The 142,049-nt window shown below is 47.4% G+C and overlaps 3 protein-coding genes and 1 long non-coding RNA gene across 5 annotated transcripts in view; 1 reads left to right on the top strand and 3 right to left on the bottom strand.

Annotated features, from left to right (window-relative positions):
• The first annotated feature begins 24,905 nt into the window (after nt 1–24,905).
• SYNDIG1 (synapse differentiation inducing 1) lies at nt 24,906–105,772 on the top strand. 2 transcript variants are annotated; one of them, XM_074820601.1, is made up of 5 exons: nt 24,906–25,102; nt 38,340–38,909; nt 52,486–52,623; nt 104,047–104,318; nt 104,877–105,772. In XM_074820601.1, exons 2-4 carry the CDS (start codon nt 38,430–38,432, stop codon nt 104,203–104,205), a joined length of 777 nt encoding a protein of 258 aa, XP_074676702.1. In that variant the 5' UTR covers nt 24,906–25,102; nt 38,340–38,429; the 3' UTR covers nt 104,206–104,318; nt 104,877–105,772. The 2 variants fall into 2 exon arrangements, with proteins under 2 accessions (XP_074676702.1, XP_074676703.1); XM_074820602.1 differs by lacking the exons at nt 104,047–104,318; nt 104,877–105,772 and adding an exon at nt 103,429–103,535.
• A 13,119-nt stretch (nt 105,773–118,891) lies between these two features.
• LOC141921582 (uncharacterized) lies at nt 118,892–127,388 on the bottom strand. The gene is made up of 14 exons (XM_074820503.1): nt 127,044–127,388; nt 125,524–125,700; nt 125,118–125,159; nt 124,864–124,948; nt 124,323–124,469; nt 123,498–123,589; nt 123,107–123,268; nt 122,913–123,022; nt 122,357–122,552; nt 122,050–122,149; nt 121,777–121,922; nt 121,078–121,169; nt 120,833–120,991; nt 118,892–120,472 (listed from the first exon to the last, which is right to left on the bottom strand). Exons 1-14 carry the CDS (start codon nt 127,227–127,229, stop codon nt 120,466–120,468), a joined length of 1,701 nt encoding a protein of 566 aa, XP_074676604.1. The 5' UTR covers nt 127,230–127,388; the 3' UTR covers nt 118,892–120,465.
• Nucleotides 127,389–129,627: 2,239 nt separating this feature from the next.
• Nucleotides 129,628–138,372, bottom strand: LOC141921581 (uncharacterized). Its single transcript, XM_074820502.1, has 14 exons — nt 137,771–138,372; nt 136,250–136,426; nt 135,844–135,885; nt 135,590–135,674; nt 135,049–135,115; nt 134,224–134,315; nt 133,833–133,994; nt 133,639–133,748; nt 133,083–133,278; nt 132,776–132,875; nt 132,503–132,648; nt 131,814–131,905; nt 131,569–131,727; nt 129,628–131,208 (listed from the first exon to the last, which is right to left on the bottom strand). The coding sequence occupies exons 1-14, from the start codon at nt 138,262–138,264 to the stop codon at nt 131,202–131,204; spliced, it is 1,929 nt and encodes a 642-aa protein (XP_074676603.1). The 5' UTR covers nt 138,265–138,372; the 3' UTR covers nt 129,628–131,201.
• A 1,986-nt stretch (nt 138,373–140,358) lies between these two features.
• The window catches only part of LOC141921683 (uncharacterized), a 2,279-nt gene continuing 588 nt past the window's right edge, over nt 140,359–142,049 (bottom strand). The window contains exon 3 of the long non-coding RNA XR_012622735.1: nt 140,359–141,939. This is a non-coding gene — a long non-coding RNA (uncharacterized LOC141921683). The remainder of the gene's footprint in view (nt 141,940–142,049) is intronic.

Genomic DNA, 142,049 nt, shown 5'->3' with positions numbered 1-142,049 from the left:
GTCTAGCAGAGAACAAAGCTAGAAAAATGAGAACCCTGCTTCAAATCATGAACAAACATGTGAATTACAGATTCCCTGATTGTCTTTATCTGCCCATTCATCCATCCATCCCCTCCTCAAGGAGTTCTGTACTGCGATACAAGTCTACAGATGTGTCAGGAATACCAGGTGACAACTGAGAGTTGCATTAATATTCTGCCCTATCACCAAGCGAGTTGCAGGAGTTTGGAGGGGAGGGAGCAAAGTTTTTAGCCTTTCAATATGCAGCTAGTGTGCGCTACCACATGCAGAACGAAGCTCAGCCACAGAGATTCACACCATGATTAATTCATATGCAGGCAATCCTGCTTCACATAGCTCCTTCAGCAGAGAGCATGCGAGGTGGGAGGCTCCTCTATAAGTCAGCCCACGTATAATTATTAATGGTATTGTTAAAACTTTTGTGGTGTTGTCTGTCTGATTAAGACAGTCAGGTCATTCATGCAAGTGCTAACAGCTTTCATTACCAACACTGTAATTCTGCAACGCTAAGATGAACATGAAGAGAAGAACCTCACACCCCCAAACCTCCTTTATCTCAGGACTTGCCCAAAGCTGTTTGGCAGTTTCAAGTCAGGAGGCGCTTGCTGTAGTAAATATGGGAGAGGTTGTCTCAAATGCTGCAGTAAAGACTGTCTTCCAAGTCTTACCATCTTTATGTTCCTGGGAGCCCCTAGGGCTACGTCTTCACTGTAAATAAGCAGGGGCCATGACCAAAGGGTAAGTGGCACCACACAGTCCCTGTCCATACTGCTAAATTCTCTTTTCCTCCCTCACGCTGCCGCTTGGGAATACATCAAAGCCGTGACAGGAGAAGTGCTAATGCTGATGACTAGTGTACAGTACTTGAGCCTCTGTTCTAGCCTTATTCATTTAGACTGAGCTGATATCTCCACCCCATCATGCTGGACTTGCCTCCCCAGCTAGAGAAGGGGAGTCAGGCCACACATTCAGCTTCCTAAATTTCAAGCTCGTTACCTTAAGATCAAGCCTGTTAGTGACACTGGCAGTGTTAGCAGGGTGCTAGGTGTGCCCCATACCTGCAGCCTATCTGGGGAGAAGTGACATGGAAATAAGGCTGGCAGGAGGAGGAGATATTCCTCCTGCTCCACCTGCTCCTGTTTCTGTTCTTCCTCTTCCTTGTGTTCCTAATCTCTCGTTTCCTCCTTCTCACGCCCTGTTTCCCAAACACCTCCTCTCCCACTGCAACCTTTTATACACAGATCTTCAGAAATGTTTTATATAAAATTACTGTCTTGGGCTCTATATTTGCTTCACCTATACCCTCTCACGAACACCAAATGTCGGCATTGTTGGAGGCAGGATACAGGGCTTGAAGTTTTGTGTTAACCCCCTACAGCTGGTTGTTGTCATATTTCGTGGAGGAGTACTTGGAGGTCGAGTTTCCTCAGTCCACTCCTTGCCTGCCTCCATACAGCCTTTCCATCAGCCACACCAGTATGGGAACCTGTGAAGGTGGGCATCTGGAGGTTTGGGGGCACAGAGCTCAGCGCACTTTTTCAACCCCAGAGTTGCTTCAATAGAAAGCCAAAACAGTTTAAGAACTGTGGTCCAAATTGATAGTATTAAAAAGCTGTGAAAACTATCTCAGAAAGCCTGTGCCTTTCTTTATGGTGGGGATCCTAGAGCTCTGCCTTGCCACAGTCATAAAAAGTTCATTTCCCAGACAGCCCTTGTGCTAATTATAGTACAGATAGCTTTCAGCTGGGATCTTTTAGCTGTTTCCATGCCAGGTTGCAAGTGAGAGTGTGTCTGTCACTACATTTGTGCCTCTTCTCCACCAGACAGGCATATGTATTGTGATAGGGGATAGGAAAATGGACTCCTGTTGACCTGTATTCAGTATGACTATAGGCAGGTCAGTTCCCCTCCCCTGCCTCCATCCAGAATATTGAGGGCAGGGTCTCTTCCCTCTATATCTGTAGTGCTCCTCACATCAAGAAACCTTCATCTCATTTGGTGACTGAATGATTAGTGGCTGCCTACAGAGTACCAAAACCTGGACCCGGTAATGAAATGAAAAATGAAAATGTTAATTAGGATTTCCTAACAAGGAAAAAGATAGACTCAAAGGAATTGAACACAAAAAGAAAATAACAAAAGCTCTGTCAAAATGTACTACACTATTTTTAGCCTTTCTTTATTTTCCAGGGATGATAACATTGCATTAATATAATGTCTTCCATATATTAATCAATTAAGCCTTCCACTACCAGCCGGGAGTATTATCACCATTCTACAGATGTGAAAAGCAGTGTCTTGGCCAGAGAATACCTCCCCAAACAGGGACAGAGCCCAGGTTTTGGAAACGCCACATCCTAAGGTTTCCCCACCCTGGTGTCCTTCCCTTTCTTCCACCTTCAGTCAAAGAAATGTTACGATGCAAGACATTAAACCCAAACAGCATTACTGCAGTAACCTCCCAGAAGAGTTACCAGGGGGCAGAACAGGCTGGGGAACTTCCTGTATGTCCATTATCATAGAATCATAGAACCATTTAGGTTGGAAAAGACCCTAAAGATCACCAAGTCCAACTGTAAAACTAACACTGCCAAGTCCACCACTAAACCATGCCCCCAAGCACCATGTCTACACGTCTTTTAAATACCTCCAACCAGTGACTCAACCATGTCCCTGGGATGCCTGTTTCAATACCTGACAACCCTTTCAGTGAAGAAATTTTTCCTAATATCCAGTCTAAGCTCATCAGTCTCACAAGCATGCCTTGTGTGCTGTCCATACAGGTCTCCAGCCCTACTGTCAGGATGAGATGGTGTCCTGCTTCCCTCCTGACTGTTTGTAGCTCAGTGCCTTTTCTCCTGCTCCTACAACATAAAGACTTCCTTGGCCTGCTCTGTAGGTGGGTGATGCGTTGCAGAGGGAGAATGAGACCAGGATGTGGGAAGGCATGGAGGTACTAAACTCTTGCTGACAGAAGGACCAGGAAATCCTGGTCTGGTGCCTGTCCCTCTGAGAGCCAGGGAGCTCTCACCTGCACTTCTGCCCTCTAACCCACAAGCTTAGAAATCATGCTCCATCCATATTTCATGTTTTATTGCTTACACTGTAGTAGGCCTGTTGATGCTGCTTTCACGTCTGTCCTGGGTGCCAGCCCAATGTTATATTACCATCTAAGGCTCAAAAGCATGTTTCTCTATGCCACAGTGGCCCATCCACACTTCTATAGAATGACTCAATATAGACAATTTTGCAAATGAATTAAGCAGAAAGAAAACAATGTAATCAATCAGTATTACGTTATGATTGTTTACAAGCTGTTTCCATGTTTCAGCTGCTGTCTTTGATCTCCTGTGCAGATGAGTGCTGGCGCTATGTCAAAATGCAAACTATATCCTGATCACTGGGGCTCAGTGTTATGTACCTCTGCTGACAGTGGATTGAGCAAAACGAGTGCACGACTTCAACTTGCTGATTTATTGCGCAGCACTGGCCAGTGGTAGCTGGCTGGGAGTAAACGCATGTCCAAGGCGAAGATCTGAGCTCAAGACCAAAACACTGATAAAACAAAAGCCAATCCATCAGGGCTATTTTTTTGCACAAGGCGGGACAAGGGGGACAGATGACTGTACAACTATGAAATGAAGGGTAGGTTTCTCAAAAAACTGGGAACCCATATGTTTTTACTGCAGTACTTAATACATGGCTGGGTTCCCCAGAGCACATAGGAAATCTCTGGCAAGTGAAATCTTGTAGGGATTCACCTGCTGCAGCTGCAATGTGGTCAATAAAACTAAGTGGAAAGTGAGGTGGTGAGGAAGAGCTAATGCAAAATAGTCAACACTGTCAAAAAACTGCAGGGCTGAACACATCGCATTTGGTAGTAGCTTTCCGATGGGTAAAGATGAATAAAGGGAGAGTAGGATACTCACAGGAATGATTTCAGAATTATTCTGAACAACGCTAGAGCTTTTTCTTTGTGTCAGGGATTGTCTGTATTTGTACAATGCCTAAAGCTGCTTCTCTCTTCTGGCCCCAGCCATTATGGTAATAATGAGAATAACAGCAGCAGCCGTGCTGTGTATGTTAATGACCATGTACTCAAGCGAGAGCAGGTTACATATTGCTAGGAAAGATGAAGAGAAAAAAACAGCAAGGTTAAGATATGACAGGAACATTTAATGATAACTGTATAAACAGGAGAGAACTGACAGGCTAAAACTTTGGTGAAGAAGCATAATACTGCTGGAGGGATGTATTAGAAAGACAACAAATGAGGTACGTAATGAAGAACTGTTGGAAAGGAGAAGGAAAATTTGTAAGGAGAATTTGTATTTTTTTTCCTTGTCTTGTTTTCTTTAATTCTTAAGAAGAAGGTGGAAAACAATGAATAACTTCTCAAAGGAACGATGGAGAGGGTTTTTTTTTGTATTGGTACCACAAGAAACAGGCTGTGAACATGAGATTCTTGAGGGCAAAGATTATTGGCAGAGTGTGAGATATGTGAGCAGGCCATACTGATGAGACTGATGTACTCAGGGTGCTCTGCAAGAAATAAGGTCCAGAAATAAAAGAGAAGCTGTAGTATCACAAGTAATTTAAATGAAAATAAAAGCCAAACTGTAAGATGGAATGTTTCATTTGTCACTGTTCATGAGATGTATATGAGCCCCCCACATAAAAGAAAGGTTTGATAAAAGGCAGGATGCTGCCTCACCCTGTTTTTTTTTTTTTTTTTTGCCTTTTAAAGAACCTATTTCATGGGGCACATGGGATTGTAAGAAATGATGGCCAAATCTGAACAATTTTAGCAGGTGCAAAGATGTCCATAAAGGCAAGACTGCAGTGTCCTGGGATTTTGTGCTGGGGAGCCAAAACATTGTGTAAATTAGAATATCGCTTTATTGTAAGACCACGGGTCTTTCAAAATACAAGACTGATTGACAGGGAGGATGTCTGATGTTGAGGAAGGAAGTAGCACTTTCGGGTCAGTGTTGTCTTGGTGTAAGTTAGCTGTGTCTTAGCCATTGCATTTCCTCTGAGGCTTTGGATGCTGAAGAGAAAGAAGTCAGCAGAAGACATCAGAGCAGCAGGAGAAAGCAAAGGAATTTCTTAATTAAGTTTTGATCTTTCTTTCTCATGCTCAAACTTTATCTTTTCTTGGCTGAACTTGTCAAAACCAAGTGTCATTCAGTGTGCAGCATTACAGACAAAACATGCTTTTCATGCTGGGTACCTCTGTGGTTTGGAAGGCTTCTTCCTTCATAACATAACAAAGATCAAGCCAAGAACTTGCAGAACCAAAACATATGGGGTGACAGCTCAGGCTGAAGAGGTCAAGTCTCAGCATTGGGAGGATGAGATAGCTTATATTCTCTGCAGATTAGTGCAGAAGAGGGGTGCAGGGGGCCCTTGCTAGTGAATAGCACAGGAACAGGACAGCTGATAAAATCCCTGCTGAAAGTGGAGAGGTAGAAAGAAGCAAGGCAGCAAAGCAGAGATGTGCAGTCTGATTCACTGTTCTCAATATCTTCTCCCACAATAGACTGAGTAGGTTCATTATCTGTGGAAAAAAAAAAAAGCCAAACACCCAAGCAATAACTTGTGCACCTCTCTCCCCAGCTAGAGCAGAGTGTGCAAGTCGGAGCGTACCGCACTGCTCCCAGACCCTGGTACAGAGCCCACCACCCATACTTGAGACTGAAGCAGACTGAAGTACAAGAATCCAGGTCATGGACAAAGCAATGCAGAGGTATCCACGTACCTCTCCTGTATTTTCAGATAACCATACTATTCAGAGTAACTACAAACTTGCATTGTGAGCCCTAATAGCTGGTGCACCATTAGTACCAGCAAGGATGTATTGAAAGGATTCATTTCCCATGTAATAATTTCTTTCCAGTTGACACTGAATTTCCTTTGCCATTTCCCAAGCCACTTACCCAAAAGACCCTTCTGCACTCTTCACTTAATCGCAATCACCATCCTAGGAAATTCTCTATCATCTGCAGTCTTGGCAATTCCCCTACTTGTGTTCTTCCTTATGTCCCTTATGAATATGATGGGTAAGCACAGGTCAGTGAGGAGGAGGGGAGACACCTTCAGGAATCTCCTTGCACTGTGAAAGCAGATCCTTACTCCCTACCTTGAGCTGGTGGTGAATCTGTAACATGCTTGACCAGTTTCTCCTTGACAGGTTTTATGAGGGATCTTTGTTGAGGGACCTTGCCTACTACATTTTTAAAGAAACATAGACTAGGTAAGACTCCCTGTTATCCAGAGTCCTCCCAAGAACATTAATAGATTTGACAACATGATGTTTTGTCAACTTTCTCTGACATACCCCACTTGTTCTTGTGTTTACTACTTCTACTCTGCTCTATAGCAAACACATTTTACCCCTTCCATTCTTCTGAGATGAGGCTGGTTCATGCAGCTGGAGTACATTAGAGTGAATAGTTCAGCACTTTCAGTGCTTTTAGAACTTTTGGGTGGATTTCAGGTGGTTCCGGTGATATAATAAATAAATAATAAAAATAGAGTAATAAAATTATGTTTTCAATGTATTCAGAAATATTCTGTACTGAATTTGGCCTGGTTCTTTCTTGGTTCTGGGTTTTCTTATTGTCTCAGATGATGCCAGTGACCAGCTCAGCAGGGCTGATAGGGTCAGTTTATTCATGCGCGCAGCCTCTCAGTCGCATCCCTCCAGAGCGGGTCACGTCACTCAGCCGAGATAACCCTTGGTTCTCTCCCCATGACTCAGGTCAGGCAGAGGAATCAATCAGATGCCACAGCCACTGCATGAGTGAGTTGCCTCCATCAGGGACCTCAGGGTTTTGTTCCAGCTGGGCACGTCTGTTTTCTCCTTCCATCAGTCATGTCGAGCACTTGCCCCACTTGTGTGCGCCAGTGGCCTGTTGATGCACAGAGTGGACCGGGCGCATACCAGGAGTGTAGCACACAGGCTACTTTCCCTTGCAGAGCTTTTGTTTAAAATATGAAAAAAAAACCCAACCAAGAAGTAAATGACCTCTTCATATCCAATGAAAATAGTTAATCTATAAAAAAGGGCAGGGACTATTTCAGAGGACACTGCTTCTCCCAGGGCACTGCTCACTTCACTTTGTTCTCATGGGCTCCCCGCTCAGCTGAAGATCTTCAGTGGGCAGCTGCCACTCAGGTTGGACACTCAGTCATTCACGTCAGCCTCACCCACCACCTCTGTGCCTGACCTGCCAGCCACACCAGTGCCTGCTGCTGTCTCGGCCAGTGGCGGGGCTGAGCTCGCTGTGCCAGGCGGGTGCTGCAGCCAGCCAGCGCTGGCAGTCACAGCACCCTCCAGCTCCCCTGGTTGCTCCTGTCAGTCAGGTAGCTCTTGCTCCAGGCATGTACCTGGGGTTGTCACTGATGGAGGTGATGCCAGACAGGTCCTGCAGCTAAGTATGAACTCTGCTGTCTTTGTGGAATGCCTGCAAAAGGCATCCTTTGCAGACATTTTTATTCCAGATGCTTTCTTTAGTCTGAATAGCTTTTCAAAATACTGTTAAACCTTAATACTAAAGTAACTGATAATGTCTGTCTAAAAAAACTGAATGTAAAGGGAACAGTTCATAGGTATAAGCTAATGGTTTTCCTCCTCCAAGTCTCTCCAGAGGTTGGGAGGACCAGGAGTCAGAGCACAGCTGGAAGATCCTTCCTAGGCTGGCACTGAGGCAGCCAAGCCAAGCCCACCTTGGTGCCTGGAGAATAATTCACAGCAGGCTTTGGGCTGCAAAGAAGTTGCCGTCCCCAGGCCTGCAGGGCCTGAAGAGACATTCTGGTTTCTCCTCAGTGAACTACTGCAAAGAGACAGACTTAGCCAGATCTCTAACACAGTCCCTGGGGAGCAGAAGGCATCACCAGATCTTCCAGTCAGTACAACCCAGATGTTTTAAATATTAACCCTTTTTATGCTGGGGTCTCTGTTGCTTTTAAGCAACACTTTTTTGCACAGGGGTAATCATGTCCCAGAGAAATGCTGAAGACTCTGCTGTCCCTTGACCCTCAGCCATGAGCTGGAGACCAAGAAAGCTGAAAGAATGAGCCTCACTAAGAGCAAATGTTACAAGGAACTGACTTAGAAATAACTTCACTCAAAATACTGATTGCTGAATACAGCATGTAATTAAAAAAAAAAAGAAAAAGAAAAAGAAACACAAATGTGGGGGAGAGGTTTTATCTTGTCAAAAAATTACTTTTCTGCCTAGTAAAAAGTTTCAACAGATACGTTTTGTCCAGCCCTCCTTCCCATAGTGAGACAACTCAGAAAATACTGCCTGAAATGGATAAGACTCCCTCCCAGTGCTCCTTATTTAGAGTATTGCTTCTTAACCAGATTTATAACTGCAGTCCCATGAAGCTAACCCTTAATCTAATGATGCACTGGAGAAAGAAACTCTTCAGTGCTTAAAGAAGACAGAGTGGGGATAAAAAAGAAGAAATAACTGTTCCAACCTTGATCTTGCTCCTTTTTAGACCCTGAAGGGACCCATGTGGGTAAGGTATGATTTTTAAACAATTGTCTTTTCTGCTCTTGTGACTGCTTCCACTGCTCCGTTAGGCTTCCTGATAACAACCCAAGTGGTAATGGGATTGTGCAGGAGGGAGTTTCTCTTGTTTTCCTGGAGACAGTAAGGCAAAACAGGCTCATCATCTGCCTCAAACCCTAACAGAGATAGGCTGAAAAGGGGCCCAGAAGAACTCTTCAGCTAGCTGCACTATTCGTAAGAGGGTTGGGGAGTTCACATCAACGTACCTAGATCACGTCAAGTCAGCAAGTCTTCCCATTGCACTCACAAGCCATGCCTCAGTATATGCAAGAAGCAGAAGCTCCCATTTTTGTTTCTAGGCAGATTAACTATTCTAGCCTAGCCCATCTTCTCTCCCCTTTTGTAAGAGATTTGGTGGCATACAGAGGTGAGATTGATGGTCTGCTTAAGCATGCAGCCAGCACCAGTCTCAATGACTGACATGAGCTAATGAGAAAAGTTTAAGAAGCCTCCTTGTGTTTCACAGCATCTCCCAATCAGCCACACCTCTCTCACCAGGAGAAAATGAGTTGGCCCTTCCTCTTCTCCCTGTAGATAGTGTAATCAGATTGCAACTTCCCAGTTAGGCTCCCCTCAGAGATAACAGCCAACTACAAATGGAAGGTGTGCCAGGGAACTTCAAGCTCCAGCCCTGATACATGGCACAAATTAAAGGCAATCTCACATCACCAGCAGGACACACGTGTTCTTTGAAGTGACCCTCAGCTTACAGACAGACTAGTAATGGCAAAGGGTAGATGGGCAGGTCAGCAGCAAAATTTCCTCTACCTTCAGTAGCTCCATGCTTCTACCTACCACAAATGTGACTTCCCAGAGATAAAAACATGAAAGAATCTCACAGACAGTGCTGTAGGCTGCAGGGGCTGGGGAAGGTGGGGCTGTTTCTTCCTTGCAGCTCTGCAAAGGGCTGAAGTCTGGCAGCACCTCTGTCCGGCCGGGGCACTTCTCCAGGCAGGATGCTGAGAAGAGCAAGCATCTGTTCCCCAAGGCCTGACTGACAGACTCTGCCATCCATCACAGCTGAGATGCTGGACACACGGTTGGGTGCTATGGTTGGTCCTTCCCAATTTGAATGGACCGTGAAGAAGCACAATAAAAAGCACATTATTTTCTGAGCTCTCCCCATCTCACACAACAAAGCTGCTGTTTGCAACTCAGTCATGTTTGCTATGCCATCCTTTCTCCTTTCTGAGCCTCCTCAGAGGTTACTTCTGAAAATCTGGCAAGACATCAACCAATCTCATCATGGTTACATAGTTTTATTTCTCTTCTTCCCTTTTTAATTGAAAAATATGTCTAACCATTGTAGATAACTCAGCAAAATGTACTGCCAGTTGGGTGGTATTACAAGGGATGGTTGTTTTTTCTTCTCCACCTGGACTTTTTTCCCAGCTGAACACCATTCTGACTTCACACAGGTTTGAAACACTCCTCAGCACATGTGAAGGTGATTTTGAAGACTCTTGCAACAGCGGGTCTCTTCCATCCCAAGAGGAATCCTGAAATGCTTTTTCCTACCCAGTAATGGTCCTAGTGGACTAAAGTACCTGCCACTTAAAAAACAAGCAAGCACCAGCTCTCTGAAGTGGGGAAATACCTGACAAGACATTAAGAGGCCACTAATGTAAACACACGTAACACGGATGTCCCTTCCCCATATTTGCTCAAGCCAGTCTTGGAGGGGAAGGACAGCAGCTGAACAGCTGAGACTTGGCCGCTGCACACTGCGGTGATTTACTGTTGTGACAGTGTGTGCCACACCACCGTTCCATCAAGGGCCACAGGGATGGAGAGGCAGAGCTGGCAGCGTACAGGGCAAACGCTGCTGCAGCTCCGGTTTTAAATACAGGCTCTTAAGTTGTTACCAGCGCACAACGGGTTTACAAGCCACAGTGCCGCATTAGGAAAAAACATCTCTAATCTTATGTAACAAGTCCTGAGAGGCGTGTTGCCAAGTAAGCACAGTTTAAAATCAATCAGGCAATAGCATAAAACATTTAGCACTTGGCTGCATGTTTCCGCTTGCCCCTGCTCAGCAGCCATCCTGGGACAGACACGGGACCTGTGGGCAGGGCAGGAAGAGCAAGTCACCACTTTGACACAGCCTCCCATCCTCAGCCAGGACTGTCCCAACTCCAGGGACCAACTAGACTCTCAACCTTGGCATTCAGCTTGACTTCGTCCAGCAGTGAGGACAAGTCCATACCCATGCCAATCTGCTGTGAGCACAGTTACAATGCTGTAACTGCTACTTCTCTGTGCTCCTGTATGCTTGCTGTACCCAAATACAGGGTCCTCTGGGAGCTACAGCTCTCTGTCTCAGTGGAAACCATCTCTCAGTCTGGAGCAGACTGGTGCCAGCATCCTACAGTCTGCTCATGGGCCAAACCGATTCCTGGAGTAATACCTTCCCTCCTGCTGTCTGTTGGCAGCATGCAGCAGCATCTCAGCTGGACCTGGGGCTCCTGCAAAGCCTACCTGCACGCATCAGGTCTGCGTTAGCGGTGAGGTGATTTTTACACTTCCTTCCTGAGGAAATATAAAGCTTTGCATAAATCTACCCTAAAAGAGGGTAGATTCAGACTAGATACAAGGAAGAAATTTTTTATGATGAGGGTGGTAAAACACTAGAACGGGCCCAGAGAGTGAGATGGTAGATGCCCCATCCCTGGAAACATTCAAGGTCAGGTTGGACGGGGCTCTGACCAACCTGATCTAGTTGAAGATGTCTCTGTGTATTGCAGGGCTGTTGGACTAGATGACTTTAAAGGTCCCTTCCAACCCAAACCCAAGCCATTGCTCCATGGCTGAGGTCTGGGGGGAATCATAGAGGAGCCATGGAAGAGGCAAAGCACCTGGCAGCAGCAGGGTTGGCGGCATGGGATATTGCCTCTTACTTACACACTTATTCACTGTTACCTTCAGTGCCTAATGCACGTTTTCCTCACAGATGGTGGAAGCAAGTACAGCTTTTATAACATAACTGAAGCCATGGCTCATTGTGGACATCCCTCCTCTGAGCTGCTACCCAGGGGGTGGAATTTCTGGCCCATGTTTGCCCTGCTGTAAAAGCACTGGGCAACAGCTTGATGAAGAAACACCAACCGCATAGAGCATCTGCTCTCCTGCATAGGTTTCTTACCACATCTTCCTGGCTCAGAAAGGTAGACTTGCCCTGGTGGAGATAGCTGCTGAATTACAGCCCAATGGAGAAGGATCATGTGGGTCAGTGATCACCAGTGGGAGAACAACAAAACTTGTATCTTTCATGACCCCAGCATTTTAGATAGATCTTCTTGAAGCAAACACTGATATAAATTCCCGATCACCCTGGGGGCTCAGAAGACGTAAGAACTATCCCATTTAGGGAGTGCGTACCAGCCCTTCTACTTCATGCTGTGATGTTCAAGAATGAAATCCTGTGTCCTAATGTTAACTTCTGCAGATGAACTTGCAAAGCTCCAAAAGCCCATGAAATATCTACAGTTGACCAGTGCATTAGAACAAAACCCCACAATGACAAAGATAGGGCTCAAATCAAGTTTCCACAAAGACTATAAAGCAAAAGCTAAGTGAAGCACAGAAGTTTTCTACAAAAGGCTGCTTCATAGCATTCATGTTCATCATGTCTTTGAGCTGACTTGTAGACAATAGCTACCTCTGTCACTTCTTGGCAGTGGCTCCATATCAGTCCAGAGGCCAGATAGTTATCACCACTTCTGTGTTGAAGTGGCACCTGAAGATGGACTGAGTGTATCTTGCACATAACAAATCTCCTTCACTGCAGAAGTGACAGAGATGTATCCACTGGTGGGAAAGGTTATGTTACAGAAACTTCGGTTTTGTTGAACAACGGAGTGTGACACTGTTTCAGCAGAGCTACAAGCCTACGCTGTTGAATCAGCCACAGTCACACTTTGTGAGCTGCTTTGGAGAGGCGAGGGATCTGGCAAGACCCCAGCAGAGTGGAAGGGGGGTGCTCTGAGATCACTGCCAAAGGCAAAGGTCTGCTCTTAGACTGCAGCAGCTGTCCTCCAATCACAGCTGTGTCTGCTCTGGGAAAGCAATGCCCAGTTTCTCCTGGCCAAAATTCAGCTGCTGCTGACTCGTAAACACCACCCAGAACAATCCAGTTTCACTGCTGGTTGATCAGCCATGCGTGCTGTATGTCCTACAGCTATTGGCAGAGAGACGCCAACAACTCAGCTGCCCTTTATATGCTGCTTTCACAGATAGGAAACTTGCTTTCAATTCCACAGGCAGAGAGGCAGCACACAAGGCAGCAGCAGCTTAAATAACCTACTGAGTGTGATGCATGAGCTTCACAGGGATACAACAGCAAGACAGGAAGAACCCTTTGGGTTCATCATCACAACAAGAGCACAGGCAGGGTGCATCTTTGAATTGGGGTTACTCTTTACAGCCTGTGGCCTGGGTTTTAGAACAGGTATCAAGTAGCCCAAGAACCATCAGTGTCAGTATGATCTCACAAAAGATGTAAATAACGTAGATTTTTCTGGAAAGTTGGCACAGCATCTGGAATCCACACACAAATGCTTTGTGACCACAGCTGTGTCTCACTTGGTCTCTTTCTTGAACTCAGACCAAGGTTCAAAAGTTGGTGTATAAGAACAATTCATGCAGAACTTGCTGAGGTTCCTTTTGGGAAAATACTTACATTAGCCCTAAGCAATGTTTCCTGGGCAAACGTCTGCCAGACAGCCTCTGAACAATTACTATGGCCAGACTCCCAGTGAAAGGTATATAGAGCATACATTGCAGCTAGGTATCACACATGAAGATCTATCAGATGTTATCCTCCCAATGTGATTATGTGGATCCAAGACACTGAAATGCCAGAGGAGCAACTGGATTAGGCTGGAGACACATCACAGAAGTGCCAGCTATAAAGCAGCACAACTGTACTTAACCCAGATTGCAAACCAGACAGCAAGACTTAAGGAGTTTGAAGTGTTGATCAGAGAGCAGCTCATGTTTCTGGATGATGCACACTTAGGCACATTCAGTCCTGCTTTCAAATCTCTGAAGCTCACCAGCAGCACCAGCCCAAAGAGATGTTCCAACCAATGGCAGAGGCCTTGGGGTTACTTCTCTCTAGCTTGGTTATATCAAGCAGCCAACAATTCGTCTTCCCCAGTGATTACATTTAGAACAAAACTATACTCAAGGGTCATTGTGGACCATACTGCAGACCCCCAGGTCCAAGCGAATGAAACAAATTAATGATCCTGCTCTACCATTGCCCTCAATGGGAGAAGGGTTTTTTTCCTTGCAAGCAAGGAGTGCTAGCAAGTGATTTTTGGAGACTACTCCAGCTGATACACGAGACACTTGGAAAATCTGTGTTTGAAGAAGCCAAGGCGTGACATTCTCTAGCAGCAAAGCAGTAGTGGGAGGAGAAAGGCCCTCTCACACATACCAAAGGCACACACTCCATCACAGTGTGAATGCCTCAGTGTTTTTTAAGTTTGCCTTTTCAGTGAACATTTTTCTTGAAGCTTCAGATATTCACAGGGATGAAAGATAAGGATTTCCTCAGGATTTCTGCAAGATGTTTGAGTACCTTCTCATCCCACCTTTTTAACTGGACCTAAAAATGAGCCAGTTTGGTTTACAGTGCATCCCAGAGAATTATCCCACTGAAATTCCTCGGGTGCCTCCAGAAAGATATGAAGTCATCATAATGATGGGAGCGGAGGTGTTCAGACAGAGAAGAAAGGTGGACAAAACATAAACCCCTTACTAAACCACCTGAAATCACAGTCTCTGCAGTCTGAATCCAAGTCTTCTGGCATATGGAACAATGAGAATATAGTCATACATCTGATTTCTGTGTAAATGTAAAGTCAGTTGTTCTTATATTTTATGCTTTTCAAAAAAGTAGGGTTAGGATGAAGTCATGTGCCATAGGATCTTTAGGATATTGCCTGATGAAAGTCCGTCTAATCTCATCTGCCATGCCAATTCAACCCCAGCTGAAGCTGTTTTACAAGAAGTGCAAATGTCTTCTTCCTTGACTTACCTGTAGGTGTGTTGTAGTTGGAAATTACAAGAGCTTGAAGCTATTGAATAGCACTAGCAGGCCCAGGAAGCTTCGACTGACCAGATCTGAGGTTAGAGCTGTGGTTGTACATACCAATTTGGATTCAGTAACTCTGCTTTGTCAACTGCCTTGAGCAGACTGTGCTGATTTCTGCATTTTGTATGCTCAGCATAGGCTGCTGTAAGTTTTCCTCTTGCTGATCAGTAGAAAATTTCCCTATGGGACCCTGCTCTGCATTTCCCTGGAGTAAAGGAGATTTTTGGACTCAAAAAGAAAAAAAGCCAGTGTTTGTATATTATTAGAATTCATTATTTATGAAGCAATGACTGCTACAAATCCCAAAGCTTAAACTCTCTCTGCCTCCCTTTTGGTAAGTGTTACACAAAAATGTAAGAAGGAGGAGTGTTACTGTCCCAGTGATTCCAGTAATTTGTAGAACAGGTAGATTACAAGAGGTGGATAAAGCTGGCAGACTAACTCCTTGTAGGCAAGAGGCATTTAATGGAGACACATTATTTTGTAAGAAAGAATCTGCACTAATCAAGCACAGGATAATTTACAAGTCACCCATAAAAACTGGTATAACGTATCAGTATTTTGTCAGTAGAAGAGAAAGAGAAAGAGAAAGAGAAAGAGAAAGAGAAAGAGAAAGAGAAAGAGAAAGAGAAAGAGAAAGAGAAAGAGAAAGAGAAAGAGAAAGAGAAAGAGAAAGAGAAAGAGAAAGAGAAAGAGAAGAAAGATCGTCAGTGTCTAGTACCAAAAAGCCAGACATTTGGAGTTCAGAAGTATTGGGTTATCCATCCAAAGCATCTTTAATTGGCTAGGCCCACAAATGCGGGAAGAAGCAGCTATTTTGAAGTGGACGCATGTAAGACAAATCCAGGGCAAATTTTTCCTATTACATTACGAAGCAGTAAGATTAAGAGGCTTCTGTTGTTTTATTTAGGCCAAAATGCCTGGGAATGAATTTCAAAGCTGTCTAAGAGCTTTGGGCACCAGTGCCACTCAGATCAACAGGAAACCTTGTATAAACATCCAAGGCAGCTTCTTTTTTTTTGTTTTTAATAAGGAAAAAACCTACCTGGAACATCTTTAAGTTGAATAAAGATTTTTTCATTTGCATCAGTATCTCACTGTACACAATATTTAGAAGAGCTTTGAAATATGGAAGGGTTCTTAATCAGAGGCTGTGATATTTCTTCTAAAAAAATGCCCCAAACCTTGAACGCTGCAGTTTTCCATTAATGATGTGAAAAGTTGGAACACCTAAACATTGTGGAGAGAGGTTCAATTTTCCTTTTAAAAGCAAAAGTTCTCAAGGAAAACAAACACCTGCTGAAAAGACAAAAACCCCAAACCACAAAAAACCACTTTGCAGATCCAGGCTTTTCCAAACCAGACATAATCTTTATCCCTCACTGAACCTCTTCAATAAACCTATCCTATCGCCTCCTGCACCCATGTAATCTGTCTCATCCACAGTGTCTTTCAGCAAGATGCTCCACAGATCTGCAACCTGTTGTACAGAGAAACCCTTCCCTCTGTTTGGAAACTTGGCACTTCTTATCTTCATTTGATGTCAGCTGTGGTAGTTAGAAATCAGCCTAATTATATGCCAAAAGCCACCTTCTTCTGCTCCCCTCTTGCCTGGAGGCTTAATCAGCGTATCTCCCCTTTTCTTCCACATGCCCACATAAAGGCATATTTCATTCCCTTCATATACAAGAAGGGCAGGCACAGTTTACATACTAGAAATGTGGTCCATTTCCCAGTAAGCTCCTTCCTTCAGCTTCAGTGGATTTTTCAAACAGGCCTTAGATTGCCCAGGTGAGATTCTGGCTTTCCTCAAAACTCTTGTGCTCTGCAAGGTGTCACTGAATAATGATGTGACTGGCATCAGGACACCCACAGTTTGAAAGGGCCATGCTATCAGGGCAGTCATCCACTTCTCCTGTCCATGGGCCAGACCTGCCATTTGGGGTCATGATGTGAAAGGTGCTGTGGATGCAGGTGGAGTCATCCTGCTGCTGCAGAGGTATGAGCACGTTGGGAACCAGGCTGGAAGATGGGCAAAAGGCAGCTGTGGCTAGAGGGCTTGAAAGGGGAGGACAGGGTGACGAAGTCTACATCAGCTCATTTCCTGCACACATAATATAGCATTTCTGTCAAAATAGATCTGTGAGTATTTCTGATGACTTTGGTTATAAAAGGAATAGGATATAGCAGCGACTAAGTGTGCCCATTTGGAAGAAATCACTAGCATGTTATTAAATATTTAACCTTCCAAATTTAATTTGTTAAATCTGCTGGGAGGAGTTTCCAGATTGCTTGCAGTGTGCTTTGGGAGCAGTTCCAGGTCAGCAGGGACTTTAGCCCTGCTTACCCTTACGCTGGGGCAGAAGGAACTACATGTAGTGACGATTTTGATTTCGTTTTCAGCTCTCCCTTTTTAGAAACAATGGTTCAGCTCCCCAGCCAGTTGTAAATCCAAGGCTCTGCAGTGGAGCTATTCTGATTTACACCAGCTGAAGGCCTGGCCTCTAGTTCAGAAGAAATGGGCTGCCAGTTTAATTACTTCATTCCAGGTATGGCATTAATAATATGGGGATAAATTTAATGCTGCTAAGTAACAGCAATACAGAGGATTTTGTCACATGCATGACAATTAATGTGTGGTGCATGATATTTCTGCTTCTCCTGAGTTCCCTTTTAAATGATGCTCCTTGTGATTTGAATTTCAAAGAGTACTTCCCCTAGTATTTCTCATTATTGGTGGTGACTGTTTGCAGGAACAGCTCAGTGCTGCTTTGTTGGCTCATCACTTTTGATTCCATGCCCAGATGCTAAGGACAGAAGCATGCAATTAATTTGGAAGCACAACTCTTCACTGATTTCAGTTGGGAGATTTTCCTTGAACACCAAAGGCCTGATCTGTCCCTTACTACTTTTAATATTGTCTTTACATGGAAAACGCCTTCCTTTTTCACTATAGATCTCTTGTGAGAAAGGATCTCAAAACTCTGCTTGCCTATAAGAGAATACAAAGAGACCAGCAGAGAACCATAAGCTATAGATGAACCCTTCACTGTCATGGGGAGAAAGAGATCTGATTTTGGGGACACTGATGAGCAAGGTGAAAAGGACAAGCAGTTTGGGATCCAGACCTTTTCCCATGGACAGGAAGGACAAGAGAAAAAGTTGCCTTTTTTTCGAAGATCATGCCTTTTTTCCCTGGAATGATAGAGGTCTTTGTGGGTCCAGACTTCCTGAAGAGCTTCCCTACCCATCCCCAGGTGCTGTGAGCCTGAAAGCTCTGGCTAGGTTAGGACAAGTGGAGTATTCCCACCTCAAAAGCATCTCCATAGTCATGCCGTGAGCTATGGCACTCTGAACACAGCATGCAAACGAGCCTAGGCTTCCTGCATCGCACAGGGCAAGCAGGGAACTGCCACAGCACCTCTAGGGTATTTGTTAGGACATCCTCTTTGTGAAAAACCTGTCCTTTCTCTTTAGCAGATACTCCAGGGGAGAGAACCCCCTCAACATATATAAAAGGCAGGTAAGCACATGGAAATTAATAAGAAAGATAAATTTATGTTCCCCTCTGCATTTTAAGGTGGGATCAGCTCATTCAATGAGCATTTCTGGCAACTAGGTATTTATCAGCTAGACAGAAGAATTCCTTTAGTGAATCTAGTGAAATGTTTGTGGGACAATTCATTAAAGAGGATTCAAGCCATGTCTTCTCAACCACACTACTTACTAACCATAATGTCCTATCATTTTGGCCTGTCTTCTCAAGTTTGCCCTTCCACAAGTTTTCATATCAGTCATTCTCCTCCCCACCTGTGAAACCTGATCATTTCTCATGGAGCTATCTGTAACTTTCATCAGGTTCTCACTCTGTTATTACTCATGTTCAGCATCTTCTCTCGTCATGTCCAGCAGTTTCCCATGGTCTGCCCAGGTAGCCAAACCTGAGGCGAGGTCCCGTCACCTGCCTGCATGCCTTAACAGGTCTTGTCCTCTGCAAGCTCTTGGCAGACATCCTGAGGAGCAGTGGGACTGCATCCTTGCCACAGGAGCTGCAGCAGGAAACTGGAGGTGGGAATTGGAACTTCTCTTTATTTTCATGGCCTGTCAGTGCAGAAAGGAAAAGGCTTTTATGTTTGTTTCTTGTCAACCCCAAAGCACGTTCCTAATGTTACAGGACGGGCACTGACTAGTTTAAATCTGCAGGATGATGGAGAATTTGGAAACCATCATGTCCTTCATGCACAGCTGTTGTTGAGACTTCTAAGCTGTGAGGTTTCACCCACACTATTGTAGGGTGCAGGCAGCAAGAAAAAGGCTTGGCGCTCTCCTTAAATCACAATTGCCAAGGTGGAAATGAGACCCACAGGTCTCAGCTCAGCTATACCGTTGGGGTATCCTCCTGCCTCCAGCTACTCCTTCAGAGAGGTACAGCTCTCCCAGATGTCTTGTGACAAGTCCACTGACACTGCCTGGATGACACAGGGCTTCTCCACAGGCCTGGGCATGGGCACCTCTCTTTAAGGGACTGAACCAACCCAATGTGACAATCTGCAATTCATTTAATTTAACTTAATGTCTGCCCAGTTAGGCATCAACATGCCCATATAAATCTAGGTCCAAGACCTCCAGTGGGACTAGGTGCTCCCTGCACTCCCTGCTTTTCCTGTCCTGGCTACTTAAAGTATCATACCGTTATGATATGAAGGAAAAAGGCTGTCTCTTACCATGTTTATATACATGCCCCTACATACTGGGAGCCTGAGCAATACCGTAAGACAAATAGTAGGTCAATTTTCATGGCACTCAGCTCCAGAGAAGTACCTGACTTAAACAAAGCAGTTATGCTGAGGTTTCACAGTGGATGAAAAGGTATTTAATGGGAGATGCTGAACAACTCAGGAGATCCCTAGTCATATCCAAGGGGACCCTTTATCATCTCAGATATCTCTCTGACTCTGTTCAAGGTCTGTAGCACCTAAATATGACTACCAATGACTGGTTCCTTCCCTTAGAAAAAATCACAAGGTGGCCTTGGCATGTTTCCTGTCTGACAGATGGCCACATCTCAATTAGCACTAACCTATGCCTTTCCTGGCTACCTCGGAAGGCCAGAAACGTAAGGCAGCACAGAAACGATACAGTTCCCTCTCCCTTGGAGCCATCCGTACTGGTCAAGGAGCTGCCTTATGAATAGGGAAGCATTGGTGCCAGCGCTTGCTATGAGGCTTCCTGGAAGAATCCCAAAAAGTTCAAACATGAGAACTGCATGCAGTGAGACGACGCACAGATGGCAAAATAAAAGCAATGCAATTTTTTTTCCCAAGCTTCTGAGTCTCTCAGCTCCTGGACATATGAGAAACTAGGCCACTTTAGCTGAATTCATACAACTTGTCTGGAGCAAAGGAGATATAGACAATCCCTTCCAGAGACTGGGCTAAGGACTTCTGTATGTGAAAAGATGGTCCTGTCTCACTTTTACTAACAGGTCCTTCCAAATTAATTTAGTACCAGATGTAAAGTGCTACACCTTGTTTACTTCATCCTCCTAGCAGATGATATCTAGCAGACACACTTTCTTGGTGCATGTTAGTCAAGGAGTGGCAGTGATTGCATTTAGATTCTTCCTCTGTTGCAAGTCAGCATGCATGTCCAGTTTGTAAGAGTAAAGAAGAGTTCAGAGCAATGAAACATTTGATTTTGAGCTAAGTTACATGGTTCACTCAGCCAAAAAATTATATATTTTACTTTTCCATTTGCCATAAATACAGAATAAGAAAAAAAATGCTCAGCTTGGGTTAACCCAAGCTTTCATTTTTATTCTGGTTTCAGAACTACCAGCAAAGAAATCAACACAAACTTCAGCCCCCACACAGATCAGCCATCTCAGCTAACCCTTTTTTTCTTTCTCAGAAAGTTAAAAGCACTCCTGGCTACACCTCTGGGGTCTGATCCAATTAAATGGAAAGATTCTTCTTGCCTTTGGCAGGAAGAGATTACAGATTTGGGGCCACTTCCCGATTGCTCTGTACCATCACACATAATCAAGCAAAATGTAGTTCAGACCACACCAGTACCTATGGTGCCAGGATTTTCGACAGACAGAACCCTTATGTGCTGACCTGCCAGCCAAAAGCCCTGCACACTTTGGAACACAGGGTCCTAGAGCCCAGCCGTGTCCTCTAAAGAATGAAGAATTCTTGTGGTCTTGTAGATCTGTTTGGTTTGGGGTTTTTTTGCCAGCTCATTGTCACTGTAAATACCAGCTCTCAGCCCTTCTCTCCCCAAACCTTCTCCTTTCCATCCCCTCCATTTCCCTCTGCTAGCTCTGCACCACAGCAAGATCACTCCACAGCCACACCCCCAAGTTGTTAAGGCTGCGTGCATCGGCTGGGTTACCTCCCTTGAACTGACAAGCATTGCCATGTTAACTGGGGTCTGTTCCTGTTGAGCTTGAGATGACCTCACGGGATAGTCTACTACCCAGCTATTGCTTTAGAGGCATTACATGACATTTCGTTTCTATGCAATGAAGGATGCTAGATCCTGGACAAATAAGGAGCCATCCACAGAGCCAGCAGGAGCCTTTAGGAGAAAGCTTGCAAGGAAAGATTTAAGCCATGTTCTTCTGCTGGAAGAAGGGAGTTTCTCTTTGGTCATCTAGAAGGTCTGGGCTCCAATCTTGTACTGGAAACAGTGAGAAGGAGCAGCACTTTGTCCTCTCTCCTTCCTTCTCTGGTGATAGGTGGTGCTGCTGCTCTTCCTAGAGCCCAGGGATGCTTGCAGGACACAGTCTTTCCACTTTCCTACTCGGGGTGTCCTGGCCTGTGAGAGCATACACCACACCAGAGACCCTCAGACTTTGTTTGGACACTGAGGACCACAGCCTCCCACCAGCTCCCATAAGCATTTTAGCACATCAACAGATCTACCAGCTAACGATGTTCCCCAAATCCTCATGGCTACCAACAAAGCTCACCCTCACTTCCCACAGCATTCGACATGTGGTTTCCAAACACGGACTCTTTCCTGCTCAGAGCAGCTCTGTGTCCAAGGGCTCTCACAGATTGACTCTGCAACTCTGATCAGGTGCTGTTACTTAGGGTGCTTCCACTGAAGACAGTGGTCAACTCCTTGTAAGTCCTTGTAACAGCCCTGATCAGAGCAACCAGCAGTGAAATTATTTCCCTGGAGCTATAATGATATATGCCTGCGAAGTCCCATCCCTTTCTTAACTTCTGCAAAACCCGTGTTCCAATAAAAGCTGGAAGCACATCTCTGGTAATTCCTGCTTCCAGGTGGCATTTCCTCTTTACATCCTGCCTGGATGGCTCCCAGATACCTAGTTCCTCACAGACAGCAGGAGATCACAGGAGCTATGGAGGCTCCCAGGCCAACCTGGGCTGCCCCACATCCCTCCCATCTCTCTCTCTTCTTTTGGCAGCCTTGCCTTCCACTCTTCCTCTTTGCAAGGATTATTCTTGTTCTCACTATTCACCAGGTCTTTGAATGGTAGGTTCTCAGGAGCTGGGGAGCAATTACTCAGATACCTGTTCTCAAAGCAAGAAGGGGTCCCTGGCTGCTATGTAGTTTGTCCTAGCAGGTTTCTGGTGTAAACTTAGAATAGCAAGCAGCCGCAGTGAGCCTCTAACGCTCATCAGACCCCAGCAAGGTGGACTTTTCTTCCTCCCCTGCCTTGTCCCTTTCAAACATCTCTTCATGCAGTGCTCTGTCACTGCAGTGCTTTGCACTTCTGTCTACACAGAAGCTTTCCTACTGAGGTGCATCTGCATCAGACCTGGAGGGATGAAAAGTGCCTTTAGAAACAGAAATGAAGCGGTAGTTACCACTGCTAGACACATAGCATGAATCTCCCCAATTTCTTCCCACCCACACCTCTTACCAAGAAGCTGTGAAATGTGTTTACCTGGTGTTGAAGAGAGCTCTCAGTGATGCCCCTAGACCTGAAGAGAAACCCCGTATCACAGACTAGTCTTCTGCAATTCACCTCACCATAAGCCCCGTTCTTTGGAAACCTTTCTCCAAATATCAGCAGAGTACCAGGTGGAAACTAAGAGCTGCAAATATCAAAATCGAATCAGACATAGTCATTAGCTTCCCAGCATCAGGAACAGGCCAATTCATGGTAAGCTTAGTGCAAATAGGGAAATGGCATGATTAACACTAGTTAGAGCACTGGTAAGCTCCTTCTTGGGTAGTTTTTGGCAAGAGAAGAGAAAAAAAGGGCAAAGTATGTCCTAGTGTGTAGCAACAGTTAAAACCACTGTGGCTGTTGGATTGTGATTGCTCCACTACTTACATTGTCTTGGTTCTGCTGCAAAAATCAACTAAACCAAATGAGGCCTGATTTCCTCATGGACACAAAGGCCCCTGGTCTTCCCGGACTGAATGAAGAACGTGCTTAGTTTGGTGCAGGGAGAATGGGAAAGGTGGAGGAAAAGTGTTAGAGAAAATGATTACTTCCCTGAGGTCACTGAACCTCACCTTGATAACAACATGGAAAACACTTCATTTTAGAAGTGTCAGAAGGAAACAAACAGGCTCACAGGATGTGGCTGCGTGGAAGCCAGAAAATTTGACTTAATGACCCAGAAATCCCTTCCCCGTTCCATTCTGTATAAGCACCATATTTTCTTCTAAGGAAAAACCAACAAATCCATTTGGAAATCTTGCCACATTTCCTCCTATTTCACAAATACTTGCGGTCACTGAGGAACTGTTTTTTGCCAGGAATTCACCAGCCATCCAGGCCAGCTGATCTCTCCAATCAGTAGCAGTAATGCCTGACGAGAAGAATTTGCACTGTAGCAGCTAGAAGCCATTTGGTTGCAAGCCAGCCCCCCTACAGTTTTGTTCCTGTACAAGCAGAATAGAAAGACAGTCTTTTTCCTAAAAGTCTTGCTCAGTAAAGCCATAATGAATGTGGTTTACAGGCTTCTATTCCCAAGAAAGGAGAAGTTAAAAGCACTTTGGAGAATCAGGGTGATCATAATTTGGGGCTATTTTTTCTGCTGATTATGTATTTATTCTCTCCCAGTGCCTATTACATTAAGGAAGAAACTGTTTTCTGTAAGACACAAAACCTCTGTGAAGTCCAGAGCCAGTCAGGAATGAACAAGGGACCAGATATTTAGATGGAGAGAAAAATCTTCTGTGAGTACCGCTAGAAAACACTGAAAACAGAGTTTGGAAAAGAACTAAAATGTTGTGAAAGGGGGAAAAATGGGGCTGGAGGGATTTTCTGCTGAAAATCCTCAAGACAGGCTCAAGTTAGTTAATGTGTGTTTTAAATCTTGAACATTCTCCTTCAGCAAAGATTGGGCATGGGTTATTTTGGGAGCATGAATAACAAATAATCAGCAAGCAGGGAGAGAAAACAGCCTTAACCCAGGGAGAGAGGTGAAGGCAACAAAAATGCACCAGGGCTATAAGGCCTCGTGTCTCTCTCTCCCTGCAGTGGCAAAGGAAAGCAGTGATCTAAACTGGGCATGTGATCTTCCAACAGCATTTTGAGCCATTTGAAGCATCTAGAAAGAAGCTTTTAGGCAAATGAGTTGGCTAGCAGGCCTGCTGGGGATGGGAAGAGGAATGAATGAACCCTGCTTACCCATATTATGTAGTTATTAGGAAAGCAGGGAACACCCCCTCAACGCTGCAGCATGCAGCCCGGCGTGCTCGTCACTACGCTAAAAAATAAACCACACAAAGAAAGTTCTTCGGACCTGCTGGAGCTTCCCCATCACCGTGGGGAGCTGGCGCCCCAGGGTCCGTGCTCGCAGGTGCCGGTGTGCGGCTGGGGAGCGGTCCCGGGGTGGCCCTGCGGCAAGGCGAGGGGTGGGGGGGCAGCCTGGGGGGGCGCCGAGCTCCGGCGGCTGGGGAGCAGCGGAGACCGCCCGGCTGGGAGGAAGGCCCTGGGAGGAGGAGGAGGAGGAGGAGATGGGGGGCAGATTTGGGAGGATTTGGCCGTGCCGTACCCTCCCCGGAGAGGGGGGGAGCACACCAGGAGATGTGAGACTGCTCCTGCTGCAGGAGGAAAGTTGGCCGCGCTGCCACGCAAGGCTGGTTCTCCTGCCTCCCTCCGCCTGCCTCCCTCCCTCTCTCTCTCTCTCCCTCCTCCTCTTCTTCCTCTTCCTCCTCCTCCCCGCGAGTTGAGCGCACAGTGCAGCCAGGCGGTGCAGGCGGCGCAGCCCCGCCGGCCGCTCGCCCTGCCCGGCCCCAGCCCCGGCCCCGGCCCCGGCCCCGGCCCCGGTCCCCCGCCGCCGGGATGCTGCAGGTCTCCGCGCCCGGGCGCTGAGCCGCCGCCGGCCCGGGAGCACCGCCGCCCCTCCTGCCGCCCCTGGCGGGAGCATCGCGCTGCGGGTCACCTTGCAGGGAGGTAAGTGACAGCCCCCCATCCCATCCCATCCCATCCCATCCCATCCCATCCCATCCCATCCCATCCCATCCCATCCCATCCCATCCCATCCCCTCCGGGGAGCGATGCAGCAAATTCCGCCCCCATCCTCCGGAGGGGGCCGCCGGGCACGGAGCGGGGGCGGGGGGCAGCGCGGCTCCCGCAGCCGCGGCGGCGGCGAGTCTCCGGGGGGAGCCCCGGGCCGTGGGGCCGCCCCCGGGCCGGGGCGGGGGGATCCTGCCCCCGCCGAGCAGCGGGGGGGGCCGCCCGCAGCCGTGCTTCCCCGGTGCCCTGCCGAGAGCCGAAATCAGCATGCCCGGTCTCGCACGGCGCTCCCGGCGGGGGTCAGGGGAGGGATCGGGCTTTCCCAGTGCCGGGCAAGCTTTGGGTTGGGAACACTGGAAGGGAAACTGTGCGGCGTTGCTCCCTTTCCCTTCCCTCCCCAGGAGGAATCCCCTCCAGCTCACTGTGCCAGAGCATCTTCCCCTCGCAGCGCCCGGCCGCCCTGCCGGTCCGGGCAGCCCGGGAAGGGGCAGAGGGGCTGTCCAGGGGTGCGCGGCCCTGGGCAGGCTCCGGGGCAGGTTCTGAGCCGGGGGGCAGGCAGCAGGGAGGCTGGGCTCCTTGCAGCCACAGCCGCCCTCTCCCCTCACCATCCTGCTCAAGAGGCGCCGGATTGAATTTGTCTTCCTTCCCATCCTTTAGTTTGCGGGCAGTGACAGCTAAGTTGGGGAGAGGGATGGTTTAGGCGAGGAGGCAGGAGTGGCCCCTGCTATTCAGTGGCAGAGAAGGGTGACCTTGGGTAAGTCCTCCATGCCTGCCCCGTCCTTCTGGGTCAGGTATCACTACAGCATCCCTCAAGGGGTCAAGGATCCCTTCCGTAGGAAGAGGCTGGTAAATGCATTGAGACCTTTCTGGAATTGGCAGTGCAGGAGCACCAGCCTTCCTGGAACAGGACCGGCAGCGCTCGACAGTCCAGAGCGTGCTGCAGGAGGAGAGGTGCAAGGGACTGGCGGCGGTGGTGGGTTTTGTCCCCCCATTAGAACATGGAGCTACCTAGTGGCAGGAGTTGCTCTGGAGAGCAATCTGTTGAACTGTGTCTTCAAAATAACTGGAGAGGAAGCTACAGCCTCAGTGTGTAATGAGAGAGAAAGACGCCAGAAGAAGATCTAAACTTTCCAGGGAGATTAAATATTCAAATCACAAATAATTAGTCATTAATCCCTCATAAACAGAGCATTAACAACAATTAAAAGATGCTTTGATATTCTTAAACCCAAGAAGATGAGTTAACTGGTACTTTCAGGGGGATTATTGTGTATTATAAAATGCAGTCAGAGCAGAGAATGTACTTTTCTACATTCATGTATTTAAATGACTTGCTCTTAATTATAGTTAATGAGCTATCGTTTCAAAGTAGCTGCATTTAGATGCTCTCCATATTAGTTTCAAATTACCTCACTCCAAAGAATAAGCCACTTAGGGTTTTACTGGCCAAGGTGACATTTTATTGGCAGTTTGGTAACTACAGGTCATGCCAGCATGTACATAGGATAAATGCATTTGTAGGAATTAAATGAAGTTTCCTTTTATTAAGTGGGCAAACAGACATCTCACACCACTGGTGCCATACGCTCTGGAATAAATCTCACATGCACAGGAAGGCTCTTCGTTATACAAATGCAGATGTAATGCAGTATTAGTGTATATAGGCACCACCACAATACATTTAACTTGATGAAGGTTGTTTTCTGGGTTTAAAATGCTTTTGCTTCTGAGGATAGTATTAAAGAAAAGATGCAACATAGTGGGTTAAAGTTTTTCGTCTTTCTACTGTAAATTCATATCTGCAGACGGCTGTAAATGCTTCTGTCCAGGAGAGTTTTTAATACTGCCTATGTGGTTATTAAAATTGCAGATTACTTATGGGACTTCCAAATTTTGTTTTTTTCACTTTGAAGACTGGACTTTTACAGGTTATTGTTTGTACAGTGCCATTAGGAAAAAATGGAGAAGAATTGCGGAGGTTCAAACAGGAGGAAAATACTCTGTGTTCAGTTTGACAGATGTGAATTCAAATGTGAATGTGCGTGTGTGAGTGTGTATCTGCTCATGTCTGAATACACATCCTCTGGCTATCAGATCAAATGTTTCTGAATACTCTTTCTCTAGTAGAACTTGGAAACTACTTTGAGGAATGAGATCACACCAAAATGCTCCTCTTCAGATGTAAATGTCTGTGACCCTGAGGATTCAGGTGGAGCTGGTCCAACTTGTAGCACCTAAGGATCAAAAGATTTTGTGCTTTGAATTTGCTGTCATAATATCAGAAGAGTGGCAAACTCTGGTTATTTTCATTACACCAGTAAAGACTGCATTTTAAAATGATGGTGCAGTACGTGAGAAGTATGAGCCCATGCGTGCCTTCAGCACTCTTATACATGTCATCCCTGTACACGTGTACCTGTGTATATGTATCTATATAAAATCTGAATGTGTGAAGTTCCCTCATTAACCGTCCACCCAAATCCGTGCAGTAAAGTATTTCTGTCCTTAAGCTCTAAGATTTTCATTCACTGGGGCACCAGAGGAATGAACTGACTGATCATATCAATTTGGCATAATTTGAGCAGAGGTTTAATGGGGTTTATGTGCTTTGATTGAGTGCTCAGACCCCTTAAAAATCCCCAGGGAGAATGAAGATCTCTGAAATGGTGCTTGCAAATGGATAATTTGCTTGGAAGACAATCATAGCAAAATCAGAGTTCATCTCCTTGATGGGGGACCCGCCCATTCTAGGTCCCACGAGACATCCAGCCGGGTGTCAGGTCCTGCAGGACAGATGTGCTCAGCGTGCTTCTTCAGGACATCTCCCACAGGATCTGCCTGCTACGTGCAGTGGCTGATCCAGCCCTCTCCCAGTGCATGGTGCCCCACGCCATCCACCCACCTTCCAGCTCCTATTCTGGTGCTCTCTGCAACAAAATCATCTCCCTTCTCCCCACTGCATGTGGCTTGCGAGATCACAGAGGCAATGTTGAGTTTATATGCTGCCAGCCAAATGCCTCTGCCTCCCATACAGAAATCTCTGAGGTCCTATGTTCCTTCTCCTCCCAGAGGGAAAAGGTTATAGGATTTTTCTTCAGGCTCTGGCAATGCCCTAAGTCTAATGGGCCTCATTATTCATTTCAGCTCTGATTTCTGCAGGGAAGGATGAGTATGGGGTTAAGAAAGGTCTGTAAAGGTCAATGTACACCCACTGATGCTACTTTTCAGTGTTTTGCCTGCCCTGTGTGCCTCCAGCTACCAGTATCACTATGTCTGAATCACTTGTTCTGTAAAGCTTTTGTCCCACAGCGTATTCCTGGCTCTGCAATTCTTCTAGAGCCTGATGAAGCAAGGCTGATTTTATTGCCCCAGCAGTGGCTGCTTAATCTAATCATCCTCGCCCTGATGAACTGGCATTAGCAATTTTACAGTATCACAGAAGTGTTTTTCTAACAAAGTGACTTACAACCCTGGGGTGCCTTGCTTGGGGCAGAAGGTACGGAAACCTTCATTTTGCACTAAATCTGCACCACCAAGCTGTCCTCCTGTTTTGTCCTCTCTTTATTTATCATTCCTGCTTCAGGAATATCTCAAATGCTAGCCTCGAGCATAGCGCTGTTGTGTTACACACAGAACACTTGTGAGGCAGATGTCTCGTCCTGCTTTGCTTCCTGCAGGCAATGTGGAAACAGTAGAGCCACATGAGCAGGGTGTACACAAGAACCAGGTTCTGTGGGGGCTTGGCTGCCCATCAGGAATGAGACTTGAGGGAGTTAGTAGGGCCAGTCCTGGAGCCACATCTGGGTGTTTCTGTCTGTCGGCCAGCCTGGTAACAAGCACAGTTAAACAGGGATTTTAGGTCAAAGGGGGGCAACTGGAGTTAGCATGCAGGCAGACCAAGAGGGCCAGGTGATGCTGTGATGTTGATATTCCTGGGTGAGCCTGTCAGTGTTCATTTAGATGCTCTGTTGTGTGCGGCAGGGACTTTGCCTTGCTGCAGGTTTCTACAGGGCAGAGCATCAGGTAGCTTCTTCTAAGGTGGAGAATTTTAATTCTGTTGTAACACAAGGCAGAGGGTTTTCGTGGTAACCTAGTTCTTCCCAGACCTTTAAATCTAGATTGACTCTCAGAAACTATCCAGACTCTGTGGCATAGTGACGAAGAAGACCGAAGCATTGCATCTTTTCATCTGAGAATGCGGCTTGTCTATCACGTAAACAGGGAGCAAAGCAAGCAGTTCAGCTGTGCATAAGTTTTCACTCTGCAAAACATGAGTCATGGTTAAATCCACAAAAGCAGTAGTTCTGGCCCCAAACTTGGCATGGTAAGTGTGGGTTTGAGTCAAGTTTTCCCCAGAAGCTGGAGCAGCTCTTGGGCAGAGCCTAAGAGTGCTCTCCACTCTTTGTAAGAGAGTTGTAGGACTCACTTTAGAAGAAGTTTTTCTCAGTGAGGGCACTCTGAACAATTAAGGATGCAATTATACACCCCAGAGAACAGCTGTATTCACTTCTTTGCAGGTGAAAGGCAGCACAATTTTCTGCTCTTCGAGTTGGCAAACGGATCCTTCAGCCTGACCACACTGCTGAAGGTAGTGACCTGAGCTGTTTCATTATGTGTCTCTCTATTTAGCATGTTATGAATGTTAGTTTTATTGCGCTGGACATAATCAGAGAGTTTTACAGAACAGCTTTTGGGGATGGATGGAGGAAGAAGAAATGTCAGCTTAGCCTTCTGTTGGGAGAGATACGTCTTTTGAAGAAAGAATCACTCCTCGTGACTCGATGTCCCCAGTTTGAAATGAGGGGCAGGGGACTCAGAGGGTTATGATGAGGCTGGATACATTTGGGGTTGTCAAATGGTCCTATTCTCTGGTATTGGAGACCCTCTGAACAGCAGTGCTGCAAAGGCCCCGGTGATACAAGCTGGTGTGAAGGCATCCTTTGCTGTGCGTGTTACTGGATAGCCAGGCTCAGAGCGGAGGGTACATATTTGCAGCCAGAAGAGAAGGAGAAGGCATGAGAGAAGCATGTGTCGGGCATGTGCACAAAAGGCTTTGCTCATGTGGAGATGCAGAGTTAGGACAGGATCCAGCTGTTTTATAGGTTCGCACTGAGCTCACCGGCCCCTTGGTCAAGGCTGACGCATAGCATTCATGTGTCCAGATGCAGTTAGGTAGCTGATAATAGCTTTCCAACACCAAGCTCTCCCCAATTGCTTTGGTGAAATGAATTTCTCACTTAAAAAGGCACGGAGCCTGATTTTTGACTGGTTTCACTTTGCAAAGTAATTGCTGTCGGTTGTGCAGATGGCAAGGTGTTTTTATACTGCTGCCTTCCACAACAGGTAGGGTTATTTACATTATGGCCAGGTGCTGTAATTCAGGTCAGTTATTTATTAGCTGGAAGGTGCAGTTTTGTTGTCAAATGAAAAAAGTTGTGAATTTGGACTGAACTCAACAAATAGTTGAGGCTGTCAAAATTAGTTGGGAAGGAGGATTGCTAGAAAAGCCTGAATGTGTAATTTTTTTATTGGAGGCAAATTGAGGCAGATTGAACTAAAAGCCAGTTCATTCAATTAAAAATAAATAAATGAAACATCACACTTCATTTTGGCTCAGGCAAGATGCTTCCATCTGCTCAGAAGGAAATATTTTGTTGCAGGGATAACATTTTATGTTTTAGGTCAACACAAGGTAGTTCCTCCTTTCTCCCCCCCCCCGCCCTGTTCTTTGGTTCAGCTACTGAATCAGGCAATCAGTTATTCAGGCAGATCTAATATGCATATGGTAATTGTTTCCACATTTAAATATACCTCTGGACAGGCAATCAAGAGACCTGGATTTTATTTTCAGCTCTGGTACCATGTCTGATGTGACCTTGGGCATTTCACTGTATTCTGAGTCCCTCCTTTTCAGGCCAGGCCAGGCCCATGTCTCACAGTGGATTTGCTGCATATTGGTAATACTAAAATATCATGAAGGTCTTCTATTTCCACTGTTAGCAATTAAACATTTAGCTATCACTAAAGCATGCATTCCTAATTTTCCCAGTGCGAGTTAGTTGCATTGCATTATGAAACTCCCTGTAGTTTACTTAATAGGTCAAAAGGAATTTCAGCTGCTGAAATAGCAGCATTCCCTTAAAACAAAACCTATTTTAATGAGTCCAGCTAAACCAAAGGAAAATACAAGTGGGAAAGGCTTTTTCCTTCCTTTCCTTAAGTATTTCACTTTGTAATTAGCTCTCCAGATCCATACATTGCCTGTGATTTCTCTCAAGCAAAAGGTCCCTATGTGTTGTTGAAATTTCTAGATGTTTGAAATACCTTAAACCATGTTGAAGCCTATTGCATTATGCATTAAAAATTCCATCATACCTGAAAGCTTGCACCAGGAAACCTGCAGCCTCCAAACCTGTCACAATAAGCCTCCACCACCTCTCTTTTACCAGGCTGCATCCCTCACCATTTGGCTCGCCTGCTTTTCCAGACAGCTTTCTCCCCTCTGCCTTCTGTGTGCTGGCAGTGTAGGAACCAGCATCAAACCCAGCAGCACTTTGTTGAATCTGGTAGTCATGAGGCTGCATCAGTTTCTGCTGGTGACACAGCCCTGCAAGGGGTGGCTATTGTCCCTTCTTGCCATGCTGGCGTTAGGTTTATAGTCATTGAGGAGTTGGCAGAAGGATGTGGGAGCAGTGAATATCTTGTTGGGAGCATGGGAGACAGGTGGGAATCTGTTAGAAGCAGAGAGGTTTGGATCATAGGGTAACTCAAGTTGAAGGAACCTCAGGAGGTCTCTAGTCCCATCTCATGCTCAAAGCAGGGTCAACTATGGGGTCACAGCAGATTGCTCAGAGCTTCATCCAGTTGGGTCTTAACAACCTCTGAGGATGGAGACTGCACAGCCTCCCTGCACAACCTTTTCCAATGCTTGACTGTCTTCATGGGGAGAAGATTTCTCCTTGTATCCAAGACCTCCATGCTGAGGCACACGAGCTCTTCGAGCCCTTTCTCCTGGCTTGTGCTCTGCAAGATCTGCAGGGAATGGCAGCAGGTACAGCCATAAGCCAGATAGCTGTTGGGCACTCTGCCTTCAGCCTCACCATGGCTTGCCTTCATCTCCGAGTTTTCCTGCCAATAAACCAGGCCCTTTGGGATTGTGATCTTAGTCTGCCTGCATGAATGTCTTTCTGACCTGTTGTGAGAAAAGGGCTGGGGCTTTTCAACTGTAGTCTGGTATTTCAGACGTAACTGAATTGCTTGTTCACACAGGAGTTTTGGTAGCTGGCAGGGGTCTCCAGAAGGCTGAAACACCCTGAGGGTGTGCTAGAGCTGTGCAAAGGGGAGAGCCCCACGGAGGCTGGAGGACAACAGCATCCTGCTGGGTCACAGAAGAGCGAAGGAGTGTTGGGATGGTGGGCAGTAGCAGAGCTGGCTTCTGTTCCTTGTTTGCAAGAGCCCAGGGCACAGCGTTTAGCTGTTCTCTCCTTGCCCTCTCTACAGCTTGCATTTCTCTGTCTCACACCCTTTGCTTAATTAGTTTGTCAGCCACTGTCATCATAGCAGGAGTCTGCAGAACACCCAGCGGAGCGTAGCTCTCATTGCAGCTACCATAGCTGGGCTCTGCTGTAACATAAGTGATAGCTTAATAAACCACAGCATTGCAGACTAAATATCTTGGCACTAGTTGCAGCTTCTTATTTTAATAAGAAAGAGAGAGAAAAAAAGAAATGCAAGAAATTGGAAAGAATGAAGGTTATAATAATTAATGGCTTCACTCTAATACCAGAGACCTGGGTAAAAATGTCTTAATCCCCAAGGTAGAAATTACTATTGAAGTTTGATCTACTATTTGTCAATAGCTTGAACTTGGTTTTCCCTTCTGGTTCCAGCCTCAAGTCTGAAAATGTAGAATTATTTCTGGTCAGCCTGAGTACCAGTGAGTGATTTGTGGGGAGAAATTCAAACTGTGCAAAGACAAATGAAACCTGAATCAAACCAGTTAAATTAACTCTGCATCTTGGAGCAGGCTGAACAGCTCTCTTATTTAAAGGGCTCCGATGAGTTTCATTTTCCTGTCAGCATCATTCTGAAACCTCACTGCGGTCCTAGGTAATGAGAGTGGCTCTTTTTTGCTTTGAGTGTTGGCTCCCTGCAGAGAAGGCATCCTGCAGTTGCCTCTGGTAGTCTATCAGAGGTTATCTGCTCAGTCATGCTGCCATCCAGGATCCTCTGGGCTGCAGTTTGACCTGGAAACTGGGGCAATCTTAATTTTAGGACCTGCCTGTGAGTCGCAGACATGTGAGCCTGGCCCAGGTCTGGTCAGTGAAAGCCCTTAATGAAAGGATGGTGAATGAATCCACCTCCAAGCTGTCCTTGCAGGCAGGATACAGGCTCTGAGCCATTGCATAAGCATTTGCTGCTTTTGCCCCTAAGTATCACTCTTGGCCACGTGCCACTGTCCATTGATCCTACGTCTGAACCCGGGGGACTTATTTCACCTGCTTCACTCATCTGAAGGTTAGTATTAAACTGAGAGGGTCTCACCTGTATTTTACAGGGGTATTGTTACTCCAAAGGGAGACTGAGCCCGCTGGTCCTGTGCACCTTGCATAATTGTAGTTAATTTCTCCCAAGAAACATCCTCAAGTGTCTGCAGTAGGTGAAATGAAGTCCAGCCTTTGAGTCTAATTCTCCCACCAACTCCGAGGTAGCAGCACATTACAAAGGCCTTAGAAATCTGATTTAACTCACTTCAGCCAGTGGTTGGGAAGAGAAAAGCCCAGGGGAGGTTCTGTTTTATCCATGAAGACATGAAATTTCATTTCTGGCTGACAGTGCTCTTAATCCTGCCTTTTTATTGATGAAGAATCTCTGGGAACCTCAACTGTTTCTCAGTTTCCCTAGACAGCAATTGACCTTGTTTCAGCTATGCATCAAAATGCACTGGCAATCAAGGTGCTATTGATTTAAACCTAATGGCCAGCCACTCAGGAATTTCACCCAGAAAAGAAAAATCAATGCCACCTTATCATTATTATTATTATTAATTTTATTTTCTGTTAAGATATTATAATAAAAAGGCATAAGAGTCTTGCCAGCTCCTTACCATTAAGCAAGGCCGAGAACATTGGGTCAGGCTCTGGTAAGGTAGCCAGCCAGCTATGGATTGAAATGACTCTAGGGTTAAACAGTTTTCCTTGATTGCATGCTGCCATCCATGTCCCTCTCTGATGACCTTCCCCGAGGCATGTGAGTTGCACTGCTGTGTGGAACTCCGGAGAGGATGTCTTGAGCAATGCATTAACCCTATTACAGGAGGAGTTCTGTGTGGGAAGGATGCTCCCTGTCTTGCCCTTGCCTCATTTTGGATGTTTTCTTGCCCCCTTCCCACATCCCAAGGGGAAAGTGTTACTCAGAATCTGCAAGACTGGTTTACAACACTGGTTTAAATGCACAGCAGGTAGGCGCTGGCCAGATAGATGCTTAGATCCATGGTAGGACTGAGCAACACCACAGTCTCCCTCCTGTCTAGTAGGTGAGACATGCCAGGATTCATCCTGTCGCCCACAGGCTGAATGGTCCAACATCGACTGTGTACATTCTGCTAAACTCTTACCTGCCAAAAAAAGGTGATTTTCCCATTTGGGCTTCTCAGGAGCATGCAAGGCACTTATCCACTGCAGAGTAGGTATTGTCTGGAAGAGGGCATAGGCTGAAGCCAGGCTATGGGGTGTGACAATACTTTACTGGTGTGGGTGATTAGGGAGGATGCTTGAGCCTTGAGCCAATGTAGTTGTTCCCAGTTCTTGGGATGGTAGAGATATCAGCCATAGAGTACCAAAGCCATTGTGAGCAGTCCTGGTTTAGGTCTTTTGCAGAATGTTATCTGTCAGCACTCCAAATGCTTTGGAGCCAAACCACCTTTTGAAATGATGTTGAGTCTCAGGCCTCCTTTTAATCAGCCAAAAGGACTTGGCTCCTTCATCACATAAACTGGTGAACATTGAGGAGCAAGGGATGGTGTGGGACAGTCCTGACTCCTGATAACACTGACATTCCAATGACGTTCTGAAGTGCTCCTGGGTCTCAGGTCACTTAGGCATACTAAAGCATTTTCCCCTGTGGCCTCTGCTTACTTTTCTCCTCTTGTTGCTGGGCAGCGTGAGAAGAACTGAAGGCTGTTTTTCATTTCTCATGAATCTGGAGTGTCCCCATGAAAGTCAACTTTGAAGAGATGGGAGTGACCCTTTCTCATAATCCATCCCTTTCAAGACGACCACCTAAAGCTGCATGAAGAACATGTACCAGTCTGCATAGCAGCTACGTCTGGTGCCGCTGTGCCTGTGGAGCCTCACTTGCACCCATTCAAAGTGAGAATTTTCCGTGAAGACAGTACAGCTGTCAGAGGAACACCTGGAGTGAGACCTGTGTTTCCAGAGCCAAGCCTTGTTTGTATAGGCAAGTGCAGAGACAACATGAAGGGAATCTGACAGCGTAGCTCGGAAGCACGCAGTAAAGCTGCCTTAAAGTGGCATTTTCCCGAGAGCTGCTCAAGCCAGACAATACCCATTTGTTGAAATTATGTGACCGCATTGAGTTGCAAGGCCTGACCCAAGCTTTGCTGCAGCCATTGATGCGGTGACCAACTATTGACCTCTTCATCCATTTTTCTGGGAGGGGACCTGTTTGATTTGTGCATCTTCTTCCAATTTCTACTACTTCTGTGGCATATTTCTGCTGACCATTTCAGTTTGTTTGGACAAACAGCAGGGCTAAGAATGTTTGCGAGATGGTTTACAGTTTTGGGTGAAGTCTCTGGCTTCAGTGAGGTTTATGGTTGCTGTCACATGTCAGGGAGCCTTGCACATTTTTCAAGCCAGCTCAATGGGAACTGAGCAAAATCTCCTGACAACTTACTTTTCAATTACTGAGTTTTTCTCAGCTTCTGCCTGTGGTGATGCACTTTCATTTTGTTTCTTTAGGAGGGGCAGGAGGAAGAAGGGGAACGTTTGCAGGCAAGCTGTTGGAGGCACAGCAGAATGGTCTCCTAGGCAGGTGGTCCCACCCAACCTGGGTGTTCCTCAACTGAAGTTGTGACTGGGTCCCACCCAGCCTCTGAAGCCTCCTAAACAGCAAAATTGTGACAGCTTAGCAGCCCACAGGATGCCTTGCAGGTTGCCAGCGCTCAGTGGGGAGAGGTGGATGAAAGATTGTTGTTCTGCAAGCACCAGTCCTGAGGCAAATGTCAACATGTTGGCCTGCCCACCCACTCTCCTCTGCTGAATGTCGCTTGCTTTCTCCAAAAGCAGCTCCACCTCACACCAGTACATCTGTGCTGACACAGGCTGATGTTACCCCACCGGGAGCGGGAGGAGGGCATGGTCCTCTGTTCATTTATCACAGGCATGGTTGCATAAGGAAATGAGTTTTCCTTGGAAAGGCAGGGCACCTGCTCTCCCTCTTATCTGCTGCAAAGAGATTGAGGGCTTTGGAACTAATCCTGTTGTGAAACTGAGTCCAAACTTCCAAGCTAATCTGCAAATTGGTTTAATTTTGCCAGCGGGTTCCCCAGGTTTGGGACTGAGAGCCACGTAGTGTAAATTCCATGGGATCCCACTGTGGTGTATTTTCACTTGTGTAGCTTCCTGCCAGTTCACAGAGGACAAACACTGAACTATTTGACAACACAGTAAAATGGGTTTTATATGTGTTAAACTAAGTGCTGTGAATGAAAACATTGCAGCATACTTCGTTAAGCTCTCTTGTATGTTAAACAAGTTTCTTGCTTCATTTGTAGTGTAAGAACAGAAGACCAGCTCTTACCAATGGTTTAAGTATCTCTTGCAAGCCAAAAGGGAGACTGCAGATGTTTGAAGTCTGGTGTTACTTAGAGGGAGTAAAATTAGGCTTTTACTAGCCATTGGTCTGTTAGAGGATCTCTGATATAAAAGGGGAAAGAGAGAGAAAGCATCAAGTAAAAATAATATGTATGTATGTATGTTTGTATGTGTAATTCTTGTTTTCCTTCAGGCAGCACACTGGGGACAGGTAATCCTACCTTAAGAATTTGTCCTTAGAGGATCTAATATATTTGAAGCCAAGAGCATTTTTGTGTTTTCTGTGGTCAGGCCCAGAAACAAAACCCTGAGCTCATTGTTGTTGTTGTGGCAGATACATCCGTATTTCAAAAAGCATTTTCCTTTGACTGCACCGGAGCAAAACTTGCGTCCTGGTGAGAACGTGTTTGGGCTGGAAAAAAAGTACTTTTAGCCTTCTGAACTATCCCTTGTTTTCTCATATCCTAGTGCAAACCACACGAAACAGAGCCAGGCTGGTGCTCTGGTGAGACAGAGGATGGCTGTTGTTCCTGCGCAAAAGCAGACAGCCAGCTCCTGGGGCTCAAGCGCTGTGCCTCCAAGTCTTCCAGGTGAATCTGGATGGGGATGGCCATGCTGACAAGCCCCATCATAGCCCTTCAATCTGTTGCCCTGGAGCAGCCTCAGAGGCATTGGAAGAAGTAGGGCACCCAGAGCAACACAGGGGATTCGAGACCCTGTCCAGAGGAGTTTTAATTCCTCTGGATTAGATCTGATCTCGCCTTCAGGTAGTGTTTTCTCAGTTGATTTGAAGAGCACTTGCCTGCTTCTTTTCCTTCAGCTGGGTTTTCAAAGGGTAGTAGAGCACTTGCCAAGGGTGAAGGGTGGCTGCATAGACTGACAGCTGAACACACCAGCTGCCTGTCCTTCTCAGTTGCAGTTTTCTGAGAACTGAAAATGGTTCTTTTATCTTCTATCTTTGTTTTTTCCCCCCATATCTCTTACCAAGAGTGTTTAAAGGCAAGGAACATTGTCCCCAGAATGACAGTGGTGTACCTGTGGGAAGATGGAGGAGGCATCATAGCCCTTCTCTGATGGGGTCTGCCATTACCAGGACATCTCAGGAGGTCCTCTGTCACCACACATTGTCATCCGCTCCTGTTCACCCCATGGATTTGGGGTGAGTTTGTTTTGCCTCTCCAAGTGGGGATATATTTGGAGAGCTAGGGCAGGGTGTCCGCATATGTGGGGCTGTATTTCCTTGTGAGGTGATACCAATGACAAACTGATTTGGGTGCCTTGATATGTTATTCATTGCCTTTGTCCTCACCTTGTTATCTGTTTCCTTTCTTCATCAGGAAAATGGGAGCTACTGCCCCAGTGTGATGTGTCTCTAAGGTACAACAAAATAAAGACCACCTGTCCCACTCCTTCAGACACCTCCCAGTATGGATGGCTTGGTTGAGCAGAACAGCGTGATAATGCACAATAAGATTGCTGAAGCCGGGAAAAGGAATGGTTTAATTAATACAAGGAACTTAGTGGCAGAGAGCCGAGATGGTCTGGTCTCTGTGTACCCGACCCCCCAGTACCAGAGCCACCGAGCAGGCAGCCTTTCCTCTCCGAGCTGCCTGGAAAACGGCAGGAATGACCCTGTGCAGCAGCTCCTGGACCCCAACATGCTGCAGCAGACGGTGGAGTCTCACTACCGACCCAACATCATCCTCTACTCGGAGAATGTGCTGCGCTCATGGGGCGAGAGCATTGGCTCAGAGTGCTGCGAAACTACCTTCATCGAGGATCGCTCTCCCACCAAAGACAGCCTGGAGTACCCGGACAGCAAGTTCATCGATCTCTCAGCGGATGACATCAAGATTCACACCCTCTCCTATGATGTGGAGGAAGAGGAGGATTTCCAGGAGCTAGAGGTCAGATGTCATTTGGGATATGGGGGGAAGGCTGAGGGGAGGAGGGCGTATTTAGGGTTAAGTATACAGCTTCCAAGAGCTGGTCTGCATGGCATCAGCTGTATCACCCTCTCCTCCAGCCAGGACAGTGAGCAATTGCTTATTTTTATTAGTTAAGTAAAGTCCCAACTCTGTGGAGACTAATGGCAAAATTCCCACTGGCCCTGACAGAGATCAGCATTTCCCTCCTGCCTCTGAATACGCTGGTCAGAAACTGAAGAAGACCTGTGTGCTTAAATGCTGTGTAAGGTCAAGGCCAGGAACATTTGTCCACGTACATGGAGCTTGTCTTACTCAGCAGGCCAACTTCTTACTTTCTTCTGACTTGAGCTGGGCATGAAGCAGATTGTTCTGCATACTGGCTCAAACATAAAACATTTCTGTCTCTGAATGAACACAAAATCAGAAGTCTCTGGATTTCAAGCTGCAATGAATCCCATGTCTCTGAAATAAAAGATTTTTTTCTGATGGAGTGAAACACCTCATTACATCCCAAATGCAATGTTTTCTTTTAGGTTCCTGTGCTTCATTGATTGCTCACAGTAAAGTAAGATGCATTTTGTTCTCCAAATGGGGCAGACTGTGGAAATCAACTTCATTCTCTCTTAAATGATGCATTTTTTAGTTTAAAAAATCTTTTTGGTTTGGCTGAAACCAGCTGTCCAAGTGTGGTGCAGATTTGTGTTTGCCAGTGTGTGTGGGAATGGAGGGCATGTATAATGCTGCTGATCCCAAAACTTTCTCAGGCATTGGTCACAGACTCCTAGCCTAGGAAAGACCACTTGGCTGTCTGGAGCAAAGCCATAGCATCAATTCAAATGTCCAAGCTGAGATTGAGAGACTATTTGCTCGTGTTTCTCTGTTGCAGGAATTTTCTCCACCGAGACATAACAAGTCCTAAAACTTCTATTTTCACCTCCTGTAATACCAGTGTCTCACCCTGTGATCAGCACAGGGGCAACCCAACAACAGCCTGACTTCTCTTTTATTCTCTTTTTTCTCTGTATTGATAAGGTAGGAACAGAGAGGTGTTTTTCCCAGTGTGTGCCAGTAATGCAGTATTCAGTGCCTCCACGGGGAGACAAAAAGTTTCTCTCTGAGGCATGTGAGGGTGTTAGCTCAAATCACACCCTTCTACAGCATTTCAAAATTGGCTGTGGGAAGTCTCGTTTGCTTAATCAAAACAAAATCCCTAGCTGCTGCCTTTTTGCCCTAGTTTTTCTTATGTAGTAGTGATGCAAGTGACTGCAGCAGGCATGTAATTGCTTAATGGTGTTATTGACACATCTGGCCTGACATTTAGGCAGCAAAGAAAAATGTCTCCCTCTTGTCAATCCAAATCCAGCAAGACCTTCTTTAGCCAACTGTTGGAAAATAGGCTGAAAAAGGCTGGGAGTATAAGCAGAACAAGAAAAAATGTTTTATACCAAAAATATTTTCCCTTTTCTTGGTGTGATTTTTTTTTTTAAGATGCCTTTGCAATGTAGGACCCTCGATCTGGGTGTCTCTTTGAAGTGGTCCTGTAGGAGCTTATCAGCTTTTCATAAAGAACATTTGTTTCTAGAAAACCAACTGTAAAACAAGGTCTGAGGAAAGCAGCTTCATCCTTCCCCTCCCCAGATCTCAAGAGGAGAAAGGAGAGAGTCTTTAACAAATTTTGGCACCATGCTGTGACAGTGTGTGCATCATTTTCCATGGATCCTCCATCTTTCTGACCTATTTCTCTGGACTGTAGACTCCTGAGGTCACACGTGTCCCTTCTCAAATGGGTGTACTGCATCTGGCACCGCAGATTCCCAGCCTCACTTAACCCTGTGGGATGTCACTGTGCTAATAAACCGAGAGGTGTATGGACAGCCATCCTGACCTGCACGTACAAAGCGCTCAGAAGAGGATGATATTCATAAAGTACACAGGCACGCGTCTTCCTCTCTTCTGTATCAGGTTTTCTCCTCCACCATAAGAATGGAGCGAGGGAGGAGAAAATGAGGCAAGCTCTGGAGAAGGACCTGCCTGTCTGGAAACGTGCATTGCTAGAATTGCTAGAAGTCTCTGTTTCTGGCCCAGAATCAGTCTCCATTGCTGTGCTACTTGGCCAACCCAGTGCAGTGCTGCAGTTTTCACGCTTCTCCGTGAACCAGACCCAAATGACCAACCCGCTGAGCAGCTGCACTCAGCACGAGGGCTCTCAGCATGGGGAGGAACTTCCATCCCAGGAAGGTCCAAATTCTGCAGTTGTGCAGAAAGATGGGGAGGAGAGGAAAGATGCATTAGAAAGCACAAGACCAGCAAAAAAGGTGACTGCTGTGTTGTGCTTTTCTGGTTCCCATGTGTATGTATCTATGTGGCCAGATGCATGAGGGCCTCCTGGACTTGGCTAGTACAGAGGTTCGTTAGACATGTAGCTTCACGAGTTGAGACTTCGGGAATAGAAGAAAAGTATTTGAGGACAGCAGTCACTGAGTATGGGAATGAGCCATGCCAGATTGTTAACTACATAAAAATTTGTTTATCTGTCCAAATGAGAAAAACAGCACCTGAATCACACAGCACAAGTCTGGCCCACTAGAAAACTTTTTTTTCCCACCAGGTACTGACAAGAAGCAAAGGCTTTTTAAAGTTACTAATAGACCTGAAGTGGGGTGGAAAGCATTAGCACCAGGACTGGGAGCAGAAGTTAAAAGGAGAACAATGAGAAAGGGTGCAGAGGTGCAAGGTTTTGCTTACCTACTGTGAGGGCCTTGAAGAATTTGATTCTGCCATCGAGGATGCACAGCATGTTGCTCAGTATCTTGCCACATTGACTGTCATGCTGCAGCTGCTCAAGGGATGGAGCTGCATAGTATAAGAGCAGATGAAGGCTCAGTTCTTGTAAGGGCTCTTTGTTGTAACATACCTGCTTTGGCGCTTCTTTCTGGGAGAAAACTCTAAAAATATCCCCTTTTTTCAAACATTAGAAAGAGGGGAGCTTTGTGCAAAAGAGCTGTTGTCTCTTGAAAATGGAGGGTTACCGCCAGTTCTCATGTTAGGGCAAGGCAAGTGGATTCCCAACTCAGGCATCTCAGTAAATGCCTTCTGGGAAACAGAACAGCCCTGGGGTTGTGAGTTGTTTCTCTTCCCCCACATCTCTCCAGCACTGCCTGTCTTATTGCAGAGTGCCTGCCTAGGGGTTTTCAGGACTGGGTATTTAGTTTCTTAGAAATGCAGAAAAATCTAACTCATTCCTTTGTAGTGATCCCCTCCATCTAATACTTGCAGGAGTCCATGGACACATGCAGAAAATAGCTTTACTACTGGTCAGTGTGTTTCTGCCAGAGTTCGTTTTTGAAGAGAGTTGGGCTCTTGATAACCAGAAAGGTTGTTGTTCTCTTGCAGAAAACTTCACCGCAGAGAAAGTTTCTGAAAAAAACCCCAGCTAATTTCACTGGTAGCAGTTTGATTTTCGTTTGAAGAGCTGACCCAGCCAGGCTGCAGGGGTTACTGCCATGTTACCTGTCATGCCCTTCAGGATGGCTCTATCCTGCTCAGCAATGTCTCTGACAAGTTGCCTAGAAGGAGGAACCTTCTTCCATCCCCAAGCTCAGTGACTCTGAAGAACCTGGGAGATATAGCAGAGGAGCAGGAGACATCCTAAGCAGGGGTCCTGCACGCTGCTGCAACACCATGGCCATGTTTAACTTACTGATTTTTTTTTTTACTAGCAGTGTTTCTCAGGTCCTGGTGTAATGTTGTTCAGACTGCCTACAAAAATCATAATTGTCTGGAGGGAAAAACATTTCTGAAACAGCTCTCATTAGCATATACAGCCCCACTTTGCTCCAGCAATTACCAGGCATGAAAGCAGAAGGCTTCACGTTCTGTCAAAGCTTTAAACTTCTCTCTTCGGTACCCATCCCTGAAATCAAATGCCTCCCTATTTAGGTATCTCTGGTATGCTTATAAATATCTTATGAGTTCTTTACGCCACAACTAATGGACAGACAACTTGTCAAATGTGGCGGCAGTGAAATATTACATGAGTTGCTAGCTGAAATACCCTCCTGTTAGAGTTCATGTGTAAATGTAGTGCCACCTTTCATCCAGAAACGTCATTTGTCATATTACACTCCTGCTAGTTTTCCTCCTAACCCCTAGATAGATGGCTTATTTAGAAAAATCCAAGCTATTGATGACAGCAAATTGAATTATTCATGTGTCACATAAAAGAATACATCTGAGCTCTCTCTTAAAACTCTTTTTCTTTTTCCCAGCATTATCTAAAGCAATCTCTGAAAATGAAATAAATAGAATGTTCTGGGGAGTGAAAGAAGAAAGTAAACGTAGTGCTTTCAAGCTAAACCTTCCTTCTTATTTTCTACTACAAATTGCTGGATGCTGCTGTGAAACTCATTCCCTGGACATGAGCATAAAAGCACAGAGACAGAAGGTGGATCCTAAGCTATGTCCTGTTCTATCTGACCTCTCTTCTCAGTGTTCCCAAGCACCTCCTGGCCACCTCTCTTCTACAACGTGAAGAGAGGCCCTGGAGGGGTTTATGCATGTTGAGCCCCATGACATGCTTTTTCTCTCAATGCTTCCAGCTTGCACAGGCTTGGATAGTCCTGCGTTGCACTGATAAGGCCTGAGCTGCTGTGTCCTCAGAGTCCCCAGGAAGTAGGTGTCAAGAAAGCATGTTTGGACACCCCCTTGGGGAGCTAGCATGGTGGGGCTCCCCTTCCAAAGAGCTCTGCAGTGTGGGCGAAGAGGCAGTCTGGTGCAGATGTGGGAGGCTGTAGCACAGATGACATCTGAAGCAGATCTTGCATGCTTCTTGCTTGTGTGGCCATTTTCCTTCAGGGTCTTGCACCTAGTTTTCACTAATAAATTCACTGGTCATCGCAGTGCTCTTGTGAGGTGGGAAAAAGTATTTTCTCTATTCTGCACCTGGGGAACTGAACAAAATGATGCAATTAAATGCCCAAGCTCAACTAGGGATGTGTTGTGGATCTGGGAATGTCATTTTGGTTTCTTTTGTCCCGTGATACATGCTCAGAAGAACTCGGGGACAGGGGATAAGGTCAGAGGGAAATATGGAGGCATTTGGACTCTTAGACTCTCCCAGGTTTGTGGATTGTGTTAGTTTCTTTTGGGTATTCAGGTGGCATGCCAGTGGAGAAGAACTCTGGAAGGTCTGCACAAAACTGACTGGCAAAACGGTGGCGGATGTGTTTCAATGTAAATAAATGGAAACTGGTATATTTATGGAAAAATAAACTAGTCCACGTGAACTCGAGACTGAGCTTGTGACTGAGCTACAACTCAGGAAAGACTGTGGAGAAATCAAGTCAACAGAATGTTGGGTATCTTAAAGAGCGGTGTTGAGAGCAAGACAGAGCACTGGCAGCATTTTGCCACTGTGTTTTGCTCAGTGCAATCCACTTTCTTAAGTGAGGTGAGCGATTGTGGTCCCCACTTCTTAAGGGCATTGTGGAGATAGAAAAGGACAAGGAAAATGATCAAGTGGAAGTGGCAGCCTCCTTACAAGGAGCGGTGAAAAAGTTTGGAACTCTCCATATTGTAGAGAAGGTGGCCAAGGGGTATATGAGAGGGTTGCACAAGATCATGAAAGTGAAGCATGAGGTGAATGCAGACCCACCATTCACCAAACCTGCAATATTGGAAACAGGGGACATTTGAGGAAGGTAGTAAGGTATTGGCTTAACACAGATAACAGAAAATCGTTGTTAACCCGCGGGGTAGTGAATACTTGGTGACTTGTTGCCACAAGAGATTATGGCAGATCAGCAAGTTCAAAAGGGATTAGATTCATGGATAAGGAATCCATAAACTGGTATTAAAAGGAATTCAAAAAGCTTTTCTTTCCAATACCTCTTACACAACAGTTGTGGGTGCTGAGGGAGCAGAAAGGATGGACTGCAAAGTGTTCAGGTTTATGTCATGTCCTGCTGCTGCTGTCAGAGGCAGAGGATGGGGCTCAATGGGCCATTGGTTTGACCCCATAGGACACACTTTATGTCCCTGGATTCCTTCACAGGGACATTATTAACAGGTTACAAGAGTGATTACACTTCATTTGCATTTGATTTATTTTTCTCCCTTAAAGGAGAAGCCACTGGAGTCTGGTGATGCTAAGCCCTGCCAAGGGATATTAACCTTTATTAGCCACCCTAGGTGAAGGGAGCATGGCTGTGAAGTCACCTTCAGCAGTCTGCAAGTGCCCTGCTATGAATCTTGTTAATAGCAGCGAGGGCCCAGAGCGATTCCCTTTCTCATCATCACTTCCCTGAGTTTTCAGACTGATGATATGCAGTGAGGTCCCTGGGCTCCAGCCCATAAGTGGCAGGAGCTCTGGATGAGCTGCACAGTCATTTGCAGAAGGTGGGGATGGGGCACGCTTCTTTGAGAACTGTGCTACAAAGGAAGCTGTGTCAGCTCTGAAACAAAAAGAGGACAGTCATGAAGGGCCACCCCACCTGCCCCAGCTTGAGTGGTGTACTGCTACTCTTCCTGCTGAACTGGCTCAGTGAAGAGGGGTATCTCCCTAATCTTCAGCAGGCAGAGTTGAGACCATCTGCTCTGCAGGAACTGCCTTCTCTGCTCCTCCGGGCAGGAACCTCTGTGTCTGCAAACTGTGGAGGTCTTCCTCTCCCTGAGTGGGAGCCCTAAAGTGATGCCCCATGCCACGAAGAATAGCATTGATGAAGTGCATTGCATTCACTGCAGCTTCACCCTTCTCAACAGCTGCCAGCGTAAGCTGCTGAGAGCCACTTCTCTGTGGTAGCTGCTGTCCCCCCTGCAAAGACAGGAGTGTGCCACGGTACACATGTGCCTTCCCCATGAATTCAAAGTGTTGTTGGCAGCCCCTGTCACTCACACAAAGATGAGGGATATTTACTTTATGGCTGTGATTACTGCTCTCCCAGAGGAAGAGTGTGATTTAGGAGGCTGGCAGCTGGCCCATTTTAGTATGGGTCTGTTTAGTGCTGTCTGTAGTAATCCCCTTCCAGTTGCAATGAGTTGAATGCAAGTTACTGATGAGCTATAGGCAGACTGGCTGTGGCTGTCTAGAAAACATCACAATGGAGATGATCAAAATCCAGGGGGACAGGAGGAAGAATGGGCTTGGACAGCTGCATTCAGGGGTTTTTGCCCCTGATACATACTGGTTTTGCAAGGTTATATATGAAAAGCTTTCCAAGCAAGGAGAGACCTCTGTGAGCCCATTCTGCAAGGCTGGCTGCTCAACTGACAAGGCAATTTAGACTGGGAGTTGTGGAAACGAGAGGAGTTGGACCGCGTCAGGTTTAGTGGATTATGGATCTTTAAATACCTTTAAAATTGAAGGGAAGCAACTGCAAAACTCAAAATGGTAAAAAGAAATAAATAAAGAGGCAAAATAAATTAAATAAATAATACATTATCAGGACAAAATCCCATGATGGCAACAGGTTTTAGAGGCATCACCTCTTAAGTAAGTATCAGTCAGATGCTGCTCGGTGAGTGTGTTGAGGCAGAGCAGTGATAAACCACAGCCCTTGGTGGGAGGGCTACCGTCCAGCATGCTATCTTCAATGTCTGCTGCATTTAGGTGAACTCAGACTGCTTGCAGAAGAGCAAAGGGATGCAGAGTGCTGGTCAAAACATGCCCTTATCATGTTTATCTGCATTACTGAAACAGGCATTGTGTGGAGGGAAACAGAGCACATGTTATCTTATAGTTGCATCATGTGTTGGTCTTTGTCAGAAACAGACCATTGAACCATCTGGATTTGAAGCAGATCCCACAGGGCCGTAGCAGGAATTAGTTTTGTATGCAGTCTGTGTGTGTTGCTGAATTGGTTGCTTTGAAGGAAAAAAGGAGTAATACCAAAAAGGCAGTTTCCTGAATATCCATCAAAGGTTGCTGACAGCTGTGGTTCCAGCAGACCTTGTTGTCTGACTTCTCCAGTGTGCCTAGCCTTTTAATACTGGAAGGGACTGTGTGACCGTCAAGTCCAGCCTCTGGTATGTCACAGGCAGCCCACAGCAGGCTGTCTGCAGAGTCTCTGTTCACTTATAATGTCTTGCTTGAGGTAAAGCATATAGCTTTTAGGGATAGCTAGCCTCAATTTAAGAAAGGGCTTCATGTAATAGAAAATCCATTACAACTGCAGAAAATTGTTCATCACCATCTCTGTTAAAAATCTGCACCTTGTGTCTGTTCTTCATCTGTTCTGCTTTCAGTCGCTGGGGTTTCTTCTGCTTTTCTGCCAAATGAAAGAGCTGTCTCTGATCAGAAATTATCTACTCATGCAGGCACTTACAGACTGATGAAATTGCATCTTAAATTTATCTTCCAAGTCAAGTTGGCTTCTCTACTTTCTTCCTGTGTAGATGATTTTCTGCGGCATGATGCACGTACCTGCCTTCTGATTCCTCATTTCTCCAACATACTTGAGAAGTGGGGGTACCAGAACTGGACCCATTATGTACGTGTCTGTAGTACTGTACCTTTCCTTCCCTCTCCATGGGAAGTTCGTTCCTCCTGTGGTGCATCACAGGGTAGGTTTATTTTCAGCTTGCTCTTGACTGAACACTCTGGTCTGGTGGTCCTTCTTGAGGTTTCTGCCTCGTGAAACACAGTTCAAAGGACACACCCTGCATTCAGCACTGTGTACAGACAGCCTTGATCTGTGCTGGGTCACTCCTGCTCCTAAGCCATGGTCCTTTCAGGAATGGGGTGTCTACATGATTCAGTATCCCATCTTAAATACCCTCTTCTCTCTCCATCCCTTCTGCACCCGTTTGCTGAGGAAGCATTGCTATCAACTGAAACAGCTAGTTGAATTTCATGGACCAAAATTCATCGGTGTTTCAGCTTCATTCCATCAGTCTCCAGGGTGACCACCTTTGTGGTTATGTTCAAGGCTGACTTCTTGCACAGGTCATTTGGGAAGTGTCAGAAGCACTCCCCTTGAATACAGAGGTCAAAGTTTCCTGTTGAATTGTCTAGCACCCAAATTCCAGCTGCTGCAAAATCCCACGTACTCCGGGACTGGGAAGGGAACCTCCCTTCTCCCAACAAAGTTGATTTCTCCTCTTCATCCTTTGTCACATTCACAGTTTCTGCAGAAATCCAGTTTATGTCCCGCCCACATTGCCTGTGCGTAATGCATTTAAGGGCTGCAGAGATGTGCACCACTGAAAAACAGGCATAAATAAGACAGAGTCAAAGAGCTTGTGTGGGGGTGTCCCAGCTGGTTCACCCAGTGAAAGCCTTCCCTCTGAGGGGAACCAGGCTGTTGTCTTCAGGTCATTTTCCTACATCAACAGGGGAAAATGGGAAGGGAAGGGAAGGGAAGGGAAGGGAAGGGAAGGGAAGGGAAGGGAAGGGAAGGGAAGGGAAGGGAAGGGAAGGGAAGGGAAGGGAAGGGAAGGGAAGGGAAGGGAAGGGAAGGGAAGGGAAGGGAAGGGAAGGGAAGGGAAGGGAAGGGAAGGGAAGGGAAGGGAAGGGAAGGGAAGGGAAGGGAAGGGCTGCTTCCTTTCTTTGTCATTCACTGTAACCAACATTCATCGGGGCAGGGCGTTGTGCTTTCTGCAGGAATTCATGCTCTGGGGACATGTCCTCTGGGGCCTCATCTCCTGGTAACTCCAGTCTTGCCTGCACTCCTGAAGTCACCTCTTCCTCATAACAGCCCCGAAAAGGCTTGTGGATAAACTGAGACTGAGATTGCTTTATCCTGTGCTGTCTTCTCAGCTGAACTCCAAGTGTGTTGGCAAGGGACACGCAGCAGGTGTCAGCGAGGATGAGGAGGGTTGTTGTCAATGTAATAACTGCTTTTGCTACAAAGGATCCACTGGAAGCAGAAAATCCCCCCACTGCGTACTCAGTAATTTCAGAGATGTGTCATTTCTGCTACAGGGCCACTTGCACAAGTATCTGTTCTCACAGCAGCACGTTGCATGGGCTGCAGAGAGCACAGCTCACTTGGCAAGGGGAAGGACTGTGGAACTTGCTGAGATTACATCTTTCATGTTAAAGCACAAAGATGTGTCTTCAAGTCAGAGCCTGACTTGCAGTGGAAAGGTGCTGCCTTCTGTAATTACTCTCTGTGTATTGTGGTTAGAATTGGTCGTGCAATTGCAGTGGAAGCTGCTGGAGCCAGATGTCATGTCTGAAAAGGGGTGAATCCCTCCACGTCCCGGAGAGGCTGTCAGCTGCTGCTGTTCCTTGACACCCCATGACCCTTCTTTCTCTTGTCATTTACTTGATTGCAGCTGCATCAGGATGTATTTTGCCTTGTTTCTTCCTAAGATTTTTCTAGCATCATGAAGACAATAATATCATTTGACTGACAGGATAGAAGAGCTCTGTTCAAAGAGGATAACTTGATTGTGTTTTAACCAGCTCAGTAAAAAGCCTGGAGTAACTGGGATTTGTTAGGAGAGTAACTATGAAGGATCTTTGCTCCAGTGATGAACAGAGTATATCAACCAAGAAAGGGATGCTCTTTGCCTGGTATTTTTTTTAACGGTTGCACAAGCTCTCTTTTGATTGCTTATTGTTTGGTTGAAGGATGCACTGGTGGTACACCTGTAGAAAGAAAAACCTGATAATTTGATACTTCAGATTGCTTAAACTCATCTAGCTTAACATTAAATAAAGAAAAGTTTGTCTGTGCAGTCTTGCTTACCACCCAAACCTTGAAAATTAATTAGTTATGCTATTCCCTAACTTTTGCAAGAGTTAAAAGCTTTCAGTCAGGTTAGTGAAATTATGATGTAATTGTGAAAAGTTCCATGTAAATTTGTAAAGACACTTAAACATGAAAGGAGCAGTGTTGTGGACAAGAATATTAGTGATTATGCAGAATTAGTCTGCTAACCCAAAGTGAGTGTAACTGGTCAAAGTAATTCTGACTTCTCAGCACCCGTAACATCCAGCTCCTCCAGTGTCAGGATGCAGCTCTTGCAGAACCAGGAACATGTGAAGACAGACAGCTAGGTAATCAAATTGTCAACAGCTTCCCAATATCAGAAGGGTTTCTGAATAGGGAAGATCCCTCAGTAAGTTCAGATTGGGTATTGTGTTGTAAGAGAGAACATTAGAGAGGAAGGTTTGCTTGGAGAAAGGAGTCTTTAGCTGGAAGGGGTAAGAGGTACCTTTTGCTATTGGATTTCTTTCTGTGATTTATGAGTGGTTTTTTTTTTTTCCCCCTGCCCTTCTGGTTCATATCTGGACTTCATGATCAGGGCTTTCTGATCAGAATTATACTATCACTCTTGGTGACTGATGCAGTGTGTACTACAGGGACTTTGCCTATCAAAATGGCATTCACAGTGTAACTCTACTATTCAATTAATATGAGCCTATAGTGACTTAATCTTCCCCAGTAAGGGTTTTTATAGGATCATACAATCATTTAGGTTGGAAAAGACCTTTAAGATCATCAGGTCTAACCGTTACTCTAGCACTGCCAAGTCCACCATTAAACCATGTCCCTAAGCACAACCTCTACATGTCTTTTAAATACCTCCAGGGACGGTGACTCAACCACTTCCCTGGGCACCCTGTTCCAATGCTTGACAACCCTTTCATGTTAACATAACTAAGAAAACTTCCACATTATCCTCTTACAATCTAACAGCCACATGTCCAGTCAGCATGGAAGCTATCATCTGAAATGTCATGACACCACCACCCAAAGAATGGTTAGTCTCTTTGGAAAGCAGCATAACTGATAATTTTCTGCTTCTGCACTTGATCAAAGTTATCTAGAGAATTTTTGCCCTGTTTCATCTTCATCTGCAAGAAAAGGCAATTTGAAATATCAGACAGGTAGTCTCCACAGATACAATGCTAGCACACTACTCAGCAAAGAAGTAGGAAATCAAAAGTGGTTTTTTGTGTCTTATCTGTCATGAAGCTCAAGGAAGAGGACTGTTTCAAGAGACCGTTTCAGCAATGTTGTGGATTTCCTCCCTCCCCCTCTCTTCTCTTACTCTTGAAAGGAAAGATTATTGGTATTAAAATTTACTACCATGACCTGTTCTGAAAATTAAAGCAGAAAGGGAAGCCACCAAGCTCAAACACTGTACACCAGCATGAGCAGGTGTCCCTTCAGAAGTGGGTTTTGTTGAGTTTGTGCCGAACGGAGCTTTGTCACTTCTGATGAGGCATCAAGACTCCTGACACAGGCAGGAGTGCTCTACGTGCTGGTGTTCCTAAGCACCACACAATCTTAGTGTGTGGGACCTGTCTGGTTCCCCCACCTGTCCCTCCCAGGCCCCTCTGGTCTGTGGCAGGTGCTTGGAAGCAATATCTGTCAAAGCAGACTCTCTGTGTGAGCAAGTGATGAGTCATGTCATCTGGTGGGTTCTCCAAATGGGTCAGCTTGGGAGGCAATCCCTTTGCCCAGTGCCAAGTCTTTCAAATATCATGAGGCTGCCAGCATTTCCTAGGTCCTTCTCACTGGTGGCATGTTTAGAAACTTACCTTCTTCCACATGGGTTCATTTTCCTGTCTTGGACAATTAGCAGCCTGTTCAGGAGTTTCTCACTTGGAGCTCACTGGTAGACCAACATCACCTTAGCAGTTGTTCTGGCCCAAAGGCCAAAAGCTCCTGAACAGGCTGCTAAGTTTCTAAGAGGGACACAAAACCCATGCCCAAAAGGGTAAGTTTCTAAACATGTCACAGGTATCTCCTTTTAGTGGGATTTTACACAGCATTTCTCTTACAATCAGTCAAGAACATGCAACTACCAAAGGGTTTTTTGAGTTTATTTTTGGCCACCTCTTCTCAGGCTGGAGGTGCTCCCAGGTTGAGTTGTAAAGCTCTGCAGGACCTTTCTTACACCAATGCTGTAACTATAAAGCTGGAATAACCACAGCCTCGGTGCCTGTTGTGCTAGCTGCTGCTCTGCATGCAGTAAGAGAGAAGAAGAGTGCTGACTGTGTGCGGCTGGCTGGGGTGGCTTCCCCAGGTGTCGGTGCTGACAGGGCAACTGCAGTCCCAGCCTTCAACTTGCAGAGATAGCCCTGCCTCTGAGCTGTGCTCCTACTTCTCTCCTGTTTGATTTTGGTGGAGATGTAAGGGTTCGGGTCTCTCAGCCTTCCCTTGGGGTGCTGCTAAAATAGGGGGTTAGTGCCCTGGTGAGCGTTTCAGCAGGGCAGGGAGTGAGATGAGCCACATCCACAGTCCCAATCCTGAAGTCCTTCTGAAGGATGCTGCCGGCTGGTGTGCAGGCTAACTCCTGTGGTCCTGTCACTGTGGCGCCACAGCAGAGCAGAACGGGTGCACAGGCCCTGATGAATAGGGTGCAAGTGCCCCCAGAGCTGGCCCTGTCTGGAGACCCCTGTGTGGTAGAGACACCGGGATGGATCACCAGAAGACTTCTACCGTGAGTGCTGGAGGCCTGTCTTGATGTTGAGGAATTGCCCTGGTATGACTGGGGAGAGATTTATGGGCAGGTGATCACAGCATTGGCCCATGGCAGAGGGCAAATAATGATATCATTAACCAGCACCTCTACACTTCTTTCTCTCTTCCTATTCCAGAGCGATTACTCAAGTGACACCGAAAGCGAAGACAATTTTCTGATGATGCCACCAAGAGATCATCTCGGCCTCACTGTGTTCTCCATGCTCTGCTGCTTCTGGCCATTGGGCATTGCTGCCTTTTACCTGTCTCATGAGGTAACGTTAAAACATCTCCTGCTAATTCAGAGTTTTGCATCCACGGAGTAGCTATCACTGCACACCATCAAGGAAAGTTCACCAAAACCCAAATGTGGGCAACACATTCTCTAGGATAGTGGGAGGTGGTTAAACAGTGTAGTGTGTTTCCCACCTTGATATGTCTCTGTGATAGTGGTGGTTGTCTTGTGAGATACTTCACTGGGGGAGAAGTCTACAAAATATTTTAGGTTTTAGTTAACAATGGTCAGGTTCCATGTCAGGTTATACAATGTCCAGCTGGGGATTTTCTGTGGACATGACTTCTGAGTGCTGTCTCAAACACTTGTATTTCCCATTGGGAACACTGATCTCTGGATTCCCAAGCTGATCACCTGGAAAAGCAAACCAAGTAATGTCCTTCCAAGAGTAGAAGAATAATTTATGTTCTGCAGAGTTGAATTTGCTTTCCAGGAACCATTTCCTTTCCCCCTGAAAAAGTGCTCAGTCTTGTCCAATTTTAATACGGAAATACTTTTTACCAGAGAAGTGACAGTGTTTTGGTTTGTTTCCTTCATGAGACGGGCTTGCTGGTTTCCAGCCTGTGCCTAACTAACAATCACCTCATGCCCCATCATTTGTTTCGACAAGTATGTCTTCATAAGTGCCTGCAGAGTAATTATTGAGTTTTCCAGTGTGGCAGATAATGTAACGTGACAGAAAAGGAGTCACACTGGAAGTTTCATCAATGACTGCCAGGAAATGTTCAGTTATGTTTCTATCCACTGGTGGTAGCAATGCCTATTGCAAACTACAGTCTGTACTCCACAGCACCAAAATCATTCACCTTCTTGCCTGTCTTTCTAATCTGCTGGCTCTAAACATCTACCAGCACTGGATATTTGTCAAGCCGGAGCAAGCACTTCAGATCTGAAGAATTCTAGTCTTCAATATTAAAGAAAGAGATACAGCACTACCATTTTTTGCTTTAAATCACGTGTCTGTTGTTGAAGGTGGAAGCCTCTGGGACAATTAGAGTTTGTCCAGTGGAAAATAACAAGTTTCCTTGTTTGAGTGCTATTGATTTCTCAAGTTTGGGTCAAGGGATTTGCCTGGTGATGATGACAGTAAGAAGTAAAGCATCAGATGGGATCCACATGCACTTTAGTATCCTGCCGTTTGGTCCTTCAGGCAGAGGTATTTGCCAGCAGTTTCAATGGCCACATCTCTTCACACTTGTGGACTAGGCAGAATTTTTCACTAATGCTGCAGCCAAGGAAGGGTTGAGAGTTTGTCACCATTATCAGTGTGTTTGCTCTGTGCTGGGCAAAATAGAGTGTTCATTAATTGCCTGCAGTAGCATTCCTTCAGGAGGCCTGGGGATTGCTAGCTAGTTTTATCTAAGCAATGAAAGCACAGCACAGTCCAATAAATGCAAAACAAACAACATAATTAAGTACTAAAGAGCAGTATGGCTTGGAAGCTAAATGTGCTGAGAGCCAGTGTATGAAGAACAGGGCATCCACATTAGCTATGAACTGATCCCAGGGGCCAGCGTGAATCCATAAGACCCTACTACCTCGATAGGAGCATAAGGAAGGTGGAAAAGGCCACACAAAGGCAGGGGAAGATGATGATATTGTGCTGAAGGATTTAGGTACTGGAAAATGGAAACTTGGGTGTTGTTTGGTTTAGCATAATAATGGAGAACAGCTGAATGTGGCTGCCTAAAACTAGGAGCTCTCAGCAAGAAAGGTCAGGCAGGTGCTTTGCTTTGTTTAGGTTGAGAGACAGTAAATCAATCTTTGTTAGTTGACCCCTTGGGTGAAGCAAGGCGAGTTGTGCCTAAATCCAGCCGGGAGGAAGGACTGTGTTTCTGAGGGACTTTGACTTCTGCTTTTTGTTTTTGCATTGGAAGTAGAAATCTTTTCATCTCTCCCCACTAAAAATGATAATAATAATACCGCAACACCTGCATGCTCCTTTCCTCCGGTTTCTCCTCTTAGCTCTCTGTCTGCAACAGCTGAATCAGCTGAGAACTCATTTCCCAAATCTCTTGCAGAAAGATGGTCAAATCCCTGCTCATCCTGGTCTAACACAGGCACATCAGTCTGTCGCTCCCCGACTTCCCAGGCAGGTACCTTTGCTGCCTGCCTTCCCCTCCAGCAGGTCCATCACACACCTGAGAAACCACGAGCCTTCACTGAAACTGGCTCTTCTGCAAAACCCCACATCCAACAAAATGGCATTTTCAAGTAGAAAAATGAAACTAAAATTAAGGCCAAAACCTTCTGTGGCTGAGAACTGGTTAAAATATATGGTATAAACCACTGGAGTCCTGCATGTAGCTAAGTTAATACAGACAGTAGCATCGCCTCATACTTTGGAGCATAAACCATTCAGAGTGATGTTTTATATGTGAGGTAGTAAAACATTGCATCCCATTAGCATGTGATTTCTGTTTATATAGGTCTTCTAACTTAAATTCCTGAATAACATTTGAGATCTCTTGTTAATACAAAAGGGTAGTCTAACATTCCCTGTGCTTTATCAAAAGTCACAACTATAACTAGAGATCGGCACTTGCATTCAAACCTTTTTTTTACAGTTGCTTAAACTCTTGAAAATGTCATGTTTTCAAAAGTCTCCTGGATAGTTCTACCAAAAAGGCCCAGTCTGGCAAAAAATTGTAACGGATAGGAACTTCAAAGTTGGTGGATGGATTCTTTGTGCCAGAATTAGCACTTGTGGTGAACTTTTTTTTAAAGAACTGGTCTCCTTTAGGTGTGCAATGCATTTACAGACGAAGGCCTGATTTGCAGAAGATATATTTGCAGTACAGCTCAATCTAAAGGGACAGGTGCTTTCAGTTTATTCCTGCAGCACCTGGCAGTACATTTACACTGCATATGTCTATGTCATGGTGCAAAACAATTATACAGGGCTGGATGCTTTAAGGTTTCAGAGGTGGTCTTTACAAACAGAATGATTTCATTTTCCCTGTGTTCCATAAAAGCAATGTGCTTCCTTCAGGGGCTATTTCTGCTCTGTGGGGGACTTAGTGTTTCCACCACGGCTCTTGCCAATGTGCTGCTGACTTAGGGCTTCTTGGAGGCCATCTGTATAGAACGATGCAGGTGTGCAGGGTCTGCCTGTATAGTGGAAATGAAGATGTGCATCAGGTTTAGCTGAGCCAGCAGGGAGGACCAGTGGATTCAGAAATGTACTCTATGAAGGCACGAGTAGGGCATCGCCTGGTCACCTTCCTATCCCAAGCAACACTGAGAGTTGCTGCTTTTCATGTTCCCGCAGTAAAACAGAGAGCCTGAGGCCGTCACTGTGTTGTATCCTTGCTCATTTACTTTCTTCTGTTTTGATCTGTGTTCTTCTTCCCACAAGACACCCACTGCTCTCTCTCTCAGCTACCAGTAAATCGTTCTCAGGACCAGGCCGTTTTCTTCCCATGTATCCTGTCTTCCATCATGCATGCTTCTTCGGATTGTGAGATTGGGATGTGACTCCCATTGCCTCACAGACACAAGGTGTCCTCCTGGTCACACTGGAGTCGTGCTAAGTGGTGTCCAGGTCCCCCTCTTGCCTGAGCCAACACAGCTAAAATACTTTGCACACATCAGCCATTCAGGTGACCTGTCCACAGGCCACTGCTTTAGAGTTACCTCTCAGGAGGGATAACGTTTCTGAGTACTAGATTTTTAACAGTAAACAGTGTTTATTGGCTAATTTTCCACTTTTCTACAAATGAAGCATATGAGTTTTTAGGCTTGCAATTTTTTGGATTAGCTGCTTTCCTAACAGTTTATAGCTGAGTCTGAAGGGGTCAGAGGGAGTTTTGTGCAGTTTGCAGGGAAGCCTTTGTAGAGGAAAATGTAAAAGTTGCATGCCTTTCACCATAAAATTCTCCTCCACAAATACTGTCTGATCAGAAAAACTTCATTATGTTTATTTTTTCATAAATCTCCACCCTCTGGAGTCATGCAGGTACCTCAGTTTTTCTTTTTTACAGAAGTTTTTTAGCTTTGTAGATTGTAGGCAGATCTGAAGCCTCCTAAGTCAGAGAAAGACATTTTAAAAAAAAAATCTTTTTGTCTTGTCAAGTTTGCCATTAAACCCATCAGATGATTTATCGGGTCCTGTCAGGATTTCTGCTTGGTGGGGGCTGATATCCTGTAAGGTCTTTTTGTCTGAATCCTCTTTTTCTTCCTGCGTTTATTTTTAGGAAAGAGAGCAATACTGTGGCACACATTTCTTTCCCTCCTGTAAAGAGATTAATTATCAGAGACCTAAGTCTGTGCTGCTGTGAATGAGCTTCACTTTGTACCTGCTGTCTTGTGGGACACGGGTGGTCATGTGGAGCCCTTCACCCCAGGTGAGTCCCCACCAAAGCATCTGAGAGATGCCAGCCGGGCCAGACAGAAGCGAGAGTATGTACAACACCTCTATCCAGCGTCTGTGCAACCTCCACGGAGCTGTGTCAAACTGGCATAGACATACACTTGAAAAATCCCACTGGTCACTTCTCAGCATGCTTAGTTGCTCAAATAGCCTCCAAACCCGCCTTCCTCTCCAGCAGCACGTGAGACCTGCCAGGCAGCAGGCTGCAATCCAAGTGCATGACAGCAGTTGCTTCCCGTCTGCTGCATTTACTCCATGCCGTAATCACCTCCCTCACACAGTGATCGAGGGACACACTGTAATTATTTCCCCAGCCCATGGATTGCTTCAGTGGGCACACCTCCAAATACCATCTCTCGGATTGTTTTTAGAGAAAAGTAGGGACTGGATGCTGGGTGAAAGGATTTTCTCCAGTTTTCGTACAGACATGAGTCATGTGAACAGGCAAAGGAGTAGCCTGTCTTTCTTCATGATAACTTCAGAAATGTTTTGTTACTTTCTATCCAGTTTTTTAGAGATAGAGACTTTGAAAAAACTATTTTGACACGCTTCAGTGGTTACGGGGGAGAGGAAGGAAATAATGATCACGTCCCCACTGGGAGGGAAAAGACAGTATGAACTTACGCTTTATCAGAGACCAGAGATTAGGTGCTCAGCACAGATAAATGTATTCCACTTTCTTTGCTTTTCTGCATCAGATTTTGACATCTAGCCACTACTGAAAAGGACAGGGAAATAACAGCCATGCATTATCTACTGTTTATTCACTAAAAATGTGGCTTATAGTCCCCATCTCAATGGGGAAGACCATGAGACAGGACAGCAGTGTGATGTGCCACACCCCACCAAACTGACTGGTGGTGCTGGTAAGACCCTTCTGTGCTCTACCAACCCACCCTGGATTTTTTTTCCTTTCTGCCCCACTTTTCTCAATCATCCATAGATTATAAAAAATGACATCCACAGTCATGACCATATGTTTGTACTGGTGATGCTGCATCCCATTGTATCTGAGATGAAAAGGCACAGGTAAAAGCCTTGGAGCATTTTTCTTGTTACACGTGCAGTAACAGGCCAAGCTGTATACTTGCAAGACATGCTGGTCAGCATTGCTGAAGCAATGCTGGCAAAGCAGACAGTGGGCTTTTGGATTTTCAAGAGGAGTTGCTGATTTTTCAGCACTGTATCGCTTCTTGGACTAAGTAGTGCTTGTACAAAAGAGCTGACTGACAAAAGGAGCTTTAGCCTCCATAAATGTAACATGAAAAAGTCCTTTTTTTGGTGTCTTGGGCCAGAATATCAAATCACACAATTCCTGAGTTGAAGCTGGGCTGTTGCTTCGGGTCACACCGCTTGGATATAGGGTACTGGGTGTGTTCTGGGACTACCTAGCCCTGTCTCTGCTGTCGGTCACGCAAAGCCTTAGGCTGTCTGTGCTGATCACTCGAAAAGCGAATCTCTGAGTTCTTTGGCTCTGTGTGTGCATGTGAGTGCAGGCATATGCAGGCACCCTTCTGATGAAGTTTTGTAGTCTTTGAGCTGTAAAAGGTTATGAATAAAACTTCTGGACAATTAAACCCTCTTGTGTCAGGAAGGAGTCAAAGGAAGTCAAAATTAGTTCCTCTTCACATGGAGCTGCTAAGGACTTTTGTTGCAGAAATCGTCCCAGCAGAGCTCTATGCCTGTGTCTTGCTGAGATGGCCAAGGGCTGACGGTGTGGCCGCTCTCCCTGCATTAGAGCCCCAGTCCTGGGAGGTCCACTGCTCACTGGTCTGTGTCCCAGTTGCAAGGTAAATGGCAGGCACCGTGACTTATGGGTTTCTCTGAGCCTGTTTCAGTCTTAATAGCTGATGAATGCAGATTCTGTTTAGTTAATATTTATAATTTCTTGACATGCCAACTCTTTGGCTGGTGAGAATTGCTCCCCCTCCACTCACTTCTGTGGGGAAAATCTGTCTTTGCCAGCTCTGTCTTACAGAGGAGGGGACTAAGCCAGGGACTCACACAGAGGGTCAGATTCCCCTACCAATGCAGTCCATGCTTACATGACTTCACCCCTAGGTGCCTGTGGCTCTCAGACCCTCACGTCATGGGGCTTAGCTTCTCGGTGAGATGAGCTATATGCTCTGGGACTTTTCTTCAGTAATCACCTTAAGAAAGAGCTGAGTTCTTCCAGCCACATTCGTAACACAGAAATAGCTGTAGAGGACTGTCATGTTAGATTTCAGGCCTGAAGTTTGGCAAGAGATTGAAATCGCTGAAAACAAGGTTTTATATGAGTCAATGTGGGGTGAACATTGCTTGCAAACTGCTCGTACAGCTCTGCTTGCAAACTGTCTCTGTATGAGTGCATATATGTGCACTCCTGTTAAAACACAGTGCTTGTAAGGATAAGCACTTCAAGATCATTGAATGACACCATAATTTTAGCTATCACAAGATAGCTGTCTTGTACTTGCATATGGCTCTTCAAACATGCATATCTTGTGCTTTGACTTGCATCTATAGCCAAGCCTAGGTCTAAGGAGCATGGCCTGTGCTGATCACTTCTAGCTGATGGCTCTTACCCCTTGTCTACCTTGTCCACTCAAGGGGTTGAGTCAGGGGCTGCCTGCATGTGGCCCAGACATCCTGCCCTTGGCAGGTCTGTAGACATGACTGATACTAACCTGAAGGTGGGTCTGACCCTGGGGAGGGAGCTGTGCTGTGCACACCAGTCTCCCTGGGCTGAGCAGCACAAGTCGGCCTGTGAGCAACAGACACAAGCCCATTAAACTGCTGACCATGTGTGTTCATTAGACACAGAGGTAGAGTCTGTTAGAGGAAAATATGTCATGCCAGATCCAGCAGCTCGAGAGGAGCGAAGCTGCTGCTGCTCAGTGTCTGCAGGTCCAACCAGCAGTAAGGCTGACGATGCACTCCCAGCAGGCACAAACACACAGAGCACACATACACACTGTGTACACGGTGTATTTACATACATACGTGGCTGACCACACAGATCACATAAGGACACTCAGAGCACTCAACAAACGCAGACAGCACCAGCAGCCTCATTCTGCTCCTCTCCCTGTCTGAGCAGAATGGAGGTCCACTAGTGAGTATATCTGTCTATCTACACACATATATATATGTATGTATATACACACACATCTGTACAATGTGGATCCCTTCAGTACCTGGGCTCAGGCACCTAGTCTGCCCAAGTAGCAAGAGTGAGGGTCCATCAGCCTTTCTGAGGAGGAATAAAGGGCATCAAGGAGAGGGAAATACGCTGTGTTGGATGGAGAAACAGAGTAGGGGAGAGGCTGTGATGACCAGAGTTAACTTAGGGTCATGACATGGGATGCGATAGCTTTGGTAGGGCCAGCTTACTCCTCCAGGTACGTCTTGCTTGAAGAAAGGCAGGTTAGAGAATCCCCCAAGGATTAAATTGCATGAATACTGCAAGGGGCTTTCTCTGCCACTGCAGCTCACACATGGGCATGTTCATGAGGCAGGTGGTTGCAGCTATGGGCCAGGCTCAGAGTGAAAAGTAAATGCTTGGAGGATGATTCCCTGGGCCAGCAGAGCCCATGGGGCGTGCAGAGCATGTGCATGGCCAGGGCACAGACAAGGCTGTATTCACAAGGGCTGGTCTGCAGAAGGTCGCTGCTGGCTGCCTGTCCACACTCCTCCCCTTGCTCCCATTAGGCAGATGGCAGATCTGCTAGGCAGAGGATGGTAGTGAATACTGAACAGCACAGCCTGTGCCAGCATAAAATAACATGGCTGCTGTTTTCAACTGCGATACAGAGAGCACCTACCTGCTGAAATAGCCAGGAACATATGTTGCTGTGTGAGAGTGCTGGGTCTCTTGTTCTTGGAAGAGCAGCTCTGAAATGGATGTCCCTGGCCCCTGATTAGGGACATTTGGGTGACATCCCTTGGCTTTGCAAAAAGCTCGTCACATGGTTCAGTACATTCAAGGTTTGCAACTTCTGCTCCTTTCAGAGGAGAGGGAAATTCTAGTCCTGGACAGAGTGGCAGAGGATGTCTTGTGTCCCTTTGATTCTCCAGGGTCTGCCTCAGACTGTGACAGTAACTCTGAAGTGGGGTTTGTGAAACTACCAGCACCTCTACTTCTCTGCTTTCCGGGCAGGAGCTGGCTCCCAGCCAGTGGTTTGAGTGTGGGTAGACTTTGCTCATGCCGACTTTTCCCTTTGGGGTAGGCATCTCCTGAGAAGAGAGATGTTTGTTCACACAAGAAAATGGCCATTTAGAGTGCGTTGTGTGTCAGCAGCTGCTGATTTCAGTGCGCTGTGGGTGAGGTCTTGGGCCAGGGAACTTTATAAGTGTCTTGTGTAATTTCCTCTTCATTCCTCTTTGTCCTTTTGATCTTGTGGTCACATTTCCAAGTCACGAATTACAGCTACAAAAAGGGATTAGATTAATGAATGGCCTGATTGCTTTAGCCCTTAAGCTAATTTTAAATAATTGGAAAGGTAGCTGGCAAATAACATTCCCTGGAGAGTTTAGTTCATTATGCAGGTATTTAATTTACAAGAAAGTTTTGGGACAGAAGAGACCAACTCAAAATCTTTGAGGAGATGAGGGGTCTCTTCTATTAGCAAGAACATCCTGCACAATGGAAAACTTTGTACATGAATTGTTCCGTGCCGGACATTCATGCCTCACGCAGTATGCTGAGCCAGCCAGAGCCCAGAGACATATCAATATAGTCATGCTCCAAGGGTGTAAAACATTATTCCTTCCTGGCATCCTCTTTTAATCCTGTTGGCAATTTTTGTTGCTCATCTATTGGCTGATTATTTCACAGGCTTACAAGACAGGGAGGATTGTTTCAGTGCAGAATAATGCACCTTCAACAGGTTACTTCATGCCTGCCACTAAGCTTGGTGTGCCTGTAGTATTCACAAAATCATTCAGAAGCCTGTTCGGTAGAGGGATCTGAAGAGTAGGGTAATAAATCTTCCACAGCAATTGAGCAGGGGTTTACACCCCCTTGCATTTAGGTGATTCTCACTAAGTTTAAACAACTTTTTAGTCTTAGGCAGTGGTTTTTTTGGTGCCTTTAGCTTAGACAGCAATGATGCATTTTGTTAGCAGGGATATGGAGTTAGAATTGTTAGCACAAACTTGGAGGGGCTTTTGTTAGTAATCCTCACATGTCCCAGATAAATACCTGATTTTTCACACCTGAAAAGGTAGAATGTCTAGGATGGATTATATTCCAGGAGAGGACAGAGAAGGAGCATGCTTCCAGTCCAAGGGCAAAAACAGGGCATATGATTTTGCACCTCCCTACTAGGTTGGCCTGCTGAAAGAGGCATGAGAAAAGAAGAGACCCATTGCAGATCCGGGAATGGAACACGGTCCCCCCATTCTGACTGTCCCAATGTCTGCTGCAGTTGTCAGAAAACCCAAAAAGCTTTGGATGCTGCTTCAGTGGCTGCTTCAGAAGCTTGGTGACGTGATGAAGCTCCTCACATCCAAGGTGGTAAATGTTCTCCCTTGAATTCTCCTGTGGCAAGGGGAACGGAGTGTGTGTCTAGAGTAGTTCTTTGGGTGCTGTTTATATAATACACCTTTCTTTTGTCTTGCACTGTGACAGCACCCTTTTCCAAAACAAAAACAAATGAAAGGAGGCATGCACATCTGAAGTTTAATGTATGCAGCATTAAATGAATGGGTGTTTTCAGCAGCAAAGACTTAAGGTTAACCTTTTATCATTTTACAGAATACTCAGGTATTTTTCTTCTTCTCAGAGATCAACATTATGTACCAGAGGCCCAGGGCTGTATTCTAATCTTGAATATACAGCTTGCTATCTCTTAGCAGTGGTTCTGGTGAGGGCTACTGAATTACTACTTTGTTTGGATGCACAGCAAAGTGAATTGATCACTTCTGATTACAATCTACGTATCTCTTTCAAATGGGCTGCAGAAAACCACTTAGAAGTGAAGACTTGAGTCTAGTGATCTAGTCTCCCAAAGATGCCTGACAGACAATTCTAACTCCTTGTTGAATTGACTGACTTCCCAGCAGCAAGAAAGAAATAAAGTTTTTATATATTTATTTTCTGATGAACTGCAAGAACCAGCTGAAAAGGGAGAGACTAGGACCTACCTGTAGCTGTGAAGTTTGTATCTAAAATTGGGCACTGCATTTTCATAAGTAATAACTATGCTCTTCAGCCTAAAATAAATACTGGATTATCCATCGTATCAAACTAGATGAGTTTCAGGACCCACTGCAAGGCAGAACCTTGGAAAGGAATGCAGCTGTTTTATAAACTGATAAAATATCTGAGATAGGAAGGGAGAAGACTTTCCATTTTCAGCTGTTGTGCCTGAGCAGCGTGTACCTCCCCAGGGGTTATGCACTGAGGTTTTCCTTCAGGACAAATGGTTGCCATGTCTGTCCCAGCAGTGAGCCTACACACTTCCCCACTGAGTGCAAGGGTTTCTTCAAGTGAAAACTAAAACATACAAAGGAGTCATATGATGGGACCCCGGAAGGTAGCATAGTAAAAGACAGATTTCTGTTGCTAATGGCAGTGTCTGTAAAGTTAAGCTCTGTGCAACAAGACCAGCAAGAAATAAACCTGTCCCATTAAAGTAGATGGAGAGATTTCACTTTGTTCCCATGACTCTGGACAAAATATTGAGCCCAGCAGCAACAGTTTCCCTGAGGCAGCCACTAGAAATTCAGGTTGCCAGAGGTATACAGATACTGTCCTCCTTCAATAGCTCAGGCCTTGATCTGTAACAGTCTTGATCGGTCTCTTATCAGTCTCTGTGGTGCCCTTTTTGCAGCCCTTGTTTCATTTGTGCCTAAAATAGTGGAAATTTTTGTCTAAGAAGTGAATGATTAGTTAATTATCTAATATTATTACATTGTTCCTAAACACTGTTTCCTAATCTAAACAATAGCATTTGCTGGAAGCTTTGCTTCCAGCTGTATCCACAGAGATAGGCAGGACATTAAACTGCACCTATCAAGACACATGATGTACTGCTGGTAATAAAACTAACGTAGTATTTATGTGCTTGAGGGAAAAAAACCCACCAATTTTTTCATGTTCTGAAAATTGTCCTTCTCCCTTCCCCCATGCCAGTTTAATATTAAAATGCACTTGTTATGGGGCACGATGAGCAACGAGTTATAAATGACATTCCACATCTTGGCATTTCTTCTATTATTTCCAAGAGGTCTGAAAGAGTCATGGTTGCTTGGGTGAATGCAAGTCCACGCATGGAGGGACTCAGCTTCCTCCAAGAGGATGGGTGAGGCCAGAGATGAAAGAAGAGGGGTCAGCATCAGACAGGAGAGATGGAATTGGCAATCCCTGCCTTCCTTGGAGCGAGTGCTTTGCCATCATGAAGTCCAGGAGAAAGGATGCAATTCAAACCAGCTGTTACCCAGAATTCCCAGTCCCCAGTCCCAAAGACGGCCAATGGATGTTAGTGTTCATCCCAGCATCGTGAGATGTATCACCATGAGGGATCTCTCCTTATGGCTGCTGTCTCTAGCAGGAGGTGTAGAGATATGATGGTGGGAGCAGGAAAGACTGTATCTTTTCTTCTCAGGTCTGTTCAGGGAGCCTCCTTTGGCTAGGATTTGGACTTTTTGTTGCTCAGTGATATGATGGGGTATCTCTAGAAGGAATCATGTCCCCCTTCACAATGGGGACCAAAAGTTGGTGGAGAATTCCCTGTGCACAGTTCAGAGCCTAGTAGCTGCTCCCAGCGCTTCCCTTCCCTACGGCAAGGACGTTCTACAAAAGCTGAAGGTGGTCCTTGGGCTGATAATGGGCAGACAGAGTAACTTCCAAATCCTCCCAGGTGTGATAACCTAGGAAATGGGATTTGGTGTCCAGAGACATGTGGGCCTTCGAACTGATTTAAATAGTAATTGTCCCAGCCTGGGATTTCTGGATTTCATTCAAGACACCACACTCAGTAATTGTGCTGAATGTGTCCTCATTCCTTGACCTTGTCGCACAGATGGCATTGTTCTAAGCAGCTTTCTACAGACTACAACTAATTAAGCAATTAATTAGGAGCTTGCACTTACACAGAAGCTATTGTAAAGCAATAACTTCAGTGGCCTTATGGGACCTTGCCACAGCATTGGTCCAAAGACTGTCCAAACTGTCTTTGCTAAAGCTTCAGTGCATCCACCCAGTCTCAGGGTGAACCACAGCTGTTACAGGTTGCCTCAGATTAAGCTGGACTCACCCTGAGCATCACCTGGACCTTTCCTGGTGTGTCTGATGGATGTGTCACTTATATTTGAAAGCTTTCCTTTGTTAAACGTGGTGAGGACCGCCCTGTCCTGTGATGTTCAGTGTCTATTCCTAAATAGTTGTGAACACAAATTTCTTGTTTCCCAGGACTTTTAGTATCCCCACAATGAATATGAATGTTTATATCACATGGGCATTGGCTCTTATTCTTACCATATCTCACTTTGTTCTGTCAACACTTTATCATTTTCCTCCCCATCAACTTTGTTTAAAGTCTTTAGATATTCTGATTCTAACTGTGTCATAGAAGTGATGCATTATGACTCCCTCCCTGCTTTCTAATAATTTCTGTGTTGTATAATACCAACAAAACCATAATACACTCTTTTTATGTCTGGTGTTTGGAAAACAGATCATCATAGAGGTTTCCAGTGCATGTATGTACTCTTGCTGGAAAAGGAGTGAGCAGCATTAGTTCCCCTTCATTTCTTTATTAACAGCAAGAAATCTCAAAGTATTTCAGGGCATTGGATTCAGCCTGGGGAATTGGTAACATTATTTGCCTGTTTTTTCCTCATGAACTGCAGGTGGAAGTTTATGTTCTCTGTACATTTCTTAAAGTTACTTAGCAGAAATACTGAGAAGAATGAAGTGTCATTAAGCAAAATTCAAGGTAAGCTCAATGAGCAACTTTTTATTGTGACATGGAATGTCTCAGTTCAGGGTTCCTCTGTTGTGAACGTGAGACCCAACACAGCCATACACACTATGTATAAATGGGGCGTAACAGTGGCTCCCCTTCATTGAGGGAACTGGGGTCTCAGCAGCAAAAAGGCCTTCATCTTGGAAGGGTTATAGGAGCATTCCTGCATCTCCTGATGATGCAGCTCTCTGCAGGTGATGCCTTTCTCTAGGATCCCTCACATCCATAACCGCCAGGCACCCAGGACACCCCCTTCTTGGGCAGATGACCACTTCCAGTATTCAAGAAAGGGGAGTTGAGTAAAACCAGTGAATTTCTGCAGTGTTAATGATTTCCGGAGGTTCCTTACCTCATCAAGCAGTTTTGCCAAAATGCTGAGAAGAGATAGGGCTCATTCTGGTAGCAGGAACAAGCTGTGGTAGGAATACTGCAATGACAGCACGCTCTTGCTCTTGGAAGTACCTGTACTCTCCTGAATTTACGATGATTGGATTTCTAACATATTTGATAATGACACAGGTTTCAGTTTGGTTTCTTTTATCATAGAATCATAGAATCATTGAGGTTGGAAAAGACCCTTGGGATCATCGAGTCCAACCATCAGCCCTACTCTGCAAAGTTGTCCCCTACACCATATCCCCCAACATCTCATCTAAATGACCCTTTTATCTGTCAGTGCATAAAGCAGCAGTAAGTACATTTGAAGGCTGCCTGTGCCTCTGCTAAATTTGGCATGGAGGTGGCTTGTGGCACAGCTTTGCCTCGGAAAGGGCTGAGCCTGAGTCTTGCTTCCTCTTCGTTTGCAGAGAGCAAAAGGAGGGGCATCCACCGATTGACTTTGGAAGGGGAGCATTACTAAGACACTCTGGCGATTGTACAGCCTCACTTTCCCTGCTTTGGTCTCCTTGCAGTCAGGCTCTGAACGCTTTGGTGTTGCTCTCTCTGCCCCTTGGGTCCAGCACTCCTTGAATTGCAAATTTCCCATTTACTGTGGCCCAGGATAAATGAACAATCCAATCTTCAAAACCCATTAGGGATTAATTGCAAGCAGAAGTTATACTGTTTTAATTAAAGCAACATACTTCAGGCAGCCCATCCCTGTAATGTAAGCTTAGTATCAATGTCCTTTATACCAGTGAAGATCTTCCCAGATATAAGAGAATGTGTAGAAGGGAGTAATCTGTCCTGCAGGAAGCACAAATATACTGGCATGCTCTGCTACAATTAGCTTGAAAGAGAAAACAGTGTCCTGCTGGGTGCAGTTATACCACTGCCAATCTATAGGTTGAACTTACTTTCCTCTTGTGCCATCCTGAATGCTGCTGGGGTGATGGGTGAGAACCATATAAATTACAATGCTGGAAGAGCTGAAATGGGGACACCGGAGTGTGGCTGTGTCAGAGGGGAAATAAATCTGCCTTTCATGATGTGCTGCACACAGGAAGCTGTTTTTCTTGGGGGAAATGAGCAGACCAGCCCTGTGGAGTTGATCAGCCCCATGAGGAGCAGACATGGCAGGGCACGTTGATGGAAGTGTGCCGCTTGCAGTGCTGAGACCAGCACCTGTCATTTGATGCTGGGGACCTTTCTGCTTATCTTTAAACCTCACGGATCACATTGAAAACCACTGGGATTCAAGCTGCTGGGTTATTCATCAGCACTGAAAAAGCAACCTTGTATTCATTAACCACTTCATAGGCAAAAAGTGCCAAAAGCAAATCCATGGGGGATCAGAGATTTTTGTTCTCTCTGCTCACCTGGCATATCAGAGAGGGCCCCCTAGAAAAGAGGGAGGCAAGAGTCGGTTGGTGGTGTGGTATTTCATAGGGATTTGGGAAGGTTTCTGCACAGCAAAGGCAATCGAGGCGTTCAAATGGGTCCTTCAAGGGAGTGCAGCAACCAAAACTCCGAACTAGTTCTTCAAAAAGCCGAAGGGGTCAACAGTGGGAAGGAAGAGAAACAGCCATCTCCTCTGTACAGGCCAGGCTTGCCGATGCAGGCAGGCTTACGGGGACCTGTGAAGCTCTTGTGTTCCCACCGAAGGCTGTCCTTAGGTTGGCCTCCAAACCGTTTCTTCATGATCCCATTTCTGATATTGCTGCCTGGTTCCTTACTTCATTTCCAGGGTTACAGAGCTGGGAGCTTGGGCTGGAGCCTCCAGCCATTCCTCCCTCCTGGTCTGCTTCCGATCTCACATTATCTCCTCTGTCAACCTGCAGGACCCGCATTTCCTACCCAGCTTTAACAAAGACATAAATAGACATATGAAGGAGCTCACACTGTTTCATTCTTGCTTCTTAATTTGGTGGCCTTACCCCCCAGCCCTCAATAGGGGTATCCATCAGAGTCATTATCTGAGGTTTCGAACTTTAGATGTAAAAGATGTCATGGTTTGGCATCAAGCCTATAAATTCAAGATGTCTTTAGGAGAAAAAGGGTCAAGCAGTGGGAATCTGAACTTCTCTCAACATTGCAGCTCTGACTTGCAGCTCCAGTTGGAGCTGGGGAAGCTTCTGTTTTGCTTTTAAAATAGGATATGTGTGAAGATTATGTTGACTTACTGTTTGCCATAACGTGATTTGGGGGAAATAGCTGCTTCCGCTCTTTTTGGGAAGTCAGCCAGACCTGAACAATCTCACAGTGAGCAATGTCACAGTGAAACCTGGAGCAGAGATTCCTGTTCCCCTGCATTTGCTGTTTTGTTAGAGAGCCCTGCTATTATCATTAAAAAATTTTCTCCCCCTCTGTAACAGCTCCCTTGCGGATTTGAGGCTGTAATGTTTTTTGTGACCACAAAGGAAACAGCATGTTTGAAAATTATTTGATAAGGCCAAAATAATTTACCTCCTACCAAGTGTGACATATTTCGGCAATTGCTAATTAAGCTGAGAGATTGCTGTCATAGCTCTGTGCAAAGGAAAATCACGACCTCTGTGAAATCTCTTTGGCAGAATGTGCATCATCTGCTATCTCCAGTATGAGCACAGGGTGGTGACAGTATTGTTGACATTAAATCACCCTTCCAGTATGTTCAGCTTCTCTTTTAATCTACCAGCCTGTACCTCGCCAACCTGGAGTCTTCACTGTATGTGCTTGCATCTGTTGGCAAAGCAAATAGGATCATTCTTCCTACCAATCGCTACGTTGAAGATCAAGGGTAAAATGTAGAAATGCCACCATTTGTAAACTCTGGAAAATATGTGAGCTGCTTATCCTATTAGGTGGCCCGTCTGGGGACATTTGTTGTAACAGTCAGGAGGATGTGTGCTTTCCCTGCTCCTGCAGGGATGTGTCTCTGTACCACTCCATGGGTTGCTGGGAACAACTGCTTTTGCACTGTATGGCTGCGTCATTAGTAAGGAGAGAATTGGGAGATTGAAGGCAATGGTGCTAGTGCAACTGTTGACAACTAGATACCCTGCCTAGTATTTCTTTTGCTGAACAGAGGTGGAAATGTTGTCTAGTTCAGATCTTTCTTGGGCATCCAGGTTATGGATCCCAGAGCTTCCATTTTAGGGTGACCAGATGGAGCAGGGAATTATACTAATGTCAATACTGAGAGTAATCTGAGGGTAAAACTTTGGTAGGCTATATCATACTTCTTTTCCACACAAATTTCCATTCATCCCATGAAATAGTTTCTTGGTGATCTCCCTTGCTCAGAGGCATCAGGGAACAGCAAGATCAGGGCTACCCCACAAGGGAAGAGGAAGATGGCACAAAAGGTAGCAGTAAAGCAGGGCAGTGTCCTCATCATGACAGGGAGCAGTCCCACAGCACCTGGCTGTAGAGCCCATTGCTGCACTCAAAGCCCTTCTACCTTTGCAGAGACTGGAGAAATGGTGTTTGGAGCATAAGGTCTCTTACAGACATGGATCACTGATTTTGGAAGGCATTCCTGTGTGTAGGGAGTACAGATAAGGTGAGTTGTAATGTCTGGACTTCTGCAAGATGACACATATCATAAGACCTGAAACCTTCTTGGCCGTGAATAGGTCAGAAGAGTTATTCAGCAGCAGGAGGAAATGGCCATCTACTCCTTTAAACAGGAGACCTGCTTGCTATATTGCCATTTTGGCATATCTTCATACTTGGTCACAGAGGTAGATTAAGACGATGCCTTGCAGAGTTTGCTGTCTGGTGTCTGCTTTTTACCTTTAGCCTGTGCTTGTGAACACCTGAAAACAAATTGCTCTTTTAGCTTGTGTTTGTGGTAGAAAACCTGAAGGAGATGGGGTCAGGCTGTGCAACAACTAATGGATGAGGGACAGCTCTGGAAGGGTGTGAAGGGCCTTGGTGTGAGTGGTGCAAAGCAGCAAGGACAAAGGGAGACTTCTCTAAGGAGGAAAAGGAAAATCTGGCCATGTGTGGGCATTCTGTCCATTCAATTAGGAAGCTCTGGCAATGTAGGGAAGGCAAGCAGCCCAGGTAAGATGTAATGTTTAGGTATGACATCTCTGCGGTTAGTTATACAGCCCTGCAGCTACAGAAGTAAATACCATGTTACATACAGTAACTTTTTTCATTTGTTCTTTGCACCACATGCAAACCATGGAGTCTGTTTTGGGAGACAAACAGAGAAGAAAAATCAAAGCAGCAACCTTGACGTGAGCTGGGAAGTTCTTTCCCCCTTGCCAGCATTTTAGTCATTATAAAAGGGACAGGTCAACTAACACAACCTGTGCTTGCATTGGGAGGCTCCATCTCCTCTCTCCTCACGTAAAGTCTCAAGGGTCACTGAGCTGTCAGAAGTGAAGGGGTAGTCTTTCAAGAGGAGGTGAGTTACACTCCAGTATCCCTGTACTGTCACAGCAAGCATTTACAGATGAAACTGCAGCTCATAGCTGATTGCCATTGTCTGTTGCTGTGTCTTTGTCTCAAACCCCTTCTTCTAGCCAGATAATGCTTCTACCAGTGTCAAAGCATGGGAGAAGCAGAAAAAGGACAGTGCTCCTCCTTCTGTCACTCTTGGCAGGTTGTGATCCTCCTTTCCTGCAGCAAAGACCTGGAGCGGGGCTGAGGTTAGGAGGTGTCAGGAGGAAGCAGGCTGTGCTGGGTGGAAGGGCTCCTTTATGCTCCAAGGCAGTGGAGAAGGGAGAGGCATGTGCTGGCAGGGGGTTGAGCCCCTGTCTGTGTAATGCTCGTGAATGATACGGAGTCCTTGAACCAGCTCAGGACCCTTTGCAGGTGAATACCACTTCATGTGAAATTATGTGTCACTGTGAGTTTTACTGTGCCATGAAGTCCACTGAGGAAAATCCTGACTTCTCACCTTAAAATGAAATAAGCTAGCAAGAGCAGTACTCTGAAAGGCATCAACAGCCGTGCCAAGAAGATCTCACCAGGGCATTTTAGCCATCCCAGCAGGACAGAATGTTCAACTAAACAGCCAGAACAAAAAACACTGCTAAAGGCTGCAGTTAAGTATTTTAGTTGCTGTTTGGATGTACGTATGGCCAAGACATTGCTTATTTGTTTGTGATCCCTGAAATTTTATTATTTGCTCAAAGACCAAATTGTTCTGCTTTGCGTATACAAGAAAAAACCTCTTGCTTTTCTCTGTTGAATTGATTTAGGAGAGAGGGGAAACGCATTTTGGAGAAAGCAAGTTAAAGATTTTTTGTTAATGATAAGTGGCTGAGCATAATTCAGTTTATTACTAATTCCAAAGAAAGGAAACAGAACCATGATGTCATGTCTTTGTAGCTCCATTCAAACGTTTCATCTCCTCTTTTTCTGACTGAAATGACTCATAAAATCATAGACATTAGGCATGGCAAAGACCTTTAAGTTCATCTTGCCCATCTGTCTGCCACCACCAGGTTGTTATTTAGAATGGTAAACAAGAAAACCACGTTAGAGACAGACACAATTTTCTCTTAAAGAACGGGGAGTACTAAGATATTCTTCAGTAATTTGTGTATATCACCCTGGGTCTGAGACCAGGGACCATGAAGTCAATGCGAATAAAGTCAACGCCACATGGCGTCAAATAAGGCTGAAACAGATCTCACCTTTCTGGACTGAAAGAGTCTTTCCACAGGGAAAGAGCTTGTTTCCACCCCTACCCATAACCCCCCGTTTCTTCTTGCTTACATCACTTCCCACAACTGCTTTGTCATGTGTCGCTTTTGGTGACTTCCTTTTAGATTTAGTGGATTACTTTTCAGAGCTACTGGTTTTCATGAACCACTGGTTAAACTCACTGGGAACAATAAAAGCCCTAGAGCATCCCTGATGGGGGGCATCTGACTGGAAACACCTCAGGTTGAACAGTCAAAAATACTGATGCTAGAAAGAAAGGCCATCTGCTGGAAATCCAGAGTATGAGAGGCAGGCCTTGAAACAAAAGCTAGCGGAGGAGAAAGGGTCTGTTACTGCACCTTTGTACAGAACCTGGCACACCTGACCCTGGTGCCCCTGAGCCAAGGCTGAGGGATGCATGTCAAATCACTGCTTTTGTGGTGGGCAGGTACCATACTTCAGGGCTACAGGGCTGTGGCATACCAACTCACATCTGGGGCTCCTAAGTGCAGTACAGGCAAGTGGTATATTTATTCAGCAAGTGCATTGCAGCAGTACCTCTTGGTTAGGAGCTTAAATCACGCACAAGCCAGTCATACTCCCTGCCTTTCCTCCTTACTCATTCATTACTGCTGTTCTGACATCTCCGCTGTCGCTGCTGACTGCAAGCCTAGGTCCTCTGGCTGCTGTCCTGAGAGCATTTTTGCAGGAGCTGGCAATACAGCTTTGCATCAGCAAATGCCAGCACGTCCATTTGGACAGTGCTCACTTGTTTTCTGGCCACATGTGTTCTCCAACGTCATGAGAACCTACTGGAAATCGTTATCTGCAGGACAACACATGAAGACCTAATACATCTCTGATGATGTGCATCTATTCTGCTCTCAGGACGCTTGACAAGTTCACTCCCAGGATCACTTTTGCTGTGGCCTCAGCAGCCTTCCCTCTGTAGCAGGAGTGACTGAGACAGCCACCCTCCTGCTGAGCCACCCCCACGGGGATGCCCTGACTTCTCTGATTAGCTGTCTGTGGCAGGGATCTCTGTGAGAGCTTGCTGCCTGAGCCCCTGTGAGGAAGGATCATTAACATGCAGCCTGCCTGCCTGTGGAAAATGGTATCTGTATACCTAGCAGTGAAGGATAACCAAATCAACACCCAGTCGGACTCCATTAACATGGCCCTCAGGAGGCAAATGCCTCTTAACATGGAATTATGTGCCACTGATCATTGCAGCAACCAGGGCTCGTGATTGGTTCACAAGCCAGTTTTCCTGTAGTGAAACATCTTCAAACAGCATCTTTCACAGCAAGTGAATCTGCTTCCTCAGAGGCGAGGGTGAAACAGAGAGTTGTCTGTGGGCAGTTTCCCTGCAGGTGCTGTGAGAGGCACAAACATCCCCAGTATCAGAAAAATGGCACCTGCGTCCTGGATTGCAGGCATTCCCATGCAATGGTATATGTACCACTGTTTTGCCCCCTCTACAGCCCCAGGTGGCAAAATGGGCAAGAAATGGACTGAAGGCCAGTTTAGGGTCCCCCCAAAACTCAAGACTGGGTTACAGTGACCTACCAGCTCAGAGTGGAAGCCCATGGTGCAGTGATGAACTCCACCAGTTACTGATCCATGGTGGTGTTGACGCAGCAGTGCTGGGAAGTTTATGTACAGGTTAGGATCAGGGAACTCATTTCTCGTGCAAAACCCCAGCTAGGAATAAATACAAGTCCTCTGGGATCATTAAACCCATTTTGTCATGGCTTCATTCTCCCTCACACTTGTCTTGGCACTTCCTTTGTTTGTCTTCTAAAATTTCTTGAGTAAGTCTCCTTATAGTGGGAATGGTTGTGCCCAGAGATACCCCTGCTCCCTTCCGCTAGCTGTGACCTATCCTCAGAAAATCCCTTTCACTGAATCCCTTTCAGTTTCTCCTGGCCACAAGGAAATTTCCAAGCAGTAACCACTGGCTAGCCACTCTGCAAGTTTTTGGGGTTCCCAGTCAAGCATTTGGGGTTCCCACTCTCCAGGGCTTAGCTCAGCCTCCAGCTTCCAGGTACCTCCAGCAGAAGACAACAGAGGAACTTTTTGGGATGACTTTGTTTAGACAGTCCTATGGGTCAGGTTTCACGCCAGTGTCTCTGCATCAAAACAAGCTGCTGGTCTCTCAGCCAGCAGTGGCTGTTTAGGCCACTTAGGTTGGGGAGCGCAACCCAAGCAAAGGAGAAGTCCTTTCTGTTATCTCTGCTAGTGAAGACATGCCAGGAAAAGCAATAATGGGTCCCTCTTGTCTTTGACAGTGCTGATGATGCTCATTTTGGATCACCATAAGGGAACATTACATGGCTTTATATTTGTGATTTACATAGATTGCATTGTAGAGGTTTACAGTCTAATATATGCATTTGCTGCTCTGTTGAGAGCTGTAAAGAAGAAAATCATGTAATAAAGAGCCTTCTGGTCCTGACATAAAATTCAGCATAATACATATTATTATCTGTGCCTGTGCCAGCCCTTCCTTCTTGCTGTTGCCTGCATTTTCAGTGTGTGGCAGTGTTATCAGTGCCTGAACGCCAGCTAAGACTCCTCACTGCTGTAGAGCAGAGCAGATGAAAAGTCTGGAGAAGAGTTGAACAGGAAGAAATATAGGAACACTTTCCGAGTATGTGAAAGGCAGGTGCAAACAGGGAGGGAATAAACTTTCTCCATATCCACTCCAGGGTGGCTAAAAAACCACAGTCCTAGGTTGCAGTGAGGCGGGTCTGGGTTTGGCTTTAGAAAAAGCTTTCTAGAGGTAAAGAGGGGAAAATGCAATACCACTTTACCTGGGCAGAGACTGGAGAACAATTTAGGTAACAGTCAAGAATGGCTTTGCAGCTTTTATAGGCAGAGCTTAAGATTTCTACAAGCTTATAATTGTTTTTGCTAAAACCCTCTCTTATACCAGTATGAAATGGACTGGAACTTATTTATTGACATGCTTCTGCTCTGTGCTCCGTAACTAATTTGTGAAAAAACAGTATAGTAATGTTTAATTTCACACAGCAGCAATCTGTCTCAGTCTTGAATTAGTTTACTGGCTACTTAATAACTGGTGCATTTGCAGCTTTTTCCAAACCATCCTATTTATAAATCTTGGAGCGGGCAACTACTTGCTCTCCTGTTGATTGCCACTCAGCTTTGTTAGAAAGCGTAATGCCAGCACTCTTTCAAGCCACAGAGGCAGGTGGATGGGGCTGAAAAGTAGCTTGTTTCTTTGAGGACCAGGGTACTTTACAGTAAAGACCCAGTGCCTGTTTCCTCCCACCATTAGTTTCTGCATCAACTGGAGCAAAAAATAATTTTCCATCCTGAGACGTCTTTCCAGACTTCAAAAATTTGCCTTAGGATGGCATTCCAGTTCTGAACTTCCAATGCTTTTCATGAAGAGATGGGAAAGAGGTGGGTCTGATGAATAAAGATCAATTTGCAGATCTGGAGAAGCTGCCTTACAATGTGACAGTTCTCTGTTTGGCATAAAAAAGTGCATTTAAGACTCTAGGGTTTAGGTTTCAATTTATGTTCTGTACTCTGAGTAATGGGACAGATTAGGACTCTGGGCTGGTTCCTTCTGAATTATTCTTGTTATCTGTGACCTGCTCTTTGTGCCATCTACACAGTCAGACTTTGTTCAGTTCCCTTGCTTTCAGGCATACTGTTCACCTTTGCAGGATACTCTTAAGTCTCACTTCTTCCTGCAGGTTTTGTGTCCTTTGATTGGTGAGCTAATCTCACTGAACTGACAAGAGAGCTCTGTCACATTTGTAACTCGCTTGGATTTGCTTGGTCTGATGCCATGCAGAAATGGTATATAATATATTATTTTGGTGACTTTCGTAGATGGTGAGCTGACTGCTTTTGCAGGATTGCTGAGTTCAAGACTGTGTATTTTTGGAGTGACATTTACTTATTTGGTGCTTTATTGTATTAACCACCTATACGCTGAAAATAAAAGGTAGTTTCCTCCAGTAGGAGGAAAACGGTTTGTCTTGTGGGTTTCTTAATATCCAGTAAACCCGTAGTGAATGACTAAGAATAGTTATCAATTCATACCAGCAGACTGTGTTGATATATTTACGGCCATCAAAAAGGGTTTGACAGATAGTCCAAAAGCGGAGTGTTTGCTTTTTTTGTTTAGCTCCCTGCAAAAAAGAGTTTAACAATAGGAAAAAACACTTTGGTGAGAATGCACTAGGCAAAGCAAAACAAAAGAAAACCCAAGTTTGCAGCTACATGTTTCCATACAGAATCACTTTCCTGCTTTATATTCATGAGTGTTGGCAGGACTCCCTGCAGGAGCATCCCAGAGCTTCCTGGCCATGGTGCATCGTGGTGGAGAGACAGTCCCAGTGAGGACACTGGTCCTCAGATGAGAGGGAGATGGTTGGCAGGCTAGCTGCAGCTCCTTGGAGCAACGCTGCAGCAGAGTGTCGGAACGGAAGTATTTTCCTTTCCTCAGCACTTTTTTACACATCTCCAGGAAAATCTTCATGGAGAGCAGTCATGTTCTGTCAAATACTATATACAGGCAAACAAACATAAAACACATTGAGAGAAAATTCCCAGCCAGGCCCTGCTGTTTGCTTCTGTAAATCTAAGCTTCTGCCTTGCAAGTTTACTGGTGAAGAAAGGGCTATGATAAATTACCCCTCAGCGGTCCGTATTTCTGGGCTGTTGGGGCTATATATCTATGCCAGCTGACAGCTATTTCCTCCATTGCAACTTACGCACTTACAACAGCAGCACTTTTAGTGTGTGCTCTACTAGCAGTCACAGCTATTTTCATCACCCTCTTTTGCAAATTCTGCATTCTGCACATCCCCCTTTTGACATGCACGTCCTCTTCAACCAGATCATGCAAGCATACAGCTGCTTTTGCAGCACCCCTATCTGGAACATTGCTTCAAATTACAGAAGGCAGATATGTTTATTAATATTTAAGATCTGTCAGTGACTGTATTAGCTAGGCTGATGGTTCTGAGATCTTCACTGCAAAAAGAAATTAACAAAGGAACAAAATGAACAAAGGGATCTGAGGTCTCTAAACCACTGCTGTTCCATGGCAACCTTCCTTGAAGACTAGAGGACTGTTTAGGGGAAATAGCATGATGTCCTTGCCCTGCCCTTTTACACTTCCCAGGGCGTCAGGTGTAGGGGAGCCTTGACTCACTTGTTGTGCTGTGTCTGTTTTTCATGTTATGCAAGCTCCTAGTTTTTCCTGGTTCAGACTTGCTGAGGGACAGCAGTGCTTCTGATGGACTAAACAATGATCTCCAGCTTTTTTGTATCGCAAAGAGTGGTCTCTCCTCCAAGCCTGGCAGCATTAGAGGTGAGATTTCCAAGGAATCAGTTCAACACATATGAAATGACAGCACTACATTCAATCCTTATTTGGCTACCAAAAAAGCAGCCTGAACACCGTTTGGACTTTGTTTTGTAAGATGGAACCACAGAATCTAACTTGCCTGGAGGTGTCCTGTCCTTGGACCACCTCAGATTTGCCCCACAGATGGCATATCTCTGTTGTACCCCTGGGGAGACTGGGGGAGCACTGGCAGAGATCTCTGGGAGATTGCTGCTTGGAAGAGGCAAGCACTCAGTCCACCAACTGTGCAGATTGGGTGAGGGGATGACAGAGAAGAGCCTGGGGAAAGAGCAAGGTTTGTCATGTACCTGCATGCAGGTGCACCTGCAAAGCCTGCCTCTCCCTTCCCCAAACCTCTTGTAGGTTTTCTGTTACCCCATGAGGACTCATTTATTGCTTTCCCTTAGCAGGAACCATCTGCTGTATGAGGCTGCCAATGTTGCTTAAGCTCATAGAGGGGATCCTAGTTTTTCTGAGTCACACCTCACCAGACCTCTTGAAAGACTTGATGCACACTGGCCCTCCATCTCCCTTCGCCTCCTGCAGAAGCCTGTCCTAACCTCTGTGTGCATGGAGGGAGCTTGAGAAACCCTCTGTGTACCTCTGCAGCAAGCAGAGGTAACATTGCACACTGAGGACATGGACAAACTCCAGTGCAGTTTAGGCTAGTGCTTTACCACTTTTGTATCCTCTCCCAGCTGCAGCTGTGCCTCATCACCAAGTATCCTTGCTCTGGGGAGAAGCCATTTCCATCAGCTTATGCTCAAACACCAACCAGAGCAAGAGCAGGTCATCCCAACCCAAGGCTGTTCTTTGTTCTGCTGTGTGACCTGAGATTTTACTTTCCCCTTCCTCTGTGCACTGCGCTCTAAGATGACTGATTGAAAGGATAGATCCTGTTCTTTGAGGAAAGACCCCTGACAAGACGTGTTAGTGTCCTTGCAGTTGTCTAAGGCAAGGTTGGGGGAAGAGCTGGTGCAGGCACCGAGAGGTGTCTCAGATCCGGCTGCTGCTGCCTGTGTGGCTTCCCATCAGAAGTGTGTTGCTAAGTTCCCCAAACAGCCCTGGGAGTGTGTCATTCTCTGTGTGGGCGAGTGTAAAAAAACTGTTTCAGAAAGTTTCAAAGGAAGCTTAACAACAGTGAGAAGAGCTGCAGCTCCATGCAAATAGCCCAGGCCCATTTGCAAAACACGAATGCCACCTCCGCTTGGCACGGAGATCAGCTGACAATGGCAGGAAAGCTGTAATTTCTTCCCTAAAAACGAGAATGTTCCTCACTCAAAATTTCATCCAAAGGGTTTTGAACTCTTTTCAAGGCTGGTATCTGATTTACAGTGATTTTATTTACATCAGATATTATATATATTACTATATTTTATATATATGTGTCCAAGTGCGCATAGGTTTGTATGCACCCAAGATGTCCCCTTGAAATTAATTCAAACGAGGGTTGGATGTGCCCCATGGCCCAGCCTCAAGATTCAAGCACAGGAAAAGCTGAAGGGAGTTACCCAGATTTAAAACTGTGAAGTGGATGCTGAACCTGGCATGTGGGCCATGCCCTGGGTATCCCAGATAACTCTGCCCACGAGACTAGTGATGACCAAAGTGTTGATCCTTGGCCTGGCACTTTCCCAGAAACTCTGAGGATGGGTGGTGGTCCGTCATCCAGTGAAGTGGGAACCAGTGGATTAGACCACAGTGACTACATCCTTGCTAATAAACTGAATGTGCCCAGGGCTGTTCTCTAGCGCTGAAGGCTGTGGACAGGCATGGTCTAGGCCCATTTTACTCTCTTACCTTCCATAAGGGTCACTGCATCAAAGATGAACATTGGGAGTGGTCCTGCTCTGCTCTAACTCCTTCACCATGCAGCAGCATCATCTGGGACACTGATACCTGTCACAATCAAAACCACACCAAGGACTTTCCTAATTATCTAAAGTGTGAACATTTAAGTTCCAGGGCCAGAACATTAACAAGGATTTTCTAATGCTATTACAGGTGCAGACCATTTGGTTTCTGGCTGCTGTTGCCCTTGTTTGATGGTGCTTGAGTCTCTTGTTCTCAGTGGGTGGTTCTTAGAGCAGTTCATCATCCATCCCTGTGTGCTCCCTCTGTTTATCTGTGTGCTCCAGTTGCACATGCGACTGCTTTTCTTTCCTCTGCCCTCAGATGTGTAATGAAGCAGGAACAAGGCAAGGGGAGGATAACACCCCTGCCACTGGCCACTGGTGCTGGTGAGACAGACTCAGTGCTGGCATTCCCATGGGCTTGGGAAGGTTGCTGTAGGGCAGGGTAGAAGTCAGAGTTGACCAAATGCTCAGTGTTTTTCTGTATCAAAGCATCCTTGCCAGTCCACTGTGTGATGTGAATTTGTTGAATTTGCCAGTAGGAGATTTTTGGATATAACATACAAATGACAATAAATTTCAAATTCCAGAGAAGTTAAGGGGCATCAAAGAGCGCTGCTATTTATTGTGGGCTCTTAATTGCAGCAGGCCTTTTTATTTTTTTCAGTCTCTTGCAATTATGGAGTGTGTCCCAGTGCTACAGTTCATAAACTGATTTCTCTCTCACCCCCATCTCTTTCACTTTCTCTCTCCTTCGCTAAATCTTGACTGGCATAAGCAATTAGCCACCCCTGTCCTCTCTGCATTTGACACTGTTCAACTCCCAGATCAGCAGCTACATATAAAATGAAAATATCAATGCTATCCTAACTATCTGCATGTGAAGGGGAAGTACGATTGACCTCCTTAACGATTGGTATAAATGCAGGCTTGGTCTTCAGGGGACAACCTTGACTTCTCTTGCTTGGTAGCTCTTCTCCTCCCAGAGACTCAGCTCCAGTCCCTGTTTGTCCCAGAAGAGTAGAGTAAACAGCACGAGACAACAAACAAGTTAGTGGGAAGACTGTCGACAAGATTTTCAATCTCGTCTTTCCACTTTTTACTTGCAAGAAGTGATATTCAGGTTTGGCATGTGGAAGCAGATAAACCTGGATCCACTCAGGGAATGGCAAAGATAAGATCTCAGTCTGCCATATTTTCCATACTGTCTTGAACAGACTGATCTTCAGTCACACACCTTTCTACTTTAGAGCTAGACAGGTATCCCTATGCGTCAGAAAAAGCTTCACATGCTTGTAAAGCACCAGATTTTAAACATCTTTGCATTTCAAGCCCGTGATCCAATGCAATATCTACCACCCATCCACCATATTAACTCATCCATCTGATTTCAAAAGTAGAACTTCTGGTAATCAAAAAAGACTCTGCTTTCCGACATCAGAATATCAGCCTTGATTTCTAATCTATGCATCCCTGAATTTACTTGGAGGACCTTCACATGATTTTGGTTCACAGACACATGTCCTGGGTGCTCAGGCTGGCTCTACATGGGTAGGCTGTGTTGCTGAAGCCTGACTTTCTGAGAGAGGAGGAGGGCATGCATCTTCCAAAAATGCCACTTACTTTATATTCCTCAGCAATCTTGTGGCACCTGGCATGCAAAGAAAAATGTTATTACTGAGGTAATTTAGCATTATTTTTAATAGCAGAAACATTGAAAGCTGGCAGATTGTGTATCCTTAGACCCTGGGGAACCCTTCCAAGAGCTTTCTTGCTTGCTCACCTGTGCTCTTGTAGCATGTAAAGAAAAGTACATATTGTGCTCTGGCCCTTTACAAGCTAGAAAAGAGCTTGGCTGGAATTAATAAGTCAATTAGAATGATGAAAAATTTTAGCAGCAGTTGCAGCTTAAATAACTATATCCTTTTCAAGAAGGAAACCAATATGTATTATTAACCAACTGTATTATTAAACTGTTGCCCAATATTTACAGTGACACTGATGTTACACTGCTGATATATCTGTCACTCATCCCCTCCCTTTAGAGAGATCTAAACTGTTCCTTCTTTCCAAGTGAGTATACAAACTGAGACCCTTAATTATGATACAGACCTAAGAATGTTCCTAACGATACTCTTGTGTGTAGCTGGCCTGAATTCAGTTATTCTACTACTTGAAGCCAAGCACTGGTTAAAAATGCTTTCTCCCCTTGAAGGCCACTATGCAAATACACATACTTCGTAAAAGCTGGGAAAAAAGAGAAAAATAAATTATTGAAATTCCATCCACTCACCATAATTTGAATGATGAACTCTCTTCTCTTCTTAAAAAAATTATGCTTTTAAAACTGGTGTTTCTACACAGTGATGAATCCATATGTCAGAACTGCAGAAATGGACTTAACTTTCAGCCAGCCACAGAATGGTGGCAATAGTCAGTTAATAAAATGCATAAACAAGTCCTGATTTTGCAAATACTTGGCTTAGCTGCTGGCTGGGGTTAAACCGCAACATATATTTAAATATTGGCAGGTATTAGTGGCCATATTTTGGCTGCTCAGTATGTTTCAATAATCTATTGTGCAGATGCTTTTTCCAAGTCCATCCCCATCCTCCAACGTGTAGAAAATGATGTTTTGTCACTCAGCTTTAGGACGGTAGAACTGAGAGGGTAGCTTCTTATAGAAGTTTTCCCTCTTTAACTTAAATCACATTATAAGCACATATACTTGCACTGATGCAGAATGTGAATATGGAATTCTTATTCAAGGTCAAGAACGGCACATTTCAGTGCACATTGTTTGAATATTAGCTTCTATAATTGTCTCGCTAAACTCAGTTCACCTTTCACCTGCCATTAGCCCATGTTGGGTGTGCCAGTGGTCTCCTGCATTTACATCCTGAAGAAACCAAGCTTTGCATCAGATCTGGATAACTCCTGGGCTTTCTTCCAAATGTGAGATGGCTCCTGCCCTTGGAAGTTCAGGCACAAACTCCTTCCTGGCTTTCTTGCAGCAAAATTAAACTGTTGATAGGAAGTGCCCCAAGGAGGGAGAATCTCTCTGCTCTGCAGAATACCTCTGCTCTGCAGAGGGATGCCAGTGGGGAGGGACACTGGGCCATAAAGGTCACTACTGTCACCTACCTCTTTTGGGTTTACACAAGTCTTCATTCATACTCTTGTTTGCTTGGCTTTCAGTAATTTCAGCAATGCCTATGTCCAATTTCCTATAGTTATTACATTCTCTTTTGAATATATATGTTTTCTAAGTGCCAACAGGTCCTCATGACACACAGTCTCACACAAATGAGATGCAATTCAGCTTTTATGCTTTGCTGTAGGCATCGCTCCACCTTTCTTCCCATCCTTGGCAATACCATGTGCATGTCCCACCTCATCTGCCTGTACATTACAGAAAAAGTGCTCACTGGGACTGAGTAGGTGGAGGTGTTCATGCAAACATGTCAGGTCCTCCCTCCCCAGCCTCCCATATTCCCCCAAACATCTCTGTTCTTTGGACAAGGCATTGAAAACTTCAGAATTTTTACTGGAAATTGCAAACACGACATTAAATCACAGTGAAATGTTAATGAAAGTAAAGAAAGAAGTTAGGCGTGAGAAATGCTATCCCTAGGTGAATATTCTTATGACATGAAGAGGTTGATATCCTGTTGCAAAAACCTTTCCAGCAAGGCTCAGTTATGGATTAGCTTCACATTGTCCTTGCTACTATGAAAGGAAAGCCCTTCTTTAGTAGAAAGGGGAAAATTGAGCACTACTCTTGTCTGTAATTGAATTAGTCAGTCTGCCTTTGCAGTTGCTGAAGTAGGAAATCCAGTGTTAGAAAGGAGCAGCTGAACTGAAGAAGGAAGATATTAGCATTAGAGCTGAAGACCAAAGGTGTTCTCATCAACATATAATCCTGAACCATAAGAAGTCACACATGGACAGCTTCAAGAGGATTCTCATTTCTATGTACACTCAGCCAGCTCCTCTCTGCCACCCCAGCCATATTAAACAGTGATTTTCCAGACTGAAGCTGGGAGGAATCAACAGAGATGGCCCCAAAAATGAGAACAAATCTACAAAGTAATTAAGATCTAAAGGGCTTCTCTAAGGAGTCAGATTTAAAGGGCTTCTCTAAGGAACCTGTTCATAGTTTCTCAAGCCGCTGTGAAGTGTCCCATCCATTTCAGCTGGCTTCAGATCAGACCTCAGAAAAGCCAGAACTGAACAGGATATCTTGGGGAGAGGATCTGAACTCAGGACCCCACTTGGAGCCAGTCAGTAGACCTCACAAGCCCTGTTGCTGACAAGTATCAAAGAGCAACCATCCCTCAAAGGCTGTAAGACTGGTGACCTAAATTCACACCCCTCCATCCAACTTGTGTGCAGGCCCACAATGTCATAGGGGTGTCAGATGCTGCTGCATGAAAGGCAGGTAGACAACACAATGATGGATGTAAATCAGCCTTGTTCCACTCAAATAAGCACAACTCCCTTGCTTTACCCTCCCAATGGCACTACTGCAAAACCTTTATGGACCAAAGAGAGAGGGAGAAACAAAACAAAGAACTGTCTGAGAAGATGTGCCCTTGCACTAGCACTCCAGTGTTTCAGAAAGCCAGTGTTTTCCTCTGCAAATAATTCAGGGCTCTCCAAAAGCACTGGGAATCTGAAAGAAGGGAGTAAGGTAGCCTCAAATTGCTGTAGACATCCCTTTCATTACTTTCCTTACTGTGGGCAAGGGCCAGAACCTTAGTTGTCTCTCACACGAAGTTAAAGAGAAAGCAAAATGATTTTTAAAGAGCACTGAAGTGACTCAGCCTAATTGCTCCAACAGCAGCGATGGCAACTGAAACACCCTTGAGATTGCTGTCATGACCTGGTGCTTTGCTCCAAGCCACATGCTTGCAGATAATAAACCCACTCTTTCTACCTAGTGAAGGGCTCATTTGAAAGTGGACCCATTCCATCCTGGTGACACAGCTTCTTCTATTTTCAGTATTGATGTTTTTCTTTCTGTGGAGCCATGTCACTGACTGTGTCTCAGCTGGTTCACAGTTCACACACTGTCCAGACTAAAAGTGGTGATGGCCAGAGAAGTGCCCACCTAGATGTGCCAGAAAGCAGCTCCCCTGCTTTAGTACAGATGTGGGGTTAAAGGGGCACTGTTCATTACCCATCACCCGGTGAGCAGCTTAGCAATGTACCTTTCCGGCCTGACTGATCCTCAAAACTATGCACATGTTCTCTCATTCCCCGTGAAGATCCTGCACGCCCAGTATCTCATCCAGTTTTTCATCCATCAGAAGACGTTACTGTATGAACCTTGATCACTCATGCCCATTGCTACATCCCTGGCCTTGTGTGGGGCTGAGTCTCCTGTCTGCATTCCCAGGAGCCTGGAAAGCACTTCCTCCGGTTCTTTGTGCTCCACTGAGGGGAACTTCCAGGTGTGCCTTTCCTACCAGGGGAACACATTGCCCCCCTGGGCCTTCTCAGGAGAAGAAACAATACAAATACTGTTAGCAGCCTCCCGTGGATAGTTCAGCAGCTCCAGCAGCTAGCCTGAGTTAAAAGCACCACAGACCTTGAGTGAGGAGTCTGGTGGGTCTGAGTCAGGACACAGCATTGGAAGAGAGACCAAGTTCCCTTCCTTGCAAAGATGTGCCCCAAAGCCCGATGCTGTGCTCCTTTACCCAGCTCCTCCTGCACTGTGCAGGGAAACCACATTCACAGTCATGTATGTCCCTCAGGGCTGAGCAGAGCAGCCCCTGCTTGACTGTAATTGTTCATTTCCCATCAAATGAACTGGTGGCCCCTCATCATCCTTGCATACCTGGGCCAAGTATAGGCACATGAAAGTCATCTGCTGGCAGTAGGGATCTGACCTCACTGATATCTCACGGCTGGGCTTAGGACCCCCTCGTGTTAGGCATTACAGAATATATTAGCTCTACAGAATATTTTTTTCTGCAGATTGCTGTCACCAGGCTCCACAACATCCCGTTTCCCCCGCCCAGGGCTCTTTGGCATGTTATCTAACACTGAACTGCAGAAAGGAAATTTCAATCTGTGGTCCTGTTCAAGAGGGGAGGCAGCACAGTGGAGAGGTAAGGGCCACATCCAGCCCACTGTGGAGTCCAGCACAAACCAAGGCTTCTCTAGTGGTGTGCACACCACTAGCAATCTGTCCTGCTGCCTAAGGCTGGCAAAATCGTAAACAGTTGTGGCTGTTCCACATCACCTTCCAGGGATGTCAGGGGGCCCTCTGTTTTGAAAACCTCCTGTTTCTTGGCACTTCACTCCTACCTCATCGTCCCAGATGTCTCCGGACACTTAAGTCCCACTTTCTGCCCTGTACCAGCCAGTGGGACATATTTGCTCACATCCCCTGAAAGGGTTTCTTCAAGTGGATACTTTTCTCAAATGCTCCCTCCCACATGCAGACACCACAGAGCATGTCTTAAGTCTGTCTCAGCTGGAGGTTTGAAATGTCACAGAGACATTTGCTGAGGGAGTCAGGGACAAAGTCATGCAGAACCCACTCCCATCAGGAGTGGTGGAGCTGTGCCCTGTGAGAGTGACTTCCCATCTCTGAAAGTTTTGCATATGGGACTGCTATTTGCACAAGGAACCACAGGGTAACTCCACTGAGCAGGAATAACTCTACCTATAATTATACTGGAAAGAAATATTTCCTCCATCAGTAGACAGCTTTTCTGTAGCAGGAGACAGAAATGTAAGCAAAAGTGAAATATGTCTTACCTGATACTCAGAGTGTTTTTGTGGCTAGCATTCTTGCTACTGTGTGAACTTTGTCTCTGAATTGAAAGGAAACAAAGGCTCAGAGAGCACCCTGTAATAATATTTGTATCCTGTTCCAAAATGGGTTAGAGCTTGGCCTTGTGCTGTTTTCTAGTGGAGAAGTGTGGACAACTAGCTTAGTGTCGTTAGGGTGCTCTTGATAACATCTGTATCTTATTACTGCCACCAGCGCTTGTCCAGGACAAGGATCCCTATTGTGCTAGCTGCTCCTCAAATCAAAGATAACACCTTGGAAATGACAAGAAAAATGCATGAGCCTGTCCCCAAGGGCTTACAGCTTAGAAAAAGTGAGAAACAAAGAGGGAACAGAAGGAGACAGTGGGGTAGTGCTGGTCACCAGGGCAGATGGTTGCTTTAGACCTCTGGGTGCATAGCTATCATGAAGTCATTTAGCACTGAGCAAATAATGAAAACAGTTGTTCATGAATATTTTAGTGGAATATTTTCACAAAGGATGTATTTCAGTCATGAAGTATGTATTAGCCCAGTGGGGCAGAGATGAAAGAGAGAGAGAGAAGGGGGAGGAGGAGAGGACAGTGAGTGAGCTCTGAAATAAATAATTACCAAATCCCTCCCCACATGAATGACTCCTGCTGAAATCTTCTGATGGACAAATGCAACAGAGATATAAGACCAGGGTAGGCTTTGTGCCTCACTAGCGCAGCCCTCCTTTTACAGCTCCACTGTTGCACTGTGGAAGATATTTAAGCATCCACATGGTTTATATCTCTGCATCCAGACTTTCACCCTGCTCACTTGCTAGCACCTCTGGATGTGGCCCATCCTCTCCCATATCCTTTTGTGTAAAACTGCTGCTGCGTGAATCAGATGGATCTGTTGCTCCTCATCTCTCCTCACCAAGCGATAAGAATGGCTCTGAGCAAGCTCTGAGGACTTGGTCCCCAGGGGCAGACCAGATCTCCTTCACTACTGTGCTCAGGAACCCACCCAGGAGGCAGGTTTTAACAAGTTTGGCATTGACTGCCCCTTCTCTCTGTCCCCAGCTGGCTGAGCTCTTGCGAAAACCCTGGCACGAGCAAATTCAAGATACGTGGCCTGTGAGCTGTCCGATCCCAAGGCACACTGGTTCCTAGCCCGAGCCCATTAGCTCAGGCCGCGATGCAGGTTGTTGTCTCTGGGCACTTGTTCTCGCAAGCTGGGGCAGGCAGAGGGCACTGACTTGGGTAATGTCAGCAGCTCAGGTGATGGGTGGCAACTCATGCTGTAGTAGTGTGGCATGCTGATCCCTGCCACAAAAAGGGTGTGGAGGGCTTTCAAATGGGTTTTGCAGGAAAAGCAAAGGCAGGCTTATAGCATTCCTCTGCCTGCCAGTATGTGGTGGAATAGTCCTGGACACGAGGTGGCCAAACTAGAGGGACTTATATGTGAAAGGTATTTTCTCTGTAGTGGCTGTCATCCTGCCAGATGCCCACAGGGTAGCACACTCAGCTCCCAGTACCTGGAAGGGAAGGGACTGGAGAGCAAGAGGCAAAGTCCTTTCAAATCAAAGGGAGTCTGGTCTGACTCCTGAGGCTTGCATTTCACAGAACGAGTCCTCTGTTCAACTGGAGCGTCCTGCCGAGGCTTTTATCCCTCTTCACAGAAAGAGTGTGGCATACAGGTCACATCCTCCCGCAGTGGATGTGCTTGTGCATTCTCTGCCTCTCTGCAGTGGTCTCACTGACATGCAGACAGGGGTACACACAAAAACACCGCCCTCCTGCTGACAGGGACCTGGCGTCTGCAGCAGCCACTCTTCAGGCTTGACCTGCCTTCTGCTAGACAAGTTAATTGGCTGGAGAGGGGAGCTTTTGATTTTCATTTTTCATTACTTTTGGCAGACACAATAATGCCAGTTAAATCGTGGGGAGCAAGATATTTGCTATATGTATGCAACAGAATTGAAGGAGAGGGAAAGAGAAAATAAGCAGACTTCATGTTCCTGTTTGTACGCTCTGGAATAATTTGATATTAAAAAACTTGGCCAGGTTGTTGATGACCCCTCAGAGCCACTAAGAAGGTTCCTTATTAGCAATCTTTGCTCTCCCTGTTGGACAATGAGGACTTATGTTTGTATGCTAATGGATTTCCACTGAGGAGGAGCCTTATCCCTGTGGAGCAGTTTGTTAAAGGCAGAAGAGACCTTTGGGATGGCCTCTTCCTTCCACCAGTTATCAAAGCAGCAAATATTCTGACTGGGGGCCCCATGAATCAAAAATAAAATGGTCCCAGCACACTAATGTAAGAATTGCTGAAGCTCTGCTCCATCCTGCTCCTTTCCCTTCATATGGCAATAGGAGATTCAGGGAGCAAGCCTGCAGCAAGAAAACAATATTATAAGGTGGTTACTGCAGGCATTAGTAAGATGCTGGAGGAAGAGAGAATACCAAAGCTAGAGAATCCTTGAGGATACATGTCTCAAGCCAGTTTGCTTTCTTCCTGTGGGCAGGAATAAGAGCTGACTCAGCATGATGAAGGCACATTAGCAGGATGTCCTTGCTATCATGGAGGTGAAACCAGCACCTCTGTGCTGCAAGACCTGCAGGTGTCCCTCACTCATTTGCTTAAGGCTCTGCAGGTGTGGGGTCTCACTGGTCTTTCTGTGACACCAGCAGACAGACTGGGTTGGGAGAGGCTGTTATTAGTTCTCTGGCAGGTGACTTGCTCCTCAGCAGCAGCTTTTGTGGAGAGCTCCCCTGATCTATCACCAACTTTCTGCCCTGTTCACTGTGCCGCAGAAGTATGAGCAAAGCCTTTATAGATCACTCTGGTTGCTGCTGGGCTCCTTCCAGCTGCCCACCCCTGGGAAGGTAGTGCTTCTGCCTGGATGTCTTCTATACACCCATGCCCCAGCTCTGCAGAAAGCTTTTTTCATGCTGAAACATTCATCATAAGAATGCAACGTATGGCACCTTCCACCCTTCAGACAGCCTGCACCCATTTAAAAGGGTGGAGATAAAGTCCACAAAATGGCAAAGCAGGGTTGCTATTTGGGTAGAAGAAAGAGCGAGTGAACCACAAGCAGAGGGACAACAAGAGGAGCAGAAATGAGTAACAGGAGGTCAAAGGGGAAGAAATCTACAGGGAAAGAGCAAGGGCTGAGATAAAGCCCTTTGGTAGACTCCCCACACATGCAAGCCCTGCACCATAGAAACACAGGACCCTCTGCCTGGGAGTACTGTAGTTATAGGAAGGAGGACTTTTGTACACAGGAGATTAGGGGCTGGTATCTGCTGGCATGACAACACTGCGATGTGTTATTGCTGGAGAACATGGAGTTCTTGTCTTGCAGACGCTGAGTCATAGGAAAGACAGAGCAGTCATTTCAGGGTGTTGACAGCTTAATACAAGGTTAGACCTTCCATTTCCATGCCAACAGCACTGGTGACAAATACAAATGAACTGTTCCAGGTCAGCTGATATACTTTCCCTGTAGTGAAAAATAAGATCTTGTTGAGTCCTCCTCTACTGAGTATGGAGTTGAATCAAGAGATGAGCATGTCCTCCAGTTTCTTCAGCCTGTGCAGAGGTGTTACTGGCATTAGTAGATGCTGGTGGGTGTTTGGGTAGGATGCTTGTCTTACAGCACATTTTTTCTCCTTATTCATTCTTTCCCTATCCAAGGATGGTTTTGGGGGCTAGACATGGAGGATGGAGAATGTCTTCTTTGTACTGAAGTGATCACACCACGTAATGCAGTTTCCACGTCTCCCCCCCACAGTACGAGCAGCCTAGCCAGGAATAATTTCCTTAGTACTTCCCTTCTAGCCTAGGTGTTTTCCAAGGCACCAAAGGCAGCTTCAGGTCTGCATCCAGCAGCAGGCACAAAATACCCCATAGGTCCAGACCACCTCTTCTCAGGAGGGTCACACTCCACAGGAATTTGTTCGCTTGAGGCCATCCCAGCCCCAACAAGAGAGGCAGCTTCCTCAAAAAGGGTCACATTTATGAAGCAGCAACATGTGTTGGTTACTGGAAAGCAATTAAAAATTGAATGAATAATGACCAATATTGGAGGCAAATGAGAATTTATGCACCAAAGTTTTGTTGATTTGTTAAGACCGTGTGTGCATATATATATGTGTATATATATATATATAAAATGCATTTCAGAAAAGAGTTGTTTTGAGAAATTTCTTGTCTCAGAAGGTTTTCAAAAACATTTTGAAAAGGTTGGAAAATCCCATATCAATATATTTTCTAGCAGAACAAAACCAATCCCTTTTTTCAATTGTAACAAAATTTTTGATTTGAAAGGTTTGGTTAACATGTAGAAAAAAACCCAATCACCAAATAAAGCTCAAAAGCAATGTGAAATATTTCAAAACTCTCTATATAAAGTGCTTAAGTTAATTTACATTTTTAAAAAATTCTGATAGCACACATTTGTGTTTAACATATTTTTTGACACTGCTTTCTGCCCTTTCCCATAAAGAAATGCCACTTCTCATATTCAGTCCCTTGCCTGTATCCCTATTTAATTTTGAATGCGGTTTGAGTTGTTTTAAAAGTATTAAAAGATCTATTTATTTTCTTCTCCTCTAGAGCTTTTAAAACCTTCTTCCTGACTTTCTGTCTTGTGGAATGTCACGGTTGTATTTTTTCATGGAACTTCGGTCAATATTTTTTTGCCATGTAAATATAGGACCTATTCTAAAAGCAGTGACAACATTTAAAAAAATGGAGGAGGGAAAAGCAAGAGATAGAAAACTAATTACATTTTGTTTTAAAAGAAGTATGTTGATCAGAAAGGCAAAAATGCACTGCCTTATTTCCATACTTGTTACCAGCTCAGAAGTTTCTGTTAAAAATGGTAACGGAAATCTGAGCAGAAAGCTTAAGGGAGCCAAGTTCACAGTGCTTTTGGTACTTCAGTCAAGAACAAACAGATTTTTTTTGATCAAAATATGGTGACTTCAGCTCTTGTACTAAATAGGTGAAATTTTTATGTCAGCAAAATCAACAGTCCTTTGTTAAATAAACGCAGGGATACCATATTAGCGTAATGGATTAACCGAGCATGGGACCCTGCATTATAAACCAACAGTGCTGAACCCTCCTAAGAATAGATGAAAATTCTGGGTCAGACCAGGTGTCCATCCAACCCCATAACCTGCCTCTGGTGGTGGCATAAGCAGGTAGGAAGAAAGGATTTTAAGAACAGGGTAAACATGTACTTCTGTAATACTTTCATGATGTTGTTCCCAAATAATATCCATGATATGTGCATTGCTAAAATTTTAATGGTGAATTCAAAAATACAACTTCTAATGGAATTTTCCCTCTGAGACAGCCCCTTGAAAGAAAATACTTTGCTGCTGTGTTCAAAAAAGGAAAATAAATACAGTTTCACATCTCCAGTGTCAGAGGTATCAGTATATGGAGATGACAGAGTCCTTTATGCTATTCTTCAACATTTTTCAGGGAATGAGACATCAAAAAAAAAAAAAAAAAAGTATATGCGATTGAATGAAATGTTTTACTTGACCAAACCAAGACAGTTTGTTTTATGCAGGGAAGAGGTGTTAATCATTTTAGTCAGAAGAGAAAGGGAACACATCAAAGTTTTAAAATCAAAGCAATACACCTAATTGTCTGCCAGAAAGAGTTAATTTTGCCCAGGGCCATTCTCTGTCACAGCTCACAGGGCTTTGAGATACCTGAAACAAGACTTTCATGACACTCCGCTGGATTTGCTGCTGTCATCTGGGCTTGGAGCCAAAGTCAAGAGACAGGAAAGTGCTGACTATGAGTCTAGGGAGCTGCTGCTGGTATTGGGGAATGGTGCTGGGTAGGAAGAGAAGGGACTGAAGCTTGAGTCCTGTTTTTTATCCCTGCCACAGGTGGCTGGGCTCTGTGGGGATGTAGTTGGCACTTCCTACTTGCCCTTGGGAAAGGAGACCATCACCATTTTGCAGGAGTTGCATTTACAGCTCGCTCCTATTTAGCTGTCTTACAGCTCTAGCATGTGCGAGGGCATTCCTGATGCACTCAATAGCAAATCAAGGCTAGGCATTTCCTTGCTGGTACCACACATGCATAACCCATACACTAGGGAAATTTGCAGCTTGTGTTAATTTTTTGTGGCCTTTGTAATTGTCTGTCTGCCAGTCCATCTATCTGTCAGACCTCACTGATAACTTTTCAATCCGTTGGCCAATTTTGCTCACCAAGTAAGCAGAGCAGTAGGGCTCCTGTATATGATGAAGTCCATTTGTTGTCCAGATAAGCAGTGGGGAAGGCAAGGGATGCTCAGCACATCCTATTCCTCATGCTGGACAGCTCTCCTCCACCATCCAAACGGCATGGACACACAAGCTATCTGGCATTCCTGCAAGGTGGAGGGGGTGTCAGATGCAGCCTTCTGAGAGCAGACCCCAAATTAATTCAGATTCACTTTCCTCTGGGGACTCCTAAACGAAGCTCCTTGCCTCTTATGAGAAACAAAGTCATCATGGGGAAGAATAGACTTGTTCATATTCTGGAAGTTAATTTATTGCAGAACTGGCTGATACAAAAAGCTCTGGGAGTAAACTGATTTGCCTCTTAAAGCAATACAATTGAACCAGCAAATATTCTGTGTAGACACTCTCTGAAGCCTTTGCAATTTAGTTAGATTTCTTTCTGACTGTTGCTAAAATAAAAGAAGTTTAGTAGCATCAGGATACCTTTCAGAAGCCTGATTTTGCTGCAGCTTCTGCCTTTCCTTGCAGGATCACCCCACTTCTCCCTCCCTGCTGTGTCATTGTTTTTAGATGAAGATGGTTTGGCTGATTTAAAAATCTGAATGAAAACTGGGCATTATTCTTTAATTTAATCAAACTAAGGGACAAGAGTGAAGAATGAAAAGGTTGGAGAGACACTGGTTAATGCCAGTGAATGATCCAGGCTCTGTGCAGCAGCATGCTCTGTCTCTGCTCATCTGGAGCACTCCCCAGCACAAGCAAGTCTGGACTTCCAAGTGTCCTTGATATCAAGCCTGACCATCCACCTACTGAGATGCAAATCCTCAGCCACCACAGGTCACAGCAGCCCTACTGAGCTGACCTTCGTGGGCATTTGGTCCTAGGGATAAAATATCATTTTCCAATGAGAAGTATGTAAAATACACAGATATCTCCCCAGAAGACGCTGCAAGGTCAGAAATGCTGTAATTTTGAGCCCTGTTCTGTAGCGACATTGGATCAACATGAATGCTTCCAGTGTCTCCAAAGGACTGAGAACCTGGTCTACTGGTATTGTTAGGAAAATTTCTATTTGACCTAATTCCTGGCCACATGGAAAGGCAACCCCCTGATGTTATATTCAGACTGGACTCTAAGTGGGGTATATCCCCTCTGAAGTTATTCTCCTTGCAAGAGTGCTGCAGGATCATCAGGCTCTTAATTACTTGCTGTTGTCTCCATTTATAAAGCAAATCCACAAAACTTTCTGTCATACTGAAGAGATGGTATGTTAAAGCACACACAGCCTGTGACTCTGCTTGCCCCTAGGATTTTTAATGTTGGATTAAATGTGCTGGGAACCCAAGAAGAGCTTTCTTCCAGCATGTGCTTGTCAGGCATTTTGCCCATATCCCACTCAAAACAATCCATGGAGTGCCTTGGAGAAGCAGGGTTCTTGCTCTATATTAATCACCCCTCTGGTCATGCAGTCCCTTGTGTCTGTCTGCTAAAGCCAGTTGCATCACTTATGTTGCCTATCCAGGAGAGGGGGAGAAAAGAACATTAAGGTTTAAAGAGAACAAAGAAGCAATGCAAGAGAAAATAGTTTTGGGGGTTTGCCCCCAGTTTCATTGTTTTTGTGGACTTTGAGAAAGTAGAAGGAATGGAAAGGGGAGAAAAGGTCTCACATGAAAGAGGTAATCTTCATCATTTGATCTTTGGTGACTCCATGGACATGTCTGAAGTACCCTATCAAAAAGTTGAGTTCATTCAAGGTAAACATGCTCCTTGAAGGAAGAGGATTAAGTTACCTCACATTCACTGTCAGATGCTTCGGAGTCCACAGCGCTTGGTAACTTCTTACCTCACTAGTTAACACATCAAATGACAATTTTTTTCTCAGAAATAGCTTGGGTTGGGTCTCCTGCCTAGAAAGATGTCACCACAGGATTGGTGGGAATCAGAGTAATTTCAGAGTTTGCAGGCTGGTCTGTCGAATGGTACCCCAAGAAACAATCCTCCAGAGACATTTCCATATAACTGATGTGGTACCCACGCCATGTGCTGGGAAAAAAACTGTCCTAAGGAAACCAGGCTCTGCCAACAACAGATCAGAAAGAGCTACTCTGAATGTCCTCAGCACATGAAATTGGGAGTAAATAAGATAAAGAACAATGTAACACAGATCACATGTAGAGACATCGTGGATGATTGTAATACAAAGCTGAGAAAGCTACTGATATCAACAAACAAGAATGAATCTTACATAAGAGTTCTTAATCTTATCCCAAAAACCATTAATGGCCTATTGATAAGAGTTTGTATAATTCCCTTAAATCCCAGAGTTCTAGTTTCAACTCAAATAGGGGCACCTGCAGGTGAGAAAATTGAGAGTTCAGAACTGGAGGAACTCATTCTCTGATCAAATCTGTTCCTGCCAGGAGAAACCATCCCAGAGACACTTTCAAACCTGCACTGTCTGTGACTCTCCCCATTCTTGTCCTCCCCCAAAATGTGGCTCAGGCTGCCCAAGGCAGAAACCCCCATCACTTCCTTGTCCCACCATTCCTTTCTTGTCTGTTCCCAGGGCAGGAGGTGGGTGTTCAGGGCTGAGATCCTCTCTGGCAGCACTGGGCAGCATCTTCTACCCTTTCCTCTGCTGTGTGACTTGTGATGGAGGGAAAAAAGATCAGGGCCACTGCAGTGAAGGTACACTGACATGGTCTTCCTCTCATCACAAATGTGAAAGAGGACCAGAGGCAGATAGAAGGAACCAGAACAAAACAAAAACAGGTCACACCAAATGTCACAGAGCTAGTGCCTCACCATGTTCCTCTTGCTTGGTACTGTGGACATTTTGAACTGCCACATAACAGCCTACTCATCTACCCCAAGGGATAGCAAATTGGGCCAAAATGATGAGCCCCCAACTTGGAGCTGGGGATTGATGCCACCACTCCACATAAGACACATACCCACATGACTGGGTGTGGGGTCATGTGGCCATGCTCATGGACAGAAAAGGTCCCAACGGTGAGGTCTGAGATCCACAACTACCCAGGTTGGGACCATGCACTGCACCTTCATACAAATGGAGTTGGAGGGTCATGCAGCAGTAGGGTTGGGTGTGGACAGAGGGAAACCACTCTCTACACCAACCTTACATAACAAGATAGAGGTAGAAATATATGAATGCAGCTTTTTCCAAAACCTATCTCCAGCAGGTCCGTCAGCAGAGCCCTAACAAAGTCATTACAGGGCTTTAAAACCCCTGTTTTTGCCTGTGAAACAGAGAGGAATGTTTGTGATAAACAAATTGACAGTTGAATAACCCCTTGCACAACTTTGTACAACTGTCAAGTCTTCACAAAATCACAGAATGGTTGAGGTTGGAAGAGCTCTCTGGAGGTCATCTAGACCATTCTCCCTGCTCAAGTAGGGACAGGTAGAGCAGGTTGCTTAGGACCATGTCCAGTGGAGTTTGGAATATCTCCAAGAATTGAGACACCACAGCCTCTTGGTGACCTCTGTTACTGACCACACACCAGATCCAATATCAAGAAACTCTGACAGTCCTGAAATGCAGACTCATCTGTGGCACTGTCCAGTCAGTCCCAATACAGATCCTGCATGGGTAGGAGCACCGTGGGCAAAAAGTACCTTGTGATGTCCCCTGAGCTGAGGGCAACTTCTCGCCACTCACAAAATTGAATCTGAAAAATAGGTATCACTTCCAGATTTCCCTTCTTGAGTAATGCTCACATTTTAAACTCTGTCTTCAAAGGAAGAAACAAACAGCCATCTAAATGGGAAAAGTAAAGGAGTCCCTTGGGACTGAATTGGTCACTAATAATTGGTTGATAAACGTAAGTGGTATCTAGGTAGCTGCATCCAACCTCTAGGCAGATGTATATGTCTATGTGTGTGGACACAAACCCATGTCAACTGTGTGTACGTCTGTGTGGGCATATGTCTGTGTGTGCGTAAACTAGGGTTCACCACATGTCACCTTTCCAAATTTTCTTTTCTTTCATCACAAAATGGCAACATCTGTTTAAGGGCTAGAAGTAGAGTGGAAGGGGGAAATCATCTTCTTTAACATAAACATCCAAATTCCTGTATATACCAGGAAAACAGAATTGCCCTCATATCCCAGGCTGAGGTCTCATTCTCTCAAGTGCAATCAAATGAACTGCTGTTGCTGTGGAGCTTGTCTAAAAACATCTCTCTGCATTCTGCTCATTCAGGCCTTTTATGCCTGCTGTTCTCATTATTATGCTCTTGTTTTTCCAAGTGTCGAAATCTCATTCGGACATTTATAGTTTTATCTGCACTTCAATACACAATCAAACACCACAGGCAGCACCAGCCGGGGACTGAATCACGTCCTCGCCTACGTCATATTTTCAAATTCCAGCAGAAAACATTGATACCAAAATGACCCAATGGCTGAAACCCAGATGTTATGAGAGTTGATCATGCAGAAGAGGCAGACGCATGCTGGTTTCCATTTACACCGTCTTCTCCCCATTCACACTCTCTTCTGAGCCTTTCATGGGTTTCCAGGAATAAATATTGTTCCCAGTACATCCCCTTCCACCGACACAGCATCATTTAATTTGGTGGCAGTAGAAATCCTGTTACTCAGGCCACTTGTTTTCACCTGCCACATTTTGCCAAGGCTGGAAGTTCATATGCCATTGTAGGGCAAAGAAGGTGATGCTCACGAAGGAAATGCCACTTGGAGGGCTGGATGGAGACAGGTAAGGTTAAAATGACATGGACTTGAAGTGCAACACAAGAGACTACTCCAGAGAGAGTATGGTCACCAGCCTGTCCTTTCTCACTGCCTTCACATAGGTCATTGTTCCTGCCTCTACTGGGATGAGCCTGTTGTTTGTTTCACTGCCTTGCTGAGCAGTTATGGTAAGGAAGGGGGTGAGGCAGGCCAGAGGGGCTGCTGATGGGAAGCAGCACTCACATTGCACAGTGCTATGCTCTGGCCACTGCAGGCAGAAGCTTATTTACTAGAATGAGGATTCACTGTTGAAAGAAATCCTTCAGGGGTAGGTTTTCACACTGAATTTTGTTTTGTCAGTCTGAGGTGCAGCAGAGCACTTAGGACATCTGGCAAGAGCCTCGAGCAAAGCAGCAGCAGCAGCTGCATATGCCAGTTTATTCCCTCTCTATGTGTTAATGAAACTCTGGTGATGTCCCTGTATCATCCTTTTGTCACTGCTACCCAAGTACTCATAGTATCTCGGCATTCCTCTAGGGGAAGTTCTATGTGGGCTAGGCATTTACTGTCTCAGGGTCCTTATCAGCCACTTCAGCTGTATCTCAGTGCTACCAGACAGTGAGAGATAAGGAGATGGTCAAGATCTTACACTTTTTATCTTCTAAATGCTCACTTTGGGGTTTATCCCTCACTGAAAGAATGACGTTGATCCCAAGCAAGGTATCTAGTTTCTACCTGTCAACACTGGAGTGTGGATGGGAATTTCCCGAAGATGATCCAGCAATTGGTTTTGGACATTGCAGTCTGCAGGCTAGATTAGACGAAGTTGGATGCCTTCCTTTGAGGAGGAAAAGAAACTTAAGCATCAGTAGAGATTAAGTCCAGCATTGAGTCTAGGAGGTTTGTGTATCTGTTCAGAAATGCCTGCATTTCAGGTGACACCTGCTCCCCACTGTTTCCACAGTAAGTTCCAGACAGGGAATACTTGATACTCATGTCCATTTCCTGGGCCAACTTCCCAGCAGAATGATGGAAACCTCTAGAAGATCTCTTTGGTACCTAAAAGACAAGTTGCCACAGGCTGAAGTTTCTATTATACTATGGGCATAATGGAGTTTGCAAATGCCTGACAGAGCAAAGTACCATTTGTCATTTATTTAGTTTACCATTTCTGCCTGTGGAGCTGTTTGATGGGACACCACTATCCCTTTGATGCCCTCCTTAGGAGTGAGAAGTCTCCTGCCACGTCCCAACCCCTATGCCAGGTGTCTGCCAGCCCCATGCTTTCCCTGCTGACTGGCATCTCCATGCAGTCATTCATGGTCCAGAGACAAATCCTGACTTCACCCTTTTCCCATCTGTATCTCTAACAAAGACTCTATAAAGTCTTTTTCTCACCATCAGTGAAAATATGTGGTGTAAGCCTGAAGGTATATTGACCAGAAATGTGAGATCAGCAGAAGTACAACTTGGGCAAGTTAAAAACAGTAGCTAGAGCTTTGGACGAGAAGAAAGATAAGAGAAGATACAGGAGACACAGCATTTTCTCTAAGTTACTCCTCATTCTGTGGCATTTTTTTTGCATGTCACTTGAAGAAGTAAGACTCAGGGTCTGGCCCGTGGCTGCATGGAGCCTGTGTGTCCCTGCTCCCTGCTGGCCTTTTCTTCCCATGACGTGAAAAGAAATCCTCCCATCACCTGACCAAAGGGGCAGGATACCGTCTTCTCCTCCTACACGGAGCCATTCCAGCTCTCCATTCTCAGGGAGATAAGGCAGAATTAATAATTGTGATCAATGTGTTTCTTGTTTCCAGATACAGTGTACCAGAAGGTATTTTGTGAGTATGATATATGAGTCAGTGTGGAATGCAGCAGCACTTTTTGGCCTTGCAGCTATGGAGGTACAGTTTTCATCTTCTCTCAGCCTATAAAACATGCAGCCCAGAGACATGATGAATGTGTTTTGCAGAAGCTCAAGTGGAAACTCCAGGGAAGTTCCTTGAAAGTGTTTCTAAACAACAAGACATTCATTTTGTTAGTTAAACACAGTAAGATAAACCTTCCAGATCTCCTTACCGCTTCATTGCCTGCCCCTTCTCACTTTTCTGGCTTACTTCCAAAGCCTCTAAAGAGAGGATTGACTGGGGGCTGGTATTTGCTCAAGCCCCTGTTTTTAGCTTTGGAGTACCCAGCCTTCATCACAACCTGTGCCAGTAGCTGTCAAGTTGATAGTCATATCTGGGCATCCAGAGAACACAGACCAAGGGAAAACCAAGAGGCAGGAGTAGTCCAGGGACACAAACCCTTTGCAAGAAAAGTATCTCATCTTCTGGCTGTGCAGTGAGGGAACTTGCCTGGTGCTATGCGATGCATTATCCCCCACTCATAACTCATCCTGTGTCTTGCATTTGTCCCCTGCTCTGTTTATCAAAACCTGTTGGTCCTGCTGCTGCCCAAACACTAGTAAATTGGTTCATCAATCATCTGGCTCCCAGCCACAGTCTTGCCAGGGAAGGGAAGAAGTGAATGGATAGAAGTACTGTAAAACTCCACAGATAATATAATTTTGATTAGAAAAAGTGCTTACTTCTGCAGCCACTTTTAAGCCCATTAGAATAGCTGTTTGTATTCCTGACTACTTAATTTAAGGCACTTATCTTGAAGAGGCTGTAGTGAATCAAGCCCTTCGTTAGCAGGGCATTTGGATCTTCATTCTTGCACCATTCTTGCTGCATTACCCTCCAGAGTCAAGCATGATGGGCTAGTTAATACCAGCTAAGTATTCAGCCCAGAATATTCACAGCTGGGGCTTCGCTTTTCAGGGCAAAGAAGTAGCAAAAGCAAATATTGTTTTAGTGAGTCCAGAGCTCAGTCTGCAAAGAGGAGCTCACAGAAATCCATTTCCAGGCTGGGTATGAATGGCCGGACAAACAGCGACTTTGTATTATTTGTCCTGTCAGCGCCAGGGTCTTGGCAAGGGCCCTGGTGGTGCACATTACCCCATCCCCATCTCTAATTGAGCAGAAACGCCTGGATGGATGCAGGGATTTATCATCTTAGGCAAGACTTCTGCGTAGATTGGGGTGCCTGTGGCACCAAGGGCTGGCACAGAGCATGTCCTTCACAGGCACTGTGGGCATCCAGGATGGGGCTGTTTAGTGACAGTGGAGAGAGCATCGGTCTAATTCATCCTGCCTTGCACTAGTTTGCAGACTAGCACACCATAAATGTGACCTCATTTTTAACTAAAATTTGGTGGGGTATTTTCCTTACTCAGTATTTTTATCTGAAATGCATTTTTTTTTAAATTAGGTAAAATGGATTTTTGTTTCTTTTTTCTGAGGAATTTTAACTACAGTGGCATTGTGAAAACATTTGTCATTTCACCCAAAAACATGTGTCAAAAAGGAAGACTGAGCTTGTTTTTGATGCCCGAGGTCCCAGTGTTGGGTCCACAACAGGTATCACTCTCTGTGCTTGTACCTATTTTGGCTCTGGAGACTGGGATTGCTGCATCTGCTTGTCTGTCTGTGGTGTTTGATTGTGGGCTTAGGTGACCAGTCTTTCTAAGGAGACAAGTTTTATCTTTCAGCTAACAGTACCCAAGGTACAGACACCATGAAGACAAGTGAACAGCCTAACCACTGTCTGCATTTAGATGTCTTAGTTTCCTTTTAGGTTTAATGACCATTGTTTTCACCTTTTCTTCCACATCAATGAAAAGCTGGTGAGACTGGGTCAGACTGGGCTCTCTGATCTACACCAAAAAAATTCAAGAAAAACTGCTTATTAGTGGCCAGATGCTAACCTATTAGAATTGGCCTCAATTGCATTTTGTGTAGTAACTGTTTTCCAGCTCTGTTTAGCTTAAACCTGCGGAAATGCTGTAATTTGCATATAGTGACACTGGGGAGTAATGGGATGGTTTTGCTAATTAGGGAATAGCAACAAAGAATTTTCTTATTGATAAGCAAATCCTTTCAGACTAGTCTTACACTGATGGAGGATGGTTTCTGTGTTGATGATTTCTCCATCTCAATGGAAACCTTTGTGAATGGAATAAAGGAGGAATATAAGATTGTCCTTCCCATATGGCCTTACCAATGCACTCTACATTCAGAATTCAATATAGGAGGGATATGATTTTGCTAAGTCACAAAATATGCATTAGGTTAAAAGAAAAAAAACTACACTCAGATTAGATAATTTGTAGGAAACTAGAACTGTGAAAGTGCAGGCCTGTTCCCCAAGCAAAATCAAGCTATATTGTAACGACAGGAGCTGCAAAATTCAGCAACTCTATGGCAGCACATGACTAATACAAGACATCTGGTTTTGGCTGGGCTGAACATTTTAACGAGAAGCTGGATTTTCACCACAGGTCCAATCCTTTCACAAAATTCAGTCCTGTCCTCAAAGAGCTCATCAAGAAAAAGATCTGTTCTTTGGGAGCAGGTTTGTCACTAGGCTGAAGATCCTATCAGGAAAAAGGCTATTAGTGCTTGACAAATCAGCCTTCTGAATCCTTTTGGGTCGCTCGACACATCATTTTGGATAGATCCGACCTCTTTTATTGAATCCAATCAAGACATACTGTCAAGTTTTCAGATTATTTGACATTTTGGTTAATGGTTTCTTTTCCCTTTGAGTTTCCATCTATTTTCAAGTGAAAAAATACTGGTTTGAAACTGTACAAAGTTTCATTTAGAAGAGGTCAACCCAAAATGTTGCAGAATTTTCCATAACATAACGTGACATTTCAGAAATGTCAAGTTGAAATGTTCCAGCATTTTCAAACTTACCCTCCATTTTGGGGGTTGAAACCCAAAGTTTACCTCAGTTTATCCAACAGCTCAAATCGCTTCAGTGCTGTGCATTTACCTTCACCTGACAAATTTGACCTAACTTCAGTGAATAGGAGCCTCTTTGTTCAAACTTTTTATTAATGCTATGATGAGTAGCAGATGCTTGAAGAAAACCTTTGAGGAGAGCTGAATGACCAACTCTTTCTAAAGGTTTCTCTGCTTTCCTTGCCAAGACTTTTTAAGTGACCCTAACAAATATGTCCATGATCCCTAAAGCCCCTGGCATTTTTCTGGAAAAGGCTCTTCTTTTGGGTGTTTGAAGGTCCCAGAGAAGAAGCTCATGAAATTCCTGGTCACCCTGCTGAGAGGCCTGGCTGGAAATCCTTTGCAAGGTGAATAGGATATGCCCTCCCCACCTCAACTGAAGGACGTGACACTAGATGTAAACCTGGGAGTTTTTTACATGTTGCTGTTTGGAAATGATCATTTTCCTTCCGCCTGCAGCCTAATGTCTCTCTCTTTTAATACGTATTGTTTGACATTGTTTCTGCCTGAAATATTTATGAGACATTATGCTTAAAAAATAAGGTTGATGAATGAGAATAGACGGTTCTCCTAATAAAGTGATTGACAGAAAGGCCAGAAGCCTTTTTTTCAGCATGGAAGCTTGTCATTTGGCTGCTGTAAATTGCTCTGAGAAGCAAGACAGTAAAAACAAAGACAAAAATAGAGCAATAGATGACACTGAAGCAGAAAGTGTCCCAGTAAATCGAGCATTTGTGGAGAAATACGATTAAAGCATTACAAATTCCTCGCTCATTGTAGCAAGGGAACAAAGACTTCCTCAGAACTTATGGAACTTATATGCTTCTACAAGTCCCTTTTTGTAGGTGACAGATTTGTAACTGCCTGCTGGGTGACCCATGGTGTGACATCCACCTTTCATCATGCTGCAAGACTGAGACCCACTGAAATGGCATTAGGTGATCTTGTCAATGGGTAGATCAGTCCTGCCCAATTTTACATTTCCTTTGCCTGTTTTGAGCAGGGATTTTGCTTTTGTCCTGGGTCCTGGTCTTAAAGGCATCTGGAAGGGTGTGTTAGAAGAACTGATATTTGAATACTTCTCAAACTCCATATGTAGCTTTCTACAGTGACCATCCCACTGGTGTCAAGTGTGACTGTGGGATCATCACAGGACACAATCCTCTCAGCTGTGATTCTGCTTTCTGTGTTCATTATTGACAGCTGTACTAATCAGCTGTAACTTTGCAAGATTCCTTGTGTTCAGGTCAAAATGCCTGACAAAGAACTTTGGGAACTCCAGCTGATCAGGTTCAAGGCACCTGCTTGGGTATTCAAAGCTACGTAGAAGATGTGATACAATTACCAGAGCTTTGGATTAGTCTTCTGAGTTAACAGGAACCGTAGCAAGAGACACGAAAGCCAGTTTAACACCATCAAAATAGAAACTCCTCTTCCAGCTGACACATCCAGCTGAATGCACCACCAAGAGAGAAGAACATGGTTCCAACACCAATGGCCCCACTTCAAAGTAGCACTTAAACATATGTGTCATCCCTCTGATAATCAAGGGAACTGCCCTGCTTGTATGTGTAAGTGTTCATCTTCTAGCTTTGGTTTCCTAGGTTTTTGTCCTGCACTAAAGCTCAGGCCTAAGGTAGATGCAAGGTGGTGTCTGGCCTCTCTGTGGTGGTGAACCTGTGCCATCGTTCCACCTAGTCGGTATGCTCAAAAGCACTGCACTGGAAGGTGAAATATAGCCCCTCTTGTCCTTGTCCAGGTAAGAACAGATCAATCATTTCAGCTGACTTGGAAGAACATTTTTGTGCAAGTGGCATTTTTAGAGGGATTTTCCCATGTTACCTTTCCCACCCAGGCTGGAATCCAGCCACCTCACAAAACCAGGATTGTAGCTGTGTCTGGAGGGGAGATGTCAGACCCTTGGCTCACAGTCCATCTGTCCAGGGAGGCTGAGCCATCTCAGGAGTCACCATGGTGCATAGTATTAAATCCTAGGATATGTTTAAGCTTAAAGGCACTTCAGAGTATCACTTGAGATGCCATTGGTTCCGTTATCATCCTAATTGTGCAAATAACCTCATTTGGCTAAAAAAGTATCTGATTTCCAACCAGTTTACTGTCATATCCCAGGATCATGTTTAAGCCAAGAAATGATCATCACATTTTCATTTCCAGGTGCAGCAACTAAATATATTGCATTGTTGTTGTTGTATATCTTGCAGACAAACAAAGCAGTAGCCAAGGGGGACTTCCACCACGCAAGCTCCAGCTCCCGACGAGCGCTCTTCCTGGCTGTGCTGTCCATCACAATCGGAACTGGCATCTACGTTGGGGTTGCCGTGGCTCTTATTGCCTATCTGTCCAAAAACAATCATTTATGAGCCTCAGGAAAGGGGGAGAACCAGCCACCCGGCGCCTGCACTGCAGAACTCCCAGCAGATCAGACTGCATGATTTTCCAAAAAGATCAAGAGACAAACATCTTCCGGGGGCAGGTACAGGATAAGATGGGCTTGTGCATTATTGTAGGGTGGGAAGCTGGCTGGGGTGGGGGTAGTTCCACCATTTGTGATGCACAAGTCTTGCTTCTCTTCATGAACCCCCGTACAAGAAAGAAAGAAGGAAAGAAAGAGAGAAAGAAAAAAAGAAAAGGAAGGAAGTTGGGGGAGGTGTGAGGAGGGTTGTTTTGACGTTGCCTTCTTTGCAATATGGTGTTTACAAGCAGCTGGCAAACTGAGCTGTTCTCTTAATACCTTCTTGGTGACCTGAACTTTGCAGCCAGCATGAGCTTGTGCTTAGTTTGCTTGTTAAACACGGCACTGAGATCTGGGAAAGCATGGACAGTGTCTGGTTCTCTGAAAGAGCAATATAACAACAGGAGGAAGAATATATTTTCTTTTTTTTTTGAACGCAGGACTCATTTGCCTAAGAGTGAAGCAGAGACCTCAGCGTAGAATGGTATTGCCTACTCTTCTTGTGTGGGTAGGTTTCCATGGAAGGAGAAAAGGAAATAAAAAATATTTTTTCTTTCCTTTCCTTGTTTTTGGATTAAGATGTGACCCACAGGCCCACCCCAATGCAGAACAGCTGAGGTTACTGCATGACTTGGCTCCGCAGACTGAGTGTGAGGTCGAAGTAGCATGGGATCCGTTGTAAAATGAATTCCTCCATCCAGTCACATCGTGATAACAGCACATTCCTGTGGCATATTGCTCATCTGGGTTGCTCCACCTTACTATGGAGACCTGCATAGCAGTCAGTGCAAGAAACCTGGGGGAAAAAATGCAAACTGAAATACTAATCAATTTTAAATTAAAAATCGTGGTAAAGCATGGGAATTAACCAGGGGAAGGAAGCTTCATATATTTCTGGGGTCCTGCTCATACACAGAGCAGTGAAGGAGACCACTCAGATTGCAATCTCACAGCTCATCCGTGGACCAGGGACACAGCATATCCGTGGAGAGACAAGCATGTCCATCGATAAGAATGGTACGTTGTAAGGGAATTGAGCGTTGTCCTTACTTCACTGACTGAAACAATACATTTGTTTTCTTCTTTACTCCTTCCCCACAGCCAACTTTTTATCTTTTTTGACTTACAGATGTACCATTTCATCCCACCAAGGGTGTACCAGCATAGATATATATGTATCTACATATATAGATATACAGAGAGAGAAACTGTTCGAAACAATAAGCATTTATTATTCACTGCCTTGTGTTTTACAAACATAATTTCTTTACCCAAGAATGTCATCAAAGACCATTTTTTCCAATTCTGTATTGTGTGTCAGATTTGCTCTGGGACAGTTTTTTTCTCCTGTTTTGGGGTTGGCATTATTTTGGTTTTAATTTGACTTTTTTTATTTTAGGGGGGAGGAGGACAAACACATCCAAAACTATTTTTCTGCTAGTTATACAGTTTATTAAAACACATGGTATACAGCTGCTGATGCTCCGTGTGACACTTTCTTTGGACGGATGTGAAGCGTCAGACTGAGTGAAACTTGCCCCAGTACCCCAAGTTCAGCTACCTGGAGGAGTACCCATATGGACCATCCCATACTGTACCTGGGCTCAAAAGCTGTCACTGATAGATCTTCTTTTGCATTGATTTCTTGGGCTTCAAACTAAGCCTGGAGACTAGCAATGTACTCCTAGGCATTTTCATCAACTATCAGCCACTGCTAAAGCTGAGGGCCCAGTAAATGCAATTTTTTGGCCAGGTTGCCCTGTTAAGGTAAAGTCAATTCTATGGTTCTTCCCCTTCAACCTTTTTTTTTTTTTTTTTAGCAACTGCCATGGAAGCCCCTTCCCTGTGAAGCATGGAGTAGGGGTGGGTGTGTTAGTCCCCACTCTCTATTTGCCCCAGTGGGCAGTATCTGCATTTGGGTAGGTGAGGGACAAGGGCACAATCTGCTGCCTCCTTATTCTCCCAAGAGCATCCACAGGGTTTCTAGCTATGGTGCTTACAGCAGGCTCTCCAAAGCAGTGTGTCATGGCTTTAAAAACTAACCTGGGATGTGTGTTGCAGTCCTTGCCTCACTTGACCCTGGAAATCAGGTGGCTGTGACTGCTTTGGTTCACATTTGCCCCATTTCAAACTGTTCTTCCTATTCAGGAAAAAACTGAAAGTTTCTTTCTTGGTTGTTTTTGAGGGTGAAGTGTTGCTAGACATGTCTGACTACAAGGTCATGTATGCTAGGCCTGGACTTATGTCAAACATATATCTCAGTCCAAATCTTATTTTGCCTCAGTTCGTAATGGAGTAATGCCTTGTCTGAGAGAAACCTTGTCTGAGGCTAGGAAAGCCCTTATCTAAGGCTAGGAAAGCCCTTATCTAACAAGCAGACAAGGACCGGAAATACTGATTATTTATTTAACTTAAATGAAGAGATTCCCATCCTGGCCTTTTCCCATTTGTTTTCCATCTAAAATAAGCACAAAGACTGGGAGAACAGGAGGTGCAGCAGTATGGGGCACATCACCATCAGCTGCACTCTTAACAGTACCACCATGGCTGTCTCATCTGAGGTAAGGCACAGGAGCCCTGCAGGGTCCTGAGGGCTTCAGAAGAGCTGGCTGGTCCTATGCATTCAGGTGTGGGTATCTCCCTCTGCCTCATGCTCCTCAGCAGCCAGGCCAGTCTTTCACTGTTACAGGGCAGAGATGCAGCCCTTCCACATGGTGACTCCTCCGCCAGTCAGCTGAGTAGGGGGTGTGCATGGCTGGAGGTCCTTGGAGGCTGCATATTGGCGGAAGGGATCAACTTCCAGCAAAAGCCTCATGCTTTGCCAGCAGAACTCTCGTCTCAGCCCACGGGTGACATCCAGGCTGGGGAGCATGGGCTCCTGTTCATCTATCACCACCTTGGGAGTCTTTGGGGGCCATGTAAGTCCCATCCAAGACTCCAAAGCTGAGCACCACACATCAACAACTAATCCATTGGCTAAATAACTCAGATTTAAGTGTGTTTGGGTGTGGTTCACCACAAGAAATGAGAATGATGATTGGGATTCAAGCTAGCACTCCCAGGACATCACCTTACCTCTGTGTGAAGGCCCTAAATGCCGTGGCATGTGAGATGTGCAGTGAGACCTGTCAGCACACTCATTCACTTTGCAACACACAGGTGCCCAGTGAGCTTGAATTTGGGCAAGGTAACACATTTCAGTTAGGACTTGGCTTTCACCACGGGCTCCTGTGCTTTGCTCCTGACACACAGATCATCCCAAAGAAGCCCTGACACACAGCCAAGAAAGTGGATTGCTGTGTGTAACGTGCAACTATGTCAGCATGAGTTGTGGGGAATTAGCTCTTTCTCTCAAAGGCTGAACTTTGGAGCGCACGGTATTAAAGAAGAATCTTAGATTTTTCATTTAAAAAGAAAGAAACTAACATTTCCTAGTCCCAATCTGAATTTAACCTGGAGTTCAAAAAATTAGAAAGCAAATACAGAGACACTAAGGTCATTCATGATACATGCCCAACAATAATAATAACACTAATGCCATTTTTAAACCAGTCTTGTGGTTGATTTTAAACCAACCTTATGATTTTTGATGACGGTTGTGCAGGCTGAATATTGACCTGAGAGGCAAAAGCCAGCTCTGGAGCTAGAAGAAACTTTTCTAGATGGGCAGCTTTAAAAAAGCCATAGAGATCCTTGCACCTAGCCTTAAAAATAGCATCCCAAACTGGGGAGCACAGGCTTGCATGTCTCCAGGAACCCCCAAGGGACAGTAAACAGGAGCAGCACTGTGGGAAAGACCTGCCTAGCAAGAGCACTCCTGAGAGCATCATCTGGCTGAAAGTTGAGGATGTGCCTCTGTGCTGCACACATGGGGCTGGCACTTGGCATGGCGGTCCAGGGGGGGTGAGCAGAGAACCTAAAAGGGGCTTGCATCCCAGGGAGGTAGACCTGGGCCTTGCTGCAGCCCAAGGAGGAGATAAAGCTGCTGTTGATAGCTTTCATGCCTTAGTATGGGTCCAGTTTGCTGAGTATCTACTGCATGGGTATTTACCAGGCCTGTGGGTTAGCCAGGAACTGAACAGGGACCTGTCTCTTCCTAAGGTGAGTGATGTTGGCATGGCCCACTGCAGCATCTCTGGCCAGCAGAACAGATATAATCCTCTAAAGAAAAACCCATGGCATGAAGACTAGGAAGTGCCACTGACACCAGTGCTACAGTCTGAGCTTCTGCTGAGCAAGGACCTCTGAAGCTGGGTGGGACGGGTTTGCTCCCCAGTGGCAGGAAGGTTCTAATGGAAGGAGAGGTTTGAAGGAAATGCTGCAGAGGTAGCATTTGACTCCAGCTTTCCTCGTCTCAGGCTTTGGGGTTGTCACATGCTGTGATGTGGCTGAAGCGGAGGAACTGCCTCTGAGCAGGGGCAGCTGGTGGGAGAGCAAGACCATGCAAGAAGGACCACATGCAGTATGCTGGTGCTACCTCACAGCTTGCAGGAGGATGCGTTTGCCTTGCAGGATTCTCTGCCTGCAAGAGTATCTTCTTCTCGGTCTGCAGTGGGCTGTCGGTCTCGGTCCAGCTGGGATCAGGGTGACACGCAGAAGAATGACAAACTCACACCAGTTTGTTGAAGGGGGTCGTTGTCAAGAGCAAATGCTGCTGCACTACGTGCAAGCTCCCAATTTATTACCACCTGTTTACATAGGTTCGTTTTTACTTTTACATCCTACTGACCTTCAGGTTTTGCCTGTTTATTGCTTACATACTCACCACACTCTGCAGGTGGTGGCTTTTACTGCTGTTTTTCACTCAACACGGTGTTACATAATGCTGCCTCAGTTTCCCACAATCATTCTTCTAACCTCAAGGTCAGTTTACATTTTGCTAACCAGCAGTTCTTAATTCCCACAGTGGGCTGTGAGGAGCTGATAGAGCATTTCAGCTGCTGCCTTTCTAAACATTGGTTCTTAAAACACTGTCCACATCATCTCACCACACCAGACTGAGGAGGCAGCTATAAACTTCCACCCATCTGAGACACTGAAGCAGCCTTTTGCAGAGACAGAATTTAGGATCTGTGCTTTACCTGTGCACCTGAAACAAAACTTTTTTTGTAGGTTTGTGGTGTGTCCTGGGACAGCATCCTCAGGCCAGAACACCAGTGGGGCCATCATGGCAGAGAGGGGCTTGACCCTCACAGAGCTGGAGGAGCAGAGCAGATGACTGGGATAACCTTGCAAAGACGTATAGTTTCACAAGAAATCAGTGCACATTCACACACACACAAGGAACGTAAAAAGCTTTCAGGTTTGCATGCGTACAGGGCCTCTCTGAAGAAAGAGAGGCTCACCCCGATTTTGGGTGTGCTATATATCTCACCATCTGCAGTGATACTCCTAGAAGATGCCAGCTGTGGAAATAAATTTCTCTACTGCATCTCAATACCTCTTTCCACATCAACTTGGGAGATGTGTAAAGTCCTGCCATCCTGATGGGCCCAGCTAGAAAGAGCTGAGAGAAACATGGTTTGGGCTCTCATAAGGTATCTGCGAGCAAGAGGAACAGCAAAAACCAAAGGTAAAAGTGATGCCTTGGGCTGCCTATGATCTTGTCTGATGTTGATGAAAAACCTTAGGCTGGCAAAGTCAGGAAACTGCTTTTCAAACACACATGGGGGGGATGAATTTCTAGCCTTTTTCAGCAGCAGAAGGGAGGAGGGTCTGTGTGCAAATGAAATCACAAGTCCCTGTTGCTTAAGCTGGAAACACAGCTCTGAAATTGAGCAGCCAAGTGAGTTTCATGTCCTTTCATTCAGAGAGAACAGCCTGCGTGACCCACACTGCAACTGAAACCATACGACCAGCTTTTGCTTTCTGAGTACCAGCTCCAAACTACTACAGGCCATGGGCTGACAAGCGTTCCACTGGTTCACATGTATCAAAAAATAATCAGTCATGTTATCTTTCTACATATAAGCTCTGTGTCAGAGCATGTCCCACCTGTCTTCCCCCAGCAAGAATAAATCTGGCATGACCTTCCTATTGTGTGCTCAGGCAAATTTGGCAGAAAGACCAGTATGTGCATCTGCCTTACGCAGATAATGTTGGTATTTCTGAGTGATGCCACAGTGTACAAACCTGTATGAATTGGGAAATCACAGTCAGATAGAGGAATATCTTCATAAATTGCTATAGCAATTACTCCCGCTGCTTATAGCCTTACGATTCAAGACTGGCTATGAAATGTTGTCAGCAACTGTTGAACTAAGAAAGCATTCTGCAGACTATCATTATTCATTGTTGGCTGCTTGTTGCTGATGGTTATTTTCTATTTGTTATTTCCTCTGTTTGTTATTCCCTCCTTTGGGAAAGGAAGGGTTGTGTGACCAGAGAGGGAGGAGAGGAGAGGGAGGAAGGAGAGGGAGAGGGAGGAGAGTCAGGGATCCTACATCTGCTGTGAATGATGGATTGGGAAGAAGTCAGGAGGAAGTACTGACAGGTAAAGATAGAACCTTGAAAGCTTACTTATCTATAGAGGGACACCAAGAAAATTACTCTGGATGCTTTCATTTTTCAAAGCAGCTTTTTGAAACTGAGTTAACGTACCTGTCATGCAGTTCACCTTGAACTTGCCCCTTAAACTTACCTGTTATTGAGAAACGATTGCTATTTTTATGCTCTCTCCAGGCTTAAAGGCAATTTTATTTTTGATAAACACCACTTTTGGGGTAGCAGAGTGCTCTACCCTCTTGTGTTTGGACACAGGGAGATCCTGTTTAATTTACAAAAGAACTCTACCATACCAGAGAGAGAAGAGAGAAGGCAGTCTCCCAAAGACTACAGCTTCCCTCCCTTTCTGAAGTGAGACCTTCATCCCATATTGGCTCAATCAGGAGGTATCAAAGAAGTGGCACAGATATCTTTACCAGATGACAAGCTGTAGTGATAACAAAGATTTACTACAAGGAAAAATATCGAGCTGTAAAGTCCAGGGTTGGAAGGCTTCAACTTAATCATGTAATGTAGGATGTCATTGTGGATTAACCTCAAAAGATGCATGGGGAGTGCTGGAGACTCACTGAGAGGGAAGAAAAAACCCCTCTTTGTGAAAGTCTCAGAGCTCCAGGGAACAGAGAGAGTCTCAGCAAATAATGCACTGGGTCAGAGACTAATTACACATTACATCTGCCATCTGACGGGATTTCATAACCCCCTGATACCTCCATTGATTCTCAGTGCCTTCATTTAGGAATCTTCCTAGCCTTGAGCATCTTTTATTGCTGTCAGTCTGAAATTAATTTCTTCTGTCTTCCTCGCAACACCCACCATACAGCTAGCTTGCAAGAGCTCCCTGCTGAGGCAGGCAGAGGGCACAGCAAGGCTGCTTGGAAGCATCACTACACCAAGGCTGGAACAGATGGGGGGCAGACACCAGCCTGCCTGCCTGTGACAGTGGCAACCACCTTCTCTGGGCTGGCTGCCATGCACCCTTCACAGCTTGGGAAATGCCACCTGGTGAGCTGCAAAGGAAATTCACAGGCAGCCAACAATCAGTGGCTCCTCTATAATCTGCTCTTAACTTCTTCCCGCATCAGTGCATACAATGATGGCTGGCTGGAGGGTGTTTCTAACCTGAGGGACTTTTTAATTTAGTAACCATTTTCAACAGCACTTGACAGAAGGTGTGGACATCTTTAATATAATTAAGTGCCCATAAACCTCACAGTAAGGAGCAGTGCAACAGAAGAGATATACCAAATCACTGCCCTCAGAGAAAGGGCACAAAGAGAGAGTGCACAGTGCATTAGACATCAGAGAACACACACTCAGGCTGCTAAAAGCTCCAGCCAGTGGTGGCGCTTCTGTCAGATTGCACAACAGGCAATGATACACACAGTTTGCAGAACAGGTTTCATTAGTCTCGGGGTTTGTTGCACTTGCATGTTAGCAGCACAAGACCACAGGGTGAATATTTGCAAAAGGGCTGAACCTAGCAGACCTTGTTATGTGCCTGGTTTCTTCAGTGCAAGATGTGGTTCAGGTAGCTAGTCCTGGGCTCAGACAACTTCAAATCCAAGCCAAGAGGCAGAGATGGAGATGGACAACAGGAACAGTGTCAGTTTTCTCAACTAAACTAATCCAAACCTTTACAGCACCCTGCACCAACTCTGCTTTCTGTATCAAGCACAGCACAAAAGATGCTCTTTGCCAGCTGCGTGGCTTTGCTCACAGCTGCTGCATTACCAACACAGTGTGGTTCCTCAGGCTATCTGGTCACTGCAGCCCATGGTCCCACTTCTCTTGTGAAACAAAGAACATTGGGTTTTGCTTCAGACATCGTGGACAGGACTCAGTGTTGCAGACACCAGGATCACAGCTGTGTTAAGGGAATGAAAGCAGGAGCTGCCAACACCATTGCAGTTTATGGTGTTATAGTGAGGACAACATATGTCTCATATTTATTGACCATGAGGCAGCTCTGCATGCTGTGGTCAGAAGGTAGGTGCTACTCCTTCGTGCCATCACACTTCCTTCTTTGGACGTGTCCAAGTGTACTTATGACAGGCTGTTCTAGCCATTTCAGGGTTAGCTGTCTGTGCAAGAAAGCAGAGGCGTGGGAAAGGGCTCTGGGAGGCAGATTTTATGAGGTGGGAGGTAGGAGCAAATCTGTAATTTACTACATCCCATCTATGATTGCACACAACCATGGTGCCATGTGCCTGGGGAGAAGGCCACCTTCTTTTGGTCGATAACGCTATGGTGGGCTATTTTGCCGTGGCCAAAACCCTCCCTCTACAGACTTTCCTGACAAGTAACAGATTGTGCTTGTGCAAAAGTAAAGCATCTGAAGTGATGCATCAGGTGGGTTACACTGGCCTTCTCTTCCCAACACCGGGTCAGGTATTTGCATACCTTATAGATTCAATTTGTCCTTCCAGAAAACTCAGAGGCGTGCCCCCTCTTTCAGACTGATGCCATTTCTTAGTCAGTGCCATAGATGTACACATACATGTGCATACATACATATACATACACATACAGGTGTATGACTACATATACATACATATATACATGTACATGTGCACATACATATCCATATAACACATATATGTATATGTGAAATACTGAACAGAAAGACACAGGGAAATCAACTGACTTGTTCTCCATCAAGAGGAATGCTGCAGTGGATTTCAACAGAAAAAAACCCAACAATACTGATCAATAATCATCTACAAAATGTACAACAGATCATGAGAGCTAGGCTTTGCTGCTTCCCTGCTACAAGCTTTTGAGTCAGCTGTTCGCTGCTTTTTTCTCCCTGCTAGCTTTGCCCAATATATCTTTTGTTAGCATTGGGTTGGGGCAAGCTGATGGTTGTGCATGGAAGTGGTACTGACACATCCTTAGCAGCATGCTGCCCACTATTTTGCAGCAGAAAGGACCCGGCCCCTAGGAAGGCAGGTCTTGTTCCAGCTTGGCCATGGATTTCCTCTGTGTGTTTAGATAAGCCTCAGTAGAGTCAGTACTGCCTTCCAGGGACTGGCAGCTCATCTGAGTGGTCTACCATCTCTCTCAAGTCATCCTGTCATCTGAAATCTCTAGGAATTAGAGATGTGGTCTGCATATAGGGCCATAGAATAACTCAGGTTTGCAGGGACTTCTGAAGGTCTCCACTCTGGCCTCCTGCTCAATGCCCTGTGCTTCAGCCCCCAACCAGCTTGGTGGCCTCCACTGGACTCACTCCAGCTACACAACTGGCTCTTGTACTGGGGAGCTCCAAACTGGGCAGGACCTCACCTACTATAGTCCTGGCACATTCATTATTTTCTACTCATTTGAGACATACCCAAGAGGCAAGACTGATCACAATAAATAAATAAATGCTTAAATGAGCCAATATGCAGTCTAAGTAATATAGATTTTCTTTCAAAAACAGATTCATGAAGCAACAGCTTGTTTTATTACTAAAGTGCTTCAGTTATGAGCGACTTAAAAGCTGTGACAGAGTAACAGCCTCATCAAGGAGTCATCTTAGAGACCAGAAAGAACATAGGTACAACTTGCAACACTGACATAAAGGAAGTAGCATGCATGCAAAACTACTGCTGGACAGTCAGCAAGCAGTCAGTGGTCAAAGCAGCTGTCTCTCAGAGGTCTCTAAAGCATGAATATGGTCACACAGCACTGTGCTCAACTGCCTTCTTGGGCCACAAGTGAGTTTGGGGGTATCCCCAGCTGTGCCTAGCAGAGGTGGACTAGTCAAACAAGAAAATCTCACATGAAATGTTAAAACAAAATGGTCTGCAGAAAAATCACCCCCATTCCCAATGTCTAGCTAGGGCAGGCCCTTCCTCTTTCTCCAGGCCTCCATCCAACACTTCCCTGTGTGGCAGCAAGGTCTGCACAGTCCCTTGGGTTTGGTAGAAAATCCTCCTCATCTCCCACAGTGAAGGTCTGGTTCTGCACATCACTCCCTCCTTCTTTATCTGGGTCCTCATTTGGGTTGGCTGCAGATCACAGGCTGTTTCCCAGCTGTGCAGTGCTCTGTTGCTCTCATGGAAGGTGCAAATTCCTTGGGCCATGGCACAGTAAAAAGGGCATTTTCCTCCTGCTCCCAAGGCCTTTTGAGGAACAGTGAATATCATCAGCCACAGATGCTAACCTGCCAATCTGGGTGTGATGAGAAGCATCCTAGATCCAGTGTCCTGTCACCTTCACCACCTGTAGCCAAACCCCATGGCATGTCTCTCGAATCCCACAAGCTGCTGTGTACCCCACTCCATCTCCTGGGTGACAGTTACAACTCCTGTTTAGATTAGGGACAGGAGCAAAATTTCTATTCCAGTGTTTGATGGTCCACCCCTGAGGAAAAAGTAAGTATGAACTACTGCACTGTTTTCTTTCCTCAGGATCTTCTCGCATATGTGGTTAAGGCAAAAGTCTACCAACATCCCTGTGGGAAGGATGATCCCAGGAATATTCTGTCACTACTGTTGATTTCTACTCTTCTATGAAATACTGGAAAGCCAGAGGGGTTGACCTGTTGGATTTCAGTCAGAAGGCTGGGAATCCCAAGTCACAGTTCCCTGTGCCCCCAAGGAGTGGTCTGACAGACAATGGGCTCCGGTAGCTCCAAGAAGCTCCTGTGTCACAGTTATGCAAGGAGCAAACGTTGTTGGTAGCCAACAGTAAAACAGCCCACAAAACTGAAACATGAAATAAGTAAACTAAAACATCTCATGAAGGCTGAACGCTTGCTTGCATGCAAGAAGAAAAGAGCTTTTAAGATGACACCTAACAGTGGCACTTCTGAAAACAGTTAAGTAGAAGCTGCAGAAAAAGTCATATCTGAAAGCAATTAGGCGACCTGAGCCTTGAGAGCAATGATTGGCATGGAATCTGGTAGCAGACTAGGGTACTGCAAATCCTTGTTATGCCAACTTCCCTCATCACATCAAATCTGTGGAGACCCTCTCTAACCAAGAAAGGAGACAGACATGAAATTGCAGGCAGTACTTGATTCACCAAATTGCTCCATAAATTTTTCCATGTTAAGGCAGTGATCCACATATACACATTGTTGCAAGGCTCCTTTCCATTCTGGAGGGTCAGCGAACACCTTGATAAACCACTATCATCTATGTTATATGGGCCTGTAGAGCATTGCTCCCACCCTAACGCTACACACAAATATATCTGTTTCTCCCATTTCTTCATATTTTTGTAGGATCCTGGAAAGGAACTGAAATGTCTGCCCATTACAACCTGTCCTCACCGTCCTTTATTATTTCATTTGATTAATTAGTTCATGTGACCATTTCGGGTGCCTTGCCTGTGAACTCTTATCAGTAACTTCTCAGCAGCCAATGACTTGTTCAATCAACAAATGAAAAAAACCCACCAGGCAACTTTCCTCTTCCTGCTGCCCTCCAAGAAAGGGACCTGTTGGTATGCTCTTGGTACAGAGCAGCAATTAGAGCTGGTCACATTTTCTAATCATTTTATGCTTACTTAGAATATTTTTCATCAGAAAATGCCATTTACTTGAAAGGAAACCTTGGCTGTAGGAAGATGTTGGTTTCAAGAGCATTTTAAAACTGAAAAAAAAAAAGCGAAACCCTTCACAATGGCAGAATATTTCACAGTGACCTTTTTGAGATTTAACACAGGCTATTTTCTTTTGCAATTACGGTCTCTAAAATATTTGATACTGATCAAATAGCACTCCGGCTGTAGTCCTTCCTGAGTCCCATGCCCAGGTGCATTTTCAGACTGCTCTTCCCACCACATATGCCTGGGCCTTCCTATTCAGGCTGTTTCTGCAGATCAGACTTGCCTCTGCAGCACTGCAGTTATCTGGAGATCAGTGGGAGCAACTGGTTAGGAACACATTCCCAAATTCCCAAGCCAAGGTGCTGCTGGCACACTGAGGAAGGCACTGAAGTGCCATCATCATTTGTCATCATCAAGGGATTGTCAGCTGGGAGGCAGCTTAGGAAGGTCCCTTTGGCTGAAGGTACTCTGTGCATGCTGCTGTACTGGCCCTTCATTTACTTCAGCACCAAAGCATAGTAAGAGGCATGAGCATTTGGGAGGAACTCAGAGCAGGGTGTGACAGGCAAATTGGGGTATCTTCCAAGAACTGAGCTGCAGGGTGCTGACTATTACCCACAGGATCTTTTAAGATTGCATTCTTGTTTTCTGTGGCAGGGGAGTTCTCTTGAAAATCAGTTTCCTGTTATGTTCACTTCCTCCCTTACCCATTAGCACAAATTAGCTTTTCTTCATTCTTCCTTGGCTTTCCTTACCACACACACTGTTGGCCAGCTTATTCATCTGGAATCTGCCATTTACTAACTGATCTGATTAGAGTTAATTACTAATTATTTGTATTACTACAACCCTGATGTTATACGCACCATGGGAATATAATTTAATTACAGCATAATATCAATCAGATGCATAAATTAAAATGTTTTAATATGATCCCATTTTCTATTTTCAGTTGTATGAGCTGCCAAGCTCCAAGGAGAAAAAAGCTGCTGCTCCAGGCTGTTCTGCAGTGAGAGATGGGCGGTTCTCCCAAATCAGGTGGAGCAATGGGGCTCACAGTTCCCAGGTGTGGTTACCTTTAAGAAGAATTCTTTCTGAAAGGATTTTTAACAAGAAAAGCTACGATTGTACACCATTTAAGTTCTACAGTGTCTAGCAGCAAATTGTTTAACTACATGATCTACGAAGAAACACTTCTTTGTGTTCACTCTGACCTAGACAACAGCTGGATCTTTTGCTAGAAGGAGAAATGCAAGATAGTCCCTTTATAGCCTCTCCTTACCATTCATCATTCTTCATCTCCCTGGAATGCCTTCCCTCAGCCATTTTTTTTCCAGCTGAAGAGACCTAGGCCAGTTAGCTTCTTCTTTGTGCGCAAGCTGGCGTGTAGCTTTGTGTCCCTTTCTGAGCCATTTCAAGACAGGGGAGCAGCACTGCAGGCACTACGTAAGATGGTGGACAGACTCCCAACACATACATTACACAAAAGAAAATCAGCCTCAAGAATGCCAAATTTTACCTGGTGATTATAAGCTGGCACATTTCAGTGGGGAGAAGAGAAAATCTTGGGGCGCTGGTGAGGGATATATCTTATCCATATATATATATATATAAACCTGCTGGGAGGAAATGAAGATTAGTGAGCCAGGCTTTCTTGAGAGTGTCTACCGAGAACACCAGAGACGACGGGCATAAATTAAAACAAAAAATATTCCACCTGCAATGAGAAAACAGCTTTTTCCTGTCATGGGGGTCAAATATTGACAGGTTGCACAGGGAAATTATACAGTCTCCATTCTGGAGATACTCAAAGACCAAGGGCAAACAATACTGGGGCTCTGGTCTAGGTGACCCTGCTTGAGCAGGCCGGTTGGACCAGAGGACCTCCACAGGTCCCTCCCAGCCTCGGCAGTTCTATGGGATGCTGTGCTTTGGTTTGACGCCTCAAGCACCTCCTGCGTCAGCTTGCACCGAGGCTGGCGACAGCTGTATTTCATGCAGGTAACTCAGGTTTAACCCTTTGTCCCCTGAGCATCCGCACAGCTCCAGCAGCATCGCAAGTCACAGTGGGCCGCGCTGGAGCAAGCTGCTCCGCTGGACTTGTGGCAAGTGTTGCGTCTGCATCCCTGCCCTTCTGTTCTCCCTGTAGGGTCCTGGTCAATACAACAAGCTGCTCTCCCTGGAAATGACCATCGTGGCGAAAGACAGACTCCACTGTGAGCCATGACCTTCACCCACCGAGCAGCCAGCACAGCCAGGGACACGTCTGTGCGAAAGGCCCTCCCCGTGGCAAAAAGGGGATCCATAGTCAGCTTTGGATGGCGTGTGTCTGGTGGAACTGTTGATACTGCGCGATGCCTTGATTAAAATAGGAGCGATGAAGAGAGTTCAAAACCTGCCCTTTTCAGGAAAAATGCAGGAAATCAGAGTCTTTGCAGGAAAAATGCAGGAAATGGGCATCTTTTGGCTATTTTACACTCCAACCAGAAAGATTGTGGGCCCGTGTTTTGCTGATTAGGGATACCAATTAAACTCAGACACCAGAGTGAAGAGAGCAGGCGTATTTTACTGGAAATAGCTAAATAACGTAACAGAATAGTACAGAAAACATACAGTACGAAAAGACACAATAGCGCACTTAAACAAATAGGAAAATACAGGGTCATGCATCAAATCATTACTACCTGAGGGAGAGAACAGTGATTAAGAAAGATCCATCACCACTTGCATACGTCACCATCATCCAGACCCGCAGTGGCTGGGCAGCCCCGGTTACAGCGAGGATTTGGAGAGCCTGTCCCGGCAAGTGGGAAATCCTACGCGGTGCGTCCACCCGTAGGTGAGGCTTCCAAAGTCGCTGTGAGCGGGTCCAGCCTTATATAGCCCAAAATCAGCAAGCCAGAACAGCTGGCACCTCTGTTTTGAGCGGAACATCTGGTTTCACTCTCACATTAGATTCCCCCGGAGCCTGGCCAGGGCTCAAGGGAGAAGCTAAGGGAGTTTCCCTGCTTATCTAATTTATTTATGTTCTTTTTAGAACAAGGCCACACGTCTGGTCCCAAGGCCGGACAGCAGGCTTCATGGCCTTGTTAACTTACCTCTATGCCAAGAAGAAGAAAGATACATTCAGGATAGACATGTTTCCATTACATTCATCATCAGTCAGGAGTCTATGATATCTAAGCTACATCTTTCATTAATGACCATACACATATCGTTAATGACTACATACTAAGTTAGCAGCTTTGGCTCGGGGCCTGTTGTTCAGGCTTCAACACTTCAACACTTTAGCGCTTTTTACATCAGGATAGGCGGTTTGTTATAACCTAGTACAATACCTACTAGCACAACGGTTATCAGGTACAAAATATACAGGATTCCTCTATAGGTCAACTCTGGCTTGGGCCTATTGTCCAAGCCTTAGCACTTCAGCCCGGTGGTTAACGCTTTAAGGGCAGTTCAGCACGTTGGGAAAAGGGATGGAAGACCACTCTTGTGGACGCTGTCTGGACTGGGCTAGGCTGGGGTTGGAGAGCCTGGGAGGGTCTCCGCGGTCCCAGCTTTCCCGCAGTGCTGACTGTGGTGGCTGCTGCCTGTTCTTTCCTGCAGTGCTGACTGCACCCACCTGGTGGGGCTGTCCTTGGGAAGGGCACCAGAGCCGAAAAAGCCCCTGGTGGAGGGGCGGGGAGAAGCTCTTCTCCAGAGATTTGCCAGAAACTCTCCAGAGCATCCCTTTTCTAGCCCGTGAGATGCTCTGTGTGACAGGGAACGTGCCCATTAGTCCACAGTCCTGGGAAACCTGGTCTAGGTGACCCTCCTTGAGCAGGCGGGTTGGACCAGAGGACCTCCACAGGTCCCTCCCAGCCTCAGCGGTTCTATGGGATGCTGTGCTTTGGTTTGACTCCTCAAGCACCTCAACTCAGCCCCGATGCCTGCTGGAAAGGATTCTGGCGCAAGGGATGATCCCAAACTCCTCCACAAGGATGCATCACAAAACAACGTCTACCTCGTCCAGAATATCGTACGGCACACACATTCAGAAGAGAGAAAATGTCCTTTTATTGCGGACATTAACTGCAGGAGCCCAGGAGTCACACGGGTTCAACCAGTAACAGCAAAATCAGCACCTACAACAACAGAGCCAGAAAGCACTGGTAAAGCCACAAAGGCAGCAACAGGCATGGCTTGGTTCCCCTTTCTTTGGGAAACAGGAATTGTTGATATCCCAGAAGAGAGCTACTGCTGGCATTGGCTCTGGGGTGGCTCCGGCCCCTTATCCCCATGGGTAATGCCCTTAGAGAGCTGTGCAGGTGCAGAGGTGCACAGTGCCCCTGTGCCACACAGCAGGGCTCCCCTGGGCAGCTGCCACGGCGTTCTTTCCAAACCCTGCATAGCACCATCCCCTCGCCGTCCCTTGCCAGTGAGTTGGACTGACTTAGAGCAGTGTGGGGAGTTGGCAAAGATGGGCAGCAGAGCCTGGTACACACCTGGGGCTTCCTGATCTTTTGCACCTCCCTGCTTTTCTTGCAGTGCCCATCTTCTCCTCTCTTCTCTTCTTCGCCTGGTGGGGTTCCGTCTCTTCTGCCCAGGCCTCTTCTCTCTTTCTTTTCCTTTGGCTGGCGTTCTCCTGGCGGGAGCCTGCAAACCTTTCCATCCCACAGCATGATTAGACAGGTAAAGCCAGGATCAATCGGAATCAGTTCTTGATTTAACCAAAGCTGACTCATTTTACCTTCTTTGCTCTGAGAGGCTCTTTGGTTCCTCTGCGCATCCCAGGGCCTCTACCGTGGTCGCGGGGGTGGCTGGAGACAGAGCAACGGGTGCCTAAAACAGAAAGGTCGTCATTAGCAGGTGGCAAGGGATGCCCTGAAGTAGTAAGCAACTGCTTGGCACGTTGCTGCCTTAGCTCTACAGAGGAGATCCCTTTGGCCGGTTTGCATTTAGCCCTTTCTCCCAAGGATCTCACTCTGGAACACAGGGTTCACGTGGGGGTGTGACAGTTCATTTGTGGGGCCATTCAGCAGAGAGCCTGCGATCCCCTGCCGGGCAAGAGAAGGCTGGCCCACTTCCTTCTGCCAGAATCTCTTCTGCCCTCCCAAGACAGAGCTCTGTGGATGCCCATTTGGTGCACTACAACCTTGTGCGGTGGGAGGCTTTGCTTTTGAAATCTATCTTTCTGTGGCATTTTGTAGGTATTTCCTTTGATTAAGCACATGCCTAAGGCATTGGAGAAAAGACCTTGCCAGTTTTCCTTACAGCGTGCTATTCCGGGGGGGGGGGGGGGGGGGGGGGGGGGCGGTGGTGTGAAATAAAATGCAAAGCCACAAGAGATCGAATGCCAGGAAGAGGCACAGCAGCTGCTTGGACCCAGCAGCATCTCCCCTCCTCCTACCTAAGCCACATTGTTGCAGCGCTCGTGGAGCTGCCATACCTCCGCCCATTCTGCTCCCAGCACCGCGTCTGCCCCTGCTGCTCTCTGGAGGCTGAGCAGAGAGGCTGGTGCATCCAGGAAGGCTTTTGCCTGGAGCTGTGCGACTGCTTCACCTGCCGGGCCATGCTCCCTTCCCAAAGGCAGCTCTGGAAAGCAAAAGCACGTGCAGCCAAGTGACTTGTTGGAAGTGGACAACAGCTAAAGCAAAACCCACAGGAAGCCCTACCCCCGCTGTCTGCTCAGGCTGTGACAGCCCTCAGTCCCTCCTCCTACCTGTGCATCTGCCCATGGGCTCTGGTGACATCTGGACAGCCATCTCCTCCCCCAGGATGTCACTGCCGTTCTCAATGAGAAATTCCACCAGCAGCTTCACCTGCACACATCAAAGCCTTGGTTTCAGCGCAGGTGTCTGAAAATGTGCCAAGCAGCCTTTCCTGCTCCTGACCCTTGCTTCTGCACAGGCTGTGGCTGTGGCTGTGGGGCTGCTCTTCCAGGCAGCCACTCCACCGGCATTTGCTCAGGAGAGGAGGAAGCTCTGAGGGTCCAGGCAGGCTGCAGGCAGCCGGTCAATACAGCGTACCTTCTCGGTCACCTCCAGCATGGCCTCGAGCGGGAGCAGGTCCTCGTCGGGTGGGCCCAGCAGGTTTGGCCCCAGGCAGATGGCCAGGTTGCTGGAGGTCATTCTGCTGGTGGGCACGTGGTGGCCAATGTTCTGCAGCAGTGAGATCAGGCGCTGGAGGAGGAGGAGATGGGCTGCAGGCAACTTCTCGGCCACCCTGAGGGAGCAGGAACACAACGTTAAGGAAGCAGATGCTGCCCACAGCTGTCCCCGAAGCTTGCACAAGGCAGGTGGGAGCCAGTGTCTGTGTTGTGCCACTTTCCAGGTGCTCTCAGGCAGCGATCAGGGCTCGTGTGCTTCAGGAAGAAAACACACTGCTGCTTCCCAGCTCCTGGTTTCACCCAAGCCCACGCAAGGGAAGGCTCCCTGCCCACGTCCTTTCCCCCAAAATGCAACCCCAGCCCAGCAAATGCGAACTGCCAGCAAATGCAACCTTCTAAGCAGCCCGTCCCTTTTCAGGCAAGTCCCAGGACTCTGCCACTCCCTACTCAACAGGCAGGCTGCTGGCCACACTCACACTTTCAGCGCTTCCACCCTGGCCTCCTTGCTTGGCCTCTCCATGGCTTGCATCCAGTCCTGGTAGAGGCCGACAACGAGCAGCTTGCCCGGGATGCTGCGGAGAAAGTCCTGCAAGGCCAAGGGCTTCAGGTGAGCCTTTGAAGGTTCCAGGCCAGCCAGGAGCTCTTCCAGCTGCAGGGCAGAAGCGCTCACCTTCAGGAGGGCAGCCAGCAGGATGACAGGCTGGTTTGCCAGGTCCACATCTGCGCCGCGGTCGAGGTCCTCCTTCAGCTTCTGGAGCGCCGTCCCCCTGTCGGATCTCCGGAATATCCCCTCCGTCGACGGTCCTCGCTGGTGCAGGATGTCCAGGAGCTCCTGCGGGAGACGCAGGAGGACAGCTGCTTGGCTGAAGAAACAAGTGACGGCAGAGGCCAGAGCTCTGTCCCAGGCTGGGCTCCCCCCCCCACCCGCAAAGGGTCTGGCGCCAGAAGCGGTGGCCGTGGGTGAAAAGCCCCGTGCCCCAGCCACCCCCGCAGCCGCTGGGGACAGTGGCTCTGGAGCAGCCACAGGGAGGGCTGGGGCCCCCCTGTCCAGGCTGGCCTACCTGGATGGGCCGGGGCAGCGTGCCGGCCTCCCCGCAGAGGGCTGCCAGGGGCTGCCCAAAGAGCGCCCTGCTGCAGCCGGAGCCCGCCTGCCCTGGCGCCGGGGCAGCGGACGGGCTCCGCCGCAGCGCAAACGGCCAGGGCAGCCCCCTCCTCCTCCTGCTGGTGCTGCCGCCGCTCCCTCCCGCTGCAAAGGGAAAGAGAGCAAGAGCCCGTCAGTGGGAACCGCCAGGCCAGCGCTCCCGGAGCCTGCCCTGCCCTGCCCTGCCCTGCCTGCAGCGCGGTGCTGAGCGGTGCGGCGGGACTGGACGGGCAGGGAGCCGGCAGCTGGAACCAGGGCTCTGGCTCAGCGGCTCCGGCTCGCAGTCTCCTGAGAACCGGCGGGACAGCGGGACAGCCCCGCCCAGCCCTCGCCCTGCCCTCCCCCAGGCCGCGAGCCGCAGCAGAGGGAGGCTCCCTGTCCCGCAGAATCACGTCCAGCGGCCGCTGCCCAGCGGGTGTCCCTGCTCGTCCGGGTGACATCCGTCCTCCCTTGGGGTGCCCAACCTGCGGGGTGACACTCAGGGAACAAGGGAGCACGGCTCCTCCCGGCTCTGGCCGAGGAGCAGGGACCCATGTGCCCGGCTCTGGGGACAGAGCTCAGGCAGGCAGCACCTCGAGTGCTCAGCACTGTCGAAGGGTCCCGAGCGCTCAGCTCTCTCCTGCTGCAGCGTGATGGGCACCGATTTTCTCTGGCCAAAGGGCAGCAGCAACAGCATCCTCAGTTGTGCAGACGTGCCGGTCCAGGAGAAAAGAAGGCCCTCCCTGCCCTTCGTCCCCAAACTCACCTGGTGAGTGGCAAAGTCCCCCTCCATTGGTAGATGGGGCTGTTGGAGGCCCTTGCTTGGGATCAGCCTGCAAGAACCAGGCTGCGCTTAGAGAGCATCCCCGCGGCGGAAAGGGCCACCGGCGAGCGGCCACCCGGCACCAGCAGCCTGAGGGCGGCAGAGCGGGGACCCTCTGCCCTCCCGGACTCTCTGCCTCACGCGGCAGGTTTCCTCCCAGCACCACCAGCGGGGACATGCGGCGTTCCTGGTGGCTCCCCAAGCCTCTTTGCGCCCGGGGTGGCACCGCGGGACCCTCCCTCCCCCCTGCACAGGCTCACCCCACTCGCTGCACATCCCTGGCACCCCGGCACAGCCAGAGGCGGGTGAAAGGCAGCCGTTCTCACCTCTGCCTGGTCCTCCATCAGCCTCTCCAGGCTCCTGGCGCTGAATGTCTTCCACTGGGCAGGAGAGAAAGAGTGGAAGGAGGTGAGCAGCGATGCCTCTGCTGCTCGGCTGGAGGGCCAGCGCTCGGGGACAGTGGCCAGACTAGAGAGACACTCACGGCATGGCGTCGGCTCAGCTCCTTCTGCAGGAGTTTGATCGATGGGACATCGGTCACGCGGGCTCCCGTGGCTCCTTCGGGTGTCCTGTGCACCAGCAAGGGACAGAGAGAGAGCTGGCTGAGCCCCAAGCCACCTCTTCTCCCTTCTCAGGCAGCTCTGCCTGAGAGCTGCCCGCAGCCGCGGCGGCAGCTCTCCCCACCTGGGGAGCTGTGTTGCCCCATCCGGCCGCGCCTGAAGCACCCCCCTAGCTTACCCCAGCAGCTTGCCCAGCCACAGCTGCTTCAGTGCCCGGGAGCTGCAGAAAGAGAGGAGAACCAGCGTCAGGCCCCGCTGCCCCCCAGCCCCTGGGTCGCGGCACAGCCTTGCCCCTTGGGAAGGGCAGAGGGGCAGCACGAGGCCCCGTGGGGCAGGACAGGGGTGCTGCCCAAGCCCTGGCTCCCTGTGTCCTGCCAGAGCAGCTGCCCCTGCCCTTCCCTTCTGGGGACCAAAAGGTGACCAGGGGATGCAGGATGTGGAAACGCACCCCCATCCCTCCCTGCCGGCGTGCTGCCCGCTCCCTGCCCAGGCTCTGCACGGAGGGCAGAGGCCATTCACAGGGTGGTGTGGGCACGGTTGGGACCCTCTCCTGCCCGGCCGTGGGACGTGGCACCACGACTCACCCGAAAGTGGCAACACAGGTGCCGCTGGGCCAGATGAAGATGATGGAGGTCCTGTCCTCGTCGCTGTCTTCCTCCTCCTCCTCCTCTTTGACGTCCCCCGCTGCCTCCTTCCCGCTGCTCAGCACCCACAGCTGGTCCAGGGCCAGGCGGAGCTGTGGGTGCAGGGTGGTGCCACGTCTGCGGAGAAGAGAGACAAGCAGTGAGCTGGAGGTGGCTGCCTTGGGGTGCCCTCTGGCAGAGCCCTGCCCCCCACCTGCCCCTCTGTGGTGGTTAAAGTGAGCAGTGTTAAAGATGACACAGTAAGCATGGGCAAGCCCCCAGCACATCGCAACGAGTTGTGTCTCCCGGGGTTTGTCAGATTGGCAACACACCTTTTCCAAACACTCCACCAGTTTATCAGGACTCTGCACTTGTTTGGGAGTGAAATCCCAAAGCATTGGGGGTGACCACTGACTCAGGCACTTGCCCATCTTTTCCCACACACCTTGCCATTTATAGCTATCTGCCCTCCGGGCAGGTTTCCGGGTGGTGCCATTATTGGAGAAGTACCGCATGGCCCAAAACAAGATCTGGCAGACATTCAGAAAGCGCTGTGCCGCAAACACACTGGCCTGGGTGCTCCAAGGATAGCTAAAACTCTCAAAAACCGAGAGCATCTCTTCCCCTGGCTCACCCACAGAGGCGGTGAGACCCCTAACGAAAGCCCAGGCAGCAAACAGGTACCGGTTCACCCCCACAAGCAGTGATGCAAGCACATTATAAGCAGTCACTAGCCAGTATAGCAAAATAAAACCCTTGACACATTTTCCACCGATAACAAACACCAGCACTGGGAACACACAGGGGATATAAGGATTAATCCAGCCCCACCACGCAAGCAAGTTGGCCAGCACTGCAAATGTTCCTTATCAAACAAATACAAATAAACCCAGAAAAATGGCTCCTAACAGATGGCTCTAACACACCTTCTCCTTTTGTCCTTATCTCAACCCTCTCGTGCCACACGTTGGGCGCCAAAAAGGCTGTGGTGGTTTAGGCCCCGCCGGGACCCGAGACCACGCTGCTGCTGCCCCTCCCCCACCCACCCACCAACCGGAACGGGGCAGGGAGTGAAATACAGACCCCGGGGCTGAGATAAGGAGAGGTTTGATACAACAGTGCAACAGCAACAAACCGAACAACAAGAACGATAACAATAGCAATAACAGTAATAACAATAAACAGAACAAGGGATATACAGATACAGCGGTGAGGGAAGCGACCCCACCCCACGCGTTTACCAATCTTCCCGCGCTTGGGCGCCCGGACCTGACGTCAGCATGGTATTGAATAACCCGGCTAGAGCTCCCTCCCCACTGCTGGGAAACTTAACCCTATCCTGGCTAAACCAGGACACCTTGGGATGGACATTGGTGCATCCAGCACCAAGGCCCCAGGGCCTGGGGCTGGTGCCAGAGTGTCCCTGGCCTGGTGGCAGGGCCAGGGATGGGGGAAAGGCAGTGGGGCTCTGAGGGTCTTACCGCAACTTGGCGATGACCAGTTCCTCCTGGAGGAGGAGAAGGCGCCTCTCGCTCCTCCTGCGGCCCCGGGTCAGCCGCACGTCTGTGCTCAGCACCGCCTCGGCGTCGGTGAGAGCCTCCCTGCGGAGCAGAGAGCGGCGGGCATGAGAAAGGCCGCGGCTGCGGGGCCCGGCCGTGCCCACCCATCCCCGAGCCGCAGGGGGGATCCTACCTGGAGTGCCAGCAGCAGTTGGCCTGGCCCATCCTGCCCGGGACAGGAGGACCCTCGCTCTGCACCGCTCTGGGATGCGGCCCAGCCGGTCACAGCGAGGACGGGAAGCGGGGTGCCGGTGCCGGGAAGCGCTGTTCGGCCAGAGCCTGCCTCCTGCCAGCGCTGCTCCGTGCCAGCACAGCCCCCTGCTGCCGGCTCTGGTGGCTGCTGGCTCCAAAATGGCCGCCTCTGGGAGCCCAACTGAAAGTGGGCGGGGCCTCGTGCCGGGGGTGCTCTCCAGCATGGCCCTGGCTGTCTTGCGCTGGGGAGCCCAGAGCAGGACAGAGCAGAGGGGAAGCACCCCCTCCCTCCGCCTGCTGCCAGTGGTTTGCCTGCTGCAGCCCGGGATGCACTTAGCCCCCGTTGCCCCAGGGGTACTTTGCTGGCTCCAAGTTGCTCAACTTTGGGTCCACCATGACCCCAGGGCTCTGCACAGCTGCTTTCCAGCTGGGTCTCCCCCAGCACATACGGCTCCAAAGGCTTCTTCCTGCCCAGGTCCAGCACTTTGCTCTTCCCTCTTCCCCTTCTTCAACGACAGCAGGCACCTGGCAGCCCCTTTCTCCAGCCTGTCAAGGGCCCTCTGGTTGGCAACACAACTCCCGGCTGCAGGAGCCTCTCCTCCCGGTCGTGTGCCTTCTGCAAGCTGTCTGAGGGTGCGCTCTGCCCCGTCATCCGCATCACTGAATGTGGACAGCGCGTGCATCGTGCGGCGCACGGCTTTCTCACAGAATGATCAGAAATTGAGGGGGAAGATCCACTTGTGTGTGTGTGTGTGTGTGTGTATTATAAATACGGTGCTTCTCCCTGTCATCCCTTCAAGCCATTAAAAGGTGTACAGGCTCTCTCGTTTTTCATTGGAATGTCACACCCCTTGGTAGTACTGACCTTACGTGCAACGTTGTATCAGGCTGTACTCTCGCCTAGGCTGTTAGATAGTAGGTAGCCTAGAGTAGTAGAGAGCAGATGATCTGCATTAATGGTGCTAACACCAGTGATGGGAGGCTGCATCTAGCTGTTCAGCCGAAGGGTAAAAATCAGAGGTGGCTGTTGAACTCAGTGGGCAATTGACTGAATTCAGCACGTTCAAAAAAGAGAAGGTACAGGAGAAAGGCATATTCTGTCTTGACTGTTACAATGCAGGTTTTAGGAGGTATGAAGATAAACCCTGCATGCCCCTCCGCCCACCCCCTTCCAAGAGAAAGGACTAGAGAAAAAAGATGCAACTTCTAGAGCAATGGGGCTTTTAATAGCCAAGTAAATTTCCCCGTATCATGCCCATTCAATGAGCTACTTTGTCTGACACTCCGCCTTACTCGGTACCAGCATAAGACTCTTCCCGGAAGAATTAGACAAACCAAAAAATTGCTGTACAGCCAGTTGCCTCTGTTACGCTATGGAAGATGCAGAATTCCTCCCTGACCCACAGCTTTCCACCTACAACCAAAACCGTAGTGAAGTTTTCCTCCATTTCAAATGGGCGCTGATGGCTCTTCCCCAGGGAAAGCCTTTCCTCTGTCACTCTGGGGGCACAGCTGCTCATAGGCAAGGCAAGCCCCGAGCCTCACGCACCATCCGAGGCCACCACCGTCCTCCTGTAGCCGTGAGCAAGATCTCAAACTCCTTTTCCGCTGCAGGAGAAGAGTTGTTAATAGAAGCGGATGCACGTGGCACGGTCTGTTCCAGAACAGTCACAGCTGTTCAAAGCTTTCCGTGCCCTGGGTTGGTGGTTGTCAGGACCAGCTCCTGCGTCAGCTTGCACCGAGGCTGGCGACAGCTGTATTTCATGCAGGTAACTCAGGTTTAACCCTTTGTCCCCTGAGCATCCGCACAGCTCCAGCAGCACAGAAAGTCACAGTGGGCCGCGCTGGAGCAAGCTGCTCCGCTGGACTTGTGGCAAGTGTTGCGTCTGCATCCCTGCCCTTCTGTTCTCCCTGTAGGGTCCTGGTCAATACAACAAGCTGCTCTCCCTGGAAATGACCATCGTGGCGAAAGACAGACTCCACTGTGAGCCATGACCTTCACCCACCGAGCAGCCAGCACAGCCAGGGACACGTCTGTGCGAAAGGCCCTCCCCGTGGCAAAAAGGGGATCCATAGTCAGCTTTGGATGGCGTGTGTCTGGTGGAACTGTTGATACTGCGCGATGCCTTGATTAAAATAGGAGCGATGAAGAGAGTTCAAAACCTGCCCTTTTCAGGAAAAATGCAGGAAATCAGAGTCTTTGCAGGAAAAATGCAGGAAATGGGCATCTTTTGGCTATTTTACACTCCAACCAGAAAGATTGTGGGCCCGTGTTTTGCTGATTAGGGATACCAATTAAACTCAGACACCAGAGTGAAGAGAGCAGGCGTATTTTACTGGAAATAGCTAAATAACGTAACAGAATAGTACAGAAAACATACAGTACGAAAAGACACAATAGCGCACTTAAACAAATAGGAAAATACAGGGTCATGCATCAAATCATTACTACCTGAGGGAGAGAACAGTGATTAAGAAAGATCCATCACCACTTGCATACGTCACCATCATCCAGACCCGCAGTGGCTGGGCAGCCCCGGTTACAGCGAGGATTTGGAGAGCCTGTCCCGGCAAGTGGGAAATCCTACGCGGTGCGTCCACCCGTAGGTGAGGCTTCCAAAGTCGCTGTGAGCGGGTCCAGCCTTATATAGCCCAAAATCAGCAAGCCAGAACAGCTGGCACCTCTGTTTTGAGCGGAACATCTGGTTTCACTCTCACATTAGATTCCCCCGGAGCCTGGCCAGGGCTCAAGGGAGAAGCTAAGGGAGTTTCCCTGCTTATCTAATTTATTTATGTTCTTTTTAGAACAAGGCCACACGTCTGGTCCCAAGGCCGGACAGCAGGCTTCATGGCCTTGTTAACTTACCTCTATGCCAAGAAGAAGAAAGATACATTCAGGATAGACATGTTTCCATTACATTCATCATCAGTCAGGAGTCTATGATATCTAAGCTACATCTTTCATTAATGACCATACACATATCGTTAATGACTACATACTAAGTTAGCAGCTTTGGCTCGGGGCCTGTTGTTCAGGCTTCAACACTTCAACACTTTAGCGCTTTTTACATCAGGATAGGCGGTTTGTTATAACCTAGTACAATACCTACTAGCACAACGGTTATCAGGTACAAAATATACAGGATTCCTCTATAGGTCAACTCTGGCTTGGGCCTATTGTCCAAGCCTTAGCACTTCAGCCCGGTGGTTAACGCTTTAAGGGCAGTTCAGCACGTTGGGAAAAGGGATGGAAGACCACTCTTGTGGACGCTGTCTGGACTGGGCTAGGCTGGGGTTGGAGAGCCTGGGAGGGTCTCCGCGGTCCCAGCTTTCCCGCAGTGCTGACTGTGGTGGCTGCTGCCTGTTCTTTCCTGCAGTGCTGACTGCACCCACCTGGTGGGGCTGTCCTTGGGAAGGGCACCAGAGCCGAAAAAGCCCCTGGTGGAGGGGCGGGGAGAAGCTCTTCTCCAGAGATTTGCCAGAAACTCTCCAGAGCATCCCTTTTCTAGCCCGTGAGATGCTCTGTGTGACAGGGAACGTGCCCATTAGTCCACAGTCCTGGGAAACCTGGTCTAGGTGACCCTCCTTGAGCAGGCGGGTTGGACCAGAGGACCTCCACAGGTCCCTCCCAGCCTCAGCGGTTCTATGGGATGCTGTGCTTTGGTTTGACTCCTCAAGCACCTCAACTCAGCCCCGATGCCTGCTGGAAAGGATTCTGGCGCAAGGGATGATCCCAAACTCCTCCACAAGGATGCATCACAAAACAACGTCTACCTCGTCCAGAATATCGTACGGCACACACATTCAGAAGAGAGAAAATGTCCTTTTATTGCGGACATTAACTGCAGGAGCCCAGGAGTCACACGGGTTCAACCAGTAACAGCAAAATCAGCACCTACAACAACAGAGCCAGAAAGCACTGGTAAAGCCACAAAGGCAGCAACAGGCATGGCTTGGTTCCCCTTTCTTTGGGAAACAGGAATTGTTGATATCCCAGAAGAGAGCTACTGCTGGCATTGGCTCTGGGGTGGCTCCGGCCCCTTATCCCCATGGGTAATGCCCTTAGAGAGCTGTGCAGGTGCAGAGGTGCACAGTGCCCCTGTGCCACACAGCAGGGCTCCCCTGGGCAGCTGCCACGGCGTTCTTTCCAAACCCTGCATAGCACCATCCCCTCGCCGTCCCTTGCCAGTGAGTTGGACTGACTTAGAGCAGTGTGGGGAGTTGGCAAAGATGGGCAGCAGAGCCTGGTACACACCTGGGGCTTCCTGATCTTTTGCACCTCCCTGCTTTTCTTGCAGTGCCCATCTTCTCCTCTCTTCTCTTCTTCGCCTGGTGGGGTTCCGTCTCTTCTGCCCAGGCCTCTTCTCTCTTTCTTTTCCTTTGGCTGGCGTTCTCCTGGCGGGAGCCTGCAAACCTTTCCATCCCACAGCATGATTAGACAGGTAAAGCCAGGATCAATCGGAATCAGTTCTTGATTTAACCAAAGCTGACTCATTTTACCTTCTTTGCTCTGAGAGGCTCTTTGGTTCCTCTGCGCATCCCAGGGCCTCTACCGTGGTCGCGGGGGTGGCTGGAGACAGAGCAACGGGTGCCTAAAACAGAAAGGTCGTCATTAGCAGGTGGCAAGGGATGCCCTGAAGTAGTAAGCAACTGCTTGGCACGTTGCTGCCTTAGCTCTACAGAGGAGATCCCTTTGGCCGGTTTGCATTTAGCCCTTTCTCCCAAGGATCTCACTCTGGAACACAGGGTTCACGTGGGGGTGTGACAGTTCATTTGTGGGGCCATTCAGCAGAGAGCCTGCGATCCCCTGCCGGGCAAGAGAAGGCTGGCCCACTTCCTTCTGCCAGAATCTCTTCTGCCCTCCCAAGACAGAGCTCTGTGGATGCCCATTTGGTGCACTACAACCTTGTGCGGTGGGAGGCTTTGCTTTTGAAATCTATCTTTCTGTGGCATTTTGTAGGTATTTCCTTTGATTAAGCACATGCCTAAGGCATTGGAGAAAAGACCTTGCCAGTTTTCCTTACAGCGTGCTATTCCGGGGGGGGGGGGGGGGGCGGTGGTGTGAAATAAAATGCAAAGCCACAAGAGATCGAATGCCAGGAAGAGGCACAGCAGCTGCTTGGACCCAGCAGCATCTCCCCTCCTCCTACCTAAGCCACATTGTTGCAGCGCTCGTGGAGCTGCCATACCTCCGCCCATTCTGCTCCCAGCACCGCGTCTGCCCCTGCTGCTCTCTGGAGGCTGAGCAGAGAGGCTGGTGCATCCAGGAAGGCTTTTGCCTGGAGCTGTGCGACTGCTTCACCTGCCGGGCCATGCTCCCTTCCCAAAGGCAGCTCTGGAAAGCAAAAGCACGTGCAGCCAAGTGACTTGTTGGAAGTGGACAACAGCTAAAGCAAAACCCACAGGAAGCCCTACCCCCGCTGTCTGCTCAGGCTGTGACAGCCCTCAGTCCCTCCTCCTACCTGTGCATCTGCCCATGGGCTCTGGTGACATCTGGACAGCCATCTCCTCCCCCAGGATGTCACTGCCGTTCTCAATGAGAAATTCCACCAGCAGCTTCACCTGCACACATCAAAGCCTTGGTTTCAGCGCAGGTGTCTGAAAATGTGCCAAGCAGCCTTTCCTGCTCCTGACCCTTGCTTCTGCACAGGCTGTGGCTGTGGCTGTGGGGCTGCTCTTCCAGGCAGCCACTCCACCGGCATTTGCTCAGGAGAGGAGGAAGCTCTGAGGGTCCAGGCAGGCTGCAGGCAGCCGGTCAATACAGCGTACCTTCTCGGTCACCTCCAGCATGGCCTCGAGCGGGAGCAGGTCCTCGTCGGGTGGGCCCAGCAGGTTTGGCCCCAGGCAGATGGCCAGGTTGCTGGAGGTCATTCTGCTGGTGGGCACGTGGTGGCCAATGTTCTGCAGCAGTGAGATCAGGCGCTGGAGGAGGAGGAGATGGGCTGCAGGCAACTTCTCGGCCACCCTGAGGGAGCAGGAACACAACGTTAAGGAAGCAGATGCTGCCCACAGCTGTCCCCGAAGCTTGCACAAGGCAGGTGGGAGCCAGTGTCTGTGTTGTGCCACTTTCCAGGTGCTCTCAGGCAGCGATCAGGGCTCGTGTGCTTCAGGAAGAAAACACACTGCTGCTTCCCAGCTCCTGGTTTCACCCAAGCCCACGCAAGGGAAGGCTCCCTGCCCACGTCCTTTCCCCCAAAATGCAACCCCAGCCCAGCAAATGCGAACTGCCAGCAAATGCAACCTTCTAAGCAGCCCGTCCCTTTTCAGGCAAGTCCCAGGACTCTGCCACTCCCTACTCAACAGGCAGGCTGCTGGCCACACTCACACTTTCAGCGCTTCCACCCTGGCCTCCTTGCTTGGCCTCTCCATGGCTTGCATCCAGTCCTGGTAGAGGCCGACAACGAGCAGCTTGCCCGGGATGCTGCGGAGAAAGTCCTGCAAGGCCAAGGGCTTCAGGTGAGCCTTTGAAGGTTCCAGGCCAGCCAGGAGCTCTTCCAGCTGCAGGGCAGAAGCGCTCACCTTCAGGAGGGCAGCCAGCAGGATGACAGGCTGGTTTGCCAGGTCCACATCTGCGCCGCGGTCGAGGTCCTCCTTCAGCTTCTGGAGCGCCGTCCCCCTGTCGGATCTCCGGAATATCCCCTCCGTCGACGGTCCTCGCTGGTGCAGGATGTCCAGGAGCTCCTGCGGGAGACGCAGGAGGACAGCTGCTTGGCTGAAGAAACAAGTGACGGCAGAGGCCAGAGCTCTGTCCCAGGCTGGGCTCCCCCCCCCACCCGCAAAGGGTCTGGCGCCAGAAGCGGTGGCCGTGGGTGAAAAGCCCCGTGCCCCAGCCACCCCCGCAGCCGCTGGGGACAGTGGCTCTGGAGCAGCCACAGGGAGGGCTGGGGCCCCCCTGTCCAGGCTGGCCTACCTGGATGGGCCGGGGCAGCGTGCCGGCCTCCCCGCAGAGGGCTGCCAGGGGCTGCCCAAAGAGCGCCCTGCTGCAGCCGGAGCCCGCCTGCCCTGGCGCCGGGGCAGCGGACGGGCTCCGCCGCAGCGCAAACGGCCAGGGCAGCCCCCTCCTCCTCCTGCTGGTGCTGCCGCCGCTCCCTCCCGCTGCAAAGGGAAAGAGAGCAAGAGCCCGTCAGTGGGAACCGCCAGGCCAGCGCTCCCGGAGCCTGCCCTGCCCTGCCCTGCCCTGCCTGCAGCGCGGTGCTGAGCGGTGCGGCGGGACTGGACGGGCAGGGAGCCGGCAGCTGGAACCAGGGCTCTGGCTCAGCGGCTCCGGCTCGCAGTCTCCTGAGAACCGGCGGGACAGCGGGACAGCCCCGCCCAGCCCTCGCCCTGCCCTCCCCCAGGCCGCGAGCCGCAGCAGAGGGAGGCTCCCTGTCCCGCAGAATCACGTCCAGCGGCCGCTGCCCAGCGGGTGTCCCTGCTCGTCCGGGTGACATCCGTCCTCCCTTGGGGTGCCCAACCTGCGGGGTGACACTCAGGGAACAAGGGAGCACGGCTCCTCCCGGCTCTGGCCGAGGAGCAGGGACCCATGTGCCCGGCTCTGGGGACAGAGCTCAGGCAGGCAGCACCTCGAGTGCTCAGCACTGTCGAAGGGTCCCGAGCGCTCAGCTCTCTCCTGCTGCAGCGTGATGGGCACCGATTTTCTCTGGCCAAAGGGCAGCAGCAACAGCATCCTCAGTTGTGCAGACGTGCCGGTCCAGGAGAAAAGAAGGCCCTCCCTGCCCTTCGTCCCCAAACTCACCTGGTGAGTGGCAAAGTCCCCCTCCATTGGTAGATGGGGCTGTTGGAGGCCCTTGCTTGGGATCAGCCTGCAAGAACCAGGCTGCGCTTAGAGAGCATCCCCGCGGCGGAAAGGGCCACCGGCGAGCGGCCACCCGGCACCAGCAGCCTGAGGGCGGCAGAGCGGGGACCCTCTGCCCTCCCGGACTCTCTGCCTCACGCGGCAGGTTTCCTCCCAGCACCACCAGCGGGGACATGCGGCGTTCCTGGTGGCTCCCCAAGCCTCTTTGCGCCCGGGGTGGCACCGCGGGACCCTCCCTCCCCCCTGCACAGGCTCACCCCACTCGCTGCACATCCCTGGCACCCCGGCACAGCCAGAGGCGGGTGAAAGGCAGCCGTTCTCACCTCTGCCTGGTCCTCCATCAGCCTCTCCAGGCTCCTGGCGCTGAATGTCTTCCACTGGGCAGGAGAGAAAGAGTGGAAGGAGGTGAGCAGCGATGCCTCTGCTGCTCGGCTGGAGGGCCAGCGCTCGGGGACAGTGGCCAGACTAGAGAGACACTCACGGCATGGCGTCGGCTCAGCTCCTTCTGCAGGAGTTTGATCGATGGGACATCGGTCACGCGGGCTCCCGTGGCTCCTTCGGGTGTCCTGTGCACCAGCAAGGGACAGAGAGAGAGCTGGCTGAGCCCCAAGCCACCTCTTCTCCCTTCTCAGGCAGCTCTGCCTGAGAGCTGCCCGCAGCCGCGGCGGCAGCTCTCCCCACCTGGGGAGCTGTGTTGCCCCATCCGGCCGCGCCTGAAGCACCCCCCTAGCTTACCCCAGCAGCTTGCCCAGCCACAGCTGCTTCAGTGCCCGGGAGCTGCAGAAAGAGAGGAGAACCAGCGTCAGGCCCCGCTGCCCCCCAGCCCCTGGGTCGCGGCACAGCCTTGCCCCTTGGGAAGGGCAGAGGGGCAGCACGAGGCCCCGTGGGGCAGGACAGGGGTGCTGCCCAAGCCCTGGCTCCCTGTGTCCTGCCAGAGCAGCTGCCCCTGCCCTTCCCTTCTGGGGACCAAAAGGTGACCAGGGGATGCAGGATGTGGAAACGCACCCCCATCCCTCCCTGCCGGCGTGCTGCCCGCTCCCTGCCCAGGCTCTGCACGGAGGGCAGAGGCCATTCACAGGGTGGTGTGGGCACGGTTGGGACCCTCTCCTGCCCGGCCGTGGGACGTGGCACCACGACTCACCCGAAAGTGGCAACACAGGTGCCGCTGGGCCAGATGAAGATGATGGAGGTCCTGTCCTCGTCGCTGTCTTCCTCCTCCTCCTCCTCTTTGACGTCCCCCGCTGCCTCCTTCCCGCTGCTCAGCACCCACAGCTGGTCCAGGGCCAGGCGGAGCTGTGGGTGCAGGGTGGTGCCACGTCTGCGGAGAAGAGAGACAAGCAGTGAGCTGGAGGTGGCTGCCTTGGGGTGCCCTCTGGCAGAGCCCTGCCCCCCACCTGCCCCTCTGTGGTGGTTAAAGTGAGCAGTGTTAAAGATGACACAGTAAGCATGGGCAAGCCCCCAGCACATCGCAACGAGTTGTGTCTCCCGGGGTTTGTCAGATTGGCAACACACCTTTTCCAAACACTCCACCAGTTTATCAGGACTCTGCACTTGTTTGGGAGTGAAATCCCAAAGCATTGGGGGTGACCACTGACTCAGGCACTTGCCCATCTTTTCCCACACACCTTGCCATTTATAGCTATCTGCCCTCGGGGCAGGTTTCTGGGTGGCGCCATTATTGGAGAAGTACCGCATGGCCCAAAACAAGATCTGGCAGACATTCAGAAAGCGCTGTGCCGCAAACACACTGGCCTGGGTGCTCCAAGGATAGCTAAAACTCTCAAAAACCGAGAGCATCTCTTCCCCTGGCTCACCCACAGAGGCGGTGAGACCCCTAACGAAAGCCCAGGCAGCAAACAGGTACCGGTTCACCCCCACAAGCAGTGATGCAAGCACATTATAAGCAGTCACTAGCCAGTATAGCAAAATAAAACCCTTGACACATTTTCCACCGATAACAAACACCAGCACTGGGAACACACAGGGGATATAAGGATTAATCCAGCCCCACCACGCAAGCAAGTTGGCCAGCACTGCAAATGTTCCTTATCAAACAAATACAAATAAACCCAGAAAAATGGCTCCTAACAGATGGCTCTAACACACCTTCTCCTTTTGTCCTTATCTCAACCCTCTCGTGCCACACGTTGGGCGCCAAAAAGGCTGTGGTGGTTTAGGCCCCGCCGGGACCCGAGACCACGCTGCTGCTGCCCCTCCCCCACCCACCCACCGACCGGAACGGGGCAGGGAGTGAAATACAGACCCCGGGGCTGAGATAAGGAGAGGTTTGATACAACAGTGCAACAGCAACAAACCGAACAACAAGAACGATAACAATAGCAATAACAGTAATAACAATAAACAGAACAAGGGATATACAGATACAGCGGTGAGGGAAGCGACCCCACCCCACGCGTTTACCAACCTTCCCGCGCTTGGGCGCCCGGACCTGACGTCAGCATGGTATTGAATAACCCGGCTAGAGCTCCCTCCCCACTGCTGGGGAAACTTAACCCTATCCTGGCTAAACCAGGACACCTTGGGATGGACATTGGTGCATCCAGCACCAAGGCCCCAGGGCCTGGGGCTGGTGCCAGAGTGTCCCTGGCCTGGTGGCAGGGCCAGGGATGGGGGAAAGGCAGTGGGGCTCTGAGGGTCTTACCGCAACTTGGCGATGACCAGTTCCTCCTGGAGGAGGAGAAGGCGCCTCTCGCTCCTCCTGCGGCCCCGGGTCAGCCGCACGTCTGTGCTCAGCACCGCCTCGGCGTCGGTGAGAGCCTCCCTGCGGAGCAGAGAGCGGCGGGCATGAGAAAGGCCGCGGCTGCGGGGCCCGGCCGTGCCCACCCATCCCCGAGCCGCAGGGGGGATCCTACCTGGAGTGCCAGCAGCAGTTGGCCTGGCCCATCCTGCCCGGGACAGGAGGACCCTCGCTCTGCACCGCTCTGGGATGCGGCCCAGCCGGTCACAGCGAGGACGGGAAGCGGGGTGCCGGTGCCGGGAAGCGCTGTTCGGCCAGAGCCTGCCTCCTGCCAGCGCTGCTCCGTGCCAGCACAGCCCCCTGCTGCCGGCTCTGGTGGCTGCTGGCTCCAAAATGGCCGCCTCTGGGAGCCCAACTGAAAGTGGGCGGGGCCTCGTGCTGGGGGTTCTCTCCAGCATGGCCCTGGCTGTCTTGCGCTGGGGAGCCCAGAGCAGGACAGAGCAGAGGGGAAGCACCCCCTCCCTCCGCCTGCTGCCAGTGGTTTGCCTGCTGCAGCCCGGGATGCACTTAGCCCCCGTTGCCCCAGGGGTACTTTGCTGGCTCCAAGTTGCTCAACTTTGGGTCCACCATGACCCCAGGGCTCTGCACAGCTGCTTTCCAGCTGGGTCTCCCCCAGCACATACGGCTCCAAAGGCTTCTTCCTGCCCAGGTCCAGCACTTTGCTCTTCCCTCTTCCCCTTCTTCAACGACAGCAGGCACCTGGCAGCCCCTTTCTCCAGCCTGTCAAGGGCCCTCTGGTTGGCAACACAACTCCCGGCTGCAGGAGCCTCTCCTCCCGGTCGTGTGCCTTCTGCAAGCTGTCTGAGGGTGTGCTCTGCCCCGTCATCCGCATCACTGAATGTGGACAGCGCGTGCATCGTGCGGCGCACGGCTTTCTCACAGAATGATCAGAAATTGAGGGGGAAGATCCACTTGTGTGTGTGTGTGTGTGTGTGTGTGTATTATAAATACGGTGCTTCTCCCTGTCATCCCTTCAAGCCATTAAAAGGTGTACAGGCTCTCTTGTTTTTCATTGGAATGTCACACCCCTTGGTAGTACTGACCTTACGTGCAACGTTGTATCAGGCTGTACTCTTGCCTAGACTGTTAGATAGTAGGTAGCCTAGAGTAGTAGAGAGCAGATGATCTGCATTAATGGTGCTAACACCAGTGATGGGAGGCTGCATCTAGCTGTTCAGCCGAAGGGTAAAAATCAGAGGTGGCTGTTGAACTCAGTGGGCAATTGACTGAATTCAGCACGTTCAAAAAAGAGAAGGTACAGGAGAAAGGCATATTCTGTCTTGACTGTTACAATGCAGGTTTTAGGAGGTATGAAGATAAACCCTGCATGCCCCTCCGCCCACCCCCTTCCAAGAGAAAGGACTAGAGAAAAAAGATGCAACTTCTAGAGCAATGGGGCTTTTAATAGCCAAGTAAATTTCCCCGTATCATGCCCATTCAATGAGCTACTTTGTCTGACACTCCGCCTTACTCGGTACCAGCATAAGACTCTTCCTGGAAGAATTAGACAAACCAAAAAATTGCTGTACAGCCAGTTGCCTCTGTTACGCTATGGAAGATGCAGAATTCCTCCCTGACCCACAGCTTTCCACCTACAACCAAAACCGTAGTGAAGTTTTCCTCCATTTCAAATGGGCGCTGATGGCTCTTCCCCAGGGAAAGCCTTTCCTCTGTCACTCTGGGGGCACAGCTGCTCATAGGCAAGGCAAGCCCCGAGCCTCACGCACCATCCGAGGCCACCACCGTCCTCCTGTAGCCGTGAGCAAGATCTCAAACTCCTTTTCCGCTGCAGGAGAAGAGTTGTTAATAGAAGCGGATGCACGTGGCACGGTCTGTTCCAGAACAGTCACAGCTGTTCAAAGCTTTCCGTGCCCTGGGTTGGTGGTTGTCAGGACCAGCTCCTGCGTCAGCTTGCACCGAGGCTGGCGACAGCTGTATTTCATGCAGGTAACTCAGGTTTAACCCTTTGTCCCCTGAGCATCCGCACAGCTCCAGCAGCACAGAAAGTCACAGTGGGCCGCGCTGGAGCAAGCTGCTCCGCTGGACTTGTGGCAAGTGTTGCGTCTGCATCCCTGCCCTTCTGTTCTCCCTGTAGGGTCCTGGTCAATACAACAAGCTGCTCTCCCTGGAAATGACCATCGTGGCGAAAGACAGACTCCACTGTGAGCCATGACCTTCACCCACCGAGCAGCCAGCACAGCCAGGGACACGTCTGTGCGAAAGGCCCTCCCCGTGGCAAAAAGGGGATCCATAGTCAGCTTTGGATGGCGTGTGTCTGGTGGAACTGTTGATACTGCGCGATGCCTTGATTAAAATAGGAGCGATGAAGAGAGTTCAAAACCTGCCCTTTTCAGGAAAAATGCAGGAAATCAGAGTCTTTGCAGGAAAAATGCAGGAAATGGGCATCTTTTGGCTATTTTACACTCCAACCAGAAAGATTGTGGGCCCGTGTTTTGCTGATTAGGGATACCAATTAAACTCAGACACCAGAGTGAAGAGAGCAGGCGTATTTTACTGGAAATAGCTAAATAACGTAACAGAATAGTACAGAAAACATACAGTACGAAAAGACACAATAGCGCACTTAAACAAATAGGAAAATACAGGGTCATGCATCAAATCATTACTACCTGAGGGAGAGAACAGTGATTAAGAAAGATCCATCACCACTTGCATACGTCACCATCATCCAGACCCGCAGTGGCTGGGCAGCCCCGGTTACAGCGAGGATTTGGAGAGCCTGTCCCGGCAAGTGGGAAATCCTACGCGGTGCGTCCACCCGTAGGTGAGGCTTCCAAAGTCGCTGTGAGCGGGTCCAGCCTTATATAGCCCAAAATCAGCAAGCCAGAACAGCTGGCACCTCTGTTTTGAGCGGAACATCTGGTTTCACTCTCACATTAGATTCCCCCGGAGCCTGGCCAGGGCTCAAGGGAGAAGCTAAGGGAGTTTCCCTGCTTATCTAATTTATTTATGTTCTTTTTAGAACAAGGCCACACGTCTGGTCCCAAGGCCGGACAGCAGGCTTCATGGCCTTGTTAACTTACCTCTATGCCAAGAAGAAGAAAGATACATTCAGGATAGACATGTTTCCATTACATTCATCATCAGTCAGGAGTCTATGATATCTAAGCTACATCTTTCATTAATGACCATACACATATCGTTAATGACTACATACTAAGTTAGCAGCTTTGGCTCGGGGCCTGTTGTTCAGGCTTCAACACTTCAACACTTTAGCGCTTTTTACATCAGGATAGGCGGTTTGTTATAACCTAGTACAATACCTACTAGCACAACGGTTATCAGGTACAAAATATACAGGATTCCTCTATAGGTCAACTCTGGCTTGGGCCTATTGTCCAAGCCTTAGCACTTCAGCCCGGTGGTTAACGCTTTAAGGGCAGTTCAGCACGTTGGGAAAAGGGATGGAAGACCACTCTTGTGGACGCTGTCTGGACTGGGCTAGGCTGGGGTTGGAGAGCCTGGGAGGGTCTCCGCGGTCCCAGCTTTCCCGCAGTGCTGACTGTGGTGGCTGCTGCCTGTTCTTTCCTGCAGTGCTGACTGCACCCACCTGGTGGGGCTGTCCTTGGGAAGGGCACCAGAGCCGAAAAAGCCCCTGGTGGAGGGGCGGGGAGAAGCTCTTCTCCAGAGATTTGCCAGAAACTCTCCAGAGCATCCCTTTTCTAGCCCGTGAGATGCTCTGTGTGACAGGGAACGTGCCCATTAGTCCACAGTCCTGGGAAACCTGGTCTAGGTGACCCTCCTTGAGCAGGCGGGTTGGACCAGAGGACCTCCACAGGTCCCTCCCAGCCTCAGCGGTTCTATGGGATGCTGTGCTTTGGTTTGACTCCTCAAGCACCTCAACTCAGCCCCGATGCCTGCTGGAAAGGATTCTGGCGCAAGGGATGATCCCAAACTCCTCCACAAGGATGCATCACAAAACAACGTCTACCTCGTCCAGAATATCGTACGGCACACACATTCAGAAGAGAGAAAATGTCCTTTTATTGCGGACATTAACTGCAGGAGCCCAGGAGTCACACGGGTTCAACCAGTAACAGCAAAATCAGCACCTACAACAACAGAGCCAGAAAGCACTGGTAAAGCCACAAAGGCAGCAACAGGCATGGCTTGGTTCCCCTTTCTTTGGGAAACAGGAATTGTTGATATCCCAGAAGAGAGC

This window comes from Strix aluco, chromosome 3, assembly GCF_031877795.1.
Source record: "Strix aluco isolate bStrAlu1 chromosome 3, bStrAlu1.hap1, whole genome shotgun sequence".
NCBI classification, from domain to species: domain Eukaryota; kingdom Metazoa; phylum Chordata; class Aves; order Strigiformes; family Strigidae; genus Strix; species Strix aluco.
Note: the sequence above shows the minus strand (reverse complement) of the source record. Positions and strands in the feature narration are given on the sequence as shown.

Coding starts and splice junctions, on each gene's coding strand:
- LOC141921581 (XM_074820502.1), bottom strand. CDS start 138,264: ATGCTGGAGAGAACCCCCAGCACGAGGCCCCGCCCACTTTCAGTTGGG. Junction 135,675..135,843: donor TGGCTGGGCAAGCTGCTGGG/GTAAGCTAGGGG, acceptor GCTGGTGCACAG/GACACCCGAAGGAGCCACGG. Junction 132,876..133,082: donor TGCTGGAGGTGACCGAGAAG/GTACGCTGTATT, acceptor TGATGTGTGCAG/GTGAAGCTGCTGGTGGAATT.
- SYNDIG1 (XM_074820601.1), top strand. CDS start 38,430: ATGGATGGCTTGGTTGAGCAGAACAGCGTGATAATGCACAATAAGATT. Junction 38,910..52,485: donor AGGATTTCCAGGAGCTAGAG/GTCAGATGTCAT, acceptor TTCCTATTCCAG/AGCGATTACTCAAGTGACAC. Junction 52,624..104,046: donor CCTTTTACCTGTCTCATGAG/GTAACGTTAAAA, acceptor TATATCTTGCAG/ACAAACAAAGCAGTAGCCAA.
- LOC141921582 (XM_074820503.1), bottom strand. CDS start 127,229: ATGGGTGGGCACGGCCGGGCCCCGCAGCCGCGGCCTTTCTCATGCCCG. Junction 121,170..121,776: donor TGGGAGCAGAATGGGCGGAG/GTATGGCAGCTC, acceptor TTTCTGTTTTAG/GCACCCGTTGCTCTGTCTCC. Junction 120,992..121,077: donor AGCCTCTCAGAGCAAAGAAG/GTAAAATGAGTC, acceptor TGGGATGGAAAG/GTTTGCAGGCTCCCGCCAGG.